At 44.9% G+C, this 123680-nt stretch overlaps 2 protein-coding genes across 9 annotated transcripts; one reads left to right on the top strand and one right to left on the bottom strand.

Moving 5' to 3' along the window:
* Positions 1–10116: 10116 nt before the first annotated feature.
* Positions 10117–91820, bottom strand: LOC107376421 (3'-5' exoribonuclease HELZ2). 8 transcript variants are annotated; one of them, XM_070542773.1, is made up of 21 exons: positions 91667–91795; positions 73496–73635; positions 67283–68715; positions 58486–58669; positions 58224–58340; positions 55822–56336; positions 55101–55739; positions 54041–54839; positions 53614–53689; positions 50123–53480; positions 49912–49997; positions 49403–49540; positions 49154–49315; positions 48919–49060; positions 48586–48702; positions 48210–48402; positions 44762–44911; positions 44477–44686; positions 44245–44401; positions 36432–36599; positions 10117–11050 (listed from the first exon to the last, which is right to left on the bottom strand). In XM_070542773.1, exons 3-21 carry the CDS (start codon positions 68638–68640, stop codon positions 10728–10730), a joined length of 8892 nt encoding a protein of 2963 aa, XP_070398874.1. In that variant the 5' UTR covers positions 68641–68715; positions 73496–73635; positions 91667–91795; the 3' UTR covers positions 10117–10727. The 8 variants fall into 8 exon arrangements, with proteins under 8 accessions (XP_070398874.1, XP_070398876.1, XP_070398873.1 ...); XM_070542775.1 differs by lacking the exon at positions 73496–73635 and having other exon boundaries at positions 10117–11047; positions 91667–91820; XM_070542772.1 differs by lacking the exon at positions 73496–73635 and having other exon boundaries at positions 91667–91820.
* LOC139062189 (uncharacterized) lies at positions 47307–47913 on the top strand. Its single transcript, XM_070542780.1, has one exon. The coding sequence runs from the start codon at positions 47307–47309 to the stop codon at positions 47694–47696; it is 390 nt and encodes a 129-aa protein (XP_070398881.1). The 3' UTR covers positions 47697–47913.
* Positions 91821–123680: the final 31860 nt, after the last annotated feature.

Consider the following 123680-nt stretch of genomic DNA (forward strand, 5'->3'; position numbering starts at 1 on the left):
AGGCTGGCTGCCGCAGCCATTATTCCCTCCTGTACAACACGGAGGTCGACGAGCCTCGCTCAGCGGGTCCTTCTGCCCCAGTGGTTTCTCGCTCCTCCCTGCCAGCAGTTAGAGCACTGCTCCAGGAGCTGCCCGCCATCATCTCCACGGCTGCGAACCGCAGGTGGCTAGCCGTTCCAGAACCGGCTCCCCTGAGGCGGATGAATTGGCGGGAATTTTTGGGGCAACACAGACGCGCTGTCAAGACCCCGTCTGGCCGCACTTCCCCGCTGCCATGAGCTGCTGGTCCGCCGCCTTCTCCGAGCCTGCCAGGCTCGAGGCGCCAATTTCCACATATGCGCCCATTACCAAGGTCGGGGGCTTCTCCGACCAGGGCTGGCCATCCGTTCCTCCACTGGAGCCGGACTTGGCCTCGCTGTGTGGCGTCAAGAACCACCTCACTGGACCGCGAGCAGTTCCCACTAAGCATGACCAGCTGCTGAGGCGGCTCGCCGATCGCGCACACCAGTGCGCCTTCCAGACCGGCGCTGCAGGAAATAACATCGCCTTCTCGCCTTTGGCGTTTCCAAAATGGTGGAGGAGCTTGACTCTCCTGTCGAGTCAAAAACCATCATTACTAAAACTGCTGATGCCATCCTCAATCTGTGCGCTGCTGTACTCACCGGTTCTGCTCGCATTGCTGCCTGGCAGACCCTTATCCAGCGGCCTTGTGGCTCATGGCCCTGCCCTCCATTCCTGAACACCTGCACAGAGAGATGCTGGAAGGCCACATCACCTCTGACGTTCTGTTTGGTCCCCATCTTACGAGCATCATCTAGAGGGCTCAGCAGCTGAACTTTCAGCCACGGTGCAAGACCTGGTCCACTCTCGGTCAGCCTGCACTCCGGCCGTTCCCCCAGAGGATGGGACGAACGGCGCGGAAACTCCATGCGCCCAGCTGCACGGCCCGCCCCGCGGAGCCGGCCTCCCGCTGAGGCGGGACCAGGGAGTTGGCGGCCAACGGTTCCGAACGAGCCAGCAGACACAGCCTTGGCAGTCACAGGAACCTCGCCGAAAACAACCACGAAAACGACTCGTTGGGGGGAATATGTGTGCTTATGGCTGCAATGTTAACTCTGTGAATTATTTTGGTTTTGAAATAAAAACTCAAAAAACGTCACATCGAGAGCACAATCCTACAGTCCTCTGCAGAACCTTCTGCCGAATCCTCACACATGATGTTCCCCGCACCAAGCACTGCAGCACATCTGCATGTTCACACAGTCGGACTCGGTCATGTTACACGGGTAGCTGTAAGGGTGCGTTCCATTTGCGCACCGCCCCCAGCCTACGGCCAGGCCCGACTCATCCCGCTTCCCCCACAACTTTGGGTGGGACGGGATGTCATGGCGCTGTCGCGACCATGCGCAAAGCGCGCACATTGCGCGGCTCCATCCGCTGGCACTTTGACGTTCCCGTGCACGGGCCCGGCTCCCACTCATCCTTCATGGACTCCACGCTCTGCGGTGCGGATCAGCCTCTTCCAGCTGTTTCACACTTGCTCTTTCGAGCACAGCCCTCCATGGGTCGCTCCCAGTTCTCTGGTACGAGCGACGGCGGTAAGGGCGCGAAACCAATCCTCAGACGTTGCTCACGTGACCTCGAGCACACGCCCGCTGTCGGAACGCGCGCACGAATGCCTCCCTTTCGGCTACTCGCTAGCCCAGCGCACTTTCTCCAAATGTCCGGAGACCGCGCTGCAGCCACTGCGCACGGCGGAAACGAGGGTTTTATTTTACCGGGACGATCTGCTCCGATGCGCCCGGTCCGAGGACGGGGCGTCAGTGCAAACCAGGAGGTTAACAGAGCATCTGTCAACCCTGGGGTTTTCTATAAACTGGGGGAAGAACTCTGTTCTTCCATCCCAGTCGATTATGTTTCTCGGGGGGGGGGGGAGCTGAACGCCTCTCTAATGAGAGCACGTTCATCGCCGGTGAGAGCGGCAGATCTCACCACGGTGATCTCCCGCGTGCAACCCCGCGAGATCGTGAGAGCCCTGTTAGTCATGAGACTTCTGGGCATGATGGCTGCAGCCCACTCGGTGGTGCTGCTGGGGTTGTTGCACTCGAGGCGCCTTGCAAAGTTGGTTCATCTGCCTCCGGGTACACCCGATACGTCAGAAGAGACGTATGTTGAGGGTTCCCCCCTCAGTGGGCGGGGACCTCGCTCACTGGGGGAATCCCTGCATCCCCTCACACGGGATTCCCATCGGACGTCCTGCGTCACACGTATCTGTGTTTACGGATGCGTCACTGTCTGGGGTGGAGGGCACGTGCTTGTTACGCGGCAGATCGCTGGCCCTCCCACACGCACGAGCACATAAATGTGTTGGAGCTTATGACAATGAGGAATGTGTTCATGCACTTCGCTGCCCTTCTCGATGGCCGTCATGTCGAAGTTCACACAGACAACCAGGTGGCGGCAGCCTGCATAAATCGCCAAGGGGGAGTTCGATCCCCCCCTCTATTGCGCATAGCCACAGATTTACTGTGTTGGGCACATGTCCACCTGCTGTGCCACCTACATTCCGGGGATCCTGAATGTAGCGGCAGACATCCTGTCGAGAGGGGGTCCCCGCGACTCCGACTGGCGTCTGCATCCCGCGCTGATATCACAGATTTGGATAAGGTTCGGGGAACCGTGTGGATCTGTTCACGGCTCGCGAAAACGCTCAGTGTCGCCTGTGGTTTTCCCTGAGTCTCCGGGACCAAACCTCGCTCGGAACGGACGCCTTCTCACACCAGCCCGGGCTTCGAACGCTCCTTTATGCGTTTCCACCAGTCCCTCTGATTCCCCGTCTCCTGGACCGAGTTCGGTCAGAACAGCTCTCGGTAATTCTGGTGGCTCCCAGACGCCTGTCCGCGTCATGGCTTCCGGACCAGCAAGCGCTACTGTCCGGCTCCCCGTGGAGACTCCCGCGAAGGGAGGACGCCCCTCCCCGGGCGGATGGGATAATCAGACATCCTCCGGAAATAAGCCATCGGCTGTGGGTCTGGCCGATGAGCGGTTTCGATTAGGGGTTTCTGGGCTGCCGCATGATGTGGTCATCACGATTCAGAGTGCGCGGGCGCCCTCTACCATTGCATCTTACGCTGCTAAATGGGCAGCTTTCCAGAACTGGGGCACAGAGCGGAATGTTCAAGCGCTCTCCTGCCAGCTGGCGGATGTCCTATCGTTTCTGCAGATACGGACGGACAGGGGCCTTGTATTCAGCACTATTAAAACATATGCTGCAGCTATCTCATCCTGTCACCAGGGTTTTGGTGATAGATCTGTTTTCAATCATCCCCTCACAAAACGTTTTCTAAAAGGTGTCAGAAGGAACAGACCTGTGTCCCGTCCGCTAATTCCCCAGTGGGATCTAACGGTGGTTCTGTGTGGCTTATCTGAAGCCCCATTTGAGCCCTTGGACCAGGTCTCACTCAAGTTCCTGTCACTTACAACTGCCTTGCTGCTGGCACTGGCATCAGTCACGAGAGTGAGCGACCAAACCGCCCTCTCAGTGGCTCCTGCATGCCTCAGGATCCGGAAAGATGGCGGGTCTGCTGTTTTATGCCCCAACCCAGCCTTTGTGCCCAAAAAACATTAATACTTCCTTCAAATCCAGGTCAATTTCATTGGCTGGACATTTTCCTCCTCCCCATAATTCTGAGGAGAAGGTGGCTTCCCATCTTCTCTGCCCAGTGTGCGCGCTCGCACGATATGTGTCACGCACTTCAGGGATTCGCCGCTCACAAATCATGTTTGTGCACTACAGGGAGTCTTCCCTTGGGCAAGCGCTGTTGGCCCAGCGCCTTTGACTCTGGCTATGTGACGCCATTTCACTCGCTTACACATCATTGGGGCTGGATCCTCCTGAGACACTCAGGGCTCACTCAGCCAGAGGGATTTCCTCTTCTGTGGCGCCCCACAGTGGTGGGTCAATGGAAGTCATTTGTCAGGCTGCTTCATGGGCTTCACCCTGTTCCTTTACTCGTTCTTATTTACGAGATGTGTCTTCAGGATCCATCACTCGTTCAGTGCTTGGACCTCAGCAGGCTGAGTGAACGCATTATGGCACCTCATCGGCCCTGCTTGAATGAATTTCATCCTCTTGTGGATGATATTTTTTAGTGGTGGCCCCACTCTTCTCTCTGGCTGCCTCAGCCTTTTAAGCCCTGGGCTGAGGCTGAGCGACCCCCACTAAAATGAGACATGTTGGGTGTGTCCATTGGTTGAGCTAACCAGTGTGGCGTAAACCCATCCAGCTGCGCTTTATTCCAATAGCAGCTCGCTTAAGGGCTAAGACTAGACGAAATAGAACGTTGGTTACGTATTGTAACCCCAGATTCTATGAGTCTAGTCGCAGCCCTTAAGCCACTTGGCCACACTGGTTCTGTTAGGACTAAGAGCCATCGGAGGCGAACAGTGGAGTCGCTCCACTTATATAACCCACAAGGGGTGCCCACGTGGTGGGCGTACATTTAAGCTCTTCATGATTGGCTGATGCTGAGATCACCCTTCCAATAGCAGCTCGCTTAAGGGCTGCGACTAGACTCATAGAATCTGGGGTTACAATACGTAACCAACGTTCTACCGAACACCAACGAATCCTTTGGCGGTAGCTCCATCGCCCATCATGCTTCTGAAACGTTCTGAAACAACGTCGACGCTGATTGGATACATTCCCATTCCTACCCTTTGATATTCTTGTCGGCAATTGGACAGCTGGTCTCGTCCTGTTTGGGCCTGTTTGAAAAACAGCACACAGCCTCCACCGCTCGGCAGAGACCGGCAGAGATCGGCAGAGACCAATATATATATATATATATATATATATATATATATATATATATGATTTATTTTTGTTACAAAACACACAATTAACTTAGAATATGTGATTATTGTTAATTTTATTTATTTATTTTTTAAAATAAAAATTAAAAACACGGAAAAACTGGGAGGGCGGAGCCCTATCGCCCTCTACTGGCCAGCCGCCACTGCTGATGTGAACGATCGCAAGTGAATTATTTTGTTTTAGTGGAGCGATTTTGTGAATGTTACAGCGGCCGCGTGCAGGACGCAGCTGGAGTATTTGAGCCGTTACCGCTGCGTCCTCTCTGCCCGCAAAGCTGAGTCCATGAATGACGTAATACATGTAGATACTGGATCTTTTTTCGGGTTTCCCACAATTTGAATTTTTAAGAAACGCATCTTGATTCTGGGTTTAAAAATGCATTGTAATTACTATTTTACTGACAATTGTACAGAGTAAATATTACCATTTTCTTTCCCTGTAATGCCTTACTACCACATTACAGCAAAAAGCAATGCATTACAGTAATTAATTACTTTTGTACCGCATTGCTCTCAACACTGCTCACCACAGCTAAATTAAACGCCACTACTCACAGGTGGGTGGCTGAGTTGGCCGATTATCAGTTTTCAATAAAGTATCGCCCTGGGAAAACTAACAAAGGTGCAGATGGATTGTCAAGGATGCCTCTGAACATGGACCAGTACATACAAATGTGTACACAGGCAATGCAACCTGAAGTCATGAACAGTGTAACTGAGGCTGTCACTGTCAAGTTCCATGAAGCAGACACATGGCTGTGTCCAAGGATAATCAATACGGTCATAGTGGAGGAAAATGATGCTTTGATAGGAAATGAAATATCAAAAACCACTCTAAAGGAGGCTCAAAGGGAGGACCCAGTGACTGGCGAGGTGCTGAAGTATGTCCTATCTGATGAGCGGCCCAAAAAGAGACACCGTTATGATAACAGTAGAACGGCGGCGCTGGTGTGACAAAAACAAAAACTTTACGTTGGTGACGACGGATTGCTTTATCGGCAAACTAAAAGTCGTTCACAGCTACTCCATCCTGCAAATGTCTGAAAAACAAAAGCCCTAACAGGCCAGTCAGAGCTCCTCTTACCAACATCATCACCACCTATCCTTTCGGGATGATTTCGATTGATTTCCTACATCTGGAGAAATGTAAAGAAGGGTTTGAATACATCCTTGTTGTGGTGGACCATTTCACCAGATTTGCCCAGGCCTACCCTTGTCAAAATAAGGTTGCCAAAACAGCAGCAGACAAGATTTTCTGAGACGTTGTATTGAGATTTGGATTCCCAACTCGTCTGCACCATGACCAGGGGAAGGACTTTGAAAGTAAGCTGTTTGCAAAGCTTCAAGAATACAGTAAAATCTCAGGATCTTGTACAACTCCGTATCACCCACAAGGAAACAGCCAAGTGGAAAGATTTAACAGAACACTCTTATCCATGCTTAGAAATCTACCAGTAAATGCCAAAACAGACTGCAAAGCTTCTCTCACCAAGATGGACCATGCCTACAACTGCACGCGGAGTGAAGCCACTGACTTTGCGCTGTATTTCCTCTTGTTTGGCCGTCAGCCCAGGCTTCCCATACATCTTATCTTTGGCCTCAAGGCAAAGGACCAATGGTCATCCCATGAAGATTATGCTGAAAAACAGAGGTCAATGATGACTGAAGCATACCAGCTGGCCTCTCAAACGGCTTTGAAGGAAGGGATGCAAGGGAAAACACATTATGACAAAAAGATCTATGGTGCAGAGTTGAACCATGGCGGGAGAGTGCTGGTCCTTAATTTCACTGAGAAAGGAGGGCCTGGGAAGCTGAGATCTTATTGGGAAGACAGAGTGTATGCTGTGACACAGAAGAAACACCAAGAAAGCCCAGTGTATGAAATTAGGCCGGAAACTGGAAAGAGACGGGTCCGAGTCATCCACAGGAACCTCTTGCTCCCATGCGACTTCCTCCCTGTCACCAGCATGGAGGTACCAGCTAAAACAACAAACAGGAGAACAACATGGGACCAGAGACAGACAGAAGAGGAACCTACTTCAGATGAAGATGAGCAGTGGACATCCATAATTGGACCGCAACCTGATATGGTTGACCAAGTTGAACAACATTCAGAGTCAGAATCAGAAACAGCAGAGCCACAGAAGACATTGAAGCTGCACCACTGGAGCTGGGAGATGAAGAGGGACCCGAGCAAGGGATGGAAACATCCAAAGAGAGCGCCACAACACCCAGCATTGAGAGTGCAGAAGAAGCCCTGCAGTTTGGCGCCAGTGACCACAGTGATATTGGATCCCCCATCAGAGTAAAACAGTATCCTTTTCGAGAAAAAAAACCTAAACTGTTATTTACATATCATAAGTTAGGAGAGCCTACATTGTCATGTAAATAGTTAGTGATTCTATTTGTTGTTAAAGGGAAAGGAAATAAATAAAGGGTTTAAGCTAAGAGAAACGGTTAAAAAAATGGATGTGGAGTGAATATTTCGTTGTCACCAGAAGATGAAGAGTTAAAGTTTGAGTAGACACGGTGCTGTTAATAAACATTGAGTGACAAAGGTCAGCTACCTAAGTACACTGAAAGTAGTACGGCAGAATTCTGAGGTTAAAGTACTTTACTCCGAGGAGATGCAGATACCATTTATGTGACAGATGTGGCAGTGGATGGTTATCGTGCACAATAACTACTACTGCGGACATGTGGCATTAAGAAGAGATGTGTGCCATATGGACTACTGGAAACCAGCGTTGCATCTGAGTCACGTCAGTGACCCGCTCGGTCACGGCAGTTAACTGTCATGTCTCCCTCCGAGTCCCAGAGCTCCACAAGCGGTCGACCCACGCAGAAGACAGGCGCTGCTGCGGTCAGAGATGCGCCGAGCTACCGCTGAGAGAGCAAGACCACACCGATATCATCTGGGACCAGCTCTACCAACAACCCATTTTCAAAAATGCAGAGTTATGTAAAATGCACAGCGTTTTACCTTATTAAAGTTAAAGGGACTTTACGGAGTTTTATGCTCGCGATTGCCCCCTCAGGCCAAAAGCGTAACAGCAGCTTCAATAGTAGGCTCATGCTCGAGGCGCGCATGCTGTACGTGCACACTCCTTAACGAAAATAACAGCTGAGACAGTCCCGTGTGTGTGTGTGTGTGTGTGTGGCCCAGAGGACAGGGGACAGGAGAACGCGCAGCTAATTAATTAAATAATTTGGTTCTGTATCTTTCTCTTCAGCACAGCCGATAAAGTTTTATGTTGGGTCAGTCCTCCTGCATGCTCAGATCATTCCCTTCCCTTGCTTGAAAAATTGTTCCAAAATGAAAGTTGAACCCACATCTTTTTTATCTGTGAATTCAATGCCTTTCGGCGAGTCTCAAATAAAAATTTGGGCATCTTACTGTAAAAAAAATATATACCATTAATGTAAAAAAGAAACTCTAAATAAACTATGATCACATCCAAAATTGAACCCAGGTCTTCCGCACGAGAGTCCGCCATTTTACTAGGTGAGCTATAGTACCAGTGAGGTCTTCTGTATCTGTAATATTTATATCCTTGATGACAGCTGAAACAACGTTCAAAGAATGGCTCGGAACGAAAATGACTATTTTGTTGCTAATTTGCAGGAAATATCTTGAAGAAAGTAGCTAAGCGTCCTCAGAAATGTAGCTAGGTTCATCGCTAGGCGTTAGGAACAGCGACAAAGTCGCTGAGTTGGCACTACCTCACTCTCTGCTGCTAAAGCTGCTGATAGCAAATGCTACGGGCTATGCCTGAGCGTGAACGCGCATGAAGCAGCCTGCTCGACCCGAGCAACTCTCTTTTTCTGTGATTTTACAGAAAAACAGGCAATCACAGTAAAAATGCCAGGGCTCATTCTACAGGGCGTTGCAGGAGAATGTATGAAGAAGACATTTATTATTTCTATACATGTTTTGGCTGTCAAACTTCCATAATGCCCCTTTAAAATTCATGGTTATGCAGTACATGTTAAAATGGTAGTTAGTTAGCTACTTTGCTAAGCTCAGCTAGCGCAATTGCAGCAGTGAAATAAAATACATAAATATAAGCTAGCTCTGAAGGCATGTGGCTCTGATGCTCATTAATTATTCAGAATTTTAGGCAATTAATACACTTAAACATAAGAGTTACAAAATAATTCACGCCCTCAGAGTCGTCATGAGTGTAAACTAGATCTATTAAATCTAAAACATGTTCTGGCATCAGGCTGTAAACATGTTTATTTCTGCTGTGAAACTGATATTTTCAACATGGGAGTCAATGAGGATTTGCTCACTTCTGACACCAGCCCCAAGTGGATGAGAGTGAAACTGCAATTTTAGCCACTTCCTTGTTTGCTTCAAATCCAGAACCGAATTATTGGAGCTTGGATGTAATACATGTTGGGCTTGATTTCTGCTATTTCAGATTTTTTGTTCATGTGCATTTACAGTTTCTATTCATACATTTCTGAAGGAATATCAAATCAGTTTTTTTGTTTGTTATTACATCCTGTTTTGGTTTAAATGCCAATTATAAACCACACACCAGCTTTAAATGTTAATAGCCCAATAAAACCAGAGTTATACTTAAATTTAATCTCAGACCATCAGAAAAATCGAGATCTTGATCACTGTCTTGATACAGGAATCTTTAATCAATTGTTGTCATACTTGTTCACGTGCACTTAGCCCCTTTATTATGGTATGTGTGACGTGAACACCCCTCCCAGGGTGGAGGTCTGCACTCTAACTGCTTTCTAGTTTTTATTAGTTAGTTATATGTCTTGAGTGAGAGTTTAATTTTAATACTGTACCATGTTTTGCTTGCAATTTATGGTGAGTTTATAGATCATCTAAGGTAGGCTATCGTTCAATTGTTGTTTGTCAAAATAGGGGGGCCCCAGAACAAAATCTTGCATAGGGCCCCTACAATGACAGAAACAGCGTTGTTAATGAGAGCACAGTGTTACATCCCCGACATGTGTTGGTAAAAATGTGAAGGATGGGGGTAACATAAGAACTGGCGGCGGAGTTTAAAATGGGTTTATTCGTACAAAAGGTATTAAAACACAAGCAAACAGATCTCTCTAAAAGGTTAACATCACGAATTATCAACTATAAAAACACCTGGTAGAAGCTTATATTAAAAGTTTACCGAAACGAAGGTGTTCTAAAAGCCTGAGGTTGATAAAAGTCCCAAACAATTTACTGATTAAAACACCTGGTAAAAGCTTATTTTAAAAGCTTTACCCACACGAAGGCCTTTAAGACCGAAGTCAGTAAAATTGCACAAACCAAGTTAACCTTTACAAAAAACCGAGCACAAAAATGACCCCCCTGGATCATCCAAACTTTATCACTAAGCGTTAAAACTATCACAGTTTAAAACTCCAACAAATCCAAATGTGTCTAAACGAAAGGGGTTGAAAACACACAAAAACCAGGAGGACAGCAGAACCCCTGGACTGCTGCCTCCCAGACTGCTGAAGGCACAGCCCTTTTATGCAGGTGTTTGCTTCATCAGGTAGATTCAGTTCAGCTGTGCTCCTCAGCAGCCCGGGAGAGAGGAGAAGGAGGGGCGGTGTCAGGCTGATTCACTGGAGCTTTGTGATCTTGGCTCCTGCTCCTCACTCAAGGCTGGCAGCCGTGACACACAGCTAGCAAATATTCTGCTGCTTTTAATCCACCTCGTTCATCTGATGATGACCATCGACATATATACTGGACAATTCATGTCCATAGGCTTGAATTATAAGGTTTTGTTTCCAAATGGGAGATTCCCACCACACTGTCACACGTCTCGTCGCGCCCAGACAATCCCAAAACAGTAAAAGAGGTGGAGCTGTTTACTTTATGGTCGAGAGGTGTAGATGCAGAGGAGAGGGTAGGTCTGGCCTGAGGTGGAGAGGAGCTCAAAACAGGATCCAATCCTTGGAGACGTGGAGTGGGGATGATGAGGGGTCCAAAACATTAAGCGAGGCAGGCGGGGGAGAGAGAGAGAGAGAGAGAGAGAGAGAGAGGGAGAGAGAGAGAGAGAGGGAGAGAGAGAGAGAGAGAGAGAGAGAGAGAGAGAGAGAGAGAGAGAGAGAGAGGGTCGGCTGGCTGAGCAGATGAGACGATGTGGAGAAGAGATCCGTTGGTTATGGCTGGAGAGATGATGTAGAGTGATATCTGCTGTAGGAAAAAGCAATCACTAAGGGCACAAAAACAAAACACGCTCAAAGATAGCGGCAGAGCTCGAGACTAGGTCGTATACCCAAACGAGTTAATCATTCGACATCGTGTAGGTCTCAGACTGCTCCTCATATAGCCAGCCGGTGATCGCAGCTGACTGGCTGCAGCAGGGCAGCCCTCCGGCACCGCCCACCTGCAGGAGAAGGGTTAGTGTGGGGAACAATATACCTCAGGCCATGACATCTACTGCCTCCAAATTTTCTGCAGCTTTTTAAGGCCGGGCCTCTTTTTATTTTGGATGCTGGTTTTAATACCACTGTAGAGATCCTGTCAGCCATGTTTGACTCCACCTGCATTGAGGTTTAAAGCCTGGTTTACACTTTTCCAAAGCTTTGCAATGGAGAGACACACACGGAGTGTCAGAAAGGTTTTCACATTCGAACTTCTGTTCAGGCAGCGGAGTGTTGCAAAGCAATTCCCCGCCAGGACAACAGAGGGCGTAGCGCTGTTCTGTGGTATCCTGCCACCATAACACTCATCTATCTGGTCCACGATAGTGCATTTACTAATGTGTTTATATATTTCAGAGACTCTGTAACACGGACAAATTTGTCCTTCATTCTCCTCCATCTCTTCATGTGGTCGCCACCTCTAAACCCACGTTTCCGTCCAAGTTAGCTCCGTATTTTGTACTTTTCCACTCACAGGTGAATAAATGTTCATATTTTCTGACCTTTTCTGCGATGCGTTCTTTAATCTGTTTGGGGTCTGCCACTAAATATCTGTTTATCTTTTAACGGAGCTACAGCGGTGCTAGTGACGAATATACAGGAAGCGGCGTCCTGACCAATCACAAGCTTGCGGTCTCGGTCACTTTCGACGAATGTTTAAAAATTTGGGCATGTCTCCGTCACCCTCTGTGAGCCTGCCAGAGAGCCCTTGTGCCGACGCATAATGGCGTTGCATGTCTCCGTACCGACGCAGACAGCGAAGTATAAATCAGGCTTTAGACTCAGTGGCTCCAGTCACATTATCAAAGAAAGAAAAGCACTCAACACCCCGGCTGAACGAAACTATGCGTGCTCTCAGACGGGAATGTAGGAGAGCTGAGAGGAGATGGTTAAAAGACAAGTTACACATCTCTAAGGAGATTTTGAAGCCTAGCGTAACCAAATACCAGTTAGCTGTAAAAGCAGCCAAAGCTCAGTATCTTTCTGCTCTTGTATCCTCTAACAGCCACAGGTTCTTTTTAATGTGCTAATTTTAAATCCTACAGGTGCCTCTGTGTTAGCTGCATCAGTTGAGCTTTGTGAAAAGTTTTCTATGGACACAATCTCAGCCCTCGGGTCTTCTGGCAGTTATAATGTTCCAGACACTCCTGTTTCTGCTGTGCTCAGCTGTTCTCAATCAGTTTGTGCCTGTTTCTTTTTCGTTTCTATCAGAGGTGATGCAGCATCTGCAGCCTACAAACTGCCCCGCTGACTGTCTCCCTGCCCGTCTGTAGTCTTTGATTCCATCTGTCCTTTTGTTCATCTAGAAAACACATCCCTACAGTCAGGCTGGGTCCCAGCTACCTTTAAGCATGCTGTGGTGCAGACGATTACGAAGAAGAAAAACTTAAGAGTAATGAGTAATTTACTTTAATAAGGTATTAAATAAAGTGCCTGTTTTAACTAAACAAACCATCCTTCAACTAGGATGGGAACAAAAGCTCTACTGATGTGCATCACGTCAAATGGCAAACCGATACGATCAACCAGGTTGTAAACGAAACGTAATTCTTACCGAGAGTGGGTTCGGCTCGGAATACTCACAAGGGCCTTACCGGTACTGGGAATGGAAACCAACCAATAAAAACCTCTACCTGCTTCAGTCCAACTCACAAACGAGCAGAAGAAAGGGGAGCTTGTCTAACAAACCTACAGTGCTACAAAATCTTCCCTAAAGGTGGAATGCACCATAATCCCTGGCTCCTTCCACTTTAAGTCTATCCCTCTCACGAGCCTCCTGTTTCCACTTCCTCCTCCTCGCTCTGTGGGTGTGTCAGCTTTTATGCGCTGATGAGCGGCGTGCCGCTCTCCATGGTGCTGAAGCAGAGTGCTGAAGGCAGAGTTTGTGACATGAGTGGAAAAAAAGAATGGTTTAAGTTATGTCAACTTAGATGAACTAATGCATGAAATTTATTCACACATTTTAAAATAACATGATATATTTAATTAGACTCAACTCAAACAAATAAAATTTCTAAACGTTAACAATTTAAGTTAATGAACTTGAATGGCATCCAGTTTCTTCAGTTCATTTGAGTTAAACTTACTCAGCAGGTTTTACAGTGTACCAGGCTTTTCTCCTCCCCCTGAAGTTGGTCTGGTCTAATTTCTGAAACCTGGATATTCTGACAAATTACTTCTGAAATAATTCAACTCTGCAACGACAACCATACATCCCTTCTAGAAAGACACCTATGTTGGCAAGGGCAACATGTTCATTGCGTTAGATTCATTGGTGTAGTGGTTGCAGTGTGAGACTGGTGTGTAGTTTCATGCAGGTTTGCCTTCAAGTTGCACCATTAACTTTTTATTTTTTAGCAACACTTGCCAGTGTTATGTTTTCAAGCCTTTGATGGTAAAATGATCAAAATATAAGGACTAATCTGTTTTTTTCTTTTTTAACTTTCTTTGGTTATTTGGAGTAGAGCTGGAGTAGGGCTGGACGTTATAGAAAAAAATATATCAATAAAAATGTTCTTATATTGATCGATAACTATTGGAAGATATTTTACAGAGTAACTAAACCCCAAAATAACATTTTTGCTAATTAACTGTATAACTGGGTCTTCACAAATGCAATCTTTCTGTTTTGGTGCATTTGTGACCAGTGGCGGCGACATGGGGGCGCTATAGCTACCCCTGGAGTAGTCATAGCACCCCCAAGTAAACATTAGATTATTTTTATTTTTTTACAATTTAATTTTAATTTAATGTATGGATGTGATAATATTTAACATACAAAACAAAAAATAATCAGTAAATGATCATATAGATAGTAAAAACCTTAAACCAAATCAGGAAATTGATGTTAAACTTTGACCTCATTATCCACCTGTGAACAAGTGAAAGGTAGAGCTAGTGGTAAGATGGATCGGTTTTTGTTGCCCAAATTTCCGCGGATTCTGTCAGAAACGAATGAATCTTTGGAAGTGATCTCAGACCCACAAAAACCTACGGATCTGGATGAAGAGAGTCAACCCTCAACCGCCGCAGCAGTCGAGAGTTTTGCCGCTGGAAATGCTAACACTAACGTTAGCTAACCTTGCAACACTAAATGGTTTTCTGTGTGGCTGTATGCGTTTATGATTTCATGGACAAGTCAGTGATTGTTCAAATGTTTATGATGTACATTAATGATTGTTTCAGGTGTTGTTGAGGTTTTGTGCACGCATGTGTATCTGCTAGTGTTGAAGGTGTTTTAGAGAACAGTAGGTACGCATGCCCACTTCCTTCATATCACCCTCAATAAAAAGACTAGCTCCTTCATAGCACCTGCAGAAGAAAATTCTGAAGCTGCCACTGTTTTTGACATGTTTGTCTACACTTGATTAAATCTAGAATATAGGTCAAAAAACATCTTAATGCTGCGCCCTGTGGCAGAACGGTGGCTACTGCATTTTAAACTTGTTATTGACTGGGGCTGGAACAATTTTAGGTCATCGGTACGGTCTCCTCCCACTCCCCCTCCCTCCCAGGATGGAAATTCCCCACACTTGGCCATGCTACTCTGTGCCTCCTGGCAACGACCACTTTCATGGCATTTTTCAAATCTTGACTAGGGCTGGAGTTAGTTTTCTGATGGTGTGCAGTACCTCTTTAAAAATTGTTGAAACTATGTTTTCCGTGCAGCCCTGGCCATTTCATTTTTGGTATTTTTATTTTTTCTCCGCCTCTTCACGCTGTGACATCATGCTGCCTCATGCTCTGTTTTGGCTTGAGAGGGGCGGGCCTGGTGACGTAGCATGGTTTTGATTGGTGAGGAGTAAGTAGTGAGTCTAGTATGCTGCTACCTTATAGGTTATAATGAAAAAAGGAAACATCTTTAATTATGTTTTATCAACCCATTTTTTCCCCTATCGCACCACATGTCTATCAATAGATAGATTGAACTACTGAATTACTGTCCAGCCCTACTCTGGAGTATATCAGATCCAGGTTAATGATGAATATTAATTCAAAGTATGAATCTCTAGAAAAAATGGCCCAACAGAATCAGACTTGTGGTATCTACATTGTAAGGCTAAAGGAAATCTGGGATCATCTGAGTTCATGATGTCTGTCTCTAAAACAGAAACTAATGTAAAACTTAGAGGATCATCTTCATTTGAGCTAGATGTTACGGCTTATTTCTCTTTTTTAATGGATTATGAAGGCAGCATGATGCGAGACTGACTATTATACTACTTACATAGTAGTATACAACAGCAATGGAATGGCAGCATTCAACAGGGATTATTTAAAACAAATTTTAAATAAATGGTTTTTCTTTAACCAGGATACGACTGAGGTCACTGCCGAGAAAGCAACCGCAAGCATCTGACACCAGAAGAATGCCAGGCAAAGACTTTTCTGATGTTGGCATCATAATCGAGAGGTTGGTGGTTCTTAAGGATCTGGATAACAAGACTCTTGCAGCGGCCATGCTGTTTGGACTTTACTCGTTGGGGGATTATGACATGTCTCTAAACAAAGTAAAAATTTCTAGTGCAGAGAGGAGACAACCCATAGAAGCAATGATTTGATCTCATTTCAGAGAAAAATAGAACAGATTAGATGCACCTAATAAATAAAATTACTAACAAACTCAGGAATCTGTTTCTTTGCTTCACTGTTTTTGTCACGATCTGCCCCTGCCCGCCTGACTGTGTTCCTCTCCTGCCATGATTACCCTTATTGTTCTCACCTGTCCCTCGTTTACCTGCCCATGTTTCCCTAATTAGCCCTCTGTATTTATACCACCTGTCTTGCCCCTGTCCTTTGTCAGATCATTGTTGTTGTCTGCTGGTGTTTCTGTTCATCCCATCCTGCCATTAAATCATTTTTACTTTATCCGAAGCCTGCATTTTTACCTCCTGCTCAGCCCACCACACATGCATGTCCGCCGTCTCCACCTCCTACACCGTGACAGTTTTGGTGCTGAGAATATCACTAATGCGGATCAAAGGAGATACACGGATGAATGCACCTCTTATTTATTATTTGGAGACTACATTTACTGCAGCTGGCAGAGGCAGAGATTTTTTCTATTGATACACGGAATTTACAGAATCATTTTAAATGTTAATAGGGGAAGACTGCAGGAGGGAGCGGTAAAATACAGGCGGTCCCCAGCAAAAACAAGGAACTTTACGAGTCTGACAAAACCCGCTGGTTTTCCATTAGGCAGTCACGGGGCAGCTCCAACGACCCAGTGGCTGTGCTGGGTCAATGTTATCGAGCTCAGTCCGGCTCGGCAGAGGGTGAACGAGTCGAGGCGACGTCCAGCTCTGCTTAAGAAGAAGTGTTATTTTCCTGCTTTAGAAGAAGCGTTCAACATGTTTTTACGCTTTCTCAGAGACATGTCACGTCGCTAAGTTGTTAGCACCGCGCGCTAACACGTCAATAGTGCAACGTAGCCTGCTGGAAGTTTTCAGGGTTCAGATGAAAACACCCGACCTCTCACGCTGCTCACACATCGATCTTAAGTTGTCGCTGTTGCGCTCACGCCGTAATACAGTATTAGATGTGGTTAAAGTCAGACATGAAAAAATGAATAAATTTTACATGAATAAGTGATGCTTAGCCTGGTGGGGGGAGGAGAACCTGGCCTAATAAGCACTGGAGGAAACCTTGTCAAGATCATCAACACTCGTTTATCTTAATGCTACTGAAACATGTAAACCAAAAAGCATTATATCCACTGCTACCTTTCTAATTTTAAACTCTGTAACTTATGCTGTAACTTCACCTTGCCCTGCCTGCTCCTCCTTGCTGCCTGCCGGCTGTGATCACAAGCGACAACATAGTAGTTCCTGCTGCTTCTTCGGGAAACAGCCCCTAAAAAAATACTTGGGATCTTGTAGGCGTGGCGGTGGGATTTCGCCGTGGCGAGCCGCCACGGCTACGCCTATGTAAGGGAAACCCTGATGGCAGCTGTTAAACTTTCTGGATTGGGGCAAAACGGGTAATGTTAATGATTAAGAGTGACTAGAAAGGTGGGAACTAATGTTTTTTATTCAATGGTTGCATTGGATTGTTGACAATTCTAATTGTTTAATTTAATCCTGACAACAGACTTGACTAGAATGTTTGTATTGTTTTGGTAATCTTTTTTAAGAGGAAAAGTTCTCATTTCTCTGTTGTGGTTGAGTTGATGCCACTGCAAAACTGACTATATTTTTATTTAAGTTTAGCAGTAATGTCAATTCAGCACTTTTACTGTCACTGCAGTGACATTAGACTTTATTTTGAAAGGTTACTTGACTGAGAATGTATTTTATTGAACGTAAAAGCTATTATTTGAGTTAACATAATTAAATCACGGTCAGAATTGCCACGTGATTAAATTGACTTCTTTCAGCATTAACCCCTTTTGCTGGGCTAACATAATTTCCATGGGTTTGAGCAATGTAAATTACTAATGTTAATCTACTACTGTAAAATTAGTTAGACCAGCTTTATTTAGGGATGGACATCGATATCGGCATCGATATCAGCCGATGTTAGTCATTTTATTAACATATTCGTATCGGTTCGATAGACAAAACCGGGCCGATATTAACAACCAATATTTTTTCCATCTTGTCTCCATTTGTCTGCCTGTTTCAGAGGGTGTGTGGGGTGTGTGTGTGTGTGTGTGTGTGTGTGTGTGGGGGGGGGGGGTGATGTGTAATTGTTTAGTCACATGACAGTTATTGTAATAATCTCAGAACTGTAAATACGTGTTTTGTGTACATAATGTAAATTCGGCTTCATTAATTTAATTCTATACAAAATCTGCTCATTTTAGAAGCATTAATGTCAGTATATCTGTATCTGCAAATATCGGTTATTGGCCAAAACAGTGATCTTAATATTGGTATTGGCCCCAAAATTTATACCAGTGCATCACTAGCTTTATTAAATCAAGTTGGGTGCAAATGAGGAGATTTAGTAGGACCAAACTTATTGATTTAAGTTGGATCAAAACATTTCAAATGACTTAAGTTGACCCTATCAAATTAACCAACATCCAAATGTAGTAAATAAGTTCACTCAACCTTGGTGAATTATTTTGGCTCAACACAAGTACTTTAAGTTAGAATAACAGAAACGTATGATGCAAAACTAAAGCGATTTAATCATGTGGCAATCCTTTCCATGATTTTTTTTTACATTAATTCAGAGACATTTTGGCTGATGTGTCTGTGTGCGCAGCACCCCTTACCTCTAATGGTAGGATCGCCCCTGACCAAAAACATAACATGCATGAGTATTTCTTTACGTTTAAATCACATTTATTTAAATCACTGAATGGAAAAAGACAGCAGATCACAGGATGAAAAAAAAGCAATTACAAAACCAAAATATTGCTGATTTAAAACTTTGACACATTTAACCTTAACCCTTAAGAACCCAAACTCTTTTAAATAGAAAATAAATTGGAATATATACATCACAATGGAGAAAAAATAAAAATTAAGACTTAAAATCCTTTTGACATAAGTATGGATAGAATATCACTAGGGACTGTAAAATTTGAGTATATGATTCCAGAAGTAATTTTCCAGATGCTTGAAATGGGCTGTGCCACCCATGTGACCATGGGTCCTACGAGTTAAAATGGTTCATTAGATTCCTAAAACATCCTAGGTCAAAGCTGAGGCAGTAAACGGGTTGAAATAAACTGGTCAGAACAGACTCGGATACTCCTACAAAAACACAATCTAAGACTGGATCTTGGTCCTTTGAAATTAAAAAAAGAAACAAACTAAAAAGAAACTTTTGAATCAAATACTAAATGTACTATCATCAAAGTACAACTATTAGGAATGCTCTGTTTGATACAAGACAAGTGTGTGAGAGGGTCACAAGTAGTTATGTCCTGCTGTGGCGGACTGAGACCCTGTCCGCCTCGGTGACGGCGTTGCGCCGGGTGTAGTGGTTCAGGAGGTCATTCCATGTGCGACTACACCTCAGAAGATTCTGGTTTCCTTTAAAAGAAGAAGAAACAATATGAAAACTGAAACTGAAACCTGTTGCTCCAACAGGGTCCCTGTTCACAGCTGACCTTCACAGTGTTGCCAACTCAGCGACTTTGTTGCTGTTCCTAATGACTTTTTGACCCCCATCAACGACTTTTTTTTCCAAAAAGAGCCTAGCGACAAACCTAGCGACATTTTTCAGGACCCGTTGCTACTTTCTGTAGAACTTTCTTGTAGATATTCCCCACAGATTAGCAACAAAGAAACCATTTGCACTCTGAACCGTTCTTCCGGGAGTAAGGAAAGAGAACGATAATCTGCACATGTGCACGAGAACTGACCAATCATAAACCGTTTTCGGCTGGGCGAAGACAAAGGTACAGCTGCAGAGCTGGAGACCGCCGGCTTACGTCTGCTGCTGCTGCAGGCTCACGCTTCTACTAGAGACGGCGCAGGCGTCAACCTGCCATCTCTGGTTCTGCAGCCGTCAGACACTTTGGTTTTTCCTGCATTTGGCAAATAAAGTCAACGGGAGTTTCAACTACCGTCCCGTTTACACACGCAGCTCTGTGGCTCATCTGAATTTCCTTCAGTGACACAGGGATGGTTATACTATGAGACACCCGCTCCCTTTTGCTTGGTGCGCCATTATTATCACGATGGAGAGAATACACAACAGAGAAGTTTTAGAAACTATGAGGTGTAAAAAACAGCTTTTTAGGAAAATGTCTGTAAGAATGAGGAGAGCAGGAGGTCTGAGTTATATCGTACAACAGAACTGTTTGGATCACCACACCATATGTGTCTTAATGTCACTTTATTGATACTTTTGGAATTTATTTTACATTTCAAAGCATTTTGGGCCATTTTAATCATTCTAGTTAATAACATTAACACATTAAAATAGTTTTTTTATTTTCCTCCCTTTTAGTCCTAAAAAGACCATGTTTTTAAAATCTTCATTATATATATATATATATATATATATATATATATATATATATATATATATATATATATATATACACACAGGTGCTGGCCAGTAAATTAGAATATCATCAAAAGGTTGAAAATATTTCAGTAATTCCATTCAAAACGTGAAACTTGTACATTATATTCATGCAATGCACACAGACCAATGTATTTCCGATGTTTATTACGTTTAATTTTGATATTTATAGGTGACAACCAATGAAAACATCAAATCTGGTATCTCAGAAAATTAGAATATTCTAAAGGCCAATGAAAAAATGTTTGTTTCTCTAATGTTGGCCAACTGAAAAGAATGAACATGAAAAGAATGTGCATGTATAGCACTCAATACTTAGTCGGGGCTCCTTTTGCCTCAATAACTGCAGTAATGCGGCGTGGCATGGACTCGATCAGTCTGTGGCACTGCTCAGGTGTTATGAGAGCCCAGGTTGCTCTGATAGTCGTCTTCAGCTCCTCTGCATTGTTGGGTCTAGCGTATTGCATCCTCCGCTTCACAATACCCCATAGATTTTCTATGGGGTTAAGGTCAGGCGAGTTTGCTGGCCAATCAAGGACAGGGATACCATGGTCCTTGAACCAGGTGCTGGTGGTTTTGGCACTGTGTGCAGGTGCCAAGTCCTGTTGAAAGGTGAAGTCTGCATCCCCATAAAGTTGGTCAGCAGCAGGAAGCATGAAGTGCTCTAAAACTTCCTGGTAGACGGCTGCATTGACCCTGGACCTCAGGAAACAGAGTGGGCCAACACCGGCAGATGACATGGCACCCCACACCATCACTGACGGTGGAAACTTTACACTGGACCTCATGCAACGTGGATTCTGTGCTTCTCCGCTCTTCCTCCAGACTCTGGGTCCTTGATTTCCAAAGGAAATGCAGAACTTGCTTTCATCAGAAAACATAACTTTGGACCACTCAGCATCAGTCCAGTCCTTTTTGTCCTTGGCCCAGGCGAGACGCTTCTTGCGCTGTTTCATGTTCAAGAGTGGCTTGACACACGGAATGCGACACCTGAATCCCATGTCTTTCATGAGTCTCCTCGTGGTGGTTCTTGAAGCGCTGACTCCAGCTGCAGTCCACTCTTTGTGGATCTCCCCCACATTTTTGAATGGGTTTGTCGTCACAATTCTCTGCAGGGTGCGGTTATCCCTAGAGCTTGTACACTTTTTTCTACCACATTTTTTCCGTCCCTTCGCCTGTCTGTTAATGTGCTTGGACACAGAGCTCTGCGAACAGCCAGCTTCTTTAGCAATCACCTTTTGTGTCTTGCCCTCCTTGTGCAAGGTGTCAATGATTGTCTTTTGGACAGCTGTTAAGTCAGAAGTCTTCCCCATGATTGTGGTGCCTTCAAAACAAGACCGAGGGACCTTTTAAAGGCCTTTGCAGGTGTTTTGAGTAAATCAGCTGATTAGAGTGGCAGCAGGTGTCTTCTATATTCAGCCTTTTCAGAATATTCTAATTTTTTGAGATACCAGATTTGATGTTTTCATTGGTTGTCACCTATAAATATCAAAATTAAACGTAATAAACATCGGAAATACATTGGTCTGTGTGCATTGCATGAATATAATGTACAAGTTTCACGTTTTGAATGGAATTACTGAAATATTTTCAACCTTTTGATGATATTCTAATTTACTGGCCAGCACCTGTATATATAAGATGCTATGGGGAAAATGAAAGCCAATCTGGCGTGATGACATCATAAATATGCTAATTAGCATTTGACATCATCTGGCGACATCTGGGGGACTTTCTGGGTTAACTTCAGCTACTTTCTATCAGGGGGAATTGGCAACACTGGACCTTCATCATTCAATCAGTATGCTGAAAACATCAGCACAAGGGTGGGCGGCCATTTTTTTTTAATGACAGAGCACAGATACTGCCCCTCTTAAAAATTCTTAATGACATCACTATGTCTGCTGATGGTACGTGTCCCATTCTCCGGGTGTTACTGGACCTTTGACACTGTGGACTCTGTCCTTTAATCTCGCCTAAGCCATGATGTTGGTATTCTTGGCTCAGCTCTTGTTTAACAGGGTTCCTACACGATTCATCAAGTTAAATTCAAGACATTTTAAGACCTTTTTTTGATCATTCATTAAAAGTAACCATTTACATCACGTACAGCACTTTAGCAAATGCACCCAAACACCCTTTTTAGCATTTTCACCTGCAAACTGCAGAGAAGCATTGTTTTGGTTTTTTCCCCGTGTCCTGTCTGGCTGTGAAGCAAACAGAATTAATGTCTGAATGCTGGTGACAAGCCTTACAAATTTACTCTCAGGTGGAGCATCAAACCTTCTGCTTTTAATGTCACACCTGATACTTAAAACTTTATTGTTATTGTTTTCTGCTGCGCAATGGCGCAGTGGTTAGAGCTGTTGCCTTGCAGCGAGAAGGTCCTGGGTTCGCTTCCTGGCCTGGGATCTATCTGCATGGAGTTTGCATGTTCTCCCTGTGCATGCGTGGGTTCTCTCTGGGTACTCCAGCTTTCTCCCTCAGTCCAAAAACATGACTGTTAGGTTAATTGGTCTGTCTAAATTGTCCTTAGGTGTAAGTGTGTGTGCATGTTTGTCCTGTGTGTCTCTGTGTGTTGAACGTGCCCAAGTCCATACTTATGAGAGCACCAAGTGAGCACCTGTGTGCGTACCCATGCTTGTATATGTAAGGTTTCTCTATAAGAGCATCCAATAGAGAGTGTGAGGGGCCACAGATCTGCCCCCCAAAGATGCGTAGATGGAAGGAGCTCCAAGTCTCAGAGATTCAGGAGCTGCCCCAGAGCGCAGGGACCCCAGGGAGACTGCGACCAGAAAAGCCCCTGCCCCCTCAAGAGGCGCAGAGGATTGCCCCGGGGGGCCACAACCAGCTGCTGGCAGAGTCCCGGGGGATATCAGCAGTGTAACGTGAGGAAGTTTGGGTTTTCTGTGCCAAAGGTCGTATTTGCCCGGCTGGGTCAAAGCTGGGTCACGCAGCATTTTCACCCACAGATTAAGACCTAAGCCGACAGCAAGTCTGAAGGACTCCACAACATCCAACACCTGCAGCTTCAGAAGAAGGACTTCGCCACAGTCTAGTCATAATAAAACAAAGTCTTAAACTTCCTTTATTTTTGTTAAATAATCATTTGATCACTTTGCTCATTATAAATGTATTTTAATCAAATGAATGATTATTATGCTTTGGGTAATCATAATGAACTATAATGAATCAGTATAGTTAAATGTTTTTGAAGATGTTTAGCAATGACCTTCACATGTGCTCACACAGGTCCCACTTCACAGTAACTCAAAACACATTTGCTCTGACGCACAACAAGTTTGCTTTGGGAAGAGAAGTGGTTTTGGTAAGTTAGTCAGTACGATAGTGAGAACGAAAGAGAGCGGACGTGCAGAACAAACGCCACGGGGAAAGGAGACCTGCAGGCTCTTTTCTCCCACCACGCTATTTCTGTCAAGCCAGACAGAATAGCTGAAATGCAACCAGCTAACGCAGACTCGTCCCAGAGTCTTTTGGTTTCTGAGTTAATTTCAACTTGAGAAAGCGCATCTGCCGAACGCTTCAGCAATGTGTACCGAGGTCAACTCTGGACCGGATCGTCGCACACCTTTGTCTCCTCTGCCAGCCAAGGTGTGACCTGGATAAACATCCTCCGAGGTCCGGATCTAAACGGGGGTCCTAAGTACGGTGAGGCAGAACACAATAGATAGCGTTCTGTTGCTGTTTTTCTAATAAGAACTAAAGTTTAATTGCAAACATCATTTTTCACTCAGACACCTTTTGTCTCCCTGAAGCAATCTCAGACACCTGCATGCACGCATTCATAATTACATCATCCTCAAACTTAGCACATCCAACACAAGGTCTATTTGTGCAAGCTTAAAATATCAACTGTTAAAGATTGTCCAAAGAGGTTGCCAATGTTGACTGTTTTTCCTAAGATTGTTATTTCAAATCGTTAGTTTAAATTGAAGAATTAAAACTCTTAAAATTTAAACTTGTCTTTTCATTGAACTGAAACACAGACAAACGGATATGATCGTCAGTTTATCGATGAAAACAACCTTTGAGTCTTCTTATCTCTATAACATTTGGTTATGAATTTGTAAAAATTAATATTCCAGATTATTATGTAGAATGGTTCATCTTTCATAAAAGAACCAACCATATTTGGCGAGGAAACCAGGCTTCAGGCCTCCATCAACTGGTTCCCTAGCCTATGCTGCCATCTTGTGGTGATTTTGTGTTCCATTCGATTCTCTGTTCAGGAACCATATTTCTCCTGTGCCGTAGAAACTAACACCACAGTCAGTCATTAATTTTGAGATAAATTAAGAGGCTGTACCAGTGTGTTTACATTGGGCTCAGACGACGAAATAACGGATTTGCTCTAAATGATGAAGGTGATGGACCAAGCATCTGCGACTTGGCAGGCTGAGGAAACGACTCAGCGCTCCTTAGCGTTATCTTGATTGTACTGTTATACCTGATGTAAAGTTCTCTAACGATCTGCTTCCAGAACACACCCAGACAAAGGAGACTGTTCACCGGCTGCCGGAACCACCTGGTCCTGCCGTGCTCGAGAATGGCTCATTCGCGTTAGTCGGACGCCGGGCTGATGCGGTAGGATTACTGTCTTTGGAGCACAACTGCCCAGGACAGGGAACAGGTGACGGTATTGGGGTGACAGTTAAACTGGGTCAGAAGTTGTTCTGCTACGCACTTCCTGACTTGAGCTCATGCATTTCATTGGTATCAGTCACAATGTTCATTCTCATTTTTCTTTCTTTCTTGGGGGGGGGGGGGGGGGGTCGTAACCCCGCAAATCCCATCATGGTTTGAAATTAACGACATTCTCTCTGCTGATTTAACTCTAGATGAATCTCTCGAACCTATGGTTAACCACACTGACAAACAGCTTGTGCTAAAACCTGTGGTTCCTGATGGATTTTCTCTTTCCGCCATGTCAGGTGATAACCACCTCTCCGGCATGGATGTGAAGTCTTTCAGTGATCATCAGTCCGCATCATGCACAACCCTGCTTGTTTCTCGGGGCGAGATGGAAACATCAGACGCCGTGAAACACTTGTGGCCTCCAGACGTGCCCATCCTACCATTTGAAGGGTTTGTGCCCGGACTCCTTGACCTTTCTGTGAATGACCTTGTCAGTTCTCAGTTCGTGACCTCTGCTGACACGGAGGAAAATTCTCTTCTTCTTTCATAGGAGTATGACTCTGTCTCTGGCCTATGTGCTCTCTTTCCTGTGAGTTTTCTTTCAGGTGACCACGGCGGCACAGAAAAACCTGCGGTTTCCAGGAGCCCTAGGTTCAGTGATATTGAGAAGGCCTCGGGGGTTGCTACGGACACCACACTCACGGGCTCGGGATCGCCACCCGGCCCAGGAGGGGTGGGTGGGTGCAGCGACGCTCGGCTCAGGGCCCCGCCTGACAGGGGGGGGGTGCTGAGTGGCACTGAGTCTTCCGACACTGACCTTACAGCACTTCAGCTGGCGAAGTTGACCTCCGACCCAGGGATAGGTGATACTCCTTCTAAGGGGGAGGGCTCTAGTCAGTCTGTAACTTCTCTGGTTAAACCTGGTATTTCTGTTCCCGTGTGGAATCCTCCATCATTCTTGAGCCGAAAGTATTCTTGGCTTCAGCTTTCAGGACAGACCGTGTTCCTTTCGCTAGCAACATGTCTGTGTCTGATTCTACACATGGCTGTGTTTGCTTTGACACCCGTAACGCAACCATTCTTGTCTGAATCCTTTACAGAACCTCCACGTCCGGAACCTCCAGGTCTTTGGACATCTGAACACCTGCTCTTCCAGCATGATCCAGGTGACAATGTGCATCTTCTTAGTAAGCAGGCTCTTAAGAGCCTAAGAACTGTTGTTTTTTCTGATTTTCCTGTCTCAAAGACACGGCATAAGTTTGAGAAACAAAAGGGGGGTGGGAAGCCTCCTCCTGATCTGCGAGCCTCATCGCCTCATCTCCAGTTCACTCCTATTTCTGATCGCGAGAACGTTGCCTCTGATAAGCTGATAAACAACCTTGAACAGGTAAAATCAGGTTCTGATCTAACAACTAAACCATCCGCTTCGCTCCAGTTCCAAACGAGGCCCACAGGTAATTTCAAACTCGTTTCCCTGTGGGTTCGTAACACCAGATACAAACAGCTTAATGACCCAATCGATTCTGACCGGACACTTTTCCACTACCTGGTGGAACGTTACAAATTCACTCGATTCTTTGTTGGATGAATTTTTAACAAATGTGATATCCTTTGAGTTTTTTTTTCAGGTTACCTGCCTTCAGCCAGGGTCCTGTTACTAACTCACATTTTTAGGGACTACTAATCTACTGATTTACATCTCTATCTTTTAATAGTGCTTTGTGTAGAGTGATTATGTTTGAATTCAGGGTTTAACTTGTTAAAATTTCCCTTAAAGGGCTACAAGCCAATTTGCCCTTCATATTCATTATTTTTTTTATGTAAGCCTTTAATCAGTGCAGCCTGATGATTTTCACATATCAGTTAGGAATTAATTTCTTTTATTTGTGTTTTCTCTGCATCACATTTTCACATGACATGTAGAACAGGGTGCAGAACATTTCTTCTTTAGATAATTCACAAAATGCCTTCACATGGTTTATAAGGTACCCATAAATAGGTTTGTAATTATTTTCTTTGATTTGCATCAAACGGAATCTATCGTATGGGCTGCCTCACTCTGTGTCTCCTTCTCCTGAGCTTGTCTGGCCTTCGATGATACTCCATTCCATGGGGGTCTCCACCTTCAGAGGGTCGTCTTCACCTGACTCCACCTGGTTTCCAGTCGCATGGGGCTTCGGTCGTGGTTCGAGAGGTATCGAGGTCTTCGCTGGACTTCGTCCGAGGATTACATCACCTTCTCAGCTCCGTGTGGACACACGGGCTACCTTATCCTTTTGAATATGCCTTTGCACTATTGCTGATGAAATTAACTGCTATTGAAATAGCTCTGCTTTCAAGATCTCCTAAGTGGATTACTTTACAATGATTTGCAACAGTTTGCCTTAATCACCTAATCAGGGTATAATCCTTTCTTCACGGGACGTGGGGAGAGGCTTCCTCGCTCCTGCCTTCATCTGGAACACTGTAATGTCTTCCTTCATGACTACATCACGTTGTTGAGGTCACGATGTCAGGTGGTTGTCGCTTCACCACCATGTCGTCGTGAAAGGGGGGATTTTAACGTGAGGAAGTATGGGTTTTCTGTGCCAAAGGTCGTATTTGCCCAGCTGGGTCAAAGCTGGGTCACGCAGCACTTTCACACACAGATTAAGACCTAAGCCGACAGCAAGTCTGAAGGACTCCACAACATCCAACACCTGCAGCTTCAGAAGAAGGACTTCTACACAGTCTAGTCATAATAAAACAAAGTCTTAAACTTGCTTTATTTTTGTTAAATAATCATTTGATCACTTTGCTCATTATAAATGTATTTTAATCAAATGAACGATTATTATGCTTTGGGTAATCATAATGAACTATAATGAATCAGTATAATTAAATAATGTTTTTGAAGATGTTTAGCAATGACCTTCACACTTCTCACACAGGTCCCACTTCACAGTAACTCAAAACACATTTGCTCTGACGCACAACAAGTTTGCTTTGGGAAGAGAAGTGGTTTTGGTAAGTTAGTCAGAACGATAGTGAGAACGGAAGAGAGCGGACGTGCGGAACAAACGCCACGGGGAAAGGAGCCCTGCAGGCTCTTTTCTCCCACCACGCTATTTCTGTCAAGCCAGACAGAATAGCTGAAATGCAACCAGCTAACGCAGACTCGTCCCAGAGTCTTTTGGTTTCTGAGTTAATTTCAACTTGAGAAAGCGCATCTGCCGAACGCTTCAGCAATGTGTACCGAGGTCAACTCTGGACCGGATCGTCACACACCTTTGTCTCCTCTGTCAGCCAAGGTGTGGCCTGGATAAACATCCTCCGAGGTCCGGATCTAAACGGGGGTCCTAAGTACGGTGAGGCAGAACACAATAGATAGCGTTCTGATGCTGTTTTTCTAATAAGAACTAAAGTTTAATTGCAAACATCATTTTTCACTCAGACACCTTTTCTCTCCCTGAAGCAATCTCAGACACCTGCATGCACGCATTCATAATTACATCATCCTCAAACTTAGCACATCCAACACAAGGTCTATTTGTGCAAGCTTAAAATATAAATCGTGTTAAAGATTGTCCAACGAGGTTGCCAATGTTGATTGTTTTTCCTATGATTGTCATTTCAAATCGTTAGTTTAAATTGAAGAATTAAAACTCTTAAAATTTAAACTTGTCTTTTCATTGAACTGAAACACAGACAAACGGATATGATCGTCAGTTTATCGATGAAAACAACCTTTGAGTCTTCTTATCTCTATAACATTTGGTTATTAATTTGTAAAAATTAATATTCCAGATTATTATGTAGAATGGTTCATCTTTCATAAAAGAACCAACCATATTTGGTGAACCATTACGCTACAGCAGCAAGCCCACAGGCCCGCCTGCAGCCTCCCACCCCCAAGCCGGACGAGCCCGGAACCCAGCGACCCGGGACCCAGGGGCGACCACCCCCGCCGGGGACCCAACAGAGCCCAGGGACCCAGATCCCACCAAGCAGCCACCAGAATTAATCAGGCAGACGCTAAAAATCTTAAACCCCCTTAAACCCCCACAGCCCCCTGACCTGGAAGCCGTGAAAACTCAGGTAGACCAAGGCACCACACTCCACACCAAGTGTGGCACGGGGAGGGGAGGCGAAGATGTATAGCAGCAAAAGAAGTCCCAGGAGAGGGGCGGAGTCAAAGGCCCCACCTGACATATACAGTCATCAGTGTTGGGCAAGTTACTTCAAAACTGTATTGCATTATTTATTACTTGTTACCCTCATTTTAAAGTAATTAATTACATTACAATATTACTGATTTAAAAATGTAAGGCATTACACAACTTTTGCATTACTCTGTTACTTTCAACAAAACAACTTCAGTATGAGTTTGGTAATCTGATGCCTGGTGAACTCATGACACATCCGGTGGAAGGTGATGTGGTGTCTGAGCTAGGACTGCTGTTAAAAACTGTTCTTTAGAAGGATTGTTTATGAAATAAATGAAACAACAAACTGTACTCTCAGCACACTGCTATCTTAGATTAACTTAGCAGGGAGTGAGGTGGTGGGGGCTCCAAGTCTACTTAGCCTTGGTCCCCAAATGCCTTGATACGGCCCTGGATGTGGGACTGACTTCTGGTGTGATCTGATTCTATCACATGTATAAATATTAAATGCTTATCTATTATTGCTTTCCACTGGTAAAAATGTGTATTGGGGATAAATCTACCTATTTTTTTCTTTTCAAGCACTTTGTTTTGTTTTCTTGATTTTATTTGAACAATTTCCGGCCCTTTCTCTCTCTAACCTTCCTGCATGCTGCACGTTTTCTCCGTCTTCTAGAAAAAACAGTTTCCTAGATTTCCTACTTTCTAACTATCAGCCAAAGGGATCTTCACATGCGTGGCGCTCCAGCAGCAATGAGTTGAAATCACCGGGGCCCAGATTAACTCAGCTGAGGCAAAGCACGTCAGAAAAGTACAAAATACCAGAGAACATGCGCTGATATGAACGATCGCAGGTGAATTATTTTGTTTTAGTGGAAAAAAGCAATGCATTACAGTAATTAATTAATTTTGTACCGCGTTACTCCCAACACTGACAGTCATACAGAAACACAGTCACACACTCCTTCCCTCATGCTCACACATACACATACAACCTAAGACTCACAAAAATGCACGCCAGACACCCACTCATACTCCCCATACACACCCTATTCACTCTGGTCCCGGTACTGCTGCACAAATGGTACAATCATCAACGGTTCCCAGAGTTCGACCCTTTCTGCTGGGGTGCTGATGAGCAGGCTCCCCCGCCCAACGCCGAGCAAAGCGACCCACCACCCCAGACCCCAGCCTGATCCCCTCCTAACCTCCAGCCCCGGGAAGACAATGAACAACAGAGGTGTGCTAAGACCTCCTAGTCTCCCTCCGCCTGCTCCCATACAGTGTTGGTGCATGTTGATGAGGTGTATTCGTGTCTGTAGTGAGCGGGCAGTGCAGGGTTCGTCTGGCCTACGCCAGCTGATGCCACCACACCATCCCTCTTCCCCCCACAGCCCTCTGTGTCTTAAGTGCAGTTTAAAATTGGAAGTGGGCACCGGCACCTGGGATGAGGCTGAAAGATCCCCTTGCCAAATGTCATTGTATGTGATTACTCCCAAGGCCCTAAGTGTGTGTTTGCGTGGAATGTCGTTGGTGGAAGTGTATAATGTGCAAATAAAATTGGGGGGCAGGCTGCTACAGGAATGCGGAAATGGGGTCCATACCCACACCCCCTGACTTGTCCACCCCCAAAGTCCTATGTGCATGTTTGTGTGATGATGTGAGGGAGCAGGAGGAGAAAAATGTGTGGGGATGGGGAGGAATGGCTGGTTGGCCTAAGCCCTCCAGGGAGCCAGCTCCCCCACTGGCCCCAATAGGCACCTCCATTGCCAAAATGCCACCCAGGGCATGGAGAGCCCAGCCCATCTTGCCAAGGCCCAAAGCAGCAGCATTGCAGAGCTCCATGAAGTCCGAGGGAACCAACACAGCCCCACCCCAGCAGAATATCTACTTCCATCCCTGCATTTGCACAACTTCCAGAATATAAGACATAGGACATCCAGGTAAGGTTGGGTCCTCACCCTCCTGGACATTGGAAGCATTGGAAGCATTGTTGAAAGGAGACACTTCTCCTCCACTCATAAAGTGACTCTGTATCAGATTACTGAGGGATAAATGGCATGAAGGAGTGTTTTGGAAGCAGTCCTATAAATTATGTCAACGTAATATAAGATGGGAAGAATTGTCCTTTTGTTTGCTTTGCAGAATGAGTGAAGCATGACCTGTTGCTATAGAAACCAATTCTTGACTTGACTTTAGAAAGTAATAAATTAATTAATAAACTGGGTTCCGTTTTTCATCTTGTTCAACAATTGTGTCATAAATCATTATAGAAAATCTGAACTCTCTCCTCTAAACACCAAAGAACTGTGCTGCGCAAGAGTCACTGTTCTGTTATTCTGTTCTTTCCTGCCTTTTCCTGGGATCCATTGATTTCCCCATTTCCTATTCATTTTCTCTCTCCCTTTCCTCACATTTTTTTTTTATTCCTTTCTCCTTTAAAGGGACTTTACGGACTTTTGAATTTTTATGCTCGCGATTGCCCCCTCAGGCCAAAAGCGTGATGGCAACTTCAATAGTAGGCTTGTGCACGAGGCGCGCATGCTGTACGTGCACACCCCTTAACGAAAATGTGTGTGTGTGTGTGTGTGTGTGTGTGTGTGTGTGTGTGTGTGTGGCCCGGAGGACAGAGGACAGGAGAACGCGCAGCTAATTAATTAAATAACTTGGTTCTGTACCTTTATCTTCAGCACAGCCGACAAAGGTTTAAGAAGGGTCAGTCCTCCTGCATGCTCAGATCATTCCCTTCCCTTGCTTGAAAAATTGTTCCGAAATGAAAGTTGAACCCACATCTTTTTTATCTGTGAATTCAATGCCGTTCGGCGAGTCTCAAATAAAACTTTGGGCATCTTACTGTAAAAAAAATATACCACTAATGTAAAAAAGAAACTCTAAATGAACGATGTTCATACCCAGATTCAAACCCAGGTCTTCAGCAAGTGAGTCAGACATCTTACTAGGTGAGTTAAATCACCAGTAACATTAAATGTATCTGTAACTTTTATATCCTTAATGACACCTGAAACAACGTCAATCCAAAGAACAGTTCGGAGTGAAAATGGCTGTTTTGTTGCTAATTTGCAGGAAATATCTAGAAGAAAGTTCTACAGAAAGTAGCTAAGGGTCCTCAGAAATGTAGCTAGGTTCATCACTAGGCGTTAGGAACAGCGACAAAGTCGCTGTGTTGGCACTACCTCTCTTTCTGCTGCTAAAGCTACGGATAGCAAATGCTACGGGCTATGCCTGAGCGTGAACACGCATGAAGCAGCCTGCTCGACCCGAGCAGCTCTCTTTTTCTGTGATTTTACAGAAAAACAGGCAATCACAGTAAAAATATCAGGGCTCATTCTACAGGACCAGGGCATTGCAGGAGAATGTATGAAGAAGACATTTATTTTTCTATACATGTTTTGGCTGTCAAACTTCCCTAATGTCCCTTTAAAACATATTTTCAATAATTTTTTGAAATATTTTTATACTTTTAACTTTTATTGATTCCAAAACCTTTAGAACACAGTTGGAAACAAATTGAGGAAATGGAAGACCACAGGCCAAGTTAAGGCTCGAAGTGGTAGGCAAAGAAAAATCTCAGATGAAAAACAACACAGCGTCAAACGAAGACCACCTGCTACCTACAGTAAAACACGGTGGTGGTTCTGTCATGCTGTGGGCTGTGTGACCAGTGCAGGGACTGGGAATCTTGCTAAAGTTGAGGGACGCATGGATTCCACTCAATATCAGCAGATTCTGGAGACAAATGTCCAGGAATCAGTGACAAGGCTGAAGCTGCACCGGAGCTGGATCTGTCAACAACACAACGACTCTAAACACTGCTCAACATTGACTAAGGCATTCATGCAGAGGAACAAGTAGAATGTTCTGGAATGTTCATCTCAGTCCCCAGACCTGAATATTATTGAAAATCTGTGGTGTGAGTTAAAGAGAGCGGTCCATGCTCAGAAACCCAAATGAACTAGAGATGTTTTGTAAAGAAAAATGGTCCAAATACCTTCAGCCAGAATCCAGACTCTCATTGGAAGCTATAGGAAGTGTTTAGATGCTGTTATTTCTGCTAAAGGAGAAGCTACTAAATATTGAGTTAATTTCTTTTTTGTGGTGCCAAAATGTATGCACCTGCCTAATTTTGTAAATCCTATAAACTCTGTTTCATTTCTCAAATATCACTGTGTGTGTTTCCTATTTGATATATCTAACTGAAAATTTTTATAGTAACAACCAACGATTAATAAAAGAAAATTATGCACCACTATCTGTCCTTGTAAATAAACAAGTTGGTCATGGTATGTATACAATTACCCCAAATACCTAACCTTCCTAAACCTAACGAACTACCAAGCAACAACAATAGGAAGAGAATAAATAACAAAGAAAGAAAAACATTTAGAATAAGTTAAGAACTGACTTCTGAGTGTGAGATTCTGAAAAAAACTTGAGAAATGTCCCCCACACCCTATAAAACTTATCATTGATATTTACAGAATAGTGGATCTTTTCAACGTTTAGAGGAGACATAAGATCCTTCAACCATTGCACGTGTGTAGGTGTGTAGGTTCTGTGCCTAGCCAAAAGAAAAGCAAGTGCTAACACACAACATTCAGATGGAAATCTATTTTCCCAGCAGTGCAAAAAGGGCCACCAGTGGGTTTGGAGAACTGAAGATATGGTTTGAAAGAAATCAAGGTGGTATTTCCTGAGACTTGGGCATGACCAGTATATGTGTATAAGGGACCCACCTGCGGCATGTTGGACAGGTTTCTGTTCAGTTTGAGTATTCAATTCCAAATTTCTACAGATAATGAAAAACCGTGGGCCCTCATTTATCTACTCTACTTACAAACAGACCTGTGCATATTTCAAGCGTAGGAATGATTTTACGCATTGGTTCGTATTTACCTATTTGTACTTGTACGTAGAAATGTTCCTAAAGAAAAGCTCTGACCATGCGTAGGAACAGCATCTAGTGGTAAAACAGGTAAGCCGCAACATCAAAGGTCTCAGTCGTCTACACATGTTCCTCATCCACTAATTATGTTACCCAATAAATAATTATTTTGGTGGAATAACACCTGCATTGGATCACATTATTGGTGCTCAAACGCCCGTTACCGACAGGAATCTGACATTGTACAATGGCTAATTTTGTAATCACAAGTATTAGTCCTCACTTTTATGATGGTGTTAATCTTTTTTTAACTTCTTATTTTTATTGTCCTCGTGAAGTGCTTCATGATTTTGCTTGAGAGGCGATGATAAAAGATTGTTTCTTCTTCTTATTATTATTGGAGGATTTGTCAGAGTGTGATCTCTGGAAGAAACGCGTCCTCTATGAGCGCACTGACCTCCCTGAAGGAGATCTGCTGGAGCTATATTGGACCCATTGTGAAGCGACAGATAAACCGCACGAATCCGATCCATGCGGGAACCTCCTCTGCTTCCCGGTTGTACACACGTTGTCACGGTAACCAGACTGAATGACAGCTCAGAAGATGAGCTGAGATTGTAAAAAATGCCTGAAAATGTATTGATTAATCTGTGCCTAATAAGGTTGATTGATCTGTGCTTGAATTACTGAAGTTTTGAAATGACATATATGATCATTAATGTTTGATATGACAAGGTAATCATCATCCACACTGAAACAATAGGTTCATTAGAGATAAATTAAAGTTAAGTTAAATGTCATGACACATAGTTTTTTCTACTGCTCCAATCAGAGCATCCTGTATCTGGGAAGGTGTGGTTCTGAGATTTGTTGTGAACACCCCTTAACATGTCAAGCTTCGATTGGCCGAGTGAATCATAATATGAGAATATTAAAACAGAATCACTTGAGTGATTCAGCACAAGCTTTCCAATCCAGGATTCAAGTTATGAGCATAACTTCGACTGGCCATCGGAGGGACACTCCAACCATCGCATCTACAGCTGGCACCGCAACCGGTTTCTTTAGAACCAAGGCAAGACAACTTCAACTCCTTAAGAGTTATTCCTAAGACGCAAACAACTGTGCGACCCGGACAAATCTCAGGACTGACTTAGTCGCCTCGTGATTTTCCTACTAACCTCGAGGCACTGGGGTCACCAGACTCTATGACATCTCGGATCCAATAGGGGGTCTCCAGAATGGGTACGAGGGCTCACAAGATTATGTCTGATGTGGTTTTAGAAACCATCAATTAGTTTAGAGCAAACCAAATTCACTCCCACTCAGAACTTGCTTCTCCAGATACGAAGGTTCTGATAACATCACATTCATACATCATCACACCTCACATTACATCCGCTTTAGATTCATCCATCACAGTAGTCTCAGTTAACTTCTCATGTTTTTAATTGTTTGAGAAAAATAAATTCTTACTTTTTAACCCTAAGCCTACCCCTAACCATTACCCTTTGATCCCTGAAAAGCAAAGAATCCTACAATCTTCTGATTAAACATCCAAAGACCCAGCAGGTTGATATTCTATATTTATATAGAACATCACATCTTCCTGGTCATATGTAAAGGTAATATATTAAGCTTAAAAGCACAATATTTACCCCTCTACATATTATATGTACAACATTACAATTGATTGATTACAACAAAGTGAAATCTGAGCAGAGTTCTGAGAGGCACTTGAACGTTGGGAATGTATCTCAGCCGACATTTAGAAATGAAGCTGCAGCTAATCCACTTCAAGTGGAGAGTGGGTCATGATTAACCAAGGCTTCCTCTGCCGTGACACATCAAACTAAAGAACTGTCCTTCAAACAGTTGGAACCACTCTAGGGTGAGACCCAACCAACTCTGAAAAAGACCAGGTTCTTGACAAGATTTCTCAGGATCCTTCTCGTTATAGGAAGCATTTGTGATGAAACAATAACAGCAACAACAGAGATTTAAAAAGCAGAGGAACTATTGATTACTGCTATCTCTGTAGTGTTGTCAGTTGACTGACAAATGGGCCTTTCCCACTAGCATCGGCTCTACATGGTCTGGACAGCATAGTGTGTCCACATTAGCATTGCCTGCCTTTTTTCAGGGTGCAACCAGACTGTTTTTCAGCCTCCTTCCCGAGGTGGTCTGCTTCAGGCTGACCAGGACCAACACCCACTGCTGACTGACAGGCCAGCCCAAATTCACGCCTCCCATTAGGGGAAGCTTTCAATGGTGGGTAGAATCAGCCCAGTGGGTTTACAGTGTGGATGTGTGGAGTCAACTGGGCCAGGCTGGGGCTATCCGGGCGGTGTGGAGCCGATGCTAGTAGGGAAGGCCCAACAGATTAGCTCCGTGCTACAGAAACCATCTTGAGCCATGGATGGTTCAGGGTTTCCAAAATATCATGTAAATCTCACCAATGATGCACAGTCCCTCTTTGGCCCTGGTGATGGCCACGTTTATCTGGTTGGGGTCTCCTACAAAGCCGATATGTTTGGAGAACCAGGCACCATCTGGATCCTTCACAATGTCTTTGTTTGGAAGTGAGACCACTGTTGAAACAATGACGTAACACCATTCACTCCCTGCAAGAAAAAAAAGATTACTTTTACTTGAGGATTTTAATTGTCCAGGAAGCCCAAGCCATCTCAGCTGAATCTTTGCAAAGCAGAGGTGCAGCGACTTCGTACTAGGTGCAGTTATGGATTTCCATATGCTCAAACAATTTTATTGAGAATTCTATCCATCCATGGGATTAGAATTTGGGCCTTATCGTGTAACGTAACACCATTCACTCCCTGCAAGAAAAAAAAGATTACTTTTACTTGAGGATTTTAATTGTCCAGGAAGCCCAAGCCATCTCAGCTGAATCTTTGCAAAGCAGAGGTGCAGCGACTTCGTACTAGGTGCAGTTATGGATTTCCATATGCTCAAACAATTTTATTGAGAATTCTATCCATCCATGGGATTAGAATTTGGGCCTTATCGTGTAGCTTTAAATGACTGGAATCTGGTAGGAAAAGATCAGAGATAATCTTATAAAGCAACTAGTGTGACCTTTTAAATTCATCCTCAGATATAGATTTTCAAACTTAATGACAATGGCGTTGTTTACATTTTAACTTGTCAGCACTTAGTCCTAGGGTGTTTCTCAACGTCAAGGTCTCGTCCCAGTTTCCTAGGATATATGTCATCAGGAACCGCCAAGACATGTTCATGTTCTACAGAGGAGTATGTTCTCCGTTTGTTAGCCGTTTAGCTAGCTGAGCAAGGATACACAGGAGGTGTCTTGTAGCCTGGCGTTGGTCAAATATTTCCCAGAAAACAGTGCGGTATTTTCAAAAGGATGGTAAATCAGGAGCCGGCAGCTACTTCGGAGGCAAATTTCCAGTTTACTGTAAATGTAAGTCAACTAATTATAGCTATCATTTAAAATGTTTTTTAGATCCAAAGCAGTTATTTATGGTTGGTTGGTTAGTTGTTTAGTAGTTGCAGCTTCAGAGACTAGCAGGTAGTAACTCGCTTAAATATTTAATTTATTTTAAGCAATATATACACAATATTAAAAGTAAACGGCTTATTATACATTTATATTGAACTTATACGTATCCATCCATTATCTGAACCCGCTTGTCCATGTAGGGTCGCGTGGGGCTGATGCCTATCTCCAGCAGTCAAACAGGTGGGGTACACCCTGAACAGGTTGCCAGTCCACTGCAGGGCAACACAGAGACACACAGGACAAACAACCAAGCACTCACACACTCAAACCTAAGGATAATTTAGACAGACCAATTAACCTGACAGTCCTGTATTTGGACTGTGGGAGGAAGCCAGAGTACCCAGAGAGAACCACCCGTGCACAGGGAAACTACCGTAAATCCTCTAATACAGGCCCGGGCCTGTATTTGACTCAAGCTCATCAAGCTCCAGGCCTTTATTGGAAGGAGGGCCAGTATTAGAGGCAGGCCTCTATTTCTATTTGAGCAAAATGAACTAATGGTTCGCTGGAGTTTTTGACAATTAATATTGCGCCCACATTTTCAAAGTTAAACACATTTCTTTTAACAACGGTAGTTTCTGCTTCAACCATCTCCCCCCTCCCCCTGCGCAGCGGCCGCAAACTCACTGATGCGCCTGCAGCCTCTCAGAGTTCCTGCTGCTCTAAACATTAAAATAATTATTTCATTTTCTGTTCCTCACTTCTGATTACCTTCAATGGTGTCTGTTTGTTGCAACCAGCAGGTACAAAAACTAACTTGTTTTTATTTGACTATTTTTCTGTCCTGTCTCTGTTTATTATCTTCCTGCATCTCTTCTCAATCCTAAATAGAAACTGCTACCTGGGTTCATATATATTCACCTCATGAGTTACCTTTGAACTGCAGTTCTAAAAGATCTACCGACCGCAAAAACAGCGGAGTGCTCGCTGCTTGCCAGCCACATCAGTGATCGGTGCGTCACCGGATGACAAGTTGATGCACCCCGCTCCACAGCGAAACGCATCAGGCGCAAATAAAAGACAGAAAACATCAAAGGAAATGAACCGACATGAACGATCGCGTGTTAAATAATTTGGCAACACCTGATTGTTACTTTGGCCGGGCTCAAGAGGCAGATTTACCGACCACAAAAACAGCGGAGTGCTCCCTGCTTGGCGGCCGCATCAGTGATCGGTGCGTCGGAGGACAAGGTGATGTGCCCCGCTCCACAGCAGCGAAACACATCAGGCGCAAATAAATGACAGAAAACATTAAAGGAAATGAACTGACATGAACGATCGCGTGTTAAATTAGTTTTTGAGGTGGCGACACCTGATTGTTACTGTGGTCGTGCTCAGGAGGCAGATCTACCGACCACAAAAACAGCGGAGTGCTCCCTGCTTGGCGGCCGCATCAGTGATCGGTGCGTCGGAGGACAAGGTGATGCACCCCGCTCCACAGCAGCAAAACACATCAGGCGCAAATAAAAGACAGAAAACATTAAAGGAAATGAGCCGACATGAACGATCGCGTGTCAGTACCGACGCTCTGGCACAGCGCGTTGCCCCCCCTCCCCCCCGAGCGCAGGAGCTTGTCACCCGCTGACAGCAGGCTGCTGTCTTTTCCGAGGGCTGCATCTTGCCGGTCATTATCACGTGACAGCGACTAGTCGACGACAGGCATAAAAAGTCACTATAGTGAAGTCGACTAGTTCATACAACCCCTATTGCTCCCCAGTGTTCTGCAGCGCACGTTCTCTTTGAACTTGATATCAAATTTTCGCCTCCTCTTCGTCTCCGCACGGTTAAAGTTACCCTCGCGGTCTATCACTCGCAAATCAAAAGTGAGACGATGACACAACCGCCTCCGTACTTGCTTGTTACCACATTCCACCCGGCCACAATAATAAACCGGCCATTATTCACCTCCGCCGACTCCGACACCGGCCAAAATTGGAGACCCTGCCTTTAATTGAATACCGGCCTGTATTAGAGGATTTACGGTATGCAAACTCCATGCAGACCCCAGGCTGGGATGTAAACCCAGGACCTTCTTTCTGCAAGGCAGCAGCGCTAGCCACTGCACCACTGTGCAGCCCAAGCTTACATGTATAAAATATAAATTTACCTCACGTCGCATGACGTGACCACGACACTAGTCTGTTCCATTTAAAGCAAGACATTGCCTTGCTAGGCCAAGTGCTTTGCCATTGAGAAACACCCCTAGTCTGTCTCTTTAAAACCAAAAACCCTGATAACGCAGTTCAATGCAGTTCAGTTTATTTTTAATATTTATCCTTTATTTAACCAGGAAGGTCCCATTGAGATTTAAAACCGCATTCTCATGAGAGTCCTGGCGATAATGACATGGACAAAAACACTGACACTGAGAGAACTGCCCACAGAAAGAGCTCAGCCAAGATGGCAGTGTGTCTATTACACTGTGATGGTAAATGTTGGTGTTGTGTAGGGAAGCGTAAGCCTGCTGGCTGCGACATGGTAACGCTTATCGCTCAACACAGCCACACACTGTTTGTACAGTTTGAATAATGAGCAACAAGGCTATTTTCAAACATTCGTAATATTAACACATTTCTTACCAATGTTCTTCCTGAATGAATGATGTCTTTTTGGCAGCTAAACTAGGGGAAATTACATGAAAACAGGAAGATGAGCCCTGGTAAAATACACATTTCTGTAACCATTTGCTGTCAGACAAATAAAGTTTTCTATTATATTCAAAGTTACAAGCATCAACTTCATACTCAAATAACTTAGACACGGATCGGGGAAAATATGATCAGAACATAATTATTAATTATCTACCATACTACTTTTATTTATAAAGCGCTTTTAACATGGCATTACAGCCAACCAAAGCGCTGCACACAAGGCATAAAATAGTCCCATCATAAAAACAATAAAAAAAAAAATCTTCACAAAGCAGGGAGAAAGTAAACAAAAACACAACATTTCAGATTTTGAAATGCATCTGAGGTCAAGTTGTTTCCTGCTTTTGCAGTTCTTTGAAGCGCTCCCGCTACATTTCTGACTATTGTCACTTATGACTGAAAATGTTTCCTCTCCAGAACCCCTGAATAGACATTACCAGGGAGGCTCAGGAGTGTGATCCCCCTGTAGATGGAAAACACCCTGCCGTACCCTTTTTAAATACGGGACCCAGCCCCCTGGTCTGCCAGTCCAGTGGGACTGCCCCCAATGTAGGGATGAGCGAGTACACCACTATCTGTATCTGTTCAACCATCTAAATTATCTGTATCTGTACTCGGAGCGGGCGTGGCATAACCCAAAAGTGGGCGTGGTTTAACCAGAAGTGGGTGTGGTTTACATCAATACATTATTTTAAATCTGAAATTGATATGGAATGATCAGAAGTTGATATGTGTATTGTTTATTTGAAAACTATTTACAGAGCTGCCTCAGAATTGAGATAAAATATTTTTTATCACAATAGTAAAGGAACTATTACAGAACAAGTTTTTCAATAAAATCAGAACATTATTATTTAAGTGCATGAGTTAATACATATGAACTCATGCAGTATGAACTAGAAAATATGAAATGCTAGAACCAGACACAACTTTACATATTTTTTTTATTTTAATTTGATTAAACAGATTTTTTTCTTAACATTCTTGGCATTTTTCCCCACACAAAGTTAAACAAAACAATGTTGATTAAGGTGTGTGTGTGAGAGTTAGAGAGGGAGAGAAAGAGAGGGAGAGAGAGTTAAAAAAATTTTTTTAAAGCCTGACCGGGGCGGAGGCAGTGACTGACGCAGCACGTCAGCTCTGTCTTGTCAAATGCACCACATAAGTTACGAAAAAAGTTACTTTAAATATTCAACTGAAAAATAGGCGAGCTGAGGAAAACCTAGGGAGTACTGAAGAAATGTGAGCAACAGTGAAGCAAGCACAGAGAGATCCATTACTGTCTGTGTGTGTGGATGCATGGGCCGGACTGAGCTCCCAGCTGCAGCGCTTTGTGTGTAGGGAGGGTTGGTTGCTCTATTTGACTGGCCAATTACAGAGCGTGAAGACAGTCAGTTACCCAATAAGGATTTTCCTTCAGCACGATTACAGATATTTACAAGTTTTACTCATTTCATGCTCATATTCGTCAAAAATGCTTTATCTGTACCAGATACTCGTCTGAAACGAGTATCTGATTCATCCCTACCCCGATGTCCACACGATATTGCAGAGCCGCGTCAGCCAACACAGCCCCACAACATCCAGAGCCTTAAGGAAGTCTGGGTGGATCTCATCCACCTCTGGACCTTTGCCACAGGGGAGCTTTTTCACCACCTCAGTGATCTCAGCACCAGTTCCCAGACTCTGCTTCCTCACTTGAAGACATGCCGGTGGGATTGAGGAGGTCTTCGAAGTATTCTGCCCACCGATCCACATCGTCCCGAGTAGAGGTCAGCAGCACACCGTTCCCACTATAAACAGTGCTGGTAGCACACTGCTTTCCCCTCCTGAGGCACCAGATGGTGGACCAGAATCTCCTCAAAGCCATGCGAAATTCTTGCTCCATGGTCTTACCTAACTCCTCCCACGCCCAGGTTTCTGCCTCTGCGAGCACCCGAGCCGCGTTCCACTTGGACTGCTGGTAGTCCCACAGACCAACAAGACCTGATAGGACACATTTTTCTGCTTGACAGCATCCCTAACCGCCGGTGTCCACCAGCAGGTTCGGGGGCTGCCGCCACGACAGGCACCGACGACCCTGCGGCCACAGCTCCGGTCGACCGCCTCAACAATGGAGGCATGGAACAGGGCTGATTCGAACTCAATGTTCCCCCCTTCCCCCGGAACATTTTAGAAGTTCTGTCGGAGGTGGGAACTGAAGCTCCTTCTGACAGGAGACTCTGCCAGATGTCCCCAGCAGACCCTCACAATACCTTTGGGCCTGCCTGGTCTGACTGGCATCTTCCCCCACCATTGGAGCCAACTCACCACCAGGTAGTGGTCAGTTGACAGCTCCGCCCCTCTCTTCACTGAGTGTCCAAGACATACAGCCGCAGGTCAGATGAAACAACAACAAAATCGATCATCGAGCAGTGGCCTAAGGTGCCCTGGTGCCAAGAGTACATATTTACGTCTTGAACATGGTGCTCATCATGGACAATCCATGATGAGCACAGCTTCTGTAGCTGAGGATCAGACCGCCAAGGTCCCCGCCCTCGACTATCATACACCACACACTGTACCCCACCCCTTTGGCCCCTGCCATGCGTGGTGAGCCCATGGGAACGGAAACCCAGGTTCCCTCTTTGAGCTGTGCCCGACCAGGCTCCATGGGTGCAAGCTGGGACACCAGGCGCTCGCAAACATGCCCAACCTCCAGGCATGGCTACAGAGGGGGGCCCTGATGACCCATGTTCGGGCGAGGGAACAAGGTTTCCATTAATATTATTCATCATAAGAAGTCTTTGGGCTGCTCTTTGTCTGAGCCCTCACCCTGTTTGCCATGGGTGACCCTACCAGAGGCATAAAGCCTCAGACAACTTAGCTCCTAGGATCATTGGGACACTCAAACCCCTGCACCACAGTAAGGTGGTAGCCCAGGGAGGACTGTATTGTTTTTAATGTTTTTAATTTCTGTGAAGCACTTTGGTCAGTTTTATACCGTTGTGGGGCGTCATACAAATAAAGTGGGCTTGTCTATGTGCATCAGAGACTAGTCCTCCATTAAATATAAATTTTTTGTTTGAGTTTATTTACAAGCATCCATGTTTCTGAAGAAAAGAAAAAAAAACCTTTTTATGTAAAATGACTATTTGTTTGGACTACCAGGCTTCTGTAGAAGCTCTTCGTTGCCTTTATAGCAATGCTGTCTCTCTCCCCGTTTATGTTACTGGTCAGTCAAAAAGTTCCTAAAGGTGCAGTATGTAAGAATGTAGTGAGAATTTTACAATGAGAAAATCCCAAAAGTCTAATGTTTCAGTCATTTTGGAAGGAAGGTTCTACTGAAACATATTTCTTATCCAGCTGGCTGTGGGGATTATCAGTTTTCCTCCTTTCAAAACAAAGGACGGAGGGGCATAACTACTGTTTACCATCAGTGCATGTGGGGGTGCTGTGTCTCCTGCAAGCTAATACTGCAACACTGGCAAAAAGCTCCAGAGTTGTTTTAAAGTGGTTGCAGTTACCAAATTTTACCACGGGATGTAATTTTTACTTCATTTCTACATAATGCACCTTTAATGATAATAGGACATGTTTTAATAAAATAGACTTTATTTACTCCCACAGTAAGGAAATTCAATGTCAACAGATATTTCTGAACAGAGTTTGTGAAGTTCTACTCTACCAATTTTATTACAGAAGGACCGTTGGATTCCTGTGCCGAGGCAGGGTCTCACACACCCTCTAGCATACCATCTTCATAGCAAGGCCAGAGGACGTCGTTGGTCCAGCTGCTGTTATCTATATTAGGTGGTCTGCTGCTCACACAGCGGTGTTACAGAAAGGAGCTGACCCACTCAGAGCAGCAGCGACTGTGTTTATTAAAGGTTAAATGAACGCTCTCTAGTTTAACAAATTGAGTTTTGCCATTAAACTTTCTTGGTTGATTTTAAATACAAAACTGTGCAGTTTTATTGTCAAGGATTTAATACAGGAAATCAAGCACTTTCCATACCTTGAAAACACGTTTCTGAAATTCAAGCACTTTCAAGGATTTCAAGCACTTGTACAAACCCCGTACATGGTAGCTGTTACCTTGACTTTTGGTGATTGTGGTAACTGTGATTCCTTCCAGGTTCATTTTCTGCAGCTCTTCTTGAATCTCTGACACTTGGGCATTGTAGGGTGACAGAATAACAATGTTTTTCTTGTCCACTTTTGCTCTCTCCACAAGCATTTTGGCGATCTTTGTCTGCAAACATGTCAACAGTGGTAAGCATCATGAATCAAATCACGGAACAGAGTGTGTAGGAGCTCAGTAAGGTACCACATGGTCTCGCTCCTTCCTGTTGGCTTTGGAGTTGGTGTTGCCCTTCGCAGTATTCACCACTAAATGGACAGCCTCTCCTTCTACATGCCCAAAGACGACTGGCATTGTCCTGTCGCTAACATGAAGCACACTGCATGGCTGCTCCACACCAGTCTTAAGCTTGTTATCATAAAATTCTTCGGATGGGAACTTACAGATGTCCTCATGCTATTGGAAACAAAACAGTGATTTTAGGAAGATGTCCCACACTACTAGAGTCCAGTATATGTGTCATGGCTTCACCATTCTGTATTGCGTGTCCAGCATCACTGCCCTGTTTTCATGTAATTTTGTGTAGTAGCGCTCAAAAAGGGACTCTGACATTCCAAGTTTTGTTGCACTCTGATTTTTCACAACTGGTCGTAGTTGTTTGTGGTCACCAATCAAAACAATCTGTTGAGTCACAAAGCACAAATGGTGTAAGAATCATGGCTGCTGCCAGCCCTCTCAATCCAAACATGATCAATCTTTTTTTTTATTCAGAAGACCAGAAAAAGACAAAAGGCCAGAGAAAAACAGAAGACCAGAGACAGACTGAACATCAGAGAAAGACGGAAGACCAGAGACAGACAGAAGACCAGAGACAGATAGAAGATCAGAAAAAGACGGAAGACCAGAAAATACGGAAGACCAGAAAAGACGGAAGACCAGAAAAAGACGGAAGACCAATAAAAGACAGAAGACCAGAGACAGATAGAAGATCAGAAAAAGACTGAAGACCAGAAAAAGACGGAAGACCAGAAAAAGACAGAAGACAGAGAAAGACAGAAGACCAGAGAAAGTCAGAAGACCAGAGACAGATAGAAGATCAGAAAAAGACGGAAGACCAGAAAAAGAAGGAAGATCAGAAAAAGTCGAATACCAAGAACGGACAGAAGATCAGAGAAAGACAGAAGACCAGAAAAAGACAGAAGACAGAGAAAAACAGAAGACCAGAGAAAGACAGAAGACAGAGACAGACAGAAGACCAGAGTAAGACTAAAGACAAAAGAAAGAAAGAAGACCAAACCAAATGAAAGACCAGAGACAGATAAAAGACCGGAGAAAGGTAGAAGACCAGAAAAAGAAAGAACACCATAAAAAGACAGAAGACCAGAGTAAGACAGAAGACCAGAGAAAGTCAGAAGACCAGAGACAGATAGAAGATCAGAAAAAGACGGAAGACCAGAAAAAGACAGAAGACAGAGAAAGACAGAAGACCAGAAAAAGACAGAAGACAGAGAAAGACAGAAGACCAGAGAAAGTCAGAAGACCAGAGACAGATAGAAGATCAGAAAAAGACGAATACCAAGAACGGACAGAAGATCAGAGAAAGACAGAAGACCAGAAAAAGACAGAAGACAGAGAAAAACAGAAGACCAGAGAAAGACAGAAGACAGAGACAGACAGAAGACCAGAGTAAGACTAAAGACAAAAGAAAGAAAGAAGACCAAACCAAATGAAAGACCAGAGACAGATAAAAGACCGGAGAAAGGTAGAAGACCAGAAAAAGAAAGAACACCATAAAAAGACAGAAGACCAGAGGAAGACAGAAGACCAGAGAAAGTCAGAAGACCAGAGACAGATAGAAGATCAGAAAAAGACGGAAGACCAGAAAAAGACAGAAGACAGAGAAAGACAGAAGACCAGAAAAAGACAGAAGACAGAGAAAGACAGAAGACCAGAGAAAGTCAGAAGACCAGAGACAGATAGAAGATCAGAAAAAGACGGAAGACCAGAAAAAGAAGGAAGATCAGAAAAAGTAGAATACCAAGAACGGACAGAAGATCAGAGAAAGACAGAAGACCAGAAAAAGACAGAAGACAGAGAAAAACAGAAGACCAGAGAAAGACAGAAGACAGAGACAGACAGAAGACCAGAGTAAGACTAAAGACAAAAGAAAGAAAGAAGACCAAACCAAATGAAAGACCAGAGACAGATAAAAGACCAGAGAAAGGTAGAAGACCAGAAAAAGAAAGAACACCATAAAAAGACAGAAGACCAGAGTAAGACAGAAGACCAGAGAAAGTCAGAAGACCAGAGACAGATAGAAGATCAGAAAAAGACGGAAGACCAGAAAAAGACAGAAGACAGAGAAAGACAGAAGACCAGAAAAAGACAGAAGACAGAGAAAGACAGAAGACCAGAGAAAGTCAGAAGACCAGAGACAGATAGAAGATCAGAAAAAGACGAATACCAAGAACGGACAGAAGATCAGAGAAAGACAGAAGACCAGAAAAAGACAGAAGACAGAGAAAAACAGAAGACCAGAGAAAGACAGAAGACAGAGACAGACAGAAGACCAGAGTAAGACTAAAGACAAAAGAAAGAAAGAAGACCAAACCAAATGAAAGACCAGAGACAGATAAAAGACCGGAGAAAGGTAGAAGACCAGAAAAAGAAAGAACACCATAAAAAGACAGAAGACCAGAGGAAGACAGAAGACCAGAGAAAGTCAGAAGACCAGAGACAGATAGAAGATCAGAAAAAGACGGAAGACCAGAAAAAGACAGAAGACAGAGAAAGACAGAAGACCAGAAAAAGACAGAAGACAGAGAAAGACAGAAGACCAGAGAAAGTCAGAAGACCAGAGACAGATAGAAGATCAGAAAAAGACGGAAGACCAGAAAAAGAAGGAAGATCAGAAAAAGTAGAATACCAAGAACGGACAGAAGATCAGAGAAAGACAGAAGACCAGAAAAAGACAGAAGACAGAGAAAAACAGAAGACCAGAGAAAGACAGAAGACAGAGACAGACAGAAGACCAGAGTAAGACTAAAGACAAAAGAAAGAAAGAAGACCAAACCAAATGAAAGACCAGAGACAGATAAAAGACCAGAGAAAGGTAGAAGACCAGAAAAAGAAAGAACACCATAAAAAGACAGAAGACCAGAGTAAGACAGAAGACCAGAGAAAGTCAGAAGACCAGAGACAGATAGAAGATCAGAAAAAGACGGAAGACCAGAAAAAGACAGAAGACAGAGAAAGACAGAAGACCAGAAAAAGACAGAAGACAGAGAAAGACAGAAGACCAGAGAAAGTCAGAAGACCAGAGACAGATAGAAGATCAGAAAAAGACGAATACCAAGAACGGACAGAAGATCAGAGAAAGACAGAAGACCAGAAAAAGACAGAAGACAGAGAAAAACAGAAGACCAGAGAAAGACAGAAGACAGAGACAGACAGAAGACCAGAGTAAGACTAAAGACAAAAGAAAGAAAGAAGACCAAACCAAATGAAAGACCAGAGACAGATAAAAGACCGGAGAAAGTTAGAAGACCAGAAAAAGAAAGAACACCATAAAAAGACAGAAGATCAGAGTAAGACAGAAGACCAGAGAAAGACAGAAGACCAGAGACAGACAGAAGATGAGAAAAAGACAGATGACCAGAGAAAGACGGAAGACCAGAAAAAGACAGAAGCTCAGAGACAGACAGAATACCAGAGACAGACAGAAGATCAGAGTAAGACAGAAGACCAGAGACAGACAGAAGATCAGAGTAAGACAGAAGATGAGAAAAAGACAGATGACCAGAGAAAGACGGAAGACCAGAAAAAGACAGAAGCTCAGAGACAGAGAATACCAGAGACAGACAGAAGATCAGAGTAAGACAGAAGACCAGAGACAGACAGAAGACCAGAGACAGACAGAAGATTGGAGAAAGACAGAAGATCAGAGACAGGCAAGGGGAGCTGAGAGAAAACTGAACACCTGTTCTGGTTTGTTGAAGACCAAAGGAATCAGCGCCTGGGGTTCGGTGGCCATGGCACACTCATCTATCAGGATCTGCCGTGCACTGACTGAGAAAATGAGGCCGGGTGTAGAGGACTGTGTGCATGTGCACAGTATGACGTCATGCTGTTTGAACTCATATTCCCGAGCATCTCTGAGAAGAAGTCTGTATCTAGAAGACAAAATCACTTCATGCACTTAGAACTGCTGTCATCAGGGAGTGGTAAAAATATAAAATTTTATTTATTCAGCTTCACAAATTAAAACGTCATCATATTTAAAACGGGGACTTTTTGTCACTATAAAGTTACTTTTCTTGCTAAGCAAACTTAACCAATGCTTTACCGTAACTTACTCTTTCACTTCTTCAGCAGTCAGCTCTTCTTTACGTTTAATTCGTTCATCAAATGCCTTTATTTTTCCTGCTTGAGGGTTTGGAGGATTTCTCATGCGATGATGCAGAGTGATGCTCCTAAAACATGGAAAAATTACATTACAGAAGTCTTTCTAGATAGGGTTGTGGTCTAAAGTCTCAAAATCATTCAAACTGGACTTAACCCTTTAAAATTCTTATGTTTACAAATGAAACCATCACTTTCCACTCCATACCTGTAGGCGAGGTGGCTTGCTGGTTCTTTTGACAGATAAGTAAAAAAGATTTTAATTCTGAACATAACGAGTGCTGTACCTGAGCTCTGGCTTGGAGCGATCTTGGCGAGGGGTCCTTGGGGAAAACTGCAGGACGCTGTTTGGGTAAGGATACTCAAGAGACTCGACTTTTTGACTGTAGACTCTAAGGATCCTCAGGCTCTTCAACTTCATTAAGAACTCTATGTTATAAATACGCAGCACCCAAAGTGGTCAGAATGGCTGGAGAGGATTCAAGTAATAAAAGACAAAAACCAGCTCAGAGCATAACCTACCTGCAACAACATCAACAGACTTGTTGGACGGGCCGCAGTAAAGTATGACTTCTTTTTTGTGTCTGTCTTTATCCTTTGGGTCATCAAACTTTCTTTGGGTCTTGGAGTTCAGCTCCAAAAACCAGTAGACCAAGTAAACACCTACGACTGTCTTCCCAGTCCCTATCAAGTAAACAAATAACAAGAACAACCTTAAACTTTAAAAGTAAATGTCAAGTGTGTATGTGAACCCCGGGAGCTTGCTCTTACCGGGTGGTCCCTGTATGAGCGTGAAGGCATTATTCAGAGCAGCTACTACAGCATTACACTGACTGTCATTAAGCTCTGGTAGTTCAACCGGTAACTTGAGGCGGGTAACTCTCCATTTTGGCACAGTGCTTTGTACTACTGCAAAGGTAAAGCAGACATCTGTGTCATTTTGAGTTGTCATAGCAGTTTTGCTAAAGAAAAAACGTAAATAAAGCCAAAGAAAATGTAGTTGGAGATGAAAGTTTAGATTTAGATTAGACCAGCGGCACTCGAATAAAGTGGTCAGGGGCCACATAAAAATGTTCTGAGATAATGGGCCGGTCCAACGGGGAAGGGGGGTGGTGGTGGTGGGGGGTGGGGTGCTGCTGTCACAAAATTTTCAGAGAGATGGCTGAACCAGTGGAACTAGTGGTCCTCCTGTTAACACTGTAACCAGAAAAGGGGGCTTGCAGGCCGGGCCTATTGGGGACCAGTTTAATACTGTGACCATCAGTGAATGTTGTACTTACCCTTCTTTGGAATTTTTGTTCCAAGTGCTATTCTCCTAACTAGGTCGCATGCTTCTGGTAAGTTGATTACAGCAGCTTCTTTCCGGCTACAGCAAGGAAAAAAAGAATCATTTTAAACCAAGAAAAGGCACACATCTATTCATATGGTTTATGTTCATTTAACAGCAGGTATTTGAGAAACATAAGGTGACACTGAGTTCATTAGACGTACATGTCAGGCAGGAGCTTTGGAATAATCTCTACGGTGAAAGAAGCTTTTTTCTGGAAAATGCTATCAGGAATGGTCTCCATTGGAAGGTGATTGATGTAGAAGTCCACTTTGCTTCCAGTCTTTTCCAGTTCTTCCACGTTTGTTGTAACACCATGAGCTACCCATGTAAACTCCTTAGGGTCCACATGAGCATAATGTTCTGGGGTATATTCTGGAGGCAGCCTCAGGCCTCTTTTGCGTATGCACAGTAGGCACTTTTTAAGGTTGACTTCAATAGCCCAGGCTTTGATCCAGTCATCAGTTAAAAAGAACTCTCCAGTTAGGGTGCCTCTCCGTTTCTGATAAAAGGTGACCTCCAGGTTCTCAATGGTGATGCTGTCACTTTCAATCACAGCATTGGCAGCAGACTCCATCTCACACATCGGTGCCCAGATCTGTGTATATTCCTCTGTATTCCTGTAATTAGTCTTTGAAGGTTCATCAGCAGTTTGGGAGAAGCATTTGATGGGACTGTGGACATGATCCACACAAATCTCAAATTTTGGTTTGATGCGTACCAATTGAATGACGGGTGTATCAATGCCTCTTTTCACTTCTGATGTCATTTGTACCTGAAGGGTGTCACCTGGACGCAGCTGAAGAAGGATATCAACCCAGTGTTCGCTTAATTCGATCGGTGCCTCTGCTCGTGGAAAAGCAATTTTCCGTTCATGTTTTTGTAACTTCGTTAGAAGGGACTTTGCTTCATCTAAGTTTCCCCCTTCAATTGCTGTAATAACATCATTCCATTCTGCCAGTGGAAGTTCAATGCACGGACTGTTTATTGACATCATACTCAGCTCTTGGTGGATTTGCATGGTGTCAGCTGCGTAGATCCGTCTTTTCCATTTGAGAGTGATGGTGTGGTTTCCTTCATTGTAACTTGGTTGGTCTTCTAATTGTAATTCATTGTACATAACTGATAAACTCAAAGGGAACAAGTCCCTGTTGAAAGGAAATGACACATTAAAGCTGTCCCCTTCCTGATCTGCCTGAACAACAAAGGCTAGCTTTGTTGCACTCTGCCCTTTAATGCTCACTGCATAAAAGTTCTGCTCCGCCTTTTGTTCATAGTCCTTGCTTTTCTGTATGCTGCTCTCAAAATCATGACACAGAGTTGTAATGTCTGTTCGAGTGTACAGGGGTGCCTTGTTACATATGAGAGAGTGCAAGAGTCTCTGTAAGATGACATCCATGTATCGCCTTATAGGTGAGGAGGCCTGAGTGTAACTCTGTAGTTGGAGGGAGTAATGCCCAACCTGTGCTTTGGGTGAAGAGTTTGAACGTATTATGTAAGCTTTACTGTTGCAGCATCTGAACTGTTCAAGGATGGATTGAAGCAGAGGGTAGATGTCATCTGCAGCCACCAAGTCCACCATTTTGTCAGTATCATCTACTCTGACTGCTGACTGAATATCTTTCCACACTTCCAAGAGTATAGGGAATGTTTCAAAGGTTGGGGGTTGTTCTCGATGCTCAACTTTGTGTCGCACATGAAAAGACAAAGGTATCAACTCTCCACATTTCTCCTTGAAATTTTCTACCTTCTCAGGATTCAGACTTGCCTGACATCGGAGGGGTGTGTAGCACCTTGTTTTGCTCGATTCTAGCAAGAATTCTGATGCATGTCTGTTAAATAACACATTCAGTTCTTCAATCATCAGATGAGCTTTACGCTTCCCAGGCAATCTTTCTTTATCTGACTGAGAGTAAGCCCAGTCAACAAGCCTTGACTTCCTTTGAGCTTTGGCAAAGCAATAGGCCACAGAGACACAGTTCTCTACTGTATCAAACTTGGGGTCCTTTTTATACCTTTCAGTAATGATCTTCTCTGCCTCCTCATATGTCATCTTTCTGTTGGATTTGATCTTTGAAAGCTGCAGTTTAGGCTTGTCAACGATTTCATTTGTTTCCTTTTCAACTTTGAACAAGAGAGAAACCACCCTGCGTTCCTGATCTGGCAGAAGACTGAAGCACCCTGTGCTCAAGTCTTCGGGAAACATGTAAATGGGTTTTTGTCCTCTGGCATAATGTGTGGTGCCACGTTTTGCTGCATTCATATCTAAATCACCATCTATACTCACAAAACTTGCCACATCTGAAATGTGGATTTCCAGCTCATAATGTTTTCCAGTATCGTGGACACTGATGGCATCATCTAAATCTTCTGCTCCAGCTGGATCAACGGTGAAAGTAATTGCCTTTCGTTCATCACGCCTGTGTGCACAATCTTCATCTATTGGAAAGAAACCGTCATTTGTTTTGAATACTGTGGTTGCAACATCAAATTCCTCTTTCAGGAGCCAAAGCCTGTCATCCAAAGGTCCGGTCTTTGAAATAATAGCAGTGACATTCCCTAGAGGATAAAAACATTGCTCTTTCCAGGAAATCACATTCACTACAAATATCCTATCTCGGACTTCCTTCACATGGTGAAGACTGATCACTGTCCAGTGCCCGTCCGTCTGCTCCCACACTGGGATAAAGTTGCGTTGTTTTTTGTTGAGGTGGATGCATATTTTGGGTGCACTTCTTTTGATAGGTGTCATCATCCTTTTTACAATTCTGTCAGTGGTAGCCAGTCTTCTCTTGCTACGATCTTCATCTTCCAGAAAACACGCAAGTTCACGGGAAGATTCTGCTTTCTTGATAATTCCGACCACCCTAGCTGTTTGTTCTTTTGTCGCAGTTTGTACGACCACTTCATCTCCAGTGAATGCCATCCCCATGTTTGAGATTCCCTGAATGCCTATGTTAAAGGGAATGACGATGCCTTTCTTAAAAGACTCCTTCACAAACTTTCCCCTTTTGAACATGTTGGGTTGTTTTTCACACAACTCCAACAGTTCTTTCTGATCATTATAAATTCTGTCCGACTCTCCTGACTTCTGATGATTCAAGCTTTGAAACTCCACACTCTCTTCATCTGAACTGTATTCTGTTTTCAGTTGTTCATATTCATCTCTTAACTCTTGCAGAATCGTGTCACTGATTGTGTTGCTTTCATCCACATCTTCAGACCTTTGAAACCTGGCAGTTTCCATTACATCCTTTTCAAAGAAATCTTTGGTGTAATGCTGCGGTGCAGCACTGTTGTTGCTGATGCAGTGGTCTATGAAGTTCTTCCAAATCCTTGAGCATTTGCCGAAGCAACAGAGAGCAGCAGCATCTCCAACAACGACCACCTGAGACTGAGCTCTAGTCATTGCAGTATTTAGCACACGAGCATCACTGAACAGCGGTAGACCTGACAGGGTTGACTCGTTGAGGCTGTCGCGTGTTTGCACGGCTGTCATTATGACTACCCTGAACTGTTTGCCTGTAAACACAAGAAGTAACTTCCATGAGTGAAATGACAGTGAAGTTTGAACTAAGACAACTGTGTCATTTGACTCAGTTTTCATTATTTTTTAATAATCGTACAAGAATACCTAGAGCCAGAATAAAATTACCTTGCACATTTGCCAGACTTTCCACATTGATTCCAGAGAGGCCTAATCTTGAAAAGGCTGTTCTGATTTGTCGAACCTGCCAAAAAGACTGAGTTGTAATAACGCTGACTATGAAATTATTGACTGATAAAGCCAGCCTAATTAAGGGTCACACATGTGTTGGCTCTTTACTGGCCATCCTGGAATCTGGATTTTCAGTTAAAATCACATCTATTGTTTTTTTTTTAAAGTGGCAATATCTCTTGAAAAGTTTGCTTTTGTAAATGTTTCACCACAAAGCACAGCCAAAGAAAAAAATGTTTAACTAACAACTGCGTTTAGTAAATGTACGACACATCTCTATTTAACTTCATTTGGAATGAGGAGCTCTAAATTGTGAAAAACACACGTGAACCCTTGCTGAAGGAAACTTTTAGAAGGACTTTACCTGAGAACCTTCAGACAGAACACAGATGGACGGTTGGTCCTTGGACCCCCATGTTGATGGCCAGTTTTTGAGAATGTCTTTCACTATTTCAACCACTTCCGTAACCTCTTGTCTGTTAAACCAAGTCAAAGATGAAGCGTCCAGCTGGCATTTTCCTCGAACATGATGGAACTTCAGGGCATGGCCATTTTCAGGGGCTGGAACATTTCCACAAGCTTCAATGACATCATTTTTACCAACATAAAAATGGGTGGACACAAATTCTACTATTTCTTGGGTCGAGCGGTAGTTCTTGCTAAAAATGATCCTACTGTTTTGAGCAGCGTCCCACTTTTGACCTTGATAGTAATGGAACAAGCGCGTGAGAAGTGTGCAATCTGAGCGAAGTTCCTCATCCACAGAGAAGAGCCGAGGGCCCATTTGCATGTGATCTCCAGCTAAAACTACTCTGGTGTTGGGCCCAGCGAGACTGAGAGCCAGCAACGCTTCACATTCTAACATCTGAGAGGCTTCATCTATCAGAATGTGGGTGAAGTATCCCTCTGAGAGCTTGAGTCCATGGAAATGCTTTGCCATTGACGTGGTGGTTATGACTACGTTGTGGTTGTCCAGGACGGCTTTGGTAGGTGGCAGAAAATTCTGTTTGTCATCTGAGAGAAAACAGTATTTCAACGTAATTTGATCTGTAACAAATACAGCACCCCCTTGTTTGTTTGCTTTTATCCTTATTGGCTTCAGCCCATCATTGTTGGTGGTGACAAATGGGTGAAAATGAACTCTGACATACAGGTCTGCAGAGCTGAAAGACACAAAATGACCCCAGTTTAGACTCAGTTCAACAGTTCTTACTCAGCCCGACCCTGATCGTAACACGGTCCAGAGCGTCGCTGAGGCCTGCTTCACTTCCAAACAGAATGACAGATGACAGGAGAAAATGTGACTAATCTATTTTTAAATTCATTATTCAGCATCAAGATTTGCTGCTTTGCTTAGTATCATGAAACATGCTCAGAAGCTTATCTTACTTTGTGTCTGCAGACCCAGCTGAACAGCACATTACCTGTTGGTGTGGGTGCAAATCAGCACTCTGTTCTGTGGACGTTCACAAAGTGCTCTGGCTGCGGTGGCAAGGGTGAAAGTTTTTCCAGTTCCAAAAGGTCCATAAATGAGGAGAGGAGCCACAGACTTTCTCACATCGCAGTTCCCCAGGATGAAGCTAAGTGCTGCCTGCTGCTTTGTGTTTGGGATTTCAAAGGTAACATCACTGACAGGAACTCCACAGTTTCTGAGGTCTGGTAGGACTTTGGATGTATCTGGAAGGAGGTCTACAGCCTTGTGCATGGTGCAGAAGTTGTGGCGGTCCAGCTGAAACTGCACCTCCATTTTGAATGATGTGTTGCTTTTGAGAGCCAGATCAGAGCAGCACTGTTTGGACAGCTGTAAAATGATGTGGCCTTCCCTTGTTCCATGTGGCACAATGGTGGCTTCATAAACCTTGAGGTTTGGATGATTTGAGTTACAAGGAGCTATCAGACCTGACTGGATGCTGTTCTTCAGCACCAGTCCTTCAGGGCTGTCGATTGTTAGGTTGTAAGGAATCGAGACAACGCAGAACAGTTCTCCTTGAGCAGCAAATGTCGTTCCAAACCGTGAGCTGTCCAACCTATCCACTGTTGTCACTTCTCCAGAAACATTCAACCTGCATTAAGGAAGATAAACTTTTAGTTCAAGTAGAGTAACTTTGCAACACGATGAGTGAAACAAACAAACATGATGAGTACCTTGAAACGATCTGGTCCTGGGCAAGTTCCTCGTCATAGAGGAACTGGTGCATCATCTGTTTGTAGTTGTCTGTGGTCAGTGGTGCTTGCTTGTTGTAGGAGGATTTAAAGAGAAGGTTCATCTGTGGAGGCTTGTACTCCTTTAGCAGTTCCTCATATTCTTCAGTCCTGGACAAACGGGGGACTACAACCCTGTTCCCTCGATTCCAGCGCTCCACATTTTTTAGGGATGCTCCGCGATTTGGGAATGCTTCTTCCCTCTCATCAGATGTTGGCTGGCCTACTCTTACTCTAAGTTTCTTCAAGAGAACTGGTCTCATGCCAAAATCCAGCACTAACCACTGTTCGTACAAGCCTGGGTGTATGGATGTGAAAGTCACGGTGAAGGTGTAAGTTGTGTCATTAGTGAGGAAGCTTTTCCCTGTTGAGTAGATGCACGGCTCGGAGCTGTGGTCACCCAGACTGAAGGAAGCTCCTGGTTCCTGTTTCAGCAGCGCCACATGCTCTAGCTGCCTCTGGAACAAGAGACGTAGAAGATTAGGATTGTAGCGCTTACATGGCACCAACAGCTCCTCATACACAATGCAGACCTGCCAACGCATACACATTTAGCATAGCAACCACGCAATTTGGCATTGAATTACGCCTGTACGACTCACGCCTCTAAACTCTGTTCTGTACCAGATTTGCACGTCTGCTACTCATGTCTGACAGCACGACTCAGCAGCGTGGTGAAGAAGTTTAAGCCAATCACCGTAGAAAAGTGGAGAAAAACAATTCTGCCTAACCTATAGCATTGCCTCTCTCTCCATCATCCGGTTCCCACTCGCTGGTGTTTAAAAAGGTAAACTCTCTCTCTCTGTGTCAGCGGACTGGACCAGTATGGGCGTGCCCACCTAATTCAGGACCACGGGTATATGGAAGAATGAAAAAATGAATGCAAGTCAATGGGGCTAAAAACGCTATTTTCTAACTCTGCTTGTTTTGTGCCATGGATTTCACATATGATGTCCGTGAATCTTAAAGAAGTATTTTGATACCAAGAACAAAAGATTATTTTCGGACAGAAGGAGACGTTATTTTAGGTTTTGTTGGAAAATAAGTCCAGGACTACAAATGTGCATCGCCTAAGTGACATAATCGAACCAGACACAAAGAAAAACAGGGAAAACGTCCGTAAGTTCAACAAAGTTGAAATCCTTCCTTCAGGAGGACAGAACCACCATAAATTTGACCATTTGGTAAGTGGCAGCTGCGCTAGAGGAGAGGAGATTCTGTGGTGACATCACACATGCGATGTACCGACATCCAATTTGTAGTCATAATTACAAACTTTTACAAGCTGATAAATCTGAAAGTACGTGACTGGTCGAAACACCCATCATTACTTCTCGTTTAAATATAAGTACAACATATGTGGGTCCAGGGTCTAAGGCAAAGCGGATTAGAAAATAACTCTTTTAGCCCCGTTGACTTGCTTTCATTTTTCTCATTCTTCCGGGGACCCATGAGCCGACCGGAAGGAGAGGAGACTTAAGCTCCCTATAGGACGTCCCATAATAAACGTGTTTGCATCCGTCACCTGCCCAATAGCCAAAAACAAAAAACCAACCTTGAATCCTCCTGCCCTTCACTCTCCTCTCACTGACTATCTGTCGTTGGGGTGCCTTTAACAGAGTTTGTTGAATGTCTTTTGGGCGTTTATTGGTAAAGGTTCTCAGACATCTGGGTCACGGTGATCCAAGTGAGGGCAATTGGACGCGTTTGGTTTATTGAAGACATTTGGCTTCTCAACCGAGGAGCTTTGTTGTTTCTGACTAGATCATGGGAGGGTCAAGCTTATAAAATGTAGCTGTCTGTTGTTGATTAACTAGCAGAAACTACCTATGAATACCCCATTTACCTGCAAGAAGGAGCCAGCATCTTAGAGGTAAATGGGTGTTCATAGGGGTAATCCATGTTTAATCATTATAGTTGTGTGTGTCTGTTTGTGCTTGTGTGCGTGCATGTGTGTGTGTGTGTGCACATGTGTTTGTGCATGTGTGTGTGCTGTTTGTGTGTGCACACATGTGTGTGCACGCATGTGTGCGAGTGCATGTGTTTTTGTGTGTGTGCGCTTTGTGTGTGCACGCATGTGTGTGCGAGTGCATGTGTTTTTGTGTGTGTGCGCTGTTTGTGTGTGCACGCATGTGTGTGTGTGTGCGCACATGTGTTTGTGCATGTGTGTGTGTGTGTGTGTGTGTGTGCATGTGTTTGTGTGTGTGTGTGTGCTGTTTGTGTGTGCATGCATGTGTGTGTGTGTGTGCGTGTGTGTGTGTGCATGTGTGTGTGTGCGTGTGTGTGTGCACGCACGTGTGTGTGTAGACATTCTGATTTAAAAACCTGAACTTGTTTCATCTCACCTCACTTTCAGCTCTGAAGTTCCACCTGTGTTGCGTTCCAGATGCGTTGGTCTCTTCAATCTCTACATTTAAATCTTCATCACAACAGATGGTGACATCGTCAACTTGTTCACACAGCTGTTGAAAGTTATAATCGATGATGTGAGAGGAGAAAATGAAGGGAGAAACTTGTGGAATGTATTGATCCTATTAGAAATATTCGAGATAGTTCCTGAGTCTGGATGCAGTGTGGTGATGTTTAGTCGGATAGCTTTATACTCACAATGTAGACTTCATTGCTGCTGTTCCTATACTCTTCCAGGAGGTTCTGATTATAACACATGAGACCCTGGACTTGGATGGTGTCTCTGATCTCCTTCTCTTCTGCAGCACGCATCACCCACTCCTGCAGCTCCGCCTCTGAATGAGCTTTAGGACAGTTGTCCCCATATTCACAGCTTTGTGGTCTAGAGTTAAATAGTTGCACAGAAAGAAGCTGACATCAATAAGCTTTTGTTTTATCCACATTTAGAGCTTTCATTGGGTTAGCAGTAGGGCTGGGCCATTAATTGAATTTTAATCTCAATTACGATATGAATTTTTAACGATCATGAAAAGAAAAAAAATCAGATTTTTTGGTTTCGTTCATTTGTTTCCCCCATGCTGCTTTGTGTGTAGCACAGCGCAGCACCGCATGTAAGCCTGTGACGACGCTCTCACACACTAGCCACGCTGTGTGAGGCACAACATAACACAGCGCCGCGAGCCCGGGAGACTCTCTGTTCACACTGCTCTCCCCACAGCCAGCCCCACGTGTGCTCGTCTTCAGCAGCGGTGCTAAAGTTGTTTCAAGCAAGGCTAGTGTGTTAGCAGTCACGCAGAAAAGATAAGGGGGAGATAATGGCCGAAGAAAAACAACCGTTAGTGGAGAAAAAAGGAAAAATCGCTTCTGTGGTGTGGAAACACTTCGGGTTTGAGGAAGCAGATGTGTGTCAGCAAACAATAATATGTAAATATTGCCGTGCCGTCGTGCTTGCGCCACAAAGCAACACGACAAATCTTTTTAACCACTTAAAGTCGTCACACAAAGTGATATATGACCAGGCAATGAAAGAACAAATAGAGAAGAAAACCATCTCAACCCCGACAGCTTCCACTTCCCAAACATCAATTGAGGACACCCTCCACAACGCAACAAAATACCCCACAAGCTCTCAAAGACACAAAGAAATAACAAACGCCATTGCTTTGTTCCTCGCCAAAGACCAGTGCTTCATTCACACTGTAGCTAATGTGGGATTCAAGAAACTTGTTGAGACTTTAGATAAAAGGTACGACTTGCCATCTTGAAATCATTTCAGTTGAGTGTGTCTCCTGCTCTTAATGATGAGTGTCACCCGGGCGTTCTAAAGGACCTTGCTAATGCTAAATATTTCACCACCACTACCGACCTGTGGTCAAGCCAGACAAAGGAACCGTATATGAGCCTCACGGTTCATTTTATAGATGCCGATTTCAACATGGAAACTAGATGTCTACAGACGTCTTATTTCCCAGAGGATCACACAGGGCAGAACATCGCTGCTGGACTGAGACAAGCGATGGCTGCTTGGAACCTAGATGAGGGGAAACTCATCTGCATGACCACAGACAACACCCGCAATGTAACACTGGCTGCTCAACTCAATGGCTGGATGAGGCTTCAGTGCTTCGGACACAGACTCTATTTGGCCATAGGTAAGCTGGATATGATTTACGGATGTAATTATTAGAATTGAATGAACAAAATTTAATTAATTCCCATACAGTGTTTACAACCTCAGGCTATGCATGTCTAAAAAACGTTTATGAAAATGCAGAGGCCATCACAGTTGTATTATTTAATTGTTTACAGTCATTACCTACCTTTTTTGATTTTTCCCACGAGTGTGATATTTGAGATTTTGATTCTTGAGTGATATAACTTGCTTTGGCATTTGATTTATTCTTTAACTAAAGGCCAGTAGTAATTTAAGTAGGTGGCAAATTGTTCTTTATATTTATTCTATTTTCATACACTGTGTACTTTTCAGTTGTTGTTACACTTTATATTTTATATTTCAAGACAAAGTTACTATTTTAGTCTTTTTTTGTGTATACAGTATTGTTTTCAATCAGTGGTGCCTTACTGGATTTTTTTTCCAGGTACCACACACTAAGATTTACATACCTCAAAATAATGTGCGGTGTTTGACCTTGATTCATGAAGGATGATTGAAAATAAGTAGCTTTTACATTTCCTTTTTTACTATTGAAAGTAGTTTCAGTAGATTGTGGAAGTTCATGGCAAAATGTTCTTCATATATTTTCAAATTTAATACAGTGTGTCTTAGGTGTGTTCTTGCTGTGTCTTTCTAAATCCATGCTTTCGTTCTTTTTTAAACACAGAAACAGTTTTGTTTACCTGTAACTGTAGCTACAAACAGCTAAACAAAACTGTTTCTGTGTTTAAAAAAGAACGAAAGCATGGATTAATACAGTGTGTTTTAGTACATTTCAGTTGTTGTTGCACTTTACACAAAGTTACAATTTTAGTTTGGGATAATTAAATTAGCTATCTCGATGACCCCCCCCCCCCCCCCCCCCCGCCGCCTCATCCAACGACTGGGCAGTTGAAATGGGGAGCCAAAGGCAATGCACGGGCCGACGCACGTCATCCGCAGCTCTTTTCTTCTTATTGACTACCACACTGTTTCAAGAGTTGTGACCCACATTGGTCTAGTATGGCTATTTTATTCGTCTATTTTCACTGTAGTGTTGTACAGGTTAGTGTTCCAAGGGTGATATTCTTAAAAATAAAAATAAATAAACTTTGTTTTTTGTTCCATGTTATATTCGTTGGGCGCTCAGGGGTCGCTAACTGGTGTTGGTCCGTCCACATTGAGAGTCAAAGAGCGAGGCCAGGTATAGAGACCAGGTAGCAGATGTGGTAACAAGTTATGTCTTAACCACAGCCGAGCCAGACTAAGCTTAACTTGGCTGCCTAGTGCCCCCCTAAGACAGCGACAAGGAGAGTGTGAAGAGAAGGTGTAAAGGAAATTAGAGTGTTGTAGTTTGGCTCTGATTGCAGTCCCTGATCATTTCGTTTCATCTGTTTCATGATGAATTTTCTTTCTTTGTATTTTTATACTTACAGGGTCTGTAAATGTTAAGAGGTTGGTTGCTGCCAAAATCCTATGGTTAAGGTGAGAGTAAAGGTGAGGGGAGGGGTTTAATTAAATGTATATAGGGGTTTTAAGTTAGGATTATGAAGGGTTTAAAGTGGTTAAGGTCTGGGCCAGAATCCTATGGTTAAGGTTAGAGTAAAGGTGAAGGGAGGGGTTTAATTAAATGTATATAGGTGTTTTAAATTAAGACGAAGGAGGGTTTTGAATTGGTTAAGGTTTGGCCTAATTGGCCTAGGTCGCAGGTCGATGATAGACTTTGTAGTCGTATCATTTGACCTGCGGCCGTATGTTTTGGACACCCGAGTGAAAAGGGGAACGGAGCTGTCAACTGATCACCACCTGGTGGTGAGATGGATCAGATGGCAGGGGAAGATGCTGCGTAGACCTGGCAGACCCAAACGCATAGTGAGGGTCTGATGGGAATGCCTAGCAGAAGAACCTGTCAAGACGGTCTTCAACTCCCACCTCTGGCAGAGCTTTGACCGTGTCCCGAGAGCAGTGGGGGACATTGACTCCGAGTGGGCCTTGTTCCACTCTGCGATTGTTGAGGCGGCTGTTGCTAGCTGTGGTCGCAAGGTGGACGGTGCCAGTCGTGGTGGCAACCCCCGTACCCGCTGGTGGACACCAGAGTTTCGGGGAGCCGTCAGGCTGAAGAAGGATGTGCGTAAAGATGGCGCCAGTGTGCATGGCTTGCCGTCTGTCACTACCAGTGTTTTGTTTGGTTGTTTTTATTTTACTGACTACTGTAGGAAATGCCAACTCTCTCTTGGTATATGATCGCCTAACCCTACTGGATCTCCGACCTTCTGCCAAAAGCTGGGCAAAATGGAACCAAGCTGGACATAAAACTCTGCCCCCGCTAAAATTGGAGATCCCGGCTCACCTGTGCCGTGTTCCAGATCCACCACCCCGGCATAAGTGCCGTCGCCGGGGTCGCCGGGCCGGCTTCCTGGTGAAGCTGAAAGCTTCTTTCGGCTATTCTCACAAGCCCTTATTTAGAAAACAAGGAGCGGTGCCAAACCTCCGTTTCTCTCGGCGATCGTTGGATCCTGTCTGTGCCTGGCTGGTACCTGTCTTCGGCCTGGATGGGACGTCCCAGTCCCGAAAACCCTGCTCCCCTCGTCCCCGCCGGCGTGGTGTGAATCCGCGAAACCTGCGGCCTCTGTGTCGGGCTTCTATGACGGCTAGCGATGGGGACCCGCCGCTTCCTGCCAGGTTTGGCCTGATAAATGCTAGGTTTCTAGCGAATAAAACATTTATTTTGAAGGATTTTTTTTACATCCCGAGGACTCGATTTTCTCTGTGTCTGCGAGACATGGCTGAGCGCAGGTGAGTGCAGCATCTTCTCAGATCTTCTACCTGGCGATTGCTGCTATTTTAATTCCCCGCGTATGTTGGGCCGAGGAGGAGGAATAGCCACTATCTTTAAAAGTCATTTTAGATGTAAACAGCTACCAACCCCGTCGTTTACCAGCTTTGAACTGTCTGTGTTTGAGCTGGGCTGCTCTCACACAGTGTTGTGTGCGGTGGTTTATCGGCCTCCTGAATACAATAAGGACTTTTTGGATGATTTTGCTGACTTTTTGGCTGAATTCATGCCAAAATATGATCGTATTCTTATTGTTGGGGATTTTAATATTCACGTGTGTTGCCCTGATATGCCCATGGCGAGGGGCTTTTTAAACCTTATTGATTCGTTTAATCTGGTGCAATGTGTGGCAGGTCCCACACATGAACGTGGACACACACTTGATCTTGTTTTATCTCATGGCTTCCCTAGTTTTAACATAGAGATTTGTGATGCTGTGTTTTCTGACCACAGTCCTGTGTTGTTTGAAGTTCCTCTTGTATGTGCCTCAGTTAAACCTCCCGCTGTTGCTCAGTGCAGACGTGTTTTTAACTCCTCCACTGCTGAGCACTTTTCAACAGTCTTTAACCAGATTTGTCAGATCCCGGATTTTTTATGCAGCCAGACTGATGATCTGAGCTCTTGATTTTATTCCACCTGTCGGACTGCTTTGGACACTGTGGCTCCATTAAAAACCAGGCGGCCTAAAACCAAATCTGAGCCTTGGCTGAACGACATGACCCGAGCTGTCAGACACGACTGCCGTCGAGCTGAGCGCAAATGGAAAAAGGACAAACTACAGGTGTCATTTCAGATGCTGAAGGACTGTTGGCGTCAATATCAAAGAACTGTGAAAGAGGCCAAAAGAAAACACTTTTCGGACATTATTTTGTCTAACTGCCACAACCCGCGTGTTTTATTCAAAACTATTAACTCTGTTCTTAGTGCACCATATGCTGACTGTATCGAGCCCTCATTAGAAGCCTGTGAAAATGTGTTACTCTTCTTTATTGAGAAGGTCTCCTCCACAAGGGCTCAAATCTGTCCTTGTGCTCATTACCCCTCAGTCGTTGTTTCCTGCTCTGCTGTCTTTGACAGGTTTGAGCCTGTGACTCTGTCATGTCTACAGGAGACTGTTGGTCATCTTAAGCCTGCAGGGTCTCCAAATGATGCTGTTCCTCCTCGACTTTTAAAAGAGGTGTTACCTACAGTTGGTCCTTTGGTTCTTGAGCTGGTAAACCATAGTCTGAGGTCAGGCGTTGTCCCTAAAGATTTTAAACATGCAGTAGTCAAACCCCTGATTAAAAAACCTGCTCTTGATCCGCAGGATCTTGCGAATTACAGGCCTATCTCCAAACTACCGTTTCTTCCTAAAATTCTTGAAAAGGTAGTTCATAGCCAAGTATTGGCCTTCTTGGAAAATCAAAATGTATTAGAGGTTTTCCAATCTGGTTTTAAACCCTTTCACAGCACTGAATCAGCCCTTTTAAAAGTTTTTAATGACATATTCTTAGCTACTGATGCTGGGGACTGTGTTGTTCTTGTGCTTTTAGATTTGACAGCTGCTTTTGATACTGTGGATCATGCTGTTTTATTCTCTCGTTTAGAGCACTGGGTGGGCATTAGCGGCACAGCTCTGGAGTGGTTTAGGTCCTATTTGGCGGGGCGAACATTTTGTGTCAGTCTCGGTGACTATGTGTCGTCCTCCGCTCCGCTCTTGTGTGGTGTCCCGCAGGGCTCAGTTCTAGGCCCCCTCCTCTTCTCTCTGTATCTTCTTCCTCTAGGTTCTATATTGAGAAAGCATGGCATTGTCTTCCATTTGTATGCTGACGACTGTCAGATCTATGTCCCTCTAAAGAAAAAAGGCAGAAACCTCATACAGCCATTACTACAGTGTCTTGACGACATAAAAGCTTGGATGTCTGTGATTTTTTAAAAATTCAATGATAAAAAGACTGAGGTGATGATTTTTAGTAGTCCTACTGAGACCCCCAATGTGTTTGTAGATTCCTTGGCCCAGTTTGTTAAACCAACTGTCACCAACCAAAGTGACCAGTCAAAGTGGACTGTGATCTGAAGTTTGAACATCAGATTAAGGCGGTGGTAAAATCTGGCTTCTTTCACCTCAGGCAGCTGGCAAAAATAAAGCCAATTCTTTCACGGCAGCACTTTGAGACAGTGATCCACGCCTTTGTAACCACTCGGCTGGATTACTGTAACGCACTCTACATTGGGGTCAGTGCATCTTGTATTAGTCAGCTACAGAGAGTGCAAAATGCCGCAGCTCGTCTTTTAACTGGCACTCGAAAGTTTGAGCACATTTCCCCTGTTTTAGCTTCACTTCACTGGCTGCCCATTTCTTTTAGGATTAATTTTAGAATTATTTTATTTGCTTTTAAAGGTCTTCATGGCCTCGCCCCCTCTTATCTCTCGGATCTGATACAGCCTTACACTCCCTCCCGCTCTCTCAGGTCTGCTGATCAGCTGCTCCTGATTGTACCCAGGACTGAGCGTAAATTTAGAGGAGATCGCGCTTTTGCTGTTGCAGCTCCGAAACTGTGGAACGAACTTCCTTTAGAGATAAGACAGGCCAGTTCCTTATCTGTTTTTAAGGCACTCCTGAAAACATACCTCTTTACCCTGGCTTTTAATACTTTGTGAGATGTTGGTTTCTATTTTTTGTTTTATTTTAGCTGTTTTAGTTGATTCAAATGCGGTTTTATCAAGTTTTATCAAGTTTTTATTTTTTAATATAGGGCTAGTTTAATTTTATGTATCATGTGTTTTATTTATCTTTGCTGTTTTCTGTCTAGTCAATAGTTTTAATGTACTTTCTGTACAGCACTTTGTTCCTGTGCTGGGTCTTTTAAAGTGCTTTAGAAATAAACTGGATTGGATTGGATTGGAAGGAGGCCTACAGGGCATAGCTGGTCTGTGGGTCTCCAGAGGCAGCAGACAGGTACCGGATAGCCAAGCGGGGTGCAGCAGTGGCAGTTGCTGAGGCAAAATCTCGGGCATGGGAGGAGTTTGGTGAGGCCATGGAGAAAGACTTTCGATCGGCTCCAAAGAGGTTCTGGCAAACTATCCGGCGCCTCAGGAGAGGAAGGCAGCAACTCGCTCATACTGTTTACAGTGGGGATGGGGAGCTGCTGACGTCAACTGTGACTGACGGGAGAGCTGGTGGAGGTTTCTGGGGAAGAGGAGGCCCTAACCCCCATGACCCAAGGGGGCAGAAATGGATGGACAACGTTTAATTTACACATCAACTCAGTAACACGTTACTTTTATCTTCCAAGGACATCTCATGACATTTGTGGACAGCTAACCTGCAGCCGCTGCAGAGTGTCAGCTGACTTTTGTTTACAGACCCACCACTGACGAGTGTTGGTTCACTGGTAGCAGAGCTGAAACGTCTTCTCTGACCCTGAGCCAGGTCTTCTGGGTGTGATTCCTGTTCACCTGTGATTTTATTCATTTAATTTTACTCCAAGTGTAACTGAACGAAACTAGAAAGACTGATACCATACCATATGTGAAAGGCCCACAACACACAGACACGTCCGGCAGAACTGAAAGCCTCTCACAGTCCAGGAGTATAAAGACAAAAACAACAACGCAACAGCCCACTCTCTGTGGGATTGGGATTTCATTTTGGGAATGTAGAGCAAGACCTGATCAGCAGAACGTAGATAGGTGGAGGGGAGCCTGAACACGGAAACAGGGCTACAGAGCGTCTATTTGTTACGGTGAGGAATCTGAGGATTCCTAAATAACTAGCTGTGGTCTCCTTAGGGTGGTGTTCAGGTGTGTAGGGCAGCGGAGTTGAAAAAAGCAGGACCTCACAGTATTCAAGTTCAATTCAATTCAATTCAAGTTTATTTATATAGCGCCAAATCACGACAAAAGTCGTCTCAAGGCACTTCACATAATAAACATTCCAATTCAGGTCAGTTCATTAAGCCAATCAGAAATAATGTTTCCTATATAAGGAACCCAGCAAATTGCATCAAGTCACTGACTAGTGTCAGTGACTAAACTGCAATCCTCATACTAGGCAAGCATAAAGCGACAGTGGAGAGGAAAACTCCCTTTTAACAGGAAGAAACCTCCAGAGAATCCTGGCTCAGTATAAGCAGCCATCCTCCACGACTCACTGGGGATCGAGAAGACAGAGCACACACACACACACACACACCCGCACGCACACACACACACACACACACACAAAGACAAGTAATGTATCTATAGTTATATTGTGATGTCTTAGTAAATATTCTATTTGGTGAGAGATAAACTTTATTGTATTTATCATCTATAATTAAACGGATAAACTAGTAGTAGCACATCCAACGTCAAGGAAAGCAAAAAGTTATTATCAGGAAACACAGTAGCATCAATCTGACCCCGAGACTGGTCACATAGGTTTAAGGAGGGGAGGGAGAAGAACCAAGAGAACTTATCTGCTCTCATTAGCATTAGTGAGTGCTGTGTGAAGCTGTAGCGCTGTGAGGAATGGTGCTGTTTACCTGCCACAGAACCAGAACTCAGCTCGCCGGTTGTGAGGAGGCTGACGCTGTTTCCACTTGGTGGTGGTGTCTTGGGAGAGAAGCTGGGCATGTTCTAATGAGGAGCAGTGCCTGTAGAAACTCTCAGGGGAGGACAGCGCCAGGAGGCACACTTTACAGAAGATGGTGACCTGTGTGGACCGGGTCTGCTTCGGAAGGCTCAGCTGAAGGAGATGAGGCCGAACAGAGAGCCCGCTGTGCTCTGCCTTCCACACGACCATCTCCACCTCGCTCTGGGCAGACCTGCAGCGGCCGACCTTGTGCCAGCAGGGTTTGCCTTGTCTGACATGGCTGCAGTACTCAAAAGGACAGTTTTGGGGACGAGGGCGGATCTGGCTGTAGATTTGCTTTGTGCTATGTTCTGATAGGTGATGGACTAAGACTGGGTTCCAGGTGTGTGCCGTGTCTGCAGCACATGTTTCGTTCCACCGCTTAGATGTTAGTCTCATGGGACATTCAAGCAAACATTCTTGGCAGAACTCTGTGAACTCACCAGAAAACCTGTGAAGTATTTTCTCAGCTGCAGATTCTGGTGTCTCCGAGTCAGGGTCCGACTCACTCATCAGTCTGATTAACTCACTCTTATCCATTCTCTTCTCTCTAAGATAGTTCCAAACCATGGCCTCCTCAGAGCTTCTGGCGTAAGAGCATCCCCGGCCCAGTTTGTGTTGTGAACATCCAGAGCCCTCTACGTAGTAGTCACACGCTTTATAGAGAACATTAGGACCCATGTTACCACCAGTGGGTCGCTCACAAATGGACCTCCAGTGGTTTGAGGTTCTGCCTTTGGCCAAAAGCAGATTTTTAGCACACTTGTGTATAACTGAATGAAGTGTGTACGTAATTTCATTCACCTTGTTGGAGCACAAATCACAAACCACCTTCAGGTCTATGAGAGCATGAAGCTCCTGCAGAGGTTCTGTCCTGTTGGCCTGCTGGGGTTCCCTCCCGGTCCGAGCTACCATATCACAGAGAAGCTGGTGGTCCAGTCCTTGCTGTCTTTCAAACATCCACACAGCAGCTTCTTCTTGGCTTCTTGCAAAGGTGCAACGATTCTTGTGCACTGTGCACCCAAAGTTCTCCTTAAAGTGCCAGCACACTTTATATTTGCTTGGGATTGGAAATGTGGGGCGTTTAGAAATGGGCCTCCATTTGCTGCCATCTTTGGCTTTGCAGAGCAGGACGGTGCACTGGCACTGGTGCTGAACTGGCCTCAGGGTGTACGTAATTTCGTTTTCCTGGTGACAGCAGTAACCACAGGCAAGTTTGAGAGCATGAGTTGACAACAGAGAGGACAGTTTAGAGCTGCTTGCTGACATTGTGACATCATCAGTTCACACAGCCGGGGAATGTGTGTGGAGACTGCCTGGACTTCCTGCTTTGCTAGAGAGGATCTGAAAAATAAACACAGAGGAAAGGTGATAAATGAGCCAATAGGAGTCTTTCCTCCTTAGTTCAGCATAAAGATGAGCTCCCATTACACGTAGGAGGGTAAAGACACACCCAGCTACAGCTGGTTCAGGGTCCTGGTTCAGATGTTTAGAGGAAGCAGATGCTGTTTTTATTTCTTATACAAAATTAAACTAATTTATGCAGTCTAAAAGTTTCATAATTCATGCACACACCAGTTTTTGGCTATGCCTGCCAAACTGGCAGACGTGGGACTGTCTCACAGAGGACATTTTTAAACCACGTAGGACAATGTCCTAAACTGCTTCAGGTTTCTATCTATTTAACAGTAGATATTGTAATGACCTTTGACCTTTACACATGTCTATTGCTACAATAATCTGTTGGAAGAATATGAAAGAAGAACCATCAATAAATGCAAATCATTTTCTACCATGAGGTCAAAACAGGCACTCTGCTTAGAAACACGCACTGCTGGCCAAAAAAGTCTCCACCTGGATTTACCTGAGCAAACAGGTAGGAGCCTATTATTGGATCATTACTGCATATTTCAGCAACACAAGTTATTTAACCCAACTGGTGCAAGGAGCTGCTTCTCATTTCTTAAACAACCAGGTGGAAAGACACATCTGGTGGTCGTGAAAAATAAAATAGTCTGTGTGAGAAGGGTCAGATCATTGGCATCAAGCAGAGAAAACATCTAAGGAGATGCAGAAACGACTACAACTGGGTTAAGAACTGTCCAACACTTAATTAAAAACTGGTCTGATGAGTCCAGATGGACCCTGTTCTAGAGCGCATCAGGGTAAGAAGAGAGGCAGATGAAGTGATGCACCCATCATGCCTAGTGCCTACTGCACAAGCCTGTGGGGGCAGGGCTATGATCTGGGCTTGCTGCAGGTGGTCAGGTCGAGGTTCAGCAACAGGATGTGCTCCAAGAATGAGGTCAGCTGACTACCTGAATATGCTGAATGACCAGGTTATTCCATCTTCCTTGACGGCACGGGTATATTCCTAGATGACAATGCCAGGATTCATCAGGCTCATATAGTGAAAGAGTGGTTCAGGGAGCATGAGACATCATGTTCACACATGGATCGGCCACCACAGAATCCAGACCTCAACCCCATTGAGAGTCTTTGGGACGTGCTGGAGAAGGCTTTGTGCAGCGGTCAGAATCCACCATCATCGATGCGAGATGTTGGTGAGACATCAATGCAACACTGGATGGACATAAATCTGATGAAGAGGCTTATCGAAACAACGCCACAGCGAATGTGTCGTAGTCAAGCTAAAGGCGGGCCCACAGATTGTGTGACCCTTTTTTATGGCGGCAACTTTTTTGGGCCAGGTAGTGTATAATAAACCGACAGAATTGATTAGAAAAGTATCTGAAATTTTTAGGGATTAAAAAAAAACATCTAAAAATATTGTAATGATCTGTAAGAGGTCGTTGTGATTGCTGTTACTGTACCTTTAAGAGACACATTGGCTGTGACTTAATGATAAGAGTTGATGAAAGCTGGAGTTTGCATATTATTCCAACTGCCTCCACTAGTCATGCATTTCACAGGGGGACCCGCTACTAAGTTTGTATGACCACCTAAGTGTACGTGATGGGATGTATCAGGTGAGTAGGTCAGACAGATATATGTCGAGCATTACCCCTACTTCACACTGGAAGCACCAGCGGAGCAGAACAGCAGCAGAACGGTTTACTTTTGCTGTGATCCAGCACACACCAGGAGCGTCTTGGCCATGAAAAGGCTTACTTGCTGTGCTCCTCGCTGGAATTGCAAGATCACAAAATCCCTCGAATATATGCCATCCACCATACGTTTGTCATTGCTGTTTGATGTCATATGTGATGTTGTTCCTCTCCTCTGCCAGGAATAAAGCCTTGAAAAACGCTTCTGGAACGATACTGTTAGGTCACATGTATTAACTTAATCTACATAGATTAAAATTGCATCGCTGCAGTAGTCTTTCATTTTGAAGGGGGGTTACACTGAAACTGTATATGATTTCCTGTCTAGCCCTATGTTAACTGGTGAAATTGTCGTGTCCCAGAAGCAGCTTGAAGAAAGAACAGAACCCTATCTGTAGAGACAAGCCGCCTCTGGGACATGCCAGACTTCAGCTGATGCTTCCAGTGTGAAGCAGGTGTTACCCGTAGGAACTTCAAAACACAGGCAGGCGTCCTGACTCTAAAACAAACTAGGAGTCTATGGGAAGTGATATGTTCATGCTGCCTGTCAGGAATCTAGCTGCAGCATTTTGGACAAGCTGGAGCTGGATTAGTGCAGCCTGGCTAACCCCTGGATAAAGGCAGTTGCATTAGCCCTAGTATAGGCATGTATTCTCTAATTTGCAGTGGAACATATTTTAAAAGTACCTTCTGCAACACTAGGGGTAGATACCAGCGCCTGAACAAAGGAGTCACTGATGTGTTCTATGGCTGAGTTATGGTGACGCATCATTCAGTGTGAAAATGTTTGGTTATTGTGAGCGTCACTTCTGATTCAGTTTAGTTCTGTCCCCTTGGAACATTTTTTTCACTGATGAAACTGGTGGCTCAGTGTCATGCAAGGTCTGTGAGTGTGTTAAAGGTCCTTTATCCTGAAAAATCCACTACATGGAGCTTGTAACCATGTTTAATTGTTATTTCAAAAATGAAAAACACCCCCAAAGCAGTTTTCGGCATTACAAAAGCAGTTTTCTGTCTCAGCTGCTTCTTTCCATCAGTTCTGCAAATTTTTGCTAAGCTAAAGCATACAGCTGGACAGGATTGTTGCCAGGGGCGTAGCACCAAATTCTGGGCCCTAGGTACAAGTCATCTAGGTGGGCCCCCATGCTCAATTACGTAATATCTCTCTTACACATTTGTTGTCATGCTATAAGACAAGATAATAAATATGATCTTAGTTTAACCTCTATATTGAGCAAATACAAATGCCAGCATAATAAAAATGAAATGTCCAGACTTCACATATAATTATTTTTATTTGCCAACAATGTGTTCAAACAAAAATCCTGGAATTTATTTTCCAGTAAATGCCCACTGACGGGTCTTCATGTTAGCAAAATCACTTATGAGATCTTTAAAGTCCAATCCTTTGGCTAATTGGCTTTCAATAGAAAGAAGAGCTAGGCTGTTCAGTCTATCCTGGGACATTGTTGATCTCAAATAATTTTTCACCAGTTTCAGTTTGCTAAAAGCCCGTTCACCCCCAGCAACAGTCACAGGTAGTGTGCAAAATATCCTCAGTCCAATACAAACTTCTCCAAAAATGCTCTGTAATTGCATCCTGTATGGCATTAAGCAGAGGAGACCAAATGTGTGGAAATGTGGCACCATATATTGTTCTCAGGTGTAGCATCTCATTCTCAAATTCAGCTGTGAGATCCTTGTAATATTTTCTCATCAGTGCCTGGCATAATATCTTCATCTGCTCTTCAGTCATGTCTGTCATGGTTCATGATGTTAAGCTTTGCTGATATATATTGATATATTAAATACATATGACATGAAATAAACCAGGTTCTCTCTGTGAATGTAATGTACTCCAAATTTTATAATCCCTGCATTATCAGCCAAATTATAAGATTGTCCGTTTTCAAGATCAAATATAAAGAAATTTAAAATAGGCTTAAAATATCTAACCAAGTCAATAACAATCCTCCAACACCAGTGTCATCATGCTATACGAAAAACAGTGGCAGCTTCACATTCCTGAGATTACCACGAATCCATCGATACCAAGTTTGTCCTGGTCCATGACTGGGAAGGAGCTGAAATATCCACACAGAGTGAACCTGTTTTTACTGCGATGTCCGCGAATTAATTGGCGGCGGCCGCCCGCGATAATAATTCTGATTAATATATATATAAATTAATTAGTGTTTTCACTGATAACACTAATTAATTTATATTTGATCTTGATGGTGAAACAAAAGGCGTCTAACACTGAACACCTAACATGAATGTAGCTTCTGAGAGCTAGCTAATATCAGCTAAAACTGTGTTCTGCTGCTGCTGCTCACCTTCCTTCTTGAAAAACCTAGTTAATACTTGCCTCTGTTCTATTAACTTTTTCTCCTTCTCCTCCTTTTCTTTTCTGGAAGCAGATTTCCCTTTCTTGGGAAAAGACATGACTGACTCTCCTGCCTCCAGCTCTGGCTGTCGGCATCTGCGATGTCTCATTAGCTGTACATGCGGCCGTGCAGCCCCTGGCCGCTGGTGTGCACTAAACCACTTTGCACATTTTTAAGGGGTGATAGATGCCTCAGAGATTATTCAGTTATTATTTTTAAGGCAAAATTCTGTTTCTTAACCTCTTTATCCAGGTAAAGGGAAGTTTATTAAGACATTAAGTAAGTTGGGGGGAAAAACAACAACAATAAAACATTTTTATTCAAAGCTGTCTCAGGGCCCCTCCCTGCAGTGGGCCCTGGGTAAACGGTACCCCCCCCCCACCCCCCCAGTCCGACGCCCCTGGTTGTTGCTAGGTAACAACGGCCAACTTCTCCCCATCCAGGTAGTCTCTAGTCCAGATCTCTCCTCCTAGACTGTAAACACAAACACCCACTCTCTCTGTCGTACAGTAGGAGGAGGCATGACAGTCTAAACAATCACATCTCCTGACCTCCTTCATGCCACTATTTACCAGTGCCTGCAAAACCCAAGGTTCTCCAGATGTGGAAGGAAGAGTTTTCTCTTTTAATAAAATGATTCTTATTCTGTCCCATAAATTATTTCCTCACCTTACAGGTTGATTACAATCGTGGGTGGTTTTATCTACAGTGATTTAATAATGCCTGCGATGGACTGGCTCTCTGTCCAGGGTGTACCCCGCCTGATCGCCCATTGACCGCTGGAGATAGGCACCAGTCCCCCGGCGACCCTACGTGGACACAGTAATGAACGAATCAACATAAATGTTTATTATTATTTCAGATCTTAAATATATCAAATAAGTCCAATTGATGATTTAATAATGATTTATAATCAGTTATGTCACATATTAATTTCAGCATTTTAACATTTTAGCATTTAATGACTGACAGATTTACTTCACATTAAGTGAAATAAGCTTTTCTAAGTGTTTGAGAACACTCTCTGGCTTCTGATTTGTCAAAACTTATAAACAACCTGTTCTTAAATGAGAGAACACTTCCTATATTCCCCAGTTCCAGCCAAAAACGTTCAGCTTACCGTAAATCCTCTAATACAGGCCCAGGCCTGTATTTTTTATTTTTTTATCTTTTATTTCATTCACAATGATAAAATAAACACAAACAAATACAGGATACATTAACATATTGAAAAAAAAAACATTTGAATGAAAATTTGAATGAAAAATTTGACTCAAGCTCATCAAGCTCCAGACATCAGTCCGTCCAGGTCTTTCTTATCCGGCTCTCAGAGAGTATCAAAAGTGAGACGGATGACATAACCGCCCCCCGTACTTGCTTGATACCACATTCCACCCGGCCACAATAAAAAACTGGCCATTATTCACCTCCGCCGACTCAGACACCAGCCTATATGATACCCGGCAGTTAATTAAATACAGGCTAATATTAGAGGATTTGCGGTATACTAAATTACCATCCGTTGGGGAAGCAAACCAGAATTTTCAGTGAATACTTTTAGCGACATATGAACCATCCTATTGAATCATCCAATTATTACTTCCTCAATCTACAAACAACTCATCAGCCATGAAATGCCCAGAGGCCTCATTTATCAAGCTTGCTTACGCACTAAATGGGGTCGGAAAACTGCGTAAGCAACTTTCCACGCAAACTTTGGGATTTATGAAAGAAAACTTAGCGGAAAAATGTGTGCAACTTTAAGTTGACTAAGGACCTGGCTTACACACATTTTGGACAAGGAGAGCACCTGCAGTGCTGCTGCTGCTGAGAAGGATAAAATTATGAAATCCTGCAACATTATCACTTGTACTTAGGGCTGCTCGACAATGGCAAAAATAATAATCACGATTATGGTGACTGAAATTGAGATCTCGATTATTTAAGACGATTTTTCAATTTATGTTGATTTTATTTGTTTTTATTCAGTCATAAAATTGCTCAGGACACAATCAGGACAAAAATAAATAAGAAACAAGATGATCACTAAAATAACTCCTGATTCCCAGTATAAAAAGACCAATATACTTATAGCTCATAGTCTATGACCCAAGGGCTATAGACCTTGGTTTAACTCATTTAAGTCTAACCAGTACAGGCCCAAATACCAATATCTTGCTAATACTGACAGCAAGAATTATACAGTGGCATTTATAACAAATAAATGCAAATAAATTGATGTTCACAAAATGTTGCATAACATTTATTGAGTCGTGTCAAGGTGCTGTAGGAGAGTGCACTAGCACCGTGTCCTCAGAGAGATTAGTTATTATTTATCAGCGTGAGGAAGTTATTTCTTCCTTATTTATAAACTATTTATTTACAGGTCCATCAGTTAATGTCATAATTGTCCCAACCACAGCTGCACCCCCACCCCCCAACCCGGTCTCACAACAATCGGGGCAAGCTGCACGTGTGTTTAGCAAGCCGCACACGCACATTTAGCCGTTTTTAGTGGCTCAGGAGTCTGCAGGTACGGTGTGTGTCACTCACTCTGGTTAATCCAGCCGTTTCTTTAGCGACCAACACATCACTACATTATTCCCTTTCCTAATGTCCTGAAGAACGGTCGGGAGCGCAGGCGGAGTGTTTAGCTATCCTGCAGGAAATGTCGACGACAGTTATCCAGAAAGTAGCTAAGGGTTACCAGAGATGTTTCTGAGGTGTTCGCTAGGTACTTTTAAGATTTAAAAAGTCAAGAAGGGGGTCTGAAAAGCTGTTAGAAATAGCGTCAAAGTCGCTAAGTTGGCAACACTGTGGGAGGAGCTCTTCATTTGCAACCCAGGGCAGCGTAAGTGGGAGGAGCAAATAATCGGCTTGTTTTGTTTATATAATCGTTCAAAACTCAGATCGTAATCGTGATTAAAATTCGATTAATTGCGCAGCCCTACTTGTACTGCTTCGTTTTCACACAGAACAAACCCCCCCCCACACGCGCACGCACACACACACACACACACACACACACAGCCAGAATACGGAATGTAGAATATCAGCAGGGGGACAGATTGAGACAGAATGTCGTGCGTCTGTGACAGTGCGTCCTGTCACTGTGACCCGAGTGATCATGCGCCCTGGCTACTTGAACAAGGGAGATCTGCGTTTGGCTGACTGGTTAGTACGCGTGACTTTCACCCAGGAGTCTGGAGATCGAATCCTGATCGGATCTTTTTTTTATATCCGCCACAGATCGAAGAACTCAGCATTGACGGCTTCAGCAACGCTGTGCCACTCCGGATTTTCTCTTGTTTTGCAAAAGTACTTCCTTTATTTCTCCACCTCACCCACAAGTACCTGAATTTCTGCTTGTGAAACAGCGCTTCCTTGATCTGCGGTCGTGATCGAAATGCTGCAACAAGCCGGCTTATGTATATGCATGAGATCCACAAGGTACTTTGCATTGACTATTTATGGCAGTAAGTGGGCGTGGTGAGGGTGGGATGTGACTAAAAAGCAGCTGAACATTTGTAGATAGTTTCTGATTGATGATGCGGAGATTGCGTGCAGCTGTGCGTACTCTATGTTTGATAAATCACAAACCTACTTGGCGTAAGTACATTTTTTTTGCTGAGCTTAAGTACGGTTTTAGTAAGGATTCTACGCAATGTTTGATAAACGAGACCCCCGGAGATGATGTCTGACCAGCTGGTGTGAATTAAGGGGAATACGGTCTGGTACTCTTCACTTGCCAAGGAGACTTCAACCAGCAGGATCGTCGAGAAGCCTCCATACACACGGGTACCGTACCTCTGCACTGGTGTTGGATGCTAAACCTCATTAAACAAGCAGCCAGATTTATTTTATAAACCCAGACATCACACCTTTCTGAGTCACTTAATGAAGCTCTTACTACATACAAGGTCGTGTTTCATCAGAGTTCATTCATTGTTGTCACACCCTGTCCTGTCTCTCTATTCTGTTCAGTCATGTGTCCCTGTTAATTGCTCCCACCTGCCTCTCTTTTTCCAATCACCCAAGCTCCCAGCCCTCATGTAATTAAACCCTCTCAGGCCTAGTCCACACATAGCCGGGTTTTTAAAAAAACGAATATCCGCCCCTCCAAAAACTTGCATCCACACCACCTCGTTTTAAAACAAAACTCTGTCCACACGTACCCGGATAAATACGTTGTTAAGGACATGCCAGACCTGTAGGCGGCAGTACTTCCCCCGTTCTTAACCTCGTCTTTCGTCTGTGGTCTTCCGCAAGGAGCAGTAATTCCGCTTGCAAAAACAAACAAGCAGAAAGCTCTTGGACAATTGATGGATCGGGTAGTGACAGAGCGCAGCTCTGAGGGCTTCCATGATGCCGGCTAGTGTAAACACAGGTCGCACCCGTGATGTCAGCATTTTTTTGTCACGGAAAGTGACGTTGCGGACCTTAAAACTTCGGTATTGTCTGTCCACAGACAACAACTTCCGGTGTCAGATGCACTGCTTCGTCTCTATCGCAGATGTAGAACATCACCGGGAGCGTTTCTCCCTTCATAAAGGAGCTTCTTTCAGACATTAAGAGAGCTGTTTTGGTAGTAGCAGTCTCCCCTCTGTGCTGGTCTGTTTGCTGCTGGGTATTTTTGGTTTATTTAAACTTGGTAACTTGAACTTAACTTTGGTAAAGCTACTGTTAGCATATTCACTAACAGCTTCTTGCGTTGGGATAAGCTGTTATGTTTTGGTCTTTTTTGTGGTGCAGATCTCCCTTTTATTACATTTAGAGTGTTGTGGGTTTTCGGTTTAGTTTAAAATATCACCTTGAGTTTGGTTTAACCACCCAGTTTAGAGTTTGGACCTTTGGAGATCCTTATTTTGGTTCAGAACCCAGTAATCTTTGCCCAGTGGGACATCCCTAGTTATTTGAACTTTGTTTTAATTTCCCACAGACAGAATTAGTTTTATTATTCCCAACCTGTGGATGGAAAGATTTATGTTTGTTTGTAGTTGTAAATAAACCTGATCATCATTTTAACGTTTAAATCCCGTGTTATTGTCCCTTCCATTTTGCACACGAGCCAAACTCCCCAGGAAGGGTCGTAACACCACTCGCCTCACGCACATAAGTGACCAAAACAAGCAGCATGGAGACTCCATTGGAGTCTCCAACCACCTCTCAGGCAGCAGCCTGCACTCCCAAGTTCTACACGTCACCAGAACATAACCAAACGCAACACAATAAAAGCAGTGTTATAAAAAATGTGTGTGTGTGTGTGTGTGTGGGGGGGGGGGGGGGTCCGAAATTAACACTCGCCACTCGCCAAATGCGAGCAAATTGCTCCATTTGGCGAGTAAATTTTTGAGCTCTACCTGCCACCTGGCAAGTAAATGTTTGCACCAAATTAGTTATGCTCATCAGTCATCTTGTCAGACTCGAAGACTGGGTTCGGGAGTAAGAGCTTTATTAGAGACTGCTGGCTGCAAGCGGTGCTGAAAAGGCTGACGGAAGGATGAGGTCTGAGTTAGAAAGGTGGAGGTTTAGCTGTCTTAGCTTCTGAATACTCTGATCATGGAACACGGTGGAACGATGACTGAGTGAAGAGCCGGTGTGGCGTCTTCCATATATAGACATGGATGACGCAGGTGCAACGTGGAGGGAATCCCCGCGAGGGGCATGCTGGGTAATGGTCCGAGACAGAAGCCGGTCAGCTGGGAGTGCCCGGCCTGGGGGCTTGGAGTCTGACAGGACCCCCCGGTCCAGGGACGGCTCCAGAAGTCCCCGGGCCACCTCGGTGGGCCCAGAAGTCCGAGATGAGGGCAGGGTCCAAGATGGAGCGGGCCGGCTCCCAGGAGCGTTCCTCAGGGCCGTAGTCCGCCCAATCCACAAGGTACTGCCAACCCCGACCCCGGTGGTGAGCGTCCAGAATGCGTCGGACGGTGTAGATGGGCTCACCGTCGAGGAAGCGGGCCGGCGGAGGCGCCGGAGCCCGAGGCGGCAGGAGTGAGGATTCCACATAAGGTTTGAGCCGGGAGGTGTGGAAGGTGGGATGGACGCGAAGGCTTGTAGGCAGTCGCAGCCGGTACGTGTCCGGGTTGATGACCTTCTGCACGGGGTAGGGTCCGAGGAACCGGGGAGCAAGCTTCCTGGAACCGGCGCGGACCCGGAGGCATGTCGTGGACACCCAGACCCTGTCCCCTGGAGCATAGGAGGGGCCCGGGCGGTGCCTGCGGAGGTGTTGGTGGGAGTAACAGGCGTTGGCCCGGGTGATGGAGATCCGCGCCTTGATCCATGCATTTTTGCAGCGCCTCACCAGGGATTGAGCGGCCGGCACCGCAACTTCGGGTTCCTGGTGGGCAAAGACCGGGGGCAGATAGCCATAGCAGACCTCGAAAGGGGACATCTGAGTGGCCGAGGAGGTGTGGAGATTATGAGACAGCTCCGCCCAGAGGAGGTACTTAGGCCACTGCGAGGGCTGCGCCGAGACAAAGCAGCGGAGGTACCGGCCCAACTGTTGGTTTGCCCGCTCTGTTTGACCGTTGGTCTGTGGGTGGTAGCCTGAAGACAGGCTGACAGAGGCTCCCACTAGATGGCAGAAGGCTTTCCAGAAACGGGCCGTGAACTGGGGACCACGATCCGAGACCATGTCGACCGGGAACCCGTGGAGGCGCACCAGTGCGTCGGGCCGAGGGGAGGCCCGGGAGGGCGATGAAGTGAACAGCCTTGGAAAACCGGTCAGTGACCGTCAGGATGGTGTCGAGGTCGTTGACCGGCGGGAGACCCGTGACAAAGTCCAGCCCCACATGGGACCAGGGGCGGCTGGGCACCGGAAGAGGTCTGAGGGTGCCAACCGGAGCCTGGGTGGATGCCTTAGAGCGGGCGCAGACGTCACAAGCGCTCGTGTATTCCTTAACATCCCTCTCCATACGTGGCCACCAGAGAGCCCGTTTAAAGAACCTGAGAGTCCGAGAGAAGCCTGCGTGACCAGACAGGCGTGATGAGTGGGCCCAGGACAGCGCCTCACTGCGACAGGCCGAGGGGACGTAGAGCCGACCGGCGGGGGTCTCTGGTGGCGCTGGGTCACCCTGGAGGGCGTTTTGGATGGTCTCCTCCAACGGCCACCCAAGGTGGGCCACAAAACTGTGCTCCGGGAGGATGGGCGCCGGCTCGGACGTGGGCACTGAATGGGTGAACTGGCGGGAGAGGGCGTCCGCCTTCTGGTTCTTTGTCCCGGGGCGATAGGCGAGATGGAACTCGTAGGGTTCGAAGAAGAGGGCCCAGCGTGCCTGGCGAGGATTTAACTGCTTGGCGGACCGTATGTGGGTTAGGTTCTGGTGGTCAGTCCAGATGGTGAATGGCTGAGTGGTGCCCAGAAGCCACTGCCTCCATTCCTCCAATGCCCATTTTATGGCTAGCAGTTCATGATCCCCCACGCCGTACTTCTGCTGGGTGGTGGAGAACTTCCTGGAGAAGTAGGCGCAGGGATGTAGCCTGTCGTCGGGGCCGCCTTGGGACAGGATGGCGCCGGCGCCGACATCCGAGGCGTCGACCTCGACCACAAAAGGGACTGCCTGATCCGGGTGGCGTAGGATAGGAGCCGATGTGAAACGAGCGACTAGGTAGTGGAAGGCCCGAACGGCGTCTGGGGTGAGCCGGAACGGTTGACCAGGAGGGCTCGGTCGGGTGAGAGAAGTGAGAGGTGCTGCAATGGTGCTAAAGTCTTTGATAAATCGACGGTAGAAGTTGCAGAAACCCAGAAAACTCTGCAGTTGCTTTAGGCTGGTAGGTAGGGGCCAGTCCTTAACTGCCTGGACTTTCTGAGGGTCAATGGTTAGACCTTGGTCCGAGATCAGGTAGCCCAGGAATGAAACGGACCGCTGGTGGAAGGAGCACTTCTCGGGCTTGCAGAACAGGTTGTTGTCCAGGAGCCGGGTCAGGGCCGCGCGAACATGGTGGTGGTGTTCAGCCTCTGACTTGGAGTATATCAGGATGTCGTCCAGGTAGGCAAACACCCACCGTCCCAACATGTCACGGAGGACATCATCGATGAAGCGTTGGAAAACGGTGGGGCTATTGCACAGTCCGAAGGGCATCACCTGGTACTCCCAGTGACCGGTGGGGGTGATGAACGGCGTCTTCCACTCATCTCCAGCTTTGATGCGGACCAGGTTGTAGGCGCTCCGGAGGTCCAGCTTGGTGAAAATCATCGCCTGGGAGATGGCATCCAGGGCGGCCGTGAGGAGCGGCAGAGGATGGCGATCTCTGACTGTGATCTTGTTCAGTCCTCTGTAGTCAATACAGGGGCGGAGATCATCCTCCATTTTCCTCACAAAGAAGAAGCCTGCGGCACCTGGGGACGACGAGGGTCGGATGAAACCCTGCTGGAGGGCCTGGTCGATATAGTCCTCCATAGCTCTGGACTCGGCGGGGGAGAGAGAAAAAAGGCACCCCCGGGGTGGAATGGTTCCTGACTGGAGCTTGATCTCCATGTCGTATGGACGGTGAGGCGGCAGAGCGGTGGCTCGCTGCTTATCGAACACTGCGGCCAGATCCCGATAGGGTGGTGGCAGATTGGGTGGCGCTGAACGGAGCCACCTTCCGGGCAGTCAGGTCGAGGTGGAGGAGGAGAGAGGTGGGTCCGGCACTGGGCCCCCCATTCCAGAAGGCGAGCTTGGGACTAGGAGATCCGTGGGTCGTGGAGGCGGAGCCAGGGAAATCCCAGGATTAGAGGAGAGGAGGGAGCACGGATAATCAGGAAATGGAGGGTCTCCCAGTGGCCCTGGACTGTCATCTGAAGAGACTGCGTTCGGTTTTGGACAGGGTAAGGCTGGAGGGGCCTGCCGTCCACCGTGGTCACTGGTACAACCCTCTCCAAGGGGGTAGTGGGGATCCGTAGGCGTTCAGCCAGATCCACATCCATAAAATTGTCAGCGGCCCCCGAGTCAACCAGCGCGTGCATCTGGAGCGAGGTCTCGCCATATTGGAGGGTGACGTGCAGAAGGAGCCGATTGGAAAGGGCAGGGGTTGGAGGTGACCCAGGCTGAGCGACCCCGAGACTCAGTGGGTTCCTTCGTTTCCCGAACGGAGGGGGCAGTTCATGCGTCTGTGGTCGGGGGAACCACAATAGGCGCAGAGGCCCTCGCGCCACCGTCGCTGTCTCTCTTCTGGAGGAAGGTGGCCCAGTTGCATGGGCTCCTCAGTGGCAACGGGTCCGGGAGTAGGCGTGGGGGGACGAGGAAAAAGTCCAGGTGCCCTGGATGGGCGAATGAGAGGCTTGGGCCGAACCAAAACCCACTGATCCATGCGCAACGCCAGGTCCACAACTTCATCCAGGGTCTGGGGTAGCTCCTTTCCCGCCATCTCATCCCGGATGTAGGTTGCCAGTCCCTCCAAGAAGACGGCTCGGAGGGCAGAGTCATCCCACCGCAGCTTGGCGGAGATGGTGCGGAACTCCGACGCATATGCGCACACAGAGCGCTCCTTCTGGCGGAGTTTTAGGAGTCGTGTCTCTGCCCCCATTTCGCTGCTGGGTGGAACAAAAGTCTTTCTGAGAGCGGCCACGAATGCAGCGTAGTCGCTGCACTCTGGTGATTTGGAGTTGTAGAGCGCAGCGGCCCACTCTGCCGCGCGTCCGGAGAGCAGGGAGGTGAGCTGTGCCACCCGAGAGCGCGCAGTGGGGAAGCGTCCTGGGTGGCACTCGAACTGCATGTCGAGGGTAGCAAGCAGACCGTCTGGACTCCCCGTCTCTCCACTCCACTTCTCCGGGGAGACAGAAGTGTGGCTCTCCCGTCGGTGGAGTGAGGGCTCGCAACTGGAACGCATGAACCTGCTGCTGGAGTGCCGTGACGGCAGTAGACATCTGCAGGGAGAGATCGGTCTGGGAGATCGGTCTGGGAGTTCAGCCTGGTGTTAAGCTGGTCGACCAGGGCGTGGAGCTGAACGTTCTCGCTAACAACCTGCTCCAACTTCCTCTTCATCTGCTCGAACTCCGCTGGATTAATGGACTCAGTCATCCTGTCAGACTCGAAGACTGGGTTCGGGAGTAAGAGCTTTATTAGAGACTGCTGGCTGCAAGCGGTGCTGAATAGGCTGACGGAAGGATGAGGTCTGAGTTAGAAAGGTGGAGGTTTAGCTGTCTTAGCTTCTGAATACTCTGATCATGGAACACGGTGGAACGATGACTGAGTGAAGAGCCGGTGTGGCGTCTTCCATATATAGACATGGATGACGCAGGTGCAACGTGGAGGGAATCCCCGCGAGGGGCATCAATCAATCAATCAATCAATCAATACTTTATTAATCCCAGAGGGAAATTAGAGTTCCAGTACACACAATTCAGAGATCAGACATACATGGGCAAAACACATGACAAGAATTGGTGACTGTGGTCATTCGCAACCCTGAGTCGCGCTACCTTAATGAGTAAGGGAATACATGAGGAAAGTTCAGGGGAGGGAGAAAAAAAAGGCATTAACAGAGTTACACCAGCAGGGTGTAGCGCTCCAATGCAAAAAAAAAACACCCAACATGTAAGCAACAAACGTCACAGTTCACAACATGAGACCCGGTAGGTAGGGGGGTGGGGCTGGGATCCTGGTTTCATCAGCGGGGGCGGCCTGTGTGGCGCTCACCAGCTGGCTCCGCAGGTGGGAGGGAGGTCAGGGGAAGCACAGAGAGCAGAGAGTCCATCAGCGTCATGACCTCGGTAGAGAGCACAATCTGAAGCCGGGGGGGTGGGTGGATAGAAATTCACAGCATTTGTCTGCATTCCTTCCAGCGTGGGGGTTTTGCATGCAACTCCAAGGCTGCTTATGGCGTCAGATTCGATAACAGAACTTTGTTTTGGGTCAGACAGAGATAATTTTTCCTCTCTGCCTTAAGTCTGTATTGATCATTCAAGTCCTCCAGTGAAGCCAAATCAGTGATTAAACATCTCCACACCGTCCGGTGACCCTTTCCGAGATGTTATCAATCTTGCGCGCTAACACCGGTAACGCAGCCAAGACGTTGTCCAGCTTGCGATTCACCTCGAGCAACGTCCCAGTCTGTGAGGTATCCACACGGACGGTGCCGTCCATGGATGCGGGTCGCCCTCCAATCACTCCCGTCATCCCAATTTTACGGAAAGCCAGATATCCACCCACTCCAATCAGAAGAAATCCAACGATCATCAGGCCAAATATCCACATATCTTCGACGTCCTCAATGGACAGCTGAGAGAGACAGATGACATTCCACTTTTTCCAGGAATCGAACATGTATCCCGCTGCATGTGTCCCCTGAGGACAAGCGTGAGCCCCCTCCTCCGTCCTCATTGTAGAAAAAATCTTATCAATCGCATTGAATGACCAATTAATTAAGTCCATATTGAAAAATAAAAAGGTGATTGCAGAGGAAATGCAGAGAAGCGCTCTGTAGGCAGACAGGACAAAAAGAGCCTTGGGAAAACACAGATAAGGGAGGAGGAAAGGCAGAAGCGTCTGCTCCCTGTGAGCGCCAGAAAGAGCGCATGCTGGGTTTTGGTCGTAAACAACAAAGTGCGCATGCTGGGTAATGGTCCGAGACAGAAGCCGGTCAGCTGGGAGTGCCCGGCCTGGGGGCTTGGACTCTGACACATCTTCCATGGATTTCTGATACTCCTCCCGCCTGCATGCAACGTACACAAACGTACGCAAAACTTGAACGCCGCATCCAACGTCATTTCCACCTATCTCATTCAATCAGTTTATCAAGTTAGCAGTTAGCTTCGTGTTAAAACTAGCAGTGAAATGTGGCGGTTTTTAACTGGAGTCAGCCAGCCTTCCAAAAGAAAACTCGTCGAACTGGAAGAAATACCACCAGGACCAGTGGCAACCAGAAGCTTTTGTAAAAAGTGGCGAACTGGAGATGGCGAAGTCGTGAGACAATGGCTACATTATGATGGCCACGTAGCGTTGCTGCCTTTCACAGACAACTGTCCCTCGGCATTCTTCAAATATCCAAAAAATGCCCACATTTCCGACTTTGTCTTCTTTGAGGGATAATAAATGTCCCGAGTGCTGCCGTCTCCTCTGGCCATTATTTCAGCTTTAGCTTAAAGAAAGTTTTGGTCGTAAACAACAAAGTGCGCATGTGCCGCTGGCAACTTCAGTAGATGATACAGTGGCTGGTAAGGGTCACCGCGCCTACACTGCAGCCACGGTAATCCACCGAGATAATATAGTTTTTTAAAAACAAGACGGTTATTATTATTGTCAACTTTTTTACTGGGGTTTACTGCTACACCGGTTACCGTGACAACCCTAGCCCTGACACACTTTCAGATATTCTCATGGTGCGGCTGTGTTCTCCAGAGATCAAGGACTATGACCCAAATGAGGCTGTAATGCTGTGGCACAAAGACGGTGTCAGAAGCAGGAGGCCAGACTTCATGGACAGAGAAAACAAGGAGTCTGACTAGATTTCAATGAAAGAGTTCATAAAAACATCTCTAAAAATAAATAAATAAATAGTAAAAATGACAAAATAGTTGTTTTTCTTATTAATTGATGTTTTAATTATTTTGTCACTCTGTTTGGAATCAACATAATATAGAAAAACATGCTTTAGGTAGATCTAAATCATTTAGAATTTTGGCCAGTAAAAAATATGCTTGGCCGGTAGCTTGGCCGGTGAGTATAAAATTGAATTTCGGACCCTGTGTGTGTGTGTGTGTGTGTGTGTGTGTGTGTGTGTGTGTGTGTGTGTGTGTGTGTGTGTGTGTGTGTGTGTGTGATGTCCAAATATTGGGAATTAAGACTCCAAATTCTGCTATGTTATCCTAGTTCCTGAAACAGGCGCATCGGAGTGTTTCCCTCCAGAGAATGACTTACAAGGGTCTATATGGCAACTCAGTGTTCTGATAGATTTTATACTTTGCTTTACTGATTTTTAAAAAATTTTTATGAGCAGCTGGATATCAGCGTTTCTCCTCTTCCTGCTGATTTCTGTTGTGTGTAGAAACAAAAATAATTCAAATTTGAGGCATTGCTATTGTATCGTGGTCTGGGCCTCAGTGACTAACAGCTACACCAGCAGAAGCTTAGCCTTCAGGTGGGACACCTAGCCTGGGGCCAGAATGTAGAGCTGAGGAAAATAATCAAATAATCGATGCATCGGGATGCGGACATAAACGATTCTGCATCGTAGAAGAGTACGCCATAATCGATTACAGTGGAATGTAGTTTTGTTTTTTTAACGGCGGCACCAGCTGCATCCAAATCTGTCAGAGTGAGCGTCCTCCACATTTACCTCCGCCTCAATGTGGTACTGCAGGGCTGAGCGCTGGAGTTGTAACCTGAGACCAAACCGGAACCGAATAAGCCCGACCGGTTCTGTTGGATTTGGGCCGTGAATTATGTTAATTGAGCTGGTTGTCGTGCGGCGCGCTCCGCTCGCTCAATCAGCGACTGAGAGAGAGAGAGAGACACTGTCTGCTCACACAAGAGAAAGGATCGGAGGACGCTCCTCCAAACCGATGCTCCAAACACGCGTTATTTTCATAATTTAATTATTATTTCTCCTGGAAGCGCTCAGTCAGACTGCTTGTTGTAATATAGGGAGATACGGTCTTGGGGAGGGGGCGTGGTCAATGACGGCGGCTGCAGCGTGATCATCTTTTATTTAGGGACATGGAGAAGTTAAAAGGAGAGAGAAATAGAAGATAGAAGTTCTTGTTCCACTTTATTATTTTGTGTCATGATGATAAATTGATGTTAAATTCTGCTTAAAGAGAAACTGGGAGGAAGCTTTGTTTCATTTCAAGTTACAGGAGGTCTTGTCTCCTATCTGCTCCTCCAGAGACAGCATGGACTTGAGGGTTACTTGGTGAGGGTCCCACATGACAGGTTAGTGGAAAGGTTTGTAGTTAGCTGGTTAGTGAAGGAGATCCAGAGCGGCAGAGATCCAGAGAGCGGCAGGCAGACCGCTGATTATTCATGAACTCCAGCTGCGTTCTGCACACGGCCACAGTAACATTTTCTAAGTTTCTAAGTGGTGTCACCAAAAAATATATAATTAACACAGAGTCATTTGTGTCCGTTCATTTTCTCTCTGGTAAGTTCTGTCTGTATTTGTGCATGACGTGTGTGTGTCCCGCTGCAGCGCTCATCACTGGAGGACTGGGAGATGCAGGAAGATCAGAGACAGACAGGACAGGAAGACAGGAAAATTAAAACCAAGAAAACTAAACAAAGTTCTTAAAAAAATAAAATGTAGGTAGATTGATCCCACTACACGTTTGTACCTGTATAAAGCACTAATTTATCAGCATGTAGTATTTATATAGTTGACACAATTCAGATCATCTTCAAAACACCGTCCCATACCCAGGGACGTATCTAAACATTTTGGGGGTCGAGGCAAAATAGACCCCTGCCAGGTATTTTAAGTTGAAGTGCTATCTGTATTTATATTAGACTTTTTATATTTGCAATAAAGTCCAAAAGTGAAGAATTTATGTTATTTATTACTTGATTGTTCAAGCTACCTCACAGAAGTGACCTTTTGTTAAAAATTTAAATGAAAAGGTAATTGAATAAAAAAATAAGGAACCTTCTGGAACTGTTTCTTCCTTTTCTTATTTTTTTTTTTTTATGTATCAAAAGTATCGGATCGGGACTCGGTATCGGCAGATTCTCCAAATCAAATGACTCGGACTCGAGGGCAAAAAAACCTGATCGGGACATCCCCTATTTATTTGTTTGATTATTCGTTAATTAATGAATTTATTTGCTTTGTTATTTGTTTATTCATTTGGGCTTGTTGCACTTAAGTTCTGTAACTTATCTGTAACGTATGAAGTCATAAAATTAATTCATAACCTTTGAAAAGGAGTTTGAGGCCCATCCTTTGGTGCCTACGTCAGCCTGGTTTCCTCTTCAGACTGTTTCACAATTCCTCTTTAAAAATTCAAACAGTAAGTTTTCTTCATGTTATTGAGATTATGCTGTAGGGGCAAAAGCTGCAGCTGGAAAGATCAGGATTGTGCGGGTAACAGCTGCTGCTGTACTAAAGAACTGGGGACTAGTTCAGTTTTGGAACTGTGAGCAAAAGATAAATGTGAACTATGAGCTGAACTAGTTCATTATAAAATGTATGAACAGAATTTTATATTTATAACTGGTTGCAACAGTTATGATGACAGAGTGGGACATCCTCTAGATGGCGCGGTTACAATATTCCAAACAAAACACGCCCCAAAGCTATGAGCACTTCTGCAGCGAGGCAGGAAGTTGAGTTCCCGTCTTTAATAGTTGATGTCACCTTAAAAGTTGTTTCTGTTCTTTCTGGATTAATCATCACCGTCGCACCGGAAACCGTTTTTACTGAGTGCATTTAACAGAGGTTACACAGCCCTCTCCCAAACAACATAAACTATAGACTAGGGCTGCTAATCGATTAATCTGTCGATTATTTTTTCGATTAATCGGTTTGTTATTGTTTAGCTATTTAACCTATACAAGTGATGAATACATTTCAATTAAGAAAAAGAAAAACATAGGAGAATTGTGCAGTTGACTGCAATCTATTTTATTGCACACGAACACAGTCAGCAGTGTAAAATGAGCTAAACAGTGCAAAATATCAGTCCAGAATAATTTTTTGGCATCAAAATATAAGAGGTAAATTCCATAAAAAAATTATGTAGAATCTAGAATAGTTTGTAAGTGGTGTGCATTGCTGGGGGGTGAGTGTCTTGTTCCCCATGTAGTTGTCCATCGTTGCTTGTTTTTTTTTCTGCATGAGAAACACAAATAGACTGAAATAAGTACACATATAAAATAAAGCAGCACACACACTATAACACTAAATTAATATTATATTATTTGAATTAATTAACAATATACAGTGATCATTTATTTTGACAAAAATGTGTTGTGAGGCGTTTTACAGCGTTAGATAGTAAAACAGCCTTTTAATAGTAAAAAAAATGACTTTCTGAATTTCTCCTGTATTTCAAAATTGAAAGCGTACAACTATGCCGCGTTATATTCACCTGGACACAGCTCGTCTGTATATTTTTCTCTGCGGAGTTGTCCTTTTTTGAATGAGGAACATAGTTATGGGTTTGTGCTGTTTTTCTCTTAATGAGAACATTCTTATAAACAGACGTGCTAAATTTGGCAAGCGCATGATACACAACACGGAGGAGATTCACGATTGCATCTAGTCAGTCAGAAGTAGAACACCGTAGACTGACGGGGCAAAAAAACATGTTTAACATCCACTATAACGAACTCAGCTAAAACACTAAGTCCCAAATTTGATCTGCGTGTAGTGATGGACCACTATATTTAGCTTATTTTCTGTTACTTACCGGGCTGGCTCTTCCTCTGCTGCATCAGCCCCCACATGTTTTCGTCTCAAATGTTCACTTAGGGACGTCGTGCTTCCGTGCCATGCTAGATGGTTTTTGCTTTTTTTCCAGGTCACCCGTCTTTTCAAGGCATCTAGAGTGAAGTGCTCCCATACTCGTGAGGTATTTGTCCAGGGTTTCTCTTCAGTTTTGTCGCTTCTATTTTTCTTCCGTATTTCTTCTTGTTCTGCCATCTCTCACAGCAAGATGCGCGTCAGTAACGTGTTACGTCATGAAAACCGAGCGCACTTATTGGCTCGTTTCTTCTTCTATGGCTCCACTGGTAGATCAGTGGCTCATTACTGCCACACACTGGCGGCAAATTGAACAGATTGTAACCGATGTCAGATTGTGGTAAAAATAGACTTTATGCGGTAAAATGTGATTATTAAACAACTAATCGATGACTAAAAAAGTTGTTAACTATTTTAATAATCGATTATAATCGATTAAACTGATTAGTTGTTTCAGCTCTACTATAGACAGACAGACAGATAATCTTTACTGAGACTCTAAGGTCCAGATAAAATATATATATATATATACTGTATAAAACAACAAAACATTAAAAACAATTAATGAAACTAAAAAGGTAAAAACAAATAGAACAAATAAAAAAGATAAAAGCATGAAAATAAAATAAATATCTAAATCTATTTTAAAAACTTACTATAAAGATGTTCCACACAATTAAGAGTAACCACACAAACACTTCAACCAATGTTTCCTTATACTGGACAAATAGCGACAACTGCTCACAGCAGGATCAGTGATTGCTAAAATTATACTGTTGGCAGAACTATCCATTCATTCTCTAAATGTGAATACTAGTTTTCTTAAAAGAGCTTTAAAAGTGCAAATGCCTTCTGTTACAAACATCTGACTGGCACTGCCCCCTTTGGGTATTTTAAGAATGATTCTTAAGGCATCATTGTATGAAACATGCAGCTTATTCATGCTGCTCTGATTGTAGGATGACCACAGTTGGGCTGTATAAAGCGGAGTACAATATGCTTTAAATAAAGCCACCTTAACTGGAGGTGAACAAAAACTAAACTTACGTGCTATAGTGTTAGCTTGTGCATACAGCTTACAGCACTGTCTGTGGATGTCAGCATCATCACGCATTTGATCGGTTATAAAGTGGCCAAGGTATTTCCCCTTCTCACACACATTAATATCACTATTAGACAGTTTGAACACAGGGAAGTTTAGCTTTTTATCCTGATTGGTTCTACATATCAAGATAGCACTTTTAAGAGCATTATACTGGATATCATACTGCACACCATATTCAGAACAGATATTTAGGAGCTGCTGTAAACCAGCACTACTTGGACTGAAGACCACCAGGTCATCAGCATACTTCAGATGGCTGATCAGAGTTTTACCCATCAAACATCCTGTGTTACAGGCTCTCAGCTTCACTGACAGATCGTCAACATACAAATTAAATAAAACAGGAGACAAAATTCCACCCTGCCTAACACCATTACTAATGCCAAATGGTGCAGAGAAGCTGCCACCCCATTTAACCTGCATCATCTGATGAGCATACCAGTAAGACAGGATTCTCACAGTAAACCCGGGGACCCCTGTTGCTTTAACTTAATAAAACGTTTTCTGTGGTTGACACGATCAAAAGCCTTAGAAGCATCAATAAAACACATAAGGACAGAAGAATTTCTATTTCTATACCAGTTTACCATTTCTTTAAGTACGTATATACACATGTCAGTACCATGTTTTGGCTTAAAGCCAAACTGATTATCCAAGGAATTGAGGTACACAGTGATTCTATAAAATATGATTCTTTCTAAAACTTTAGATAAAACACTGGCTAGTGCAATCAGCCTATAATTATCCATACTGGTCACCTTCCCAGATTTGTTCTTAATAACTGGAACAAGCAGAATTGCCATCATTGAGTCTGGTAGTATGCCATGAATCATAAACCCTGTAAAACAAAGAGCTAAATAAAAGGGGAGCTAGTCTTTGGCTAGCATGTTTCAAATGTTCTGCACTAATGTGAGCCAGACCACAAGCCTTATTATCAGCTAGTTTGTGAATAGCTTCATGCACCTCGTGGGTCGTTAAACAAATAGATTCATAATTAATAACAGAGCTATCCCCATACCGATCACTTTTTAAACAGTTGAACAATGCATAATAATGTTGTCTCCACAATGTTGCGATGTTATCTTGCCCAGAAACACCTTCAACAGTACCTGGTAGAGATGATTTGCAATTATTAATTGTTTTTACATCTTTCCAAAAACATTTGACATCATTACTCATAAATTTCCTGGCCATAGAATCTGCCCTCATGATCTGCTCATGTTTTGATATAAAACGAACAGCACGTTTTTTTTTTCAATATTATTATTTGGATTATTAATATGAGTATTACTAGCCCAGCTATAAATATTTATTGTCATCCGTTGTACCCACGGAGGGCACCAGGATGATGGACTCACCTGACCTGGACCGGAGGCAGGCTCTAGAAACAAGGTAGGGTTCGGGTTGTCTGGTATTTATAAGCGCAGCTGCTCCCAACTACATACAGCCAAAGTCACCCTGAAACCAAACCGCCTTTTTAAGTTTCGTTTCTCCGAAGTAGGAAGTCACGCGGGCGCGAGCACGCGCGCAGTAACCTAGTGACGGTCCGAACCGAGAGCGTTCAAGGAAGAGCCCGCCTTTCTCGACCCTGATTGGCTAGTAGGGCTCTCATTCGACAGCAAACCGTGGACTTGTTCGAGATGAGCAAGCTCTGATTCGATCATAGATGTTAGGGGCGGAGCCGAACCCGAATACGGTATTCAGAAAGACACAAATAACGTGTTTTTTACAAATACTTGAAAAAAATATTTGTTCTCGGGAGCAAGAAAAACGTTATATCAATAAGCTGCATTTCTTCATGAGAACCCAGTGCTTCCCGGATGAGTGAGTGACGTTCAGGAGTCGGTCACTGCAGAGCTGGAGACCGCCGATTTACGTCTGCTGCTGCTGATCGCTTCTACTAGAGACGGCGCAGGCGTCAACCTACCATCTCTGGTTCTGTTGCCGTCAGACACTTTGGTTTTTCCTGCATTTGGCAAATAAAGTCAACGGGAGTTTCAACTACCGTCCCGTTTACACACGCAGCTCTGAGGCTCATCTGAATTTCCTTCAGTGACACAGGGATGGTTATACTATGAGACACCTGCTCCCTTTTGCTTGGTGCGCCATTATTATCACGATGGAGAGAATACACAACAGAAAAGTTGAGAAACTATGAGGTGTAAAAAAAACTTCTTTTTAGGAAAATGTCTGAGAACGAGGAGAGCAGGTCTGAGGTATATCCTACAACAGAATTGTTAGGATCACCACACCATATCTGTCTTAATGTCACTGTATTGATATTTTTGGAATTTATTTTAAATATCAAAGCAATTTGGGCCATATCATTCTAATTAATAACATTGGCACGTGTGTGTATATATATATATATATATATATATATATATAAGTATATGTGTGTGTGTGTATATATATATATATATATATGTCTCATTTTTGACAATTCTTTTTGGAATAATCCTCAACATCGTTCGGCGAGGTGAAGTCATGCGCAGGTCACGGGGGGACCGTGCGTTCTCGGTGTTGGCACCTGCACTTTGGAACCAGTTGCCTTTGATGGTGCGTCAGTCACCCTCATTGCGGGTTTTAAGACTCGCCTTAAGACCCATTTTTTTTGTAAAGGCATTCCAGGATTAGCAAATTTTACCTGGTTTCGATGCCCCGGCCTCTTAATCTTGTTCAGGAATTTATTTTTTGCTTTTACTCTCCTCTTTTAAATGATTTTATGTTAGTTTTACGATTGTTATATTTTATTCTGATGGTTTTATGTTTTTATTTTGTTGTGGTCAGCACCTTGGGCATCTGCAATGGTCGCAGAAGGGGCTTTATAAATAAATGAAATGAAATGAAAATGAAATGTTGTACTCCTTGACATGTGATGCGAAGTTTAGCCGTATGAAAGATGCCAAACCAAGCTCCATTAGTACTCTGAAGTTGGCTGTGAACGTCATTGAAAGCTGTGCAAGCCTGTGCTGTCTTGGCGGTGTAATTGGACATAACAAAGATGGCCATATTACGTACCTGTACTCATCGCAGTTCCTTGGCTTTCTAGAGAATTCTGGCACAATCCTCATAATAATGTTATAGCACGATCATGGTACGAGGGCATCCCCGGCAGCTGGTCTAGGAGCCAACGACCAATGAGATCCGTCCAAAAGAGGTTTCTCGAATTGAAACATTTCCATAAGGAGCGTAGATATATCTGCAACAGACTAAAAATTGTCCTCCAGCACACCAACAATACATACATATTGTTATGGTGAGATTCCAAATCCTCACACTTGTTTTCCAATGCATCCATCTATTTTGTCATGGCATCCATTTTAGCATGAAGATGAACTAAATCATCTGTACATACAGAAAGAGATTGCTCCACCTCTGTCACCGTGCCACAAAGTCCCGCAAAATCCTTGCAGCAGGTTGAAAGACGGAGCTCATTGTTTTTCACCCCAATAGCAGGGCTGTGGGTCGTTATGCTGATCTCGGCCGTCTTTCTGCCTACTCAAAACCAGTTGTCACAAGTTTGGGGGTGAAAATTGACTCTGGACTTGAATTTGATGCTCACATCAACTCTGTGATATGGTCCAGTTTCTTTCATCTGAGACGCCTTTCAAAAATCAAGCATATGCTGTCGAGAGACCACCTGGAGCGGGTACTCCATGCTTTTGTAATTTCTAGGCTTGATTACTGCAACTCTCTATATACAGGGCTGTGTCACCCATCACTGCATTGCCTACAGGTTATGCAGAACAGCGTTGCCAGGTTTCTGACTTGGACCAGGAAACGGGACCACATCAGTCCTGTTCTGGCCTCCCTGCACTGGCTTCTGATCTGTTACCGTTCTCGTTTCAAACTCCTGGTTTTGTTTTCAATTTCTTCCAGGGTGCAACCCCCCCCCCCCCCCCCCCCCCCCCCCCATCTTGCCACACTCCTGAACAGACATTCTTCATCAGGCTCTCTGCGCTCCTCTGACCAAGGCCTGCTTGCTGTCCCTGGTGTCTGACTCGTGGGGACCAGGACCTTTAGGCCCTTTTTGTATGTTGAAATCTCCCCACATATGACAGTCATTAAACAAGCTTGTTTTAACTTCTGTTGAACACATTCACGGCTGCCAGGCAACAGGACAAACACTAAGGTAAGGATGGAAATAAATATGACGACTTGACTGTCAAAATTCATAGCCAATAGTCTCTATTGAGAGGGAGTCGTGTTGATTAGATGCAGGATGGTGTGACCTAGACTGTCCAAATTCATAGCCATCCTATGCTAGCCAGCCATGCCAATGCTTCCTTATGGAGAGCAAAGTCCTCAGTGTAGCGTAGGCGGAGGGTGAGTCTGGCAGGACGGGTAGGAAGTGTCCTCTGAAGGTTGCTGGTCCGGAATTTTAACACAAGTAAATGTTAATTTTGTCTGGGTTTAGCTAAAAAATAATTTCAGTCCCGAAAACTGGAGCGTAACTGCCTATATTATTATTATTATTATTATTTTATTTTATTTTTTTACACGTTTTACAGTCAGCCCATGGAGGCCTGAAACCCAGTTCAGCAGAGTTCTGACTGTTCTGTTTGTTTAAAGCTCAGGACGAATGGAGATGATCTCATTTCCATAACTCATGATTTGAATTAAATTTGTGAAGGTTAACTCCATGGAGGCAAGCTTTGCAGATTTGCAACGTTAAAACCTACCTACCTGAATTTCTCCAGCCTTATGGACACCTTCGGCTTTACCCAGCATGTTTCTGGCCCCACACACACCAGGGGGCACACTCTAGACCTCCGGTCGGCAACAAGATGGCGCCTGTGCTTGGCTTAGCCGCGGTCACCGGCCACTTTTTCAAACTTTTCTCCACTAACCTCCTCTTTTCCACCTTGCTCCTGTCTGCGATCCTCTTCAGTGGTGTCCCTGCTACCATCTCCTATGATCGCCAGACTCTTTTGTCCTTCCGTTCGTTCACGACCGCCCAAGATGCACCAAGGATTTATCACCCTGTTTGTTTACCTGAGCGGCGCACTGGCCCGGAACCAAATGATGATCCAGAGCTGCGCACCTCTAGCGATGTTTGTCCGGTCCCGGGAAAACGTCGGAGGAAAAGAGGTAAACGAGCAGGAATCTAGGTGAGAATAACGCCGGGGACACACCGGCCGCGGAAGCGCCGAGAAGCGAATCGCTCACGAAATTCGGCCGCTGCTCGCCGCTCCTCAGTTCAGATCAGACGCGCCCCAGTCATGGCGCGCCTCGGCTCAGCTGTAGTTTTTCTTTTAAACACTTGTTGTCCTCCATTTCCTCTCTGCCTTTTCTCAGCTCGTTTCCTCTACGTGCGTGTGTGTGTGTGTGTGTGTGTGTGTGTGTGTGTGTGTGTGTGTGTGTGTGTGTGTGTGTGTGTGTGTGTGTGTGTGTGTGAGAGAGAGAACCTATGGTATGAGTTGTTTCTGCCAGTTGAATCTCTTGGAACCCGCTCAAATTCTGCAGCTGTATCCTAGCAGTTTCTTACGTAAATAACCATGTTTTTCGGGGGTCGTACAGCTCCTTGTGTTTCTCAACTTCCATAATTAATTTAAAGTCATCCATCTTAACTGCTTGCCTCAGACTTTCTGCCTCTCTGTCCTGTTTGCTCCGGTGAAGACACCCAAAACCACACACCCCTGCACGCTACACGGCGCGGGTTGGAACGCCGGCGTGAGGCGGCCCATGTGGTCTATAGAATAGCTTAACAAGGGCGCCGAATGAAGGCGGTCCCATTTTCGCGGCGCTTCCGCGGCCGGTGTGTCCCCGGCACAAGACTTCTCTTAAAGCGTGGTTTATCTGGTAAACATTGGCGCTATTTTCTAGCTTCTTGTCTTTTGTTTGGTGACGTGAGCGCCACTTCCGCATTCCCACCAGGTCGCGTTGGGACGCGGTTCATCCGTCCAAGTTTTTTAAGGTCGGTTTATCCTCATTCCTCAGTGGTTTCTCCTCCTGTTCCCTCCATGAGTGGTTTTTATAAACACCATGGATCTAACCCTGCTAATTTACGTCCACTAACTCCAGCTGTTTCAGTAGTTTCTGATTCCTCCACCTCACTCAGCATGGCTCTATTAAATACCCGCTCTGTTAACAATAAGACCTTCCTGCTCAATGATCTAATTCTGTCTAAAAACCTGAATTTTTTGTTTCTGACTGAAGTTTGGCAGCAAACATCTGATTATTCTGGTCTGATTGAACTTTGCCCGAGTGGTTATTCTTTTCTTAGCCAGCCCCGGGGTTCTGGTCGTGGTGGAGGCCTAGCTGTTGTTTTCAGAGACCATCTTCCATGTAGCTCTACAACCTCTGGTCACTTTGCTTCCTTTGAACTGCAGCTGATTAAAGTCGGGCGTAAGGACTCGTTCTACTGTGCTGTGGTCTATCGTCCACCTGGTCCAAACAGTTCTTTCCTTCAGGAGTTTAGTGACTTTCTATCCTCCACTGTGAAGCTGTCCAGACTGGTGATTGTTGGTGATTTTAACATCCACGTTGATGATCCCTCCGATCTCTTTGCCATGAATTTCTCCAGCCTTATGGATACCTTTGGCTTTACCCAGCATGTTTCTGGCCCCACACACACCAGGGGGCACACTCTAGACCTTGTTTTTACCTTGAGTCTAAATGCTGATAGTGTTTGTCCTGAGGACGTTTATATTTCAGATCACAATTGCATTTTCTTTAACTTGTCAGTTTCTGCGTCCCCACCTCCTGCTCGCCGTATGGTTAGTTCTCATTTTCTTAATGAGAGCACAGCTAGCAATTTTTCTGCTGTTTTTGATCCACCCTGTTCTTCTGATAATGACCCAGACTCCTTAACTTCTCAGTTTAACGAGCACTGCCTCTCCATTCTGGACACCATCTGTCCTGTCAGAACCAGATCAGTTCCTGCAGTGAACCCTACTCCCTGGTTTAATGACAGCCTTCACAGCCTGAAGTGCCAATGCAGAAAAATTGAGCGCTTGTGGAAGAAAACCCATCTCCACGTCCATCTGCTGCACCTAAAGGATCTTCTGACATCCTTTAACTCTGCAGTCAGAGACGCTAGGGTTTCCTGTTTCTCCAACCTGGTGTCCCAGAGCAAAGGGAACCCCAAGGTGCTGTTTAACACCATCAGCAGCATCGTCTCTCCTGCCTCTCCTACAGCCTCCATCCACTCTGTTGGAGACTGTGAGAACTTTCTGTCTTTCTTTGTGGACAAAGTCAATAAGGTTAGATCTAGCATCTCTCCTTCAGCCTTATCGCTGCCTCTCCCGACTCCAACCAGGCCCATCATCCTAGATGGCTTTGCTCCTGTTTCTTTGCCTGAGTTAACCAAACTAGTTAACTCTATGAAGACCTCTGCATGCCCCCTCGACATCTTACCCTCATCTTTGTTTAAAAGTGCTTTTCAGTCCATCGGTCCCAGCGTGCTCTCTATAATTAATGCTTCTCTGGTTTCTGGTAAGGTCCCTGCTTACTTTAAGAACGCTGTAATCCACCCACTTCTTAAAAAACAAGTCTTTGCGCCTCTCTCCACAGCAGCTTCAGACCCATCTCTAAACTTCCGTTCATCTCCAAGATCTTGGAAAAGGTTGTGGCTAAACAACTCACAGCTGCTCTTGATGAACATAACATCTATGATAGCTTCCAGTCAGGTTTTCGTAGAGCTCATTCTACTGAAACAGCTCTTCTTAGGGTCTCTAATGACCTTCTGACTCACAGTGATGCAGGGGACTGTTCTGTTCTGGTCCTGCTGGACCTGACTGCAGCCTTTGACACTGTTGTTGACCATCATCTGCTACTGGAGAGGCTGAGAGACTGGGTAGGCCTATCAGGATCTGCTCTGGAGTGGTTCTCCTCTTATCTTTCCGAGCGTTTCTTCTCTGTGGCCATCTCCAAGTTTATGTCCTCCACCACCTCTCTTACCCATGGTGTCCCACAAGGTTCTGTGCTGGGGCCTCTACTTTTCCTCCTCTATCTACTTCCTCTTCAGCACATCCTGAGCTCCTTCAAAGGAATCTCCTACCATCTTTATGCAGATGACATCCAACTGTACATCTCCTTTAAGCCCCATGAGATGTCTAAGCTGCAGCTGTTACACACCTGCTTAGACTCTATCAAAACCTGGATGGCTGGGAGTTTTCTTCAGCTGAATGAACATAAGACTGAGATACTCATCTGTGCCCCAGACAAGCTGGTTCCCAAAGTCAGAGACTCTCTTGGTCAGCTTGCTTCCCACACCAAACCTTCTGTCAAGAATCTTGGCGTGACCTTTGACCCGGCTCTCACCCTGGATTCTCATGTCAGTTCTCTTGTTCGCTCTTCCTTCTTCCATCTCAAGAACATTGCAAAGCTGAGTCCCATTCTGTCCCGCTCTGAACTTGAGACAGTTATCCACACCTTCATCTCCTCACGCTTAGACTACTGTAACTCTCTTTTCACGTGTCTGAGCAGAACCTCCCTGAACCATCTACAGGTGGTTCAGAATTTCTGTGCTCAGCTTCTGACCAAGTCCTCCAAACACACCCACATCACCCCGCTTCTCCTCCAGCTTCACTGGTTGCCAGTCAACTTCAGGGTTCATTTCAAGATCCTGGTTCTGGTCTATAGGGCCTTACATGGACAAGCACCATCTTACATTGGTGATCTTCTTAGTCCCTACACCCCCAGCAGGTCCCTGAAGTCCAGTGATCAAAGCCTACTGGTTGTGCAACGCACCAGGCTAAAGACCAAAGGTGACAGATCATTTGCTGCTGTGGCCCCCAGACTCTGGACCTCTCTCCCCCTGAGCCTGAGATCAGTGGACTCAGTGGTCTCCTTCAAAAAGCAGCTGAAGACTCACTTGTTCAAGCTGGCTTTTGTATGACCTTCTCCACCACTCTCTCTTTATTCTGCTCTCACCACCTATTCTGCCTTCCTCAGGATCCACTGATTTCCCTCTTTCCTATTCACTCTCTCTCTTTCATAACATTTTTTCTTTTAAATCCCAATTGCCCATTTTTGCTCATTTTAAATATATTTTTAAACATTTTCTAAATGCTTTTTAATATTTTTACAATTTTTTTGTTTTTGTGAAGCATCTCATGATTTTTATCTTGAGAGGCGCTATAGAAATGATATTTTCTTCTTCTTCTTCTACCTGGTTACTCCACATACGTATTTTATGGGCATTTTTTAACTCAGAAGTATCCTCGAAGGACTTAGTTGTTCGTCCTTTCTTTAAAACTTATTTTGAGCCTGAAAGGGTTAACAGGATGGGTGAAAAGCGCCAAAGCAGCAGCTGAGAGCTACGTGCTGACTCACGTACAGGGGCCACACCTTGCTGACTGATAAGAAAACAGGTTGTTAGATACATGACTGAAAATGAAACTCGGTCAGCCAGATAGACACATTTCGGTGGAAAATGAAACATAGAGATTAAACATGTAAATGCTGTGGTTGGCCTGATTTTCCTGCCAAATTACTCAGATCTGTAATGCCGCTTCCTTCTATGTTTTTATTGTCACAAAGCATGTTAGGCTAGTGGTGTGATCTGTAACAAGGATAGCTTTAGGTGTCTGCACTTTCTTCTTCATGAACTCAGAGCAGAGCTTTCAAAATAAAACGTATCTCTGATATGAACATTCAAAAGGAGTGAGGTCAGAGCAAAACCAGACTAGGTATGTAAACTTTCTTCCTCACTGCTGATTTACCAAAGGTGAAGAAAAATTGGAAAAAGTTATGAATTACAGTTAGGTTATCATGTTTCGATAACTGGGTGAAAGGCTGTCTTATTTGTGTGTAGAGTTTTGCAAAAATAGCCAATAGTTACAAAAAATGTACTAAAGCAATCTGAAAATACTAAGTCAAGAAGTCACAAAATGTTATGGCAGGTAAACCCACTTAAAAAAAACCTGTAGTGGAGGTATAAGCTCTGGAGGAAATCATTAAAGAGAAAGACGTTTTTTTTTTATATAGCACCTCTCAAAAGGCACGCCACAAAAAAAAAGAAAAAAAATATATACACACACTCACTCAGATTACCACATATACTATTTTAAACAATCAGATTAACACTATTAGATCGCATATTAACACTCAGATCACCACATATTCACTTTCAAACAATCAGATTAACACTAAAAGATCTCAGAATATCACTCAATTTACCACACATATGCTTTCGAACATTCAGATTAAGTGTTAGATCTCATATTTAATACTCAGATAACCACACATACACTTTAAAATTTCAGGTTAACATTAATAGATCTGAGATTAACACTCAGATGACCACAAACATACTTTAAAATATTCAAATTAATAACAATAGATCTCAGATTAAAGACGTGGTAATGCCCCCCTCAGAGTCTTACTCCACCCACGTATCAATTTTAAAAACTGCAACATTAGTAGGCGTTGCCTGGAGGACCGAGAGGGCAGAGCTGCGGCAGTGACGAAGACGATGGGTAACGAGACGATGCTAGCTCCCTTCACTCTGAGCAGTTATTAGACGTGGAGGACGTTTCGACCCCTCCTTACCCAGACACTCGAGAAGAAAGGGACCAAGTCTATTTGGAGGAGACAAGCGGACCTGAGCCTTATTGTTTTGAGCTTGTGAGTTGCCTGAAACTACGGGAACTGACCCAACAGAACCAGCTCTGAATGGTAAATAGCCGTTAGCCATAGCATTAGATTAGCTGCAGGGTTTGGCTCCACAGCCCTAGAGAGCTAATATTCAGTATGTTTTAGAGATTTATCTGCTTCAACACACCTGGTTTTAATCAGCAAAATATAGCTGAGCTGCTTAACAGCTAATCTAACCTGTTAACACAGGAAAACCACTGAAACTTGCTGGATAGCAGCTCTCCAGGAGCCCTGGGCTCAAGTTACAATCTGCTGCATAGAAAGTTATGAAACTACCCCATGAGAAAATTATTCTGTAATGTGTTCAGCCCACTAAAACTGCCCAGATTTCATTATTTATTTACTGATACCAGCTGCTCTCTTGGTCGAAGGTGATCCTCTGGTGTCTGCAGCTGGTCTCCTCTGCTGGTGTCATCAGGATCAGGAGCTTCCAGAAGAATGTGCCTTTCAATGACTCTTTCCCCCTTATTTGTTATATTAATTAAATGAATCTCAATTTATATATTTCCTGTTTTTGTTCATGTCCATAAATACATGCTTGAAATTAAAACGAGCTTTTAACAGTGAGGTTCTAGTTTAATTCATCACAATAGAGCTAGTTAAACATGCAACAATGTGATAATTCAATAAATGTAATTTATAAATATCCATTAAAATATAAAAACTGGAATCAAAATGAGATATTTGGCAGCACAAAAAACTTGTCAAACACAATATTTATTATAATAATTGTAGGCAGACAGTAGACAGAGCTGATGGAGGTTCTCAGTCATCGAAGGATGGCTGAAGGCTTTCCAGGAACAGGAGATGTGGTGTTGTCTCTTCTCTCTCTATTCTGCCAGATGAGCTGATAGGTTACAGGTGTGTGAGGACATCCTCATGCTGTCATAACCAGATGACATGAGGTATCAGGTGATCAACCAGGCTAATGATGAGATGCAGAAAGAAAAAAAATCCAGGACAGTGTACAGTAATATGTGGTGTGGCTCACCTTATGTGCTCTTATGGAGTATTAACGTGTGCCTGCCTCATGGTGTAGAGTCCATATTTTGCTGAGTGTCCTGCAATAATGCAGGTTATTAGTTAATTTACTTTTGATAGCAAAGAACAAAATATTTAATGTAAAAGTTATTTACCAGGTGAATCAGCTCACACGTCACCACCAAGTGTCACAGGGCCAGAATCAGTAGCCTCCTTCATGATGTAATCACATACTTATTTAATTGTTAATATCTTAAAAATTCTGAAATTTTTTTTTTTTTTTACCTTGAACAGTTCACTGAGCTTGCACTGTCACTGAGTTGGAAGCTGGAATCAACAGCAGACACCTCACATCTTGGTCTGTTCAGGGATGTGGACGCTGCTCTGGGACTTTCTGGAAGATGAATTTCCGTCATGGTCCCTGTGTCACAAGACACACTGAGGCTGTGAGCTCTATTCTGGCTGGCTATGTAAAAACAAAGAAACTGCACATTTATAAATGTTTAAAAGAACATAAAATCACATGTAACAATAATCTGTAAAACAAATTAAAACTAGAAGGTGATAATAAAATGTTTACATAGAAGATTATTAAAAATAATTCACCTTTGCTACACCGGTAAGGCTTCATGTCAGCCTGGACAAGTACATTCTTGCAGCTAAATCACTCTGACAGCCAATGTCTTGGGCAGATTTAGCCTGAAAAAAAAAAATAAAAGCACATTGTTGTTGTTTATAAAGTCAGATAATATACAAAAGAAACTGTCCTATATAGGCGCTTTGTAACATTCCTAGTGTGTGATCGTTATTATAACGTAAAAGTCAGTCACGTATGATGTGGAGAGCCTGAAATGCGACCTCCTGAACAGAATTCCTCACGGAACTGGGTCACAAGCTGGATTTCATGCTGTAATGCTGTCTGTCAACTAGTGCTGCGTTAGTTAGAGTCACTGTTGCAGAATTACCGACTGACACAAAAGCAACCCGAATTTTCTCCGAGCCTGACAGTAATAGTCATGTGGACCATTTCGTCGGCCAGGGCTTCGAGATATGTTCCGATTCGCCGCTGATTCCAACCTTACATCCCGTTCCACATTTTGTGAACTTGACAAATTAGCCCGAAGGCAGTGCAGGCTGATATTAGCTAAATTAAGTGAACCACGTCTCTCAAACTTTGCATTTAGGTAGGGAATTGTCTTTAGAAGATGTTAAAACTTTTATTTAGCTTACTCACCTCAGACTGCAGCCCACTGCCCAGAGTCGGTGGGCTGCATCTAAATCGCGGAAGAGCCACGGTGGGCACAGCTCCCCTCTTCAAACGGAGACGTGCAGAATCGCGGGTAAAATGCTGGTTGCAAACTACAGCACCAGGCGGGAGCTGAATGTTTTCCAGACACCGATTGCACACAACCACTGGCGCCTAATTTCTAAGTCCAGCGGAAAGGAGTGCAACCCCACAGAGCAACTGCAACCACACTACACCTTCTCACCATACTAACACGATATGGAACACTAAACCCGAACTACTTTCCTAATTACACTAACAGCCAAACACTAACTAAACTACAATATCCAACAGCCAAGCTAACACTAAATAAGTATGTATAACACTAAAAGCTATGCTAAAGACAAGGATATGCTAATGCTATACGCTAATGCTGAACTACGGCTAACCATCCTACACTCGCTTGCAAATCCAACTCCCAACTCGCCAAGGGGCGTGGACGAGACTCTCGATGCTTTTATAACTTTGACACAGAGCTGCTATGTAGTACTCTACTGGTTTACATAGTATCTTACTCTTTAGCCATTGGCTAAAGTGTATTCAAAATGACTCAAACTCTATGTTTTAAGCTGAAGGTGGCGCTATACTGTGTTATTTAGGCAGAATTTTTAATTTTTAAAGAAAATGCACCAAAATGCTAAAATAATGAATACACACATTTAAAACACTATTAGACACTCATTTATACAGTTCATCAGCAAAAAAAGTTAATTTAGACGTTACTTGCTCTTTAACACTTAGATTACCATACCGTAAAGCCTCTAACACAGGCCCGGGCCTGTATTTGACTCAAGCTCGTCAAGCTCCAGGCCTTTATTGGAAGGAGGGCCAGTATTAGAGGCAGGCCTCAATTTCTATTTGAGCAAAATGAACTAATGGTTCGCTGGAGTTTTTGACAATTAAAATTGTGCCCACATTTTCAAAGTTAAACACATTTCTTTTAACAACGGTAGTTTCTGCTTCAGCCCTCTCTCCCCTCCCCCTGCGCAGCGGCCGCAAACTCACTGATGCGCCTGCAGCCTCTCAGTGTTCCTGCTGCTCTAAACATTAAAATAATTAATTCATTTTCTGTTCCTCACTTCTGATTACCTTCAATGGTGTCTGTATGTTGCAACCACCAGGTACAAAAACTAACTTGTTTTTATTTGACTATTTTTCTGTCCTGTCTGTTTATTATCTTCCTGCATCTCCTCTCAATTCTAAAGAGAAACTGCTACCTGGGTTCATATATATTCACCTTATGAGTTACCTTTGAACTGCAGTTCTAAAAGATCTACCGACCGCAAAAACAGCGGAGTGCTCCCTGCTTGGTGGCCGCATCAGTGATCAGTGCGTCGGAGGACAAGGTGATGTGCCCCGCTCCACAGCAGCAAAACACATCAGGCGCAAATAAAAGACAGAAAACATAAAAGGAAATGAACCGACATGAACGATCGCGTGTTAAATTAGTTTTTGAGGTGGCGACACCTGATTGTGGCCGTGCTCAGGAGGCAGATCTACCGACCGCAAAAACAGCGGAGTGCTCCCTGCTTGGCAGCCGCATCAGTGATCGGTGCGTCGGAGGACAAGGTGATGCGCCCCGCTCCACAGCAGCAAAACACATCAGGCGCAAATAAAAGACAGAAAACATTAAAGGAAATGAGCCGACATGAACGATCGCCTGTCAGTACCGACGCTCTGGCACAGCGCGTTGCCCCCCCCCCCCCCCCCCCCCCGAGCGCAGGAGCTTGTCACCTGCTGACAGCAGGCTGCTGTCTTTTCCGAGGGCTGCATCTTGCCAGTCATTATCACGTGACAGCGACTAGTCGACGACAGGCATAAAAAGTCACTATAGTGAAGTCGACTAGTTCATACAACCCCTGCTATTGCTCCCCAGAGGGTTCTGCAGCATAATCAGCACGTTCTCTTTGAACTTGTTATCAAATCTTCGCCTCCTCTTCGTCTCCGCACGGTTAAAGTTAACCTCGCGGTCTATCACTGGCAAATCAAAAGTGAGACAATGACACAACCCCCCCCCCCCCCCCCCCCAACCCCCGTACTTGCTTGTTACCACATTCCGCCCGGCCACAATAGGAGACCGGCCATTATTCACCTCCGCCGACTCCGACACCGGCCAAAATTGGAGACCCGGCCTTTAATTGAATGCCGGCCTGTATTAGAGGATTTCTGGTATATACAATTTCAAACAATTAGATTAACACTATTAGATCTCGTATTAACACTCAGATTACCACACATACACTTTCAAACATTCAGATTAACAATATTAGATTTCATATTAACTCTCAGTTTACCACACATACACTTTCAAACATTCAGATAAACAATATTAGATCTCATTTTAACACACAGATTACCACACATACACTTTCAATCAAAACAACACTAATAGATCTCAGATTAATGCTCAGATCATCACACATACACTTTAAATCCTTCAGAATAAAACTCAGATCAACACATATACACTTTAAAACATTCAGATTAACAGTGTTACATCTCATTTTAAAAACTCAGATTACCACACATACAATTGAAAACATTGTGTTGTAAACATTGCAAACTTTGGTGTGTTCTTACTGTGTTTAGTTTCTAATTCCATTTTTGGTTCTTTTTGTCATGTTTTTATCAAGGATTCCAGTGACACCTTGTCGAGCACCCAAACTCCGACTTTTATTGAATCACTTCCCCTCTCTCTCCCTTCACAATAAAACCCAGTTACACTCAAACAGATTACACCACATCCTCCTTTCGCTGAAACATCAAACTTACAAGAACGTTTACTGCATATAAGAACACTGTACTTTTTTTTTTCCTTAGAAACTTTCGCAGAAACTTTTTCTACTCTTCAGCTTATAAGAACTGTTAAGTAATTACATGTGAGGTAATATTTAATCTCCATACCCCTGGAACCTGAAATAAACACTCTTGACAACATGGAAGACATTTTACCCTGAGTCCCCAAAATAATGGAGAGTTAACGCAGGGAAAAACCTCCTCCGAGGCTTTTTCCCCGTCACTCCCATGTGCTCCTAGCCTGGCAAGCCAGAGTAAATAAATGTATTATTTAGTCTGGCCATGCTCCATTGACGGCTCTCGGTTGTGGGGCAGGTTCTACCGTTGTCTTTCAAATGATCTCCGCATTCCACTGGACAAAGAATGTGACATACTCTTGTTTCACTCTGTTGCATCATCCCACCCACCAGGCATATAGAGTGCCCTGATTGGCCCAGAAAGCGGATAAAGCTCTGTGATTTCTTCACTAAGCAGATAGAGCACTATGATTGGCCCACCATTATGGACCAATCACAGCTCTTTATGTGTTTGAAACCCCTCTAGAGAGCTGTGATTGGCTAGCCAGAGTCCTGGTAGGAGCTGTGGAGGTTCCAATGGAGCATGCCTAGACCATTCTTTGCAAAGCAAGAATTTGGTCTAGTTCACTAGGCTAATGTGCTCCCAGTTCGTCAGGGGTTTTATTCACAAAGGATGGGGGAGAAGGCGGGGCCTTCTCAGGTTACAGAGGTACAGAGGTTTCCTTGGAAATCTACAATCAACATCCTGGAAATCCACAATCAACATCCTTGACTGCAAACAAGCTTCTCTGCTCAACCTTTCATAAACAGCCACAGTTGGCAAACACAGATTCATGAAGTGTTAATAACACAAAATGGGCATCTTTTAGGCCTCAAAAAGGTACAATTATAAAAATACCCAACATTCCCTCCTGATGTGACTTTTTGAGCAAGAAAAGATGAAACCAATAAAACACATTATCATGAAATTAGGACACACCTTACCAACCTGGAATTTGAAATGACCAATTAATCAATCGGATTTTAGTTCAACATTAAACCAGACATCAAACCCAATTTTATCCTGTATTTCTAGCTTTATTAATTTATCCCCCCTGAGAGTAATGACAATAAAAATAAAATACATTATCCTGTCAACAAAACCCAGAGCAAGAGTTAAGACACACCCATCAACCTGGAATTTGGAATAAATAAACCAAACACCAAAACCTACATACAGTGGCGGCTGGTGAAAAATATTTTTGGTGGGGCTGTGCTATTTTTTTTTAAACAAACTTGTGCTTTCTGTGCTTTGTGCACAACTTCACTATTTCGTGAATTAAGCACAGCTCTTTAATTTCATGTCTTACATTATTGGACAAAGGGATTAATCCACGTGTGTCTGACTATTGGCACACTGCCTTGCGGACCAAGGTTGAAAAATACTGCATTAAATTGCACATAAAATAACATGACCATATATGGTCCACATCCACATTACTGTTTGTGAAACTAACATACTGGAGAATTTCATCACAATAATATTAAATAAACAAGTATGTACCTGATCTTTTGCATACTGTTGGTGAAGCTCTGGATGACCCCTGTGATGGAGACAGAGTCAATGTTCCTCTTCTGCAGCTGGTTGAACAGCATGTCCACATTTGGCATGATCTTGTGACACAATGCCAGCAGAAAGCCGAAATCTTCTTCCTCCAGCATTCTCACAAAGCCTCCGGCCTCTCTCTCAGTGACTGGATCAAAGTCATCCGAGTCTCTGATCATCTGGAAAAATCTGAGGAGGTCATCCTTGTGCTCATACACTGTGTTGACATCTCTCTCTTGGACAAAATGTGCCGGTTCTGATCCACTTCTTCATTGTGTTTCTTCACTGCAAGCCTGCGTCCCTCATCTCTAGCTGCATGGCAATGTTAGCTCTGCCTAGCATAGCTAGCTTCACCGTGTTGTCCATGTGCGCCCGGGATAACTCATGTTTCTTCACCTTCTCAGAAAAATGTTTCATGTCCGTAACTCCTGACTCAGTCCATGCCTCATCTGTCACAGTCGTTTGGAAAGCAAAATAACACATTAGCGTGATGCATCCAGCTAGCCAAGCCTTCCCAGAAGCCTCGTGTGTACAGTTTACCTCTCTCCTCCTCCTGCTGGCTTATCTTTACGTCGGGCTGATCTGGTCCAAGCTCTTTGACATTAAGTTTTTCCACGATCGTTCTCCTCTCGAATGGATACTGGAAAAGAGACCGAACTGAATTCAGTGGCTGCTGAGATCCAGTATCCATGCTGCTGCTGGTTGTAGGCGCACTGGCGTCCATGTCTATTACGTCTGCGTCACGACCGTCACGAGTCATGACCAAAAACGTGCTGGAGTTGAGAATCTCGGAGTTCTACCGAGCACTAACGAAAGCCTTTGGCGGTAGCTCTATCGCCCATCATGCTTATTAAACAACGTCGACGCTGATTGGATACTGAGCCAGGATTCTCTGGAGGTTTCTTCCTGTTAAAAGGGAGTTTTCCTCTCCACTGTCGCTGCTGCATTTTAGTAATTTCTAAATCAATACATTTTGTGTCAAAGGGCCAGCAATTATTCCTGTTAACAGAATATATGAAATGCATATATACACATGTAAATATGCCTAAAAATTACACATCAGCAGCTTTTCACTGTAAAGAAGCAATAAAAAATCATAAATAGTAACATAAATATTAACAACTAACTCGTATGAACTTAGACCTACTTTTAGTGCCTGTAATAACAAATGGTTGAAAGTTAAATGTTGCTGTAGGAGGCGTGCTCCCATAAATGGAGGCCAGTAGGCTTAAGGGGTTAATTAAAACGATTACCACTAATTACTTTTTCTATATTTAATTTTATTGCATTTAAAGTAAACACTTGCACATACATTACTCACCTGCTAACTTAATGTTGTGCCTATAGTCTGGCAACTGATTATTTGGTGGTGTCGGTGTTTTATAATCTCACTGGGGATGGCCAAAAAGTGTGTATGCAAGAAAAAAAAATCCATACATTCATATTTAAATCTGGAGTCCTGTCTGTTTAATTACATTGTTACTATTTCTGTACAAACGTATTCCTTCAATTGTATTGTTCGCATTGGAAGGCGTTTGATATGAATCAAACCCAATTCTCCTCTGCTGGAGCCTGAGGCGGGGTGCTGCACCCTGGATCTGACCCAGGTTTCAGCTCCCCTGCCCCGCTGGGAGGGTTTAAAACACCGCCATCACCTGCTGGAGCCTGTGGCAGGGGCATGTCCAGGGAGTGGCCTGAGGTGGCACATGCCACCCCTGGAATCTGATTGGCCACCCCAAGTGCCACCCACACTGAGCTCCATTTAACTTGACTTTATATTTTCCACAAACGTTCTGGAATTATAAATCCCAAAAAAGTAAGATGAAGTATGCATATTCAACATTATCTTATTAATTTTATTTTATTATTCTTTATTATATTGTATTTTTTAAATAAATTGTATTTGGAGTCCTGGTTCATTCCCACTCCATTCCAGTTGGTGGCGGTAATTAGCCAAGAAGTGGCCGACCACCTGCTACAGTAGAGTTCTAAGAAGAAGAAGGAGGACGAGGAGGCCTACAGATTACCCAAAGATTACCACCAGCGTTTTGGCACCAAAGCTTGATGCTGCCTTCCTCCCTGCGGGTTAACCCTTTGATGCATAATGGTCACTACAGTGGACAGGTACTCAAAATTGTTATGTATTTGCTTTTGCTATTAAGCACAGCTGTGGAAGACTTTATTGCATTTGAGCACCTCCATTTGGACTTCAGTAAGCCAAGCCAACATATTTCATGCTCAGAATGCACGCTGTCCACTGAGGTGGACATGTAATAAATTATTTGTAAATTATAAAATTTTACAAAAAAAAATTTGTTGAAATTTGTTTCATTCACACCTAAAGATGAATGAAAAAAATTGTTAAAAAAATCTTGGTTGAAGATTTCATAATTCATGCATCAAAGGGTTAAGGCAGCAAGGAAACGGACCCACCCGCGATTGGTAGCAGCTGTGACCATTGGCAACAGACAAAAGCTGCTATTTATTGAGGATTCCAAGTTGGGAAGACAGTTCCAATCCAATCCAATCCAATTTTATTTATAAAGCGCATTCAACATGGCATTACAACCAAACAAAGTGCTGTACACCAAAAATGTTAGTGCATTTAAACCGCGTTATACAAACATGTCGGATGAACACAGGTAAAAGATAAAAAAGAAATACAACAAAATTCCCAAAACTAACAGCTAAAAATCAATAAGACACAGGGAGATTAAAAATTAGAAAAACATTTTAAGAAGAACCTCAATAGTACGGAAGTTGATATTGTGAATTCCATTTTTTAAACAATGTTGATCTAAGTGAGGTTCATAATTATGTGGTATACGTTAGGTCGAAGTAGTGAGTTTTCAAGCGTGATTTAAAAATGCTAGCTGTTGGTGCTTGCCTCACTAGTAGTGGTAATGTGTTCCACAGCTTCGGTGCACAGACAGAGAAAGCCCTTTCTCCACGGCTTTTTAAACGTGCATTCGGAACAGCTAGGAGGAGCTTATCTTCGGACCTGAGAGCTCGAGGCGTGTTGTAGAAATGGAGAAGTTCACACAGATATGGAGGAGCTTGATGGTTCAAGGATTTGTAAGTCAGAAGCATAATTTTGGAATTTATCCTGTACTGCACGGGCAACCAGTGGAGAGATTTCAGAGTTGGAGAAATGTGGTGTCTTCTGTCAGCTCCAGTCAGCAACCTAGCTGCTGAGTTCTGGATCAGCTGAAGTCTGGAAAGAGCTGATTTACTGATGCCATATAAGCAGGAGTTAGAGTAATCCAGCCTTGAAGTGATGAAAGTGTGGACCACAGATTTCAGAAGACGGACACTCAGGATGTGCTTTAGTTTCGAGATGCGTCTTAGTTGGTAAAAACATGATTTAACTGTGTTATTGACCTGGGCATCCATCTTCAGAGCCTGGTCCATTTTTACTCCAAGGTTGGAGATTACAGAGGAAACATTAGGTGAGAGATAGTTGAGGTCAGGTTGATGAGTCGCCGTGGTACTGTTAGGACTGAAAACGATTAAGTCAGTTTTGGAGTCATTGAGATGGAGGAAGTTGTCAGCTAGCCATTGCTTGACCTCAAGGATGCAATCAGACAGCATTTTCGTTGATTGAGTTGGCTTAAATGAAAAGTAGATTTGACAGTCGTCAGCGTAAAGATGGTATGAGACAGCGTGCCTTCTGAAAATGGCTCCTAAGGGCAGTATATAAAGGTTGAACAGTAACGGGCAGAGTATTGAACCTTGTGGGACACCCCAACGTAGAGGCTGTGACTTGGATGAACAGCCATCCAACATGACCCTAGCAGACCTGTTCCAAAAGTATGACCTAAACCAATTTAGGGCTGTGCCTGAAATGCCAGCCCAAGTGTGAAGTCTTGTGATCAAAATGTCATGATCGATCGTGTCGAATGCTGCGGATAGATCCAAAAGTACCAGAACCACATGAAAACCTGAATCTAAAGCCAGAAAAATGTCATTAAACACCCGAACGTGAGCAGTTTCAGTGCTGTGCTGTTGTCTAAAACCAGACTGACAGATGTCCATTACCTGATATTCATTTAGATGTTTCATCAACTGTGCATAGACTATTTTCTCAAGGACCTTAGATAAAAATGGTAATTTAGAGATTGGTCAGAGATTAGAGTAATCAGTGGGATCAAGGCTGGGTTTTTTCAGGATTGGTTGTAGAACCGCGTGTTTAAAGGCTTGAGGAACTTCAGCCAATGTCAAGCTACTATTTATAATGCCTACCACGCTATTGCTAATTAAAGGAAACACCTCTTTCAGGAGGCGAGGTGGGATAACATCATCTGGGGAGCCAGAGGGTTTCATGGCTGCAACAGTTTTTTCTAGATAGGGCAAAGAGATGGGCTGAAAGCTTTGAAGTTGCACACGAGAGTGGATAAATGAATCAGGAACATGGTTGGATTGGTGAATCTGAGCTCTGATTACAGTAATCTTATTTAAGAAAAACTGCAGAATTTGGCTACACAAGTCAGCGGACACAGAGGCAAATAGTTTTTGAACTGGGGAAAGCACTGCATTTATGGTTTTATATAACACACCTTGATTATTGGAATTAGCCGTGACAATGCTGGCAAAAAATCGATTTCTCGCGCCTCTGACTGCTCTTTGGTACTGAGACCAAGCCTCTCTCATGGCCTCAAAGGATACAGTAAGCCTATCTTTTATCCATTTACGTTCCAGTCTCCAGCAATTTTGTCTCAATGAACGAGTTTGTTCGTTTAGCCATGGGTCTGGCATGGATTTCTTTCGACTTGATTTTAATGGAGCGACAATGTCCATAGCAGCCAGGCAGGATGAATCAAGCACACAAAGTGATCCCTCAACTACAGAAGATGCATCAGTAGAATCATATGGAGCTGAATTCAGAGTAAGAACAGCGGCAAAATCTGCAGTAGTATTGGGTCTGATTATACGAGAGAAACTGGGATGGAAATATTCAATACGAGGGGCATAGTCCAATTTCAAATTAAACAAAACTGGTGAGTGATCTGAAAAAGTCGCAGGTAAAATGCCAAGATCACTAATTTCCAGCTCATGACAGAAAACCAGGTCAAGTGTGTGTTTAAGCCCATGTGTGGGCCCATTAACACGTTGAGACAAACTAAAAGAGTCGATGAGATCTAGGAAATCCCTTACCAAAGGTTTTTCAGGACAGCAGACATGAATATTAAAATCACCAAGCAGGAGTATTTTTCCATATCTACAGGAGACTTCAGCCACAAACCTGCAAATTCATTTAGAAAATCCTTATTGTATTGTGGTGTAAATGAGAGCACATAACAATGTAGGGGAATGACCCAATTCAAACACACTTAATTCAAAGGACAGTGGAGTTGATTGAGGGGTAATCGGTGTGCAGATAAGATCTGATTTAAATATAGTCAATAGACCTCCGCCCCTGCAGTGTGCTCTTGGAATGTTAATGAAGAGCATCCAGGAGGTAACAATTCCACTATTGTTGCTGAATCCCCATGGGTAATCCATGATTCAGTGGCACATAAAACATCCAGGCTATTGTTCTGGAAGAATTCCTTCAGAATGAAAGATTTATTTGCAGCCGATCTGGCATTGATCAGTGCAAAGTGAGCCGACTGAGTATCCGATTGTAGAGAAAGTCCGGTTCCATCAGATCTTGCAACATAACGCAGGTTGGCGGGATTTCTACCCCACTGAATGAGCCGGCCAGAACGAGAGCAGCCGAAATGTGAGTGGGCACTCGGCTGGTGAAACATCCTCATATCACACACACTCATGAAGCTCTCCGCTCCGAGAGCTCCCAGCCGGCATGACATCCTCATTTCAGACGCATCCATGGAACATTCAGCTCCGTGTGCTCCCGGTAGTAGCGAGATCAGCCCAGCACGGTTGAGATGACGCTGGATCCGCCACATCACAGTCGCGGAGCAGCAATCAGATATGGCTTCGCCGCACCGGATCCTTCGGAGCTGAACGTAGAAGCCGCCTCGTTTCCCCCGTTTCTTTTTCCACGGTCTCCGAGGCAGCGGTAAACCAACAGGCAACACAAGCCAGAAAGCTTGGTTAGCGTCAGTCTCCAGCGGCGGTGGAAAAGGGTGTCCGGTATTAGAGTACTGGAGGTTGTCCATTCTAGACTGGACCGAGAGCAGGAAGTCCCGATCATACGCCAGCCGAAAATCAGCTCTATATATGGAACAAACCATAAAATAGAAAAGAAAAACAAAAAAGGTTGGGAGCCGAACAGACACGCAGCCGACCAAGGGCGCCATCTTGCAGTTCTTGGTGAATTCCGGCTCGCAGAAAAGCTTTATGTCCCCAACCGCAGCTGACAGACTGGCTGAAAGCTGCAGACCATTGTTGACTGCAGCTAATGGATCCCAAAACTTTTAGTGATAGTATGCTTCCATGAATATGACTTTGATTGAAATCTTATTGTGATTGCAAGTTCATTTCCTATCTTAGTTGCTGATTTTCTGTATGCACAGACTTCTAGTTGACTTAATCAACAGGTGGTTGATTGATGCTGTGTCTTTTGTATCCATACCTTGTATGACAAGGGGGTTAGGGTAGAAGGCGGCCACCATCTGCCATTCAGTCAGACCACGTTTCAACCCAAAGTGATGTGTCTTTGCCATTGCAGCGCCAAGCTAACCTTCCCAACCCCACACTACCCAGGTCTAGCCGCTCAGGCCGCTTGATCAGGGCCAGGAACTTAGATGTGTAACAGGCCATCTGGCTGTTCGGGGGGGGTCGTTTATGGGGGGCCACAAAGAGGCTACACTCACACTCAGGTGTGACTGTTTGTATGTAAATGTTGTTGACTCCTTACTGCTTCCTGCATCAAGCAGGCTTAAGCTTAGTTTATGCCTGACGCGTCCGCGAGGTTCGCACGGCTCCGCACGGCGAAATTGTGTCATTTTAACAACCACGCCCATCCACCGCGCCTCCGCACGGCCCAAAATTTCCGCACCTAGGAAATTTTCTAATCACGCGGACGGTCGGACGCGGAAAAACATGGCGGACTGGCAAGAACTAGTATGGCAGAGGTTCGTAAATACAGACATTTGTATGATTCAGTTCTCAGAGATCACCATGATCAACATGTTGTTAATAATTCTTGGAGAGAAATAGCTCGCACTGTCGGAAAAGACGAGGACGCTGTTAAAAAATGCTGGAATGCCATGTTGTAAACAACAGTAATTTTTACCTCTACTATGGTGAAGTGTTGGATGCATGCCGTAGAGCTCCATGCTGCCCCGTTCAGTTGGGAGAATATTGGCTCACCGCAGAGACAAGCCGCATGAACCATAAACGCTGCGAGTTGTGAATCGCATTCTATCCGCAAGCCGCATCACCAAGCGGAAAGTAATGCGTCAAGCATAAACCAAGCTTTATAGAGCACTGGGAGAAACCTTGCCCTTAGTTTTTCTTCTCGCAAAACTGGCAGAAATCACCAGAAGACATGGTAATTGGCACGTGAGTGAATGAATGAACCTTGAGCGAGTTGTTGTTTTCCAGGCGCACATGGTATATGTCATTTGAGTTGTTACTGTGATTGGCTAAAGACAAAATATGGTAGCCAGTGACAGCCAGGCACGACCTTGCACATCCTCCAATCCACTCAAAATATTCTACCAGATAGCCCTTCCTCTTTCAGATGGTTTCTGCTGCAGAGATTCCAGATCGAAATGTGTAGACTCGTTAGGGCGGGGCTACACATAGAGATGTGGCTGCGGTTACCAAAAACCTTCATCATCTGAGGTTTTAATACACATGCCATTCATGCCATTGAAAGGAATTCTGTCTCTGGCCAATATCTTTAATAACATCTAAGAACATATTTCATCACAGTTTATTCATTGTCTTAGTTGATATTACCTTAAATCATGATTTATAATAAATATACAGCATCATCATTAGTAGTAGAAATATAGTAATAAATAGATTTTTATAAACTATATTTTTGCCTCTGTGTCAAAGTATTATTATTAAGTGTTGGTTCCCCGGCATACCCAAAGTACCTACTTATATCATCAATTGAATATTAAAGGTTCAATTTTGACAATCCATATTTTTATGGAGTATTAAATTTTATTTAACACCTTTATATTTTATTGACAATTTATTAAAATAAACCGCTTACAAAATGCTACAGTTGGTTTCTAGCCTGGCAAGCCAGACTAAATAATACATTACAACGCTCCATTGACGGCTCTCGGTTGTGGGGCGGGATCTACCGTTGTCTTTCAAATGATCTCCGCATGCTGCTGGACAATGAATGTGACATACTCACCGCAACAGCTATCGGTAAATGAGGCGGTCCGCAGTTGAAGGAGAAAACACATAATTTTTTCTAAAAAAAAAAGCACTTAAAGAGCAAGTCACCCCCAAATCAACTTTTTTTTGCTGATAAACTAAATAAACGAGTGTCTAGTCGTGCTGCAGACACGTGTAGTCAATAATTTGGTAATTCAGTGCATCTTAGTTAAAATTTAAATATTCTGCCTAAAACTGTCAGTGTTGTGCCGTTGTCAGGTAAAAACTCTGCACTGCCTTTGAATTTAAATCTGCCACCGCTATTGGCTAAGAGGTATGCTATGATGTAAACTGGTCCTTATGATGTCACAATGCTGTCGTGAGCCTGAGTGTGTGTGTGTATTTGTCAGCGGCTCCGCCCTCTCAGTCTGCCAGGCAACAGAATTTGTTGCATTTTTCAAACATGAAGTGGGAGTGGAGTTAGACTCTGGTAGGGGGTGACTTGCTCTTTAAATACATCTATCTGCTCCTGATTCTAATGAAGCCCAAGTTCTAATAGTCCAAAATTGATGTAAAATCCGTTTCAAACGAGCTGTCGCCATCTTGTTTCACTCTCTTGCATCATCCCACCCACCAGGCATATAGAGTGCCCTGATTAGCCCACAAAGCGGATAAAGCTCTGTGATTTGTTCACTAAGCAGATAGAGCACCATGACTGGCCCACCATTATGGACCAATCACAGCTCTTTGTGTTTGGAACCCCTCTAGAGAGCTGTGATTGGCCAGCCAGAATGCTGTTAGGGGCTGCAGAGGTTCCAGTGGAGCGTTCCTAGACCAAACTTTGCAAAGCAAGAATTTGGTCTAGTTCACTAGGCTAGTTGGTTTCATTTTAATGATAAAAATCCCACAGAGCTCCATCCTGACCCGGAGCTGTATCTGGGCTTTGACCAGGCCCCACCACAGAAAAGAAGGCTCAAACAGAATGTCGTGAGTCAGACAGCTTCCAGCAAAATAAACGAAAATTGAGTTCTCTTTCTTAACATTCGTTTCGATGTCTCACTATGGGATACGCCCCTCCGCGGATTCCTCAGAAGCACTTATCTCAATACGCCAATCCTGATTGGCCAGTGACCGTGACGTACGCGTCCCCATGCTACTATAAGTAGCAAGCGTCCCAACGCACGCACTATTCAATCACCTCTTCTCGCTTCGGTGGTCGCTTATCTCTGAGGTAAGTTAGCTCAACTGTTCACAGACGGAGCCTTCTAATATTCTCTCCGTCGCCGAACGTTAACTTACCGTCCTTCTGTCCTGACCTTCACCATAGGTTCGGGGCATAACGAGCAGCTTCACACTCCAGTGCACCTGTTCGCTCTCTGCTAACACACCAGTTAGCCAACATGGAAGCCGCTCCTCCCACCAGAGGAGTCGATGGCTCAGGAGCTCGCCTCTGTACCTGTGGGAACAAAATCTCAAGCAAAGACCCGCACAAGGTCTGCTCGAGCTGCCTCGGGCTGGAACACGCCCAGCTGGCATTGGAAGTCCCCGGGTCATGTGAGAACTGTGCCTGCTTCACCCTGAAGAGCCTTCGCCGGCGGCTAGCGCGCCAAGCTAGCCTGTCGGGGAAGGACCCTTGCCTGCCGGCCCCTGGGCCACCGCCTGGGGACGCCAGCGAACATGCCCTCCCGGAGCCGGAACCGTGTGCCGAACTCAGCTGGGGCTCACAGCTCGAACTGGCCGGTCCGAGCCACCCCGTCGAGGACGTGTTGGAGTTGGACTACGGAGACGACGAGGACACCTCGGAACTCCTCATTTCAGAGGAGGACGAGGATGACGACGTCTTTCTCCCCGTCGCTCAGGCCTCCATGCCTAGCTTTCCGTCCTCTCCCAGGGATGGAGCGGCTTCTCCGGCCGCCCACCTGGACATGCAGTCAGTCTGCCGACGCGCTGCGACCAGGCTCAACATCCCTTGGCCCACCGTGGTCACTGAGGCTGTCAGGTCCCGCTACGAGGGTAAGAAGCTGCCTCAGGCCACAAGGGCGGCAAAGCCCCTCCTTCCCGCCTTCCCGGAGCTTCTCCAAGAAGTGAGGTCCTCCTGGGACAAACACCCTTTCAGCTCAAGGTCTCCGGTCCAAGGAGCCTCCTCGCTGGACTTCGAGGGGATGGAGAGGGCTGGCATGCTTCGCATGCCGCCGATGGAACCGCTGGTTGCAGCCCACCTGCACCCACGACTCTCGGCAACTTCCTCCAGGCCTCCCGCTCTCCCTGCAAAGGCGGACCGCTTCCAGTCGGCGCTGAACGAGAGGGCGTACAAGGCTGCCGCCATCTCGGTCCGAGCTTTGAATGTCTCCTCCATGCTCTCAGCGTACCAAGCCGAGCTCTGTGAGGACATGAATACGAAGCCGGACCCGGAGGTGTGGGAGGAAATCACCGTACTGACCGACATCTGCCTGCGGGTGCAGCGCTGCGCGGTCCAGGCTACGGCGAAAGCTATGGGCATGATGGTGCTTCAGGAACGTGCACGTTGGCTGAACCTCACCAACCTCTCTGATAGAGAGAAGGAGGACATTTTGGACATGCCAATCGTGCCTGAAGGCATTTTCGGCTCTGCCCTGGCATCGATGCAGCAACGGTGTGAGGCCAAAAAGAAAGAGGATGAAGCCCTTCATCTCTGCCTTCCCCGTAAGCCTTCACCGGCACTGCCGGCTCGGCCGAACCTTCCTCAGGCAATACCCCGAGCCCAGCCTCAGTTCCGGATCCCAAAGCGCCCGAAGCCTCAAGCTGTCCAACCAGCTCCCTCGGGCTCAGCGCCTCGACCAGTGTGGCCTCAGCGATCCGGCAACCAAGCTGCTCCGCCGCCGGGACAATCCACCCGACCCGGCGGTCAGCAGGTGAGGAAGAAGAAGAGGGCAGCCTGACGGAGTTCTTTCCCTCCCGACGCTGCAGCTGGCAGTTCCCCGTTCGCCAGCCCCTCCTGTTCAACGTTGCCATGGTGCTTTCTCCCCCCCTCACGGAACCCCTCCGGCAGAGTCCCCGAGCGGTCCAGGGTGGGGCCAGGACGTGCAGCCGGCTGTGCCGGCTCAGAACACACGTCACAAGCACTCACATTGTTGTTTTTCACAAACATGTCACGCTCAAGGAGCATTAAAACGTTCGCTGCCGCATCCAGACAAAATGTCAAGGGCGCAGCAAAAATCAATAAAAATGTTACCCATGAGCGGTCCCAGGCGGGGTCGGCCCCTGGCGGACTTTCTAGCCAGCCACTGGTCGTCCCCGTACACCTGGGCCGTCAAAGCACAAAGCCCCCGCGCATGCGCAGTGGTTGCCACGAGCACTGCTGCCCCACAACCTCTGGGGGGAGCTGGTGCTCCGTGTGTCACGGCTGTGTCACCGCTCTCAACTCACATGGAGGAATGGACAGCGGTTTCTGCTTCACATTGGGTGATAAGAACAATTTCGAGGGGTTACAGGCTCCAATTCGCCTCAGTTCCTCCTCGATTCTCCGGCGTAGTGTTCTCCCACGCCCAGGGGACATCAGCTCACATCCTTCAGGGAGAAATCTCCTCCCTGCTGGAGAAGGGAGCGATATGCATTGTGCCTCCCGATCGGTCTCAGAGCGGTTTCTACTCCAGGTACTTCCTGGTCCCGAAACGGGGAGGGACCGGGATTCGCCCGATCCTGGATCTGAGGGCCCTGAACCGATGCCTCAGAAAGTACAGATTCAAAATGCTCACACTCTCATCCCTTTTGCGTCTGATTCACCAGAACGACTGGTTCACCTCAATCGACCTGAGGGACGCATACTTTCATATTCCCGTGTACCCTCCACACAGGAAATTTCTGAGGTTTGCCTTTCAGGGAGTGTGTTACGAATACACCGTGCTCCCATTCGGCCTCTCGCTGAGCCCGAGGGTGTTTGTCAGGTGTACGGAGGCGGCGATCGCCCCTCTGAGAGGGAGGGGCATTCGACTGGCCACGTATTTAGACGACTGGCTCCTGCTGGCACGGTCCAGAGAGGAGGCAGCGTCAAACACGCTGGTTGCGATCCGTCACTTGTGTGGTCTGGGTTTCAGAATAAACTGGCAGAAAAGCGCTTTACTCCCCTCCCAGAAAATAACCTTTCTAGGTCTGAATCTGGACTCAGGGGCGTTCACGGCCCGTCTCTCGACACCGCGCGTGGACGCGCTCTCGCTCTGCCTGGCGCGCTTCCGCCTACACAGTTCGGTGCGGTTTGCGTTATGCCTCAGGCTGTTGGGTCTCATGGCGTCGGCTATTTCAGTGGTACCACTCGGCCGTCTACACATGAGAGATTTTCAACGCTGGGTGGCTTCTCTGGGTCTCTCTCCAGTGCGCCACAGAGCGCGCAGGGTGACGGTCTCTGCAGCGTGCGTCGCGGCGCTCCGCTGTTGGCGTCACCCCTCCCTCTTGGCACAAGGGGTGCCTTTGGGGTTGGTTCTCGTGAGGAAAGTGGTCACGACAGATGCGAGCCTGTCAGGTTGGGGGGGGCTCCTGGAGGGTCGCTCTGTCAGGGGTGTGTGGAGCAGAGAGCTCTGGGGGACACACATAAATTATCTGGAACTCCTCGCGGTCTTTCTGGCCCTGAGGCGCTTCCTGCCTTTTCTGTCCGGCCATCATGTCCTAGTGAGAACAGACAACACCACGACTGTGGCATATATAAACCGCCAGGGGGGGCTGCGCTCCATGCGGTTACACACACTGGCACGCAGACTGATCCTATGGTGCAGCAGGCATCTCCTCTCAATCAGAGCCACCCACGTCCCGGGTGTTCTGAATCGGGGGGCGGATCTGTTGTCCAGAGGGACACCCCTGTACGGGGATTGGAGCCTGCATCCAGCAGTGGTGGAACAGATTTGGATCCGGTTCGGCACAGCCGTAGTGGATCTTTTTGCCTCCAAGGAGAATGCTCAGTGTCCTCTGTTCTTCTCCCTGCGCGACCGAGACGCTCCACTCGGTGTGGACGCGCTGGCGCACGACTGGCCACGGGGTCTGCTTTACGCTTTTCCCCCAGTGGCCCTGATACCATCCACCTTGCTGAGGGTACGAACCCAGCGCCACACTCTCATTCTGGTGGCCCCATTCTGGCCAGCCATGCATTGGGTGGCGGACATTTTCCAGCTCCTGGAGGGCCAACCTTGGAAACTGCCGCTTCGCAGGGACCTGGTGTCCCAAGCGGGAGGCTCGATCTTCCACCCTCATCCAGAACGGCTGGCCCTGTGGGCCTGGCCCCTGAGGGGTGCGGACTAGTGTCAGCAGAGCTGCCCCAGGCAGTCATTCGAACCATTCAGAATGCTAGGGCCCCCTCCACTAGGTCCCTATATGACTGTAAATGGAGGGTGTTTGAAGCCTGGTGTCAGGGCAGGGAGGTCTCACCCTTCCAATGCCCGGTGAATGTCATTCTGTCTTTCCTGCAAGACTTGTTGGATGGGAAGAAGGCTTTCTCCACCATTAAAGTGTACCTAGCAGCCATTTCCGCCCGACACTTGGGTTTTGGGAAGAAATTGGCAGGTCAACACCCCCTGGTGTGTAGCTTCATGAAGGGCGCGCGCAGGCTTCTCCCTGTGTCTCGACCCCTGGTGCCCTCATGGGATCTGTCCTTGGTGCTGTCGGCCCTCTCCGGGCCTCCATTTGAGCCTATGGACGGCCTGGACCTTAAGATCCTGTCTCTTAAGGTGGTGCTACTCCTGGCTTTGGTATCTGCAAAGCGAGTTAGTGACTTACAGGCTCTCTCTGTGCACCCATCCTGCACCCAGTTTGCACCAGGTGACATGAAGGTGTCCTTGAAGCCCAACCCTGCCTTTGTGCCTAAGGTGGTGGGCTCCTTTTCTCCTATTATCCTCACAGCTTTCTACCCACCGCCCTTCTCCTCTCCTGAGGAGGAGCGGTGGCACAAGCTGTGTCCGATTCGCGCGCTCAAGGAGTATGTGAATCGGACAAAGAACCTTCGCAGGGGGGACCAGCTTTTTGTGTCATGGGGTGGGCCTCGTAAGGGGAAACCCGTCACAAAGCAGAGGCTTTCCCACTGGATTGTGGAGGCTATTTCTATGGCTTACTCCTGTCAGGGCATTCAGGCACCTGTTGGGCTCAGGGCCCATTCTACTAGGGGCCTGTCTGCTTCTTGGGCCCTTTTTCGGGGGCTGTCAATCCAGGAGATTTGTGCTGCAGCAAGTTGGGCTTCTCCACTTGCATTTGCACGCTTCTATAAGCTTGATGTTTCGGTCCCTGCAATGACTCACACGATTCTGAGTGTGGGGTCTTTGGCGGGCCAAGACGTATCCCTGTAGGTTGGTGATCGCTGGATAAGCTGTCTGGCAATACGGGAGTCTCTATATCCCATAGTGAGACATCGAAACGAATGTTAAGAAAGAGAACTTTAGGTTACTGTCGTAACCCCGGTTCTCTGAGTAACATGAGTGAGATGTCTCACCAGACAACCCTTCTTGCTGGGCGAAGCGAGAAGAGGTGTTTATCTTGAATGGTGCGTGCGTTGGGACGCTTGCTACTTATAGTAGCATGGGGACGCGTACGTCACGGTCACTGGCCAATCAGGATTGGCGTATTGAGATAAGTGCTTCTGAGGAATCCGCGGAGGGGCGTATCCCATAGTGAGACATCTCACTCATGTTACTCAGAGAACCGGGGTTACGACAGTAACCTAAAGATTCTGTTCCTGGCATGTGAAACTGTAGATGTTGTCAGTCCCCGCTTCACACACTAGATCTTGTTTTCTCCTTGGGACTAAAATTCAGTCATGTTGAAGAGGTTCATGTGAGTGACCATAGCTGCATATTCTTTAATGCCCAATCTATCGCTGTTCCTCTCCCTGATAAACTAGTGTGGCGAGCGGGGCCACTTATCAATTTAGCAATACAACGCCACCTGATTATCAGGAACCAAAACCACTGAACTTAAGGCACATTAGTTCATTTTAACAAATCAAGCTTGAGACGGAGTTCCATTCCACACAAACAGAGATTTTATTCAAAGAATAAAATGAGTTTAAAATAATCTAAAACACACCATGCACCTGCAGATAAACACAGATTAACCAAATCAACTTAGGCTGAGGCTGACTAATGGGGCTGCCTAAGAGAGCCCGGAACTAAATACCAACCACAAGTAATTTCACCCCAATCACACGTGCATGCATTCGGGGGGGTGAAGTGACTCTGGAGCACACGCACACCATCAGAGGGAACCACCACCAGGGCTCGACCACCACTGTCAGCTCACAGCCTAAATGAAAAGAAAACAGAAAGCACAGTAAAAATCCAATCCACACACACACACACACTAAAACACAGCCACGACTGAGCAGGCAGGCCGTCAGGGAATGAGCGAGCATACGGCTCGCCTGCACACGAGTCTATTAGCCTGCGCCTCAGCCGTCCTTATGAGCTCCCGGGCAGACGACAACTGCCGGTAGGGCCCGCAGCCCCTCGTTGAAATATCCAAACCCACAGCGGGTGTACGCCCTCCGCTGGTATTTAGTACAGAGGAGCGAGTGACAAAAGCTGCTCCCGATGGTCTCCGCTGATCCCGTCAACCAGTCCGAGCAGCGGGGTGGAGAGGCCTTGGAACCGGATGATGGTCCAGCACCGGGTCAACAACCGGTAAACAGAGATCTCATGAAAGTGTGCAGAAAAGCAGCAGAACAGCAGAACAACAGAGTCTCCTGTGGAGACACACCCCTTCCTGGATCTGGAAGACACATTAATTAGTATTATCCTAAAGCCACAGCTAAGTGGAGAGGAGCGCAGATGTACATACCACTTCTTTGAAGCACATAGGATAAAAGAAGCCTTCCGTTACTCTGGGAGGACCACATACAACAA

The sequence above is a fragment of the Nothobranchius furzeri genome, chromosome 12 (genome assembly GCF_043380555.1).
Source record: "Nothobranchius furzeri strain GRZ-AD chromosome 12, NfurGRZ-RIMD1, whole genome shotgun sequence".
Lineage (NCBI taxonomy): Eukaryota > Metazoa > Chordata > Actinopteri > Cyprinodontiformes > Nothobranchiidae > Nothobranchius > Nothobranchius furzeri.

Bases quoted from the DNA above. Each gene is read 5' to 3' on its own strand.
- LOC139062189 (XM_070542780.1), top strand. From the start codon at position 47,307: ATGAAAGACCAGAGACAGATAAAAGACCAGAGAAAGGTAGAAGACCAG.
- LOC107376421 (XM_070542772.1), bottom strand. From the start codon at position 68,640: ATGTCAGCAAGCAGCTCTAAACTGTCCTCTCTGTTGTCAACTCATGCT. The intron at 58,670-67,282 runs GTAAACAGCACC...ATTTAACTCTAG, and splicing joins GAGTTCTGGTTCTGTGGCAG to ACCACAAAGCTGTGAATATG. The intron at 53,481-53,613 runs GTAATTTTATTC...TTGTGTTTACAG, and splicing joins AAGTCTGGCAAATGTGCAAG to GCAAACAGTTCAGGGTAGTC.